At 40.4% G+C, this 108,655-nt stretch overlaps 2 protein-coding genes across 7 annotated transcripts; one reads left to right on the top strand and one right to left on the bottom strand.

Annotated features, from left to right (window-relative positions):
* Positions 1-10,712: 10,712 nt before the first annotated feature.
* DCLRE1A (DNA cross-link repair 1A) lies at positions 10,713-37,859 on the bottom strand. Of its 3 annotated transcripts, XM_084635037.1 has the most exons (12): positions 37,303-37,728; positions 35,433-36,632; positions 32,450-34,066; positions 30,449-30,582; positions 28,613-28,731; positions 26,369-26,512; positions 25,295-25,440; positions 22,384-22,538; positions 14,675-14,816; positions 13,781-13,951; positions 12,789-12,820; positions 10,713-11,165 (listed from the first exon to the last, which is right to left on the bottom strand). In XM_084635037.1, the coding sequence occupies exons 2-11, from the start codon at positions 35,908-35,910 to the stop codon at positions 12,801-12,803; spliced, it is 3,126 nt and encodes a 1,041-aa protein (XP_084491163.1). In that variant the 5' UTR covers positions 35,911-36,632; positions 37,303-37,728; the 3' UTR covers positions 10,713-11,165; positions 12,789-12,800. The 3 variants fall into 3 exon arrangements, with proteins under 3 accessions (XP_084491163.1, XP_084491162.1, XP_084491161.1); XM_084635036.1 differs by lacking the exons at positions 10,713-11,165; positions 12,789-12,820; positions 37,303-37,728 and adding an exon at positions 37,769-37,859 and having other exon boundaries at positions 12,867-13,951; XM_084635035.1 differs by lacking the exons at positions 10,713-11,165; positions 12,789-12,820 and having other exon boundaries at positions 12,867-13,951; positions 37,303-37,727.
* Positions 37,860-38,212: 353 nt separating this feature from the next.
* On the top strand, positions 38,213-103,729 carry NHLRC2 (NHL repeat containing 2). Of its 4 annotated transcripts, none has more exons than XM_084635040.1 (12): positions 38,213-38,423; positions 45,016-45,168; positions 60,207-60,662; positions 63,124-63,245; positions 65,282-65,411; positions 78,338-78,437; positions 78,749-78,980; positions 79,438-79,560; positions 83,617-83,826; positions 85,924-86,149; positions 89,019-89,218; positions 103,569-103,729. In XM_084635040.1, exons 1-12 carry the CDS (start codon positions 38,258-38,260, stop codon positions 103,614-103,616), a joined length of 2,166 nt encoding a protein of 721 aa, XP_084491166.1. In that variant the 5' UTR covers positions 38,213-38,257; the 3' UTR covers positions 103,617-103,729. The 4 variants fall into 4 exon arrangements, with proteins under 4 accessions (XP_084491166.1, XP_084491164.1, XP_084491167.1 ...); XM_084635038.1 differs by lacking the exon at positions 103,569-103,729 and adding an exon at positions 92,639-92,725; XM_084635041.1 differs by lacking the exon at positions 103,569-103,729 and adding an exon at positions 89,324-90,107.
* The last annotated feature ends 4,926 nt before the right edge of the window (positions 103,730-108,655 follow it).

Genomic DNA, 108,655 nt, shown 5'->3' with positions numbered 1-108,655 from the left:
CAGTGGTTGATTAGAGTCATAGAATAGGGCTGGAAGGGACCTCAGGAGGTCATCTAGTCCAACCCCCTGCTCAAAGCAGGACCAATCCCCAATTTTTGCCCCAGATCCCTAAATGGCCCCCTCAAGGATTGAACTCACAACCCTGGGTTTAGCAGGCCAATGCTCAAACCACTGAGCTATCCCTGCCTCAGCTGGAGCACATCCTAGTTCTAGTTTTCAGGGCAGTCCACCATCTATAGCTGATTGAGTTTGTTTTTCCCCTCCAGCCATGTGACAGTTTACGCCTTTACAAAGCTCTGTGGGGGTAGGGATTGTGTTTTCGTTACAATCAGCATGAGAGGGGACATTGTCTCTGATGGGGGCCTCTAGGCACTACAAAATACAGTAGTAACTCTCAGTTAGATTCTGTTGGCTCTCCCTCAGCTAAACTGCAGGACTATTTCAGTGACAGCATTTGGAGAAAACCTGCCTATGACTTTGAAGAAGCCCAAGGCTGTCCAGGCCTCATAGGTGCTGGAACTAGGGGTGCAGTCGCACCCCCTGGCTTGACATAGTAATAACAACCCAAATACATGGTTTCTGCCTTCAGCACCCCAGAACCACTGCCATGCCTTGGTGAGAAAGGTGGGTTCTGTGCATGAGCTTGACAGCCCAGCTCAGTGGAACATTCTTTCACCCTGCCGCTGAGGCAGTTTCCTCTTTGTGTTTAACAAAGCAATATTTTTCAGTACATTGCAGTGCGCTTTCGGTTTCCTACATGCAACATCGTTCTCTGTAGTTGTGCTCCAGGCACTCATTGTAAAGAAGGCAGAGCAGATGGGAATTGACTTGGAGACTGGCCTGATCGTAGCACACCTTAGAGGAGCAGATGAGTGTTTGCAAACAGGGCTTTATTTCCAGACAGACTGTATGGATTTTTTTCAGGGAGGGTAATGCTCTGAAGGATTGCCTGAATGTACTGCAAGAGACAAAGAGTCATATAAATTTCCACTATTGCTTTTGGCCATAAGAATGGCCTCCCAGATGAAACATGGCAGGTGCACGCTGTCCCTTAGACAGTGTAAATCAGCAAGGCTTTGATACCAGATCAGGATCCAGCCCAGCAGGCTATTTCCTGGGGAACCGTGCCCCAGTGCACTAAGTCCCATCAGCGAGTCTCATCTCAAAAGCAAGATGTGACCAATTCATGTTACTGCGAGACGTTGCATGGGAAGGGTCGCTGCATTGAGTCTCCGCTGCTGCTGGGGGAGCTGCTCCTTGGAAAGCGCCTGCTAGGAGATGACGAGGGAGGGGAGCGATTTAAAAATGAGAACGATTAAATTGTACTTCCCACAACTCAGCTCCTCTAAATCACTGTTTCTGCTGCGTGCAGACAGGCAGGTGGGCGGCGAGGAAGGACGGGAGGCGGCAGGAGTCCATGTGTGCTGAACCTAATTGCCAGCTAAAGCCTCACTCAACCCATGAGGCAGGCACTTCATGCGCACTTCAAGCACCCACTAGCACTGAACACCTGCCCTGAATTATCCCCCGCTCCAGATTACTAGGAAATGGCATATCCCAGGGAGAGCCGTCCAGAAAATCAAACGTGGTCCAAACTGATCCACGGAAATGCTGTAACCGACTGGATTCTGACTTTAGAAGGCTTTTACGAGTCAGATCAGCTGATTTAGGGACCAGTTGTGACACCCTTACTCGGCAAGTTGTCTCACTGATTTCAATGGGAGTTAGGCACCTATGCGATTTTGAAAATCACCTGGGATGCCCAACTACCTAAATACCTTTAAAAATCTGGCCCGCAGAGCATTCTGCTGAAATCAATAGCAGCAGAGGATATTTAGTGTCTTTGAGGACGGGGTTCCATGGCAGGGCAATAGCCAATTTAGCATTGGACTATGCCCCAGTCTCGGTTTCCCCTAAATGGAGTTCTTAAAAACTGCATCCAGATGCTTGCAAGAGAAATAACGCCCCTTCTTGGGGCCTAGTTTATTGAAACATCTGTTCAAACGTTGACAGAAATCAAAACAAGTATTTTTCCACCTCTACAGTCTTTGTAGCCACTTGCTCAGCTCAAGAGGTCTTTTCAAAATCCCAGATTCTGCTATCTGATTTTCTATTTCCTCCTCCTCCTCCCTTTGTGATGTAATGGTTATGTAAGCAGAGCCGGATTAACTTTTTGTGGGCCCCCCCTCCGCCCCGCCCACAGAGAGCGGGTACCTACCTGGTTCTAGCCCATTCTCTTCGGCTCTCTCTGCAGCGAGCCGCTCTTCCTCCCGCAGCAGGAGGACAGGTTCTCTTCCAGCCCTGGGTGGGTGTTGGGAGCGGGAGGAGCAGAGGCTAATGTGGTTACTCCTATAACCGGACTTTTAGTTTCCAGTCAGCACTGCTAACCGGACACCCAGGTCCCATTTTATACTGGAGTTTCCAGTCTAAAACTGGATACCTGGCAACAGGGCTGCCAGAGAAGCCGGGGTGGGGGGGAGCAATCATTTTTAAGCGGAGGGGGGGAAAGCAAGTGGTGGGTGGGCTAGGGAGTGGAGAGGAGCTAGTGGGCAGGGCCATGTCTGCAGTACTGCGCAGGTAGGCTGGAGGCTGTGGGGATCAGCTGATACAGTATCCCCAGCCCAGGTGACGTGACAGCCAGGAGTGGATTTAGAGTTAGGGGGGTGTGGGTGTGGACTGGTGTCGTGGAGGTGCTCACGGCAGGGGGGTGAAGGGGGTATGCCCCAATTCCAGCCCCTTCCCCAAGGTCCCGCCCCCACCTCTTCTCCCCCTCCCCTGAGCGGGGAGTGTGCTGAGGCTCCGCTCTTCCGCTACCGGCAAACAGCTGATTGGCGGCAGGGAGGGGCAGAATGCAGCAGCTGCGGGAAGAGGCTGGGAGTGGGGAGCTTGGCTGCTGGCGGAGCCTGCCCTGCTGCAGCAGGAGCCCCAGGAGCCGGCAGCGTCAAGCTTCTGCCCCCACAGGAGAGAGCAGGGGGCGGAGAAGAGAGGGCTGGGCGGGGCCCCTTTGGACTGTGGGCCAGGCGCCATGGTAAATCCGGTACTGTCACCAACAAAAGAAACCAAACCCATCACCTGGGAGGCAATTAATTAGTCACCAGTGTGACTAAGCCCAATTCTCTTAAAGGGCCATCCCAACCTAGGACGGGTTCTTTAAGAGTAGTCTACGGCTCCGATCCTAGGTCTGTATGAATAAGAGCTGTAGCCGTGGGCTCGCTTTTATTCTGGGCTTTGCCACTGATTCATGCTGTGACGCTGGATAACTCCCTTCATCTCTCTGCCTCTGCATTTCCCCATCTATACAATGAGTTAATAATGCAAATCCTCCCTTTGTAAAGCCCTTTGACATCTATGCATTAAAAGAGCTAAGTACTAACCTGTGGATCCCCTGCACTGGAAAATTTTCTTTTTTGCATCCTTACCATCCATGCTGCACATAGGGAAAAATCAAGTTCAATCCAAAAGCCAAAGACCTTAGGTTTTTTTTTTTTAAATTATTTGTTTTATGTAAGTGCCTATTAGAAACTGACACAAACAAGCTTCTATCAGCTCCATGATACTGCAGCATATACAGATATGAGAGTGGAAAAGCATCTTTGCTGCCAAAGTACTCACCAGAGACTCGATAACAAGGTGCCATTGTGTAACACTGGATAAAGGTTCAGGGAATAACAGGCGGTAGAAACAGAAAAGGCATTTTAGGTCACCTAGCCCAGCAGTTCTCAACTTGGGGCCCAGGGCCCCCTGCGGGAGGCCATGAGCAGGTTTCATGGGGTCCGCCAAAATAAACCAGAGAGCAGGGCCAGCATTAGACTCCCTGGAGCTCAGGACAGAAAACCGAAGCCCAAGCCACGTGGGGCTGAAGGCAAGCCTGGGCAACTCAGCTTTCCAGGGCGTCCTGTGGTGTGGGAGCACAGGCAGTTGCCCTGCTTGCTACCCTCTAATGCCAGCCCTGGCTTTTAATCTACTGGATATGAAGAAAAACCGTTTTTGTGGCACAGGTGGACCATGGAGCCTTTTATAGCATGCTGGGGGGGGGCTCAGAAAGAAAAAAGGTTAAGAACTCCTGACCTAGCCCATCCTTCTGCCATTGCAGGACTGCTCCTAACGCCAGTCTTTCTTTGGTGAAATACTTATAAACCTCTCAAGCATTACGGTGTCAATCCTTGTAGTTGAAAAATGGTTCCACCCTAACAGCAATTACAGCTAATCCTCTTGAAAGGACGGATGGTGTTGTGGGTAAGGCGACTGGCCGGAGACTGAGGGTTCAGTCCTTGATTCTGTCAGACTCCCTGTATGAGTAATCTCTCTGTGCCTCAGCACCCTATCCTTAAAATGGGGATGAGGATACTTCTTTCTCCTCATTTATTTTATTTATTTAGAATGTTAAGGGCAGGAGTCTCTCTTATTTTGTGTGCTTATGGTACTTAGGTCAATGAGGCTCTGACCTTCGTTGGGCCTGTCGGCACTATCATCATACTAATTATTCAACCTAAATCAGGGGTTCTCAGATTGTGGGTTGGGACCTCAAAGTGGGTCTCGACCCCAGTTTAATGGGGTCGCCAAGGCTGGTGTTAGACTGCTGGGGCCAAGGCCAAAGTCAAAGCACGAGCCCCAACACCCAGGGCCAAAGCCCTAGAGTGTCAGCCCTGGAAAGGGGGGCTAAGGTTACATGCCTCCTGCCCAGGGCAGAAGCCCTTGGGCTTCAGCTTTGCACTCCCCTCCCCCCCGCCACGCGCAACCTGGGGTGGGCCTGGGCTTTGGTCTCCCCTCCTGGAGTCATGTAGTAATTTTTGTTGTCAGAAGGGGGGGTCACGGTGCAATGAAGTTTGAGAACTGCTGACCTAAATATTCCTTTTTTTAACTTTCTGGTGGTCAGAACTGAACTCTATTGCAGTTGAAAACCCATAATCAGAACCAGTGGATGAAATTTAAGAACGAGAACTGCAATTTCTAATTCTTGACATGATCAGCTTTAAATTCTCTCTATCTGAGTTTCATTCAACCACGTCACATTTTTCTCTCCAATCACTAATCATGTCCATTTTTAAAACTGACCAATTGGAGTGTCGAATATAAGATACAGGCAGTTCCAAATTGCATCACTCCATGTATATGTCAAACACCCATAAAACCTGGAAATGTAAAACCAAATCCCCAAAATATAGTACCCCATGATTTGTTTGGTTCTGAAATTAAAGCCAGCTGTTTCCACCTGGCTGGGAATGCACAGGTAGAGAAAGTTTTGTGCTGAATTCTTTATACCAGCAGCTCGCAACCTTTTTCTTTTTGAGCCCCCACCTCTCCCAACGTGCTATAAAAACTTCACCTGTGTCACAACAACTGCTTTCTGCATATAAAAGCCAGGGCTGCCATTAGGGGGTAGCAAACAGGGCAATTGTCCGAGGCCCCATGCTACAGAGCCCCCTCCCCCCGCGAAGCTACATTTCTTAGACTTCAGCTTCAGCCCCAAGTGGTGGGGCTGAGAGCCCCGGGCTTCAGCCCCATGAGGCGAGGCTTTGCCTTTCTGCCCTAGGCCCCAGCCAGCCTAATGCAGACCCTGCTTGGCAGACCCCCTGAAACCTGCTCGTGGGGCCCTAGCCCCCTGGTTGAGAACCACTGCTTTACACTTCCCCATTTATCACTTAGCTGCTTTTTGTCAGAATATGGCTGCTAAAATTATTCAACAGACACAGACTAATATGCCAGTGCATCAATTGCACCTTAGTTTGGCATAGGAACAAGTCTCCTACATAACCCAAGTAAATATACTTCAGCTCCAAAAAGAGATTTTTGGCAATTAGCCGCAGAGACAATCTGAATGGTTGAAGTGTTTGAAAAAATGTCAGTGTATACAGTTTCAGAGTAACAGCCGTGTTAGTCTGTATTCGCAAAAAGAAAAGGAGTACTTGTGGCACCTTAGAGACTAACCAATTTATTTGAGCATGAGCTTTCATGAAGTGAGCTGTAGCTCACGAAAGCTTATGCTCAAATAAATTGGTTAGTCTCTAAGGTGCCACAAGTACTCCTTTTCTTTTTAGTGTATACAGTATCTTTCAAAAATATACAGCACTAACCACTACTAGAACCTACTGAGATTCACTAAAAACACAGTGATAGATGGAAAGGACAGATACGGCTAGATGTAAATGGGATGCTTTGCCCCATTGTAATGAAGTTTCTGCTCATATCGGAGCACTTTCCTAAACAAATGAAACTATTCCTTGTTGTTATTTTATGGCTAGATTTTTCACAAGTACTCAGCACCCAGCAGTTCCCATTCATCTGCCTCTGAGCATGTTTCATGCCACTGTTTTTATATAGAGTTGTCTTTAAGTAATCCCTTCCCAGAATCCTTTGCAATGGCTACTGTGGAAGGTGCTGGGGCACAGGCCCATGTGAACAACCCAGCTTCCGTAGCTTACAGCAACAAACAGAAAGCCTTTGTTTGACTCAGCAGAATGAGATTATTCTTGTCTCTTTTCCTTTTCCGAACAATGTTGCTTTTAGTTCATTTATCTGCTTATCAGAGAGCGATATGTAAACAGAGCACTGAGTCCTGATGGGAGGTACAGAGTGATTCTTTAGAGTGGTTGGCTTTGAAAAGCAGTCTAGGCAAGTGATCAATCCAGTGTTAAGGTTCCCTGTCTCTTTGCTCTGACTCTTGTCACCACCAGACAAACTGGAAAAGCATCTGATAACAGGACCATTGGGCTTTACAGCAATTTTTTATTCCAAGATCTGACAACTATTTGGTGACTCATAGATACATAGAGTTTAAGGCCAAAAAGGACTGATAGATCATCTAGTCTGACCTCCTGTATAACACAGGCCATAGAATTTTAGCCAGTCCACCCCTGCATCGAGCCTAATCACTTGGGTTTGACTAAAGCAGTGGTCACCAACCGATCAATCGCAATCGACTGGTTGATCCTGGAGACTCTCCCAGTTGATTGCGATCTCTGGCTGCCAAAAGTCTCTGGTGCAGCGGGGCTGCTGCTAAGGCAGGTTTGCTTCCTGCCTGTCCCAGCCCCGTACTGCTCCTGAAAGCAGCCAGCACGCCCCTGTGGCACCAGAGGAAATGGGGAGCAAGGATCTCCATACGCTGCTCCTGTCTGCAAGCACCACCCCCGCAGCTCCCATTGGCTGGGAACAGGGAACTGTGGCCAATGGGAGCTGTGGGGACAGTGTCTGCAGAGAGGGGCAGCATGCGGAGCCACTTGCCCCCCCCCAGGGGCTGCAGGGGTGCACTGGTCCCTTCCAGGAGCAGCGTGGGGCCAGAGAATGCAAGGAGCCTGCCTTAGCCCTGCAGCACCACCGACCAGGAGCCACCCAAGGTAAGTGCACCCCAACCCCCAGCCCCCTACCACAGCCAGCACCCCATACCCCCTCCTGCACCCCAAACCCCTGCCCTGGGCCCCCTCCTTCACCCAAACTTCCTCGCAGAGCCCACACCCTGAACCTCTTCCTGCACCCAAACATTCTGCCCCAGCCCAGAGCTCACTCCTGCACCCAAACTCCCTCCCAGAGCTTGCATCCCTCATCCCCTCCTGCACCTCAACCCCCTGCCCCAGGCTCAGCCCGGCTGGCCCCCTCCCACACTCCAAACAGCTTGGCCCCAGCCCAGAGGCTGCACTCCCTCCTGAACCCCAACCCCCTGTGTCATAAATATAAAGGGAAGGGTAAAACCCTTTGAAATCCCTCCTGGCCAGGGGAAAGCTCCTCTCACCTGTAAAGGGTTAAGAAGCTAAAGGTAACCTCGCTGGCACCTGACCAAAATGACCAATGAGGAGACAAGATACTTTCAAAAGCTGGGAGGAGGGAGAGAAACAAAGGGTCTGTGTCTGTCTGTAGTCGTCTTGGCCAGGGACAGAACAGGAATGGAGTCTTAGAACTTTTAGTAAGTAATCTAGCTAGGTATGTGTTAGATTATGATTTCTTTAAATGGCTGAGAAAAGAATTGTGCTGAATAGAATAACTATTTCTGTCTGTGTATCTTTTTTGTAACTTAAGGTTTTGCCTAGAGGGGTTCTCTATGTTTTTGAATCTAATTACCCTGTAAGATATCTACCATCCTGATTTTACAGGGGGGATTTCTTTATTTCTATTTACTTCTATTTTTTATTAAAAGTCTTCTTGTAAAACACTGAATGCTTTTTCATTGTTCTCAGATCCAAGGGTTTGGGTCTGTGGTCACCTATGCAAATTGGTGAGGCTTTTTATCCAACATTTCCCAGGAAAGGGGGGGTGCAAGTGTTGGGAGGATTGTTCATTGTTCTTAAGATCCAAGGGTCTGGGTCTGTAGTCACCTAGGCAAATTGGTGAGGCTTTTTACCAAACCTTGTCCAGGAAGTGGGGTGCAAGGTTTTGGGAAGTATTTTGGGGGGAAGGACATGTCCAAACAGCTCTTCCCCAGTAACCAGTATTAGTTTGGTGGTGGTAGCGGCCAGTCCAAGGATAACGGGGGTAATATTTTGTACCTTGGGGAAGTTTTGACCTAAGCTGGTAAAGATAAGCTTAGGAGGGTTTTCATGCAGGTCCCCACATCTGTACCCTAGAGTTCAGAGTGGGGGAGGAACCGTGACACCCTGTCACAGCCTGGTGAAAGTGAGTGAGGGTGGAGGAGAGCAAACGACAGAGAGAAGGGGTGATGGAGTGAGCAGGGCAGGGCCTTGGGGAAGGGTAGATCCTGGGTTGCACTTAAATTCAAAAAGTGATCTTGGGCATAAAAAGGATGGAGACCATTGGACTAAAGCATCTTCCAGACAGGCATCCAGTCTGGATTTTTAGACACAAAGAGATGGAGAGTCCACCACTTCCCTTGTCAGTTTATTCCAATGGTTCATCACTTGCACTGTTAAAAACTAGAGCCTTATTTCTCATTGGCATGTGTATGGCTCCAGCTTCCAGCTGTTGGCTCTTGTTCTGCCTTTCTTCCTTAAAGATTCCATTAGTACCCACTATCTTCTCGTTGTAAGTGAAGGTACTTAGACACCAAGACGAAGTCACCTCTTCAGCTTCTCTTTGATAAGATGAAGCTTTGTCTCTCTCGTTAAGGCATTTTTTCCAGCCCTCAAATCACTTTTGGGGTTCTTCTCTGTACAGTATAATCTGGAGTAATTCCAGTCAAATCAATGGAATTACTTTGATCTTTCTGTAATGTAACAACAATCAAAATCTGTCCCCTAGTATTTAAAGTTGATTTCTACTTTGAAAAGCAGCAATATAAAAATGGCACCTTCTTATTCAACAGTAGAGTTGGTTGGGAATTTTTTGACAAATTGTTTTTGTCAAAAGATACTGATTCGTCTTTCCAAACCAAAACTTTGAGAAACAACTTCCTGACTTGAAAAAAGGTCAAGACAACAGTTTCAAATTGTCAAAATGTTTTGTTTTGACAATGTCAGTTTTCCAGTTTGAAACAACTTTTTTGTTTCAAAATTTAAGCTAACTAGATTGTAAAAAGATTAAAGAAAGGTCAATGATGAAATCAAATGTTTCATAATTACCAATACAAAACGTTTCAATTGGCCTGAAATGCACAAAAATTCAGTTTTTTTGGTTTGTAAATATTTTCAAGATTTTTACTTTTCATCCCAATTTAAGAGGGGAAAAACTTTCGGATCTTCAAATATATTCACAGAATGGGAAAACTGTTTCCCACCCAGCTTTATTCAACAGGGCTGTTGTCTCTGTGTATTTAGAGTCAGAGCTCCAGGTAACAGAACTACATAATGTTACTTCTGTAAAACGATGGCAGCTAAGGGAGTGAACGCAATTCTATTCCTTCATGTGCAACAATGGAGTTGTTCCCTAGAGTATGTCTACACTGCAATTAAACATCCGCAGCTAGCCCGTATCAGTTGACTCTGGACTGCAGGGCTTGGGCTGCGGGATGGTCGAGCTCAGGCTGGAGCCCAGGCTCTGGGGCTCTCAGGATGTGAATGTTTACACCGCAATATTACAGCCCCGCAGCCCGATCCCTGCAAGCCTGAGTCAGCTGACCTGGGCTAGCCATGGATTTTAATTGCAGTGTAGACATACCTTAAGTTCCAATTAGTTAAGCCTGTGCAACCTCAAAAATAAGTTTCATCATACATTTAGGCACATCAGGTTTGATCTGTTGTGATCAGCAACCTTTCCATGGGAACAATCTAGAAAAGAGAATGGTAGAGGTTGGGTCTTTCTACAAATCTTTCCACAATATTCTTGTTTAGTTAAATGACTTTCCACAGCTGCTTATATGTCCTGCCTGGTAATCTAAGAAGCCACTTCCTGTTATTAATCGTCTCTCTCTTTACAATAAGGTGAATAAAAAGACTAATTTCTTCCTGAGCTTGGCCTCTCAACAGTCATTTTTTCCACCAGAATAAGGCCAAGTAAAAGGGGAAAATGGAATGCTGTTAAATACAAAGGTGGATGAAATGTTGAAGAGTTGAGGGCCACATTTGAAAAAGGGTTGGCAGAAGTGCAAATATAAACCAGAAAGATAGAGGAATGAGTGCAGATAGAGGGCACCTACGGGACAGTATGCAAGTGAAAACAGACCCGGATACATATTGACAAGAGAGGAATCCAATACAGAAATGCTTTATAGATTGAAGAAAATATCAGCATCTGTTCCAAATCAGAACAGAATTAACTGGCTGAAAACCACAAGTGGATCACATCAGCTAATGCCTATGTCAACGAGTGTTTTCCAAGATATATAATTTTTGTGGTTAGTTTCAAAGAGCCTTTTAAAATCCTTTATTCTGGGCAACAGAAGCCATTCGATACCCACAGAGGGAGTAAATTCTAATAGCATGCAGTACACTGAAGAGCCAGTGTGAAAAGGTGTTGTGAATACGCTATTTATAATGAAAGTTAGTTCTAACATTTGGTTCCTTATTAAACACAGTAAATTATAAGCAACTGAATTACAAGGCTATAATGTCATCAAGTGTGCACTCCTGGGACATCTGTCCATGACGACAGAATTATGGAAGTAAACTTGTGAATTAGGCTTTGGCTTTCAGTATGATTACCACACTGTACATATGCTGTGTGCTTGAGCAGTTTTCGCTTACAATTAATTTTGTTCACCTACCCTTTGGTACAAAATTCTCTCTCATTGTTTGCTACAGAAAGTCTTGTCTGCTCACAGCCAATATCTTCTTGTTTCCTTCCTGTACTCAAAACATACAATTTAAAACATACTTTTATCTACTTACACAGTGTCACTGGAAAATATACAAATTGAAAAATCTGATGAGAAATGCGGCTTGGATTTTAAATAGCTTCACATTATTTGTAGTACAATAGAGTCCACCTCATCTAGTAATTGTGAACGCATAGCATAAGATGACCATCCCTACCCCAAATAGCTGACCATCTCAACGCCGGGGGGGTGAGATTCTCTTCCACACCTCCAGGATGGGGAGCAGATTAGGTGCAGCCCAGAGGAAGAGGACAAAAGCAGCTTTAACCCATCTTTGTGTCATTCTAATTCTGGGCTGCTCCAAGGGCTCAAAAAGCCCTGGTGTAACTTAGGGCAGCTCTCTCTCATGTGCTGCAGCCATGGCCCCACTCCCTAGCACATCCCTCCCGCGCCCGAACAAGGTCCCAGTAAACTGTGTGTGTCAGTTCAGTCTCCGATTTGCATTGCTTCTAGCCCAGGTGTAGGGGGTATGTTCAGAAGGAAGGGAGCCTGGCCAGAGCGAAACTGTGCTCTGGTCATTCCTGGGTTGGTGGAGCATCTGCTTAAGGGCTGTTGGCAGCCAACACTAATTAGAGAAGTTCTGAGGCTGCTCTATGTTATGTCAGGGACCAAATCAGCCCCAATATCAGGGTGAAGCATGAAAACCACCTTTCATGACTCCCACTCCTGTGCTGAACGCAGCCTAGCCTAATCCAGGGACTGATGCCTGTACAAAGCTTTACTAATCAGTGGTATTAAGTAGCTCTTGTGATGAGAGAAATTCTCACAATTAATTGAGGTTAATCCTGAATGCTAAACACTGGTTAAAGTAAAAACCTGACAGAATCTCAGATTTTTGAGTTGCTTAATGTAGATACAATTACGTAACTGACTGCTACATTCCAGTACATCTAAATGTAATTGCTTCTAGTTGAAAAATTTGTAATGTAGCCAAGATCTTTTTTCAACAAAAAGACGTATACGGGAATATTATTTCCCTGAGAAAGAGAACTATGAGACTATTTGCTCATCAAAATCACAGAGCTCACTACTATAGGAAAGTGTCTGATTATCTTTACAAAGATCAGTAAAGAAATGTTTTCCCCAAGAAAATCCACCACCTTTCTGGATTATTTTTCATAAATGATGCTTTTTGTTGTTGTTTCTTCTAGATATATTTTCCTGAAATGAGATCTTATTCTGATGTTTAAATTAAAATACTGGTGTGGAAGCCCACAGTCACTTTCTTAAACTATGTGAGCATGGTGCAGGATTCAGGAAAAACAGCACAGCAGGCAAAACCTATATTGCTACTGCCACCTCCTAGTATTTGCTTCCCTTCGTTCTGTGGGGCAGAGGACAGACCCGCCTATATGTGCAGACTTAGGACCTGATCTTGCAAATATGCACATGGCTTCATTTTAAACACCTGAGAAGTTTCATGGACTTCAGTGGGACCAAATGCATGCTTAAAAATGTACATAAATGTTTGCATGACCCAGGGTACGGAACAAATCTTGCATGCCCAGGGCACATGTGTAACACACAGTGTCTTTAATGGGCATTCTGAATTTAGGCGGCTTGTTAGGCTGGCCTTGCAACATGTACTCACATTCACTTCCTCTTAATTGTGAAGGTCTTTATCTGAAGAAAAAACAACAGGCTTAATTTAGATTCTTTATTTAAAACAGATTTATAAAAATGTTCATATACTGAATGTTAAAATACACAAGGGTGGGAATATCCTTATAAACATTCATTATTCTACAAAGTGCCTAATTGCTAGCAGCCCAAATTGGTCCTCTGTTATGGTGTAAAGTTTGCAGATATGTGAAAACATTAGCGTTATAACCCTTAGCTCTGCCTCACAATGCAACAACCTGCTCTCTGAATTTACATTGTGCCACATAAACGGATGTCATCCCCTCATTCATTACAGTCATTTCTCAGAAATGCTTGATCTGGTACTGAAATCTCCACCTCCTTTTAAATGATTTAATACCATGTTAATTCAAATGTCCTCTCGTACCTGTTGGGATGATCTGTTCCCCATTTTAAAGGCCAATGTCATACATCTGGACATTAGACCGATATCAGAAAGAATGTATAATTCTGACACACTGGTAATAATCATGGTTCCATTTCTTTCGTTGAGCTCTGCAACATCCTAAAGCCATATCATGCAAGCAAAAGATGGCAAAGAGGAGTGAAACTTAGGCTGGTATCCAGCACTTCAGCATGTGCCTAACTTTAAGCATCTGAGCAGTCCCAGTGAAGTCAGTGGGACTATTCAGGTGCTTAAACTTATGAAAGTGCTTAAGTGTTTTACTGGATAGTTTTGTGGAAAGCAAATACACTGAATAATTTTCCAAAATAACCTGAAAGACACATTTGCCATTTTTTTGAAAGTATAAGCTAGGAGAAAATAGGCTAATGGTTAAACAGGAAAGTTAGGCCCACTTGTGGGAGAATCTGACCGTACTCTCTCTTGCAGGACAATGGCAGCTTGTTTCTTCTCAAACGAGGCTTCATAGAAAAAGGAAGGCTAGATAAAATTCCTGGGTAGTTCAATCCCTCCCCCGGCACACATGCTTTGGAACGTACATTCTTCCCTCAGCTCAGTAGGCTCCATCTTCCAGTCTCTAAAATGCTTTTCCATCATGTTTCTGGCTCTCCAGTCACCAACATTTACAGTGGGAATGATTTTCTGTGGCTTCAGCCACTGGACAAATCGTTTCATTTCTAGGTAACTGCTGTGTTCACTGTAAGGAATCCCTGTAGCAAAACAATGCAAAGATACCTCAGGCAGTCTGCTTAGCTGTAAGTCTTACTAAAAATATTTTTGCAAGAAACAAAGAAATACTTAAAAAGAATATTTTAATTAAATGGAGATTTAAACTTTACTCCAAGGATCAAGTAAAAATCCAGACTTCATTATTGGAAGGATTAACTAGGATCAATCTACAGTGTCAATCATTAGTGCAAATTCAGTGACCCCAGCTACTTTGTTGAGTGACGAGAGGAGAGATTTTCTAGGAGATTTAACTCCATCCATAAATTGTTTGCCAGAGACTGCACCAATAAGAACAGAAGAAACAGGCTGGTACCTATGGAAGCTCTGCAGCAGGCACAGGGTCTTTCACATGAAACCACATATGGAAGGAAATCCTGGCTCTGTTGAAATCCCTGGCAAAACTCCTATTGAGTTCAATGGGAATAGCATTTTACCCATGGAGTCTGTGTTTGTCTTAAAGCATCAGATCAAACTGTTTTTTGAAAGAGGGGCACTAAAGGAAACAGTATTTAAAATCTGCATTTACAGTGTTCCAGACTGGTCAATTCTTAGACTTATCCTGGAGACATTTATCTGCTCAGCTTCTTAACAGAAGTGATACCAATAAGTAGATAATATGATGAACAGTAAGAGGTGCTAGAATAAAATGTATACAAACAATCCACACAGAATTAAATGTACTGAGCCATTTATAATGCTTGTACCATATATGGTGATCTTTCCCCTGGTCTGAGGTTTGATATCTGCCAGAGCGTGACACGAATCGGAGTATGTCCATCCAGTGGGCCTGAAAGCCAGAACTTGGTCAAACTTCTCTGAGAACTTGCTTAAGTGGTTTTGCAAGCCCTGTTAATAAAAGACAGCACATTCATAAAGGCTGTTAAACAACACCACAATCACAATGATCCAATAGTCTAAAAGGTTTGGGGTTTGGAGAGGGAGACATTGGAGATTAAACTATATTTCTGTACAACACTTTAATAGGCACTTTCCCTTTTTTTGTTTTAAATGCCAGCTGGCTAGAAAACAGTTATGATCAATACTTTACACTTAAATAGCACTTTTCAGCTAAGGACCTCAAAATGCTCTACAAATACAAACAAATATTATTAGCTCCATATTACAGATGGGAACGCTGATGCTCAGAGAGAGAAAGTGACCCACAAAAAACAACACAGCAAATCACTTCCTGTGATATGTATAGAGCCTCCCTTCTCAGACCACTAGACCATGCTTCCAAAAACCAAACTGAACATGACCTGAGGGAATAGTTTCTCTTCTTTTAACTCAATTGATTCCAAAGATCTGACCTGAAACTCGCATAATTTGCCTGAGGCAGCCTTCAATTTTGTTTATGGGTTAGCAAAGGAATAAGGGTAAAAGAGGGAGAGGAAGAAGTGTAAGGAATCTTCAATCCTACATTAGCATAAAGAGAAGTCAGAAATAGGAAATCAGTTTCACTTGTGTACTGTAGATATCCACCGTGTCCATCTGAAAGCCCTACAAGATTTTCGATTTCAGAACAGTTAACAACAAGCCAGGAGCAGGAAGAAGAAGGTGCCACAAGTACTCCTTTTCTTTTTACAAGATAAATAATGACTGCTTGAAAGAAAAGAGAATAACTGTGATTTAGCACCAACTGAACCAGCAGACGCTGCAGAGTTTGGGGAAAGGGAAGTGAAATGCTGCCACCAGCAGCACCATGGTTCCAGTATACACTCGACAGCAATATTCACAACTACCAAGACAGGCACATTTGAAAATAAAGGACCATAAATAAATAAGTACATTCTTTATTCAGTAATGGGAGCTACGGCCATTCTTCAAAGACTCCATTTACCTAGTACAGTGGAAAAGGTTAGGTTTCATTAAGATGGCAATCATAAGCCTAAAAGGACTATATCTGCCCATCATGATTCGTTTTTAAGGAGATTGACATTTCGTACTGCACTCTTCATAAGATAAGACACATGCATTATACTTGCCCCTCCTGTCTTAATAAAAACCAAGGACAGTACATGCCGTTCTAGTAGGACAATTATGAGATGAACTAAAATTCAGTAGAACAATTATGAGATTAGCCTGCTCTCAGATTTTGTTACGAGTTTATTAATCAGGTACATACTGTTAATTTTTAAGGGTGGGATTTTCAGTCTGACAAAGTCAAATGTGCTTCTAAATCACGTAGGTTATGTCCACACTGCAATAAGATACCCACGGCTTGCCTGTGCTAGCTGACGTGGGCTCCTGGGGCTTAGACAAAGGGGCTGTTTAATGGTGTTGTAGATGTTTGAGCTCAGGCTGCAGCCCAAGCTCTGGGATCTTCCTACCTCGCTGGGTCCTAGAGCCTGGGCTCCAGCCCAAATGTTTACCCTGCAATTAAACAGCCCCTTAGCCCAAGTCCATGAGCCTAAATCAGCTGGTACAGGGCAGCTGTGGGTTTTTAACTGCCGCGTAGGCATATCCTTAGACTCTTCTGAAAATCCCACCCTAATGCTTGTATATTATAGTCGCACCCCATTGTGGTAAGTCATGAATAGAACATATAAAATATATAGAATATAAAGACACAGTCCTTGCCCTGGAAAGCTTGTACTCCTTGAAATTCTTCCACTATGAATTTAAATGGAAAAAGTCTCATGATTTCACTGATACAAACAGATGTTTGTGTGATTCAAGGGGAATTCTTTTAATGTTAGTATTTTTAGGGGGAAAAAGGCTTCCTTCGTACAAGAACATGGCGAACTTCAGAGCTTCTTCATAAAGAGTTAAACAAGGAACATATTCATACTGCTTTTTTAAAATTCCTCAGACCCTCAGTCAATACGGCCCCAAAACCTTCATCCTTTTAAAATAGAAAATATAATTCATTACTCAATCAACCTCCTTCGATCACCATGACAGCCTGTTATCTACTATTTTGCTGAAGTCAGCAGCAGCATGAGCAAATGGATCCCATATGGTATGAGAAGGCTCAAACATGATTAAATGGTTAATTTACAATCAGCCCCAACAACACTTCCGTGCAGCTTGCTTATTCAAGAGCAGATATTCATAAGTATTTAAATGACCCCAGCATTTTTTTGTAGTAAAACTAAGCATTCCATTGAAGTAACCAGTCTCTTTGAATTACCGTTTGCCCTTTCTTTTCACACAGCAAATCCATTTGCATTACTGGAGCAATTAATCTATTTTATTCTTCCTATGCTTTCAAAAACAAAGCTTTGCATAGTAAAGGATTTGGAAAAAGGACATCCGTAATGTGAACCTGTAGCCCTACATCTTGCTTCCACTTGATAGAATGTCTGTAAAATAGTTGTATTTTAATATCTTACTTTGATTCCTTTACTGGTCTCAAGAAAATGTTGCAAAATTACTAGTTAATATTGACCACACTCATCCAGTACCAGGCTGAAAGCAGTCGTAACTGTAACAACTGCAGGTAGAGAATATTGATTTGAATTCCACTCTTTGACTTGGATAACAAGCAGGGATGCTATTTATAGGGCAAAAAGGGTGTGCTTGCTTCCAGGTTTAGATTTGTTTCTTTGGTACAGTCTTTGATGCAATGTGACTTGCCCTTCCTGGTCTAGCTTGGGGGTTTTTGTGAGAACTGTTATTCAACGTATGTAAAGCTTTTGTAGACATAAAGTTCTATATACACTCTACTGGGGCAGTTACAGCCCCCACCTTCAATGCTGTAATAGTCATTAGTGCAGATTGACTGTACAAAGAAGAATGGACCCAGGTAGGGAGAAGGATACACACCCTCTGCACAGCACAGAACTTAGCTAACAAGCATGGAGCCCAAGGGAGGGAGTATGGCAGGGATATGCTTGGGATTCACTGGAGCCACAGAAGTCTACTTTGATCCTTAGTCCTGCCACTTGACCTATTATTATTAGGTCATAATCATAACTAGTACAGAATCTTAGAGTAGTGATATTTGTCTGCTTCAGGTCTAGGCTGAAGATGCTGATATTAAAAAAATCTTTAAACTCTGGTCACTATTTAGGAGAAAAGGAGAGCGATTTCTTTGGTTTTTATAATTAGCCAAGTGTCTTTAGATGAGTGAGGTTCTCTGCTGAATCAACGTAGCACCTATAAACCATACATGGAGAGCTAAACTACATATTGGCAAATAATTAAGTAGCTTCTTCCAAAATGAAAAAAAAAGAACCTTTTTTGATTTTGCTCTTGGAAATCAACATGGGATGAAGGCGCAGAGGCCAAATAAATTGAAATCTGGAATTAAGCAGATGTACAAAAGTTAAAAAAAAAAAATCACAACACATGCTTCTGCTACTTTAGTTTTGGAATCAGGGAGAGTGAATAAAAAGGTAAGATGTACAAGAGAAAACAAAAACACTAGGAAGCAATTTGAGGTTAGAAAAAGGGGCTGTGAGGAATAAAGTGAAGAGAGCATGAGTCTGTATGACTGAAAGTGCAGCTACAAAATATCAGAATATTTATCAAAAAGAAATAATCAGTTATCCCTACAATTATATTTAAAAGAAAGTATGTTTCCTAGTATATCTGTAGAAGTCTACTAGAAGACTGGCATTCTGGAAGGAAGTGAATGTGCCTATGATTGCTTCAGAAGACCTGTGAGTGAAGAAGGAAGTCACGGAATGCAAGACTCTTTCATAACACTGAACTCATTTTTGTTAACCCACTCCAGGTACCATCTCATGGATAACTTTGTTCCAGGCAAGTTTTAAAATATTCACTGTTTGAGAAAAGGCAAAATCTGACTTGATTGAGTGGAAATAAAAGCCAAAGACATCCAGCTTTGATCCAGGGAACCTCAGAAGTGTTCTTCAGAAATGCACAATTTTACCATCAGCTATCACCTTAACCTAACCTTCAATCATGAAAAGCCTGTTTAATTTTTAGAGCTTCTTTTTCAGTTCTTTACCTGGAAGCAGGTTATTGGGGAGGCATTAGCCGTCTAAGTGAGAAGAACTGCAGCACAATCCTTAAAATTGACAAGACTAACCTCTTTGCAGCCAGAACAGTTTTTTTGTTATGTGTCTGTACAGTGCCTAGCACAATGGGGCCCTGGCACATAACTGGGGCTTCTAGGCACTGCTGCAATACATAATAAATAATAATAATGTTATGCATCTCTTAAAAGCCACCTGATGTTTGAGATCACAGATGGATTCAAAACATAAATTAAATGCTGAACCTGAGCTCCTGACTGAGACAAATTTCCCTAGTGACTTCATAGACTTTGCAGGTTTCTGAGCTAGCACAAAGCGTTAGTTATCAGAAACCAATGGGGCTGAGGAACAATATCAGGACTGGTCCCTAAATAGGGCTAGGGATTGAACAAAATGCATATCAAAACAAGATATGGGGCAGACCCAGAAATCTTGATATAGGATGGACTAGTGGATAGGGCACTGGACTGGATTGGGACTCCAGAGACCAGTGTTCAATTCACATCTCAGTCAGAGAATTCCTGTGTGATCTTAGGCAAATTAACTGTTTCTCAGTTCCCCATACGTAAAACTGGGATAATATTTCTATAACTCACATTATGGGTTCAAAGATAAAATTGATTAAAATGACAGTATGGTTTACATGTGTTTCTATCTGTTGTACATGACTGTAAAATGACAGTAATGAGGGCATACAAGTAGCCAGATTTCCCAGGTAACGAGTCTGCAATTCATGACAAAGGTTGCTCAGCTGAGCATGAAATAATAAAAGAGGGAAGAACCACCTGGGTAAAGAAATGTATACTGTATAAAAATGACTCATATTATTTATTATTCCTTAATCCAAAAAACAGACTGCCAGATACTAGCTGATTTATTGTTATAATATTGTTCTTTTGATTTTCACACATTTACTAAACAGACACCAGGTTAATGCTGCATGGGCTCATCCATAAGCATTGAACACCTGTTCAAATGAGTTTGTGATCTCCATACATCTTAATGACATCACTGGCACCCGGACACAGACTCCAGCTATTGGCTTCACTGAAAACTTATCACACTGGCAGATCTAGATGGTTCTTTTTTGGGGGGCAAAGTAATCCTCATAATGGTAACTGGAGGCCACACTGAGGTGACAGAAATGGTAAAATTACATGTCTGTAACTTACATACTAAAGGGACAGAAGGATGGGATTTTAGCAGGAAGAGCATCTAGAAAGGATGGTGAAAAAGATTCTCCCTCAACACATTTTTTCTTACACTTTCTGGTTGGTTGTCTTTCCTGTACAGCCCAGGCCTTTCCCCTCTGCCCCACAGTGTAATTTACAGCAGGGGTTCTCAACCTTTTGCTTTCTGAAGCACCCCCAAAAGGCAATAAAAACTTCATGACCCACCTGTGCCACAACAACTGTTTTTCTGCTCCAGGGCCACCAGTGGGGGGTAGTAAACAGGGTAATTGCCCAGCACCCCACACCACAGGGGGCCCCATGAAGCTAAGTTGCTCGGACTTCAGCTTCAGCCCTGGGTGGAGGGGCTCAGACTTCGGCTTTCTGCATGGGCCCCAGCGACCCCAATGCTGGCCCTGCTCTCTAGTTTATTTTGGCGGACCCCCAGCAACCTGCTCACATCCCCCCAAAGGACCACAGACCCCCAGTTGAGATCCTCTGACTTATCGCACTACATATGTTTCTATCTATCTACTTAAGTCAACTTATATGGCCCCCATCCCTGGAGCTTGAACACCTCAGTCTTAATGTAGTTATTCTTACAACACCCCTCTGAGGTCTGACAACAGTATCATCATGTTACAGATAGAGAATGAGGCAGAGAGAGACTAAGTCATAGAATATCAGGGTTGGAAGGGACCTCAGGAGGTCATCTAGTCCAACCCCCTGCTCAAAGCAGGACCAATCCCCAATTTTTGCCCCAGATCCCTAATGGCCCCCTCAAGGATTGAACTCACAACCCTGGGTTTAGCAGGCCAATGCTCAAACCACTAAGCTATCCCTCCCACCCACACTGGTAGTCTGTGGCAGAGCAAGGAACCGAACCCAGATTAGCATCCTCATCACTTCCTCTTTGTTTTAGGTCACCTTTAAACATGGTCCAATTGTTCTGTTTTTATTTCTTTTTTAGTATTGTCCTGTTTAAAGGCTAGACATATTTGCCTACACACTATGCATCTTTCATGACATGGAAATTTCCTGAGATTCAGTCAACATAACTTAATACCTGTACACTAACATTAAGGTGTAATGTAGAATTTACCAACTTCTCATACAATTAAAGGGTGCAATGTATCTCAATTAGCATACAACAAATAGAGAGCTCCTCCCTGTTGTGCTGATTGCCTGTTGTTGCTCTGCACTTTCTAATCTATTTCAAAAATGCACTGTTTTCCCATTCCCCCTCAACCTACATACTCTGGTAAAATCAACAAAAACCTATAAACTCACCTTTAATCTGCTTTTTATGGGAGTCAATATTCTAGCTTTTAAATAAGAAGGGGGAATGAAGCTTTTAAAAACTAAAATAAAACTAAAATAAAAACATGTTTATCCCTTCCATCATCTATGAATACTTATGATATGATCTCAGGCTTCATTTCAGAACAAACACATGGCACTTGATTCCCTTGTATAAAACTTGTACACAAAAGTCAACTTCACAAAAAATAAAACACACTTCTGTCTAAAATCCTTTTACTTACTATTGTTACAAGTAACACCTGATATTCTTATAACTGAAAGACGGGAATCTATTTCTTCTTCAGTTTGATCATGATGTTCTTTTAACTACATTCTGTGTCAGTTTCACTGTTTCTCATATAGTCCATTTCCTTCTGTAGTTTGTGCAGGTCTTCCACACAGCAACAGAGGAAAGAAAAACTGTCTAAAATGAGGAAAGGTGAATGTAAAGCCATAAAAACTAGCAGTGGACTCAGGGGCATGTGTCATAGCTGAAATGACCTTTTTTTTAAACACAAGATTAAAACTTTTGATGATGTCAAGTTGACAATATCCCTTCTATTAACTGCCTAAAAAGAGAGGAAGTTTGAGGAAGAGAACCCCTTCAGTCCTTTTTTACAACACACAAATTAATGGAAAGAGAGAAGCCAGGACTAAGTGTCCCAGTATATTAATTGTTAATAGGAGAGATCCTGCAATCATTAAATAAAACCTACTTCAAAAAAAGGCCACAAATGGCAAGCCTTTGAACAAGTCTCATCTAATCTTGTTCCATGAACACTACATTAGAGTGAAATTACACTTTCTGTGCATTATGTTTGGAGCCTGTTATTAATGTTTAATTGCATCTCATTTTCAATGTGTTGCTATATGTCAAAACATTGCTAAATAAATATGATCTGACAGGTGGCAAAAAGCACCAAAGGTACCCTATTGCTGTTATATCATCCAGGCTAAGGTTAGCCAACAGGTGCAGATGATATTTTCTACACTTACCCTAAAATTAATTTGCATCATGGGAAGAAGGTGAAGCAAAGTATTGTTCCAGTCCATGGTGATGAGGGAATTAACAGCTGCTGATTCCAAGCACTGCAGCATTTTGTATTTATCTTGGGACATGCTCACTTTAGAGCCCAGAACTTGAGCAATTGCTGTAGGGTGAAAGGGAAAAGATCAGACATAATGAAGACAAAGTTTGCAAATAATAAAGATTTCCATTGTTGTTTCCGAGATGTTCCTGATCATCTCACTGATTCACTGGTTATCATTACAAAAATCCATGCTTGCCAACAAAGCTATTTCATATTCTAAAATATATAGAGGAGAACTGTGATAACTGTTGGCAAACACTGATTGCTGTACAGTAGCTTCAGAATTATTTGCAGAGAGAGGAGAAGTAAAAGTCTATTAATAGGTTACAAATCATACCTCCTCAATAATATATTGATGTTCAAGGGAGCAAACTGACATTTCTTTCTAAGACACTAGAACCTGGTACAGTTCTGAAGAAGGGACAAACAACCCATGTTAATGATGGCCTGAATTTCAGTGAGAGAAATTCTAGTACCAATGACTTTGAAAATCTTTTAAAAAGTATGAATGTTGCATGGCTTCTGCTCTCGAAAGTACAGTCTGGTAATCACTGTGCTGATTTAAGCCTGGGGCACAACAGGCTGAATTAAAGACAGAAAACAGCAGAAAGAAGCAGTGAGCTGCTGGGAATGTTTTTAATAAATAGTTCATTTGTATGACTTGCTTCCATTTTACAGGGAAATACATAATATCGCCCTTGGAAATAAGTGTTAATAGAATTGAAATTTAAAAATAATTACATTTCTTTCACTGTGTTACTAATAGCACTTGAGATTATTAAAATTGAAAACAAATTTTATAATCTCACCAGTGATGCTGGTTTGTTTTTGTTTTTTAAAGTAAACTATTGGCACTTCACTTGCTATGGTTAAATTAGATTGCTTAATTTCACTTTCTGTGTGTAGTCACTTTGTGCATTCTATGCAATGGCACAATATGGTTTGGTTAACTTTGCAAACACGGCAGGTGAATGTTTCAATCATAAACTAGTTTTTAATTGAATTTTTAAAACTTCCTGACATTTAAAAAAATTAATATTAGATTTTAAAATTTACTTTCTCTTAGGGCTGTCAAGCAATTAAAAAAATTAATCGTGATTAATCGCACTGTTAAACAATAATAGAATACCATTTATTTAAATATTTTTGGATGTTTTCTACATTTTCAAATATACTGATTTCAATTATATCACAGAATACAAAGTGTACAGTGCTAATTTTACATTTTTGATTACAAGTATTTGCACTGTAAAATAACAAAAGAAATAGGATTTTTCAATTCACCTAATACAAGCACTGTAATGCAATCTCTTTATCATGAAAGTTGAACTTACAAATGTAGAATTATGTACAAAAAAATAACTGCATTCAAAAATAAAAGAATGTAAAACTTTACAGCCTACAAGTCTATTCAGTCCTACTTCTTGTTCAGCCAGTCACTCAGACAAACAAGTTAGTTTACATTTGCAGGAGATAATGCTGCCCGTTTCTGGTTTACAATGTCACCTGAAAGTGACAACAGGCGTTTGCATGGCACTGTTGTAGCTGGCACTGCAAGATATTTACGTGCCAGATGCGATAAAGATTCATATGTCCCTTCATCTTCAACCGCCATTCCAGAGGATATGCGTCCATGCTGATGATGGGTTCTGCTCAATAACTATCCAAAGCAGTGCAGACTGACGCATGTTCACTTTCATCATCTGAGTCAGATGCCAGCAGAAAGCTGATTTTCTTTTTTGATGGTTTGGGTTCTGTAGTTTCTGCATCCGAGTGTCGCACTTTTAAGACATCTGAAAGCATGCACCACACCTTGTCCCTCTCAGATTTTGGAAGGCACTTCAGATTCTTAAACATTGGGGCGAGTGCTGTAGCTATCTTTAGAAATCTCACATTGGTACCTTTGTTTTGTCAGATCTGCAGGTAAGTGTCCTTAAAATGAACATGTGCTGGGTCATCATCTGAGACTGCTATAATATGAAATACATGGCAGAATGCAGGTAAAACAGAGCAGGAGACATACTATTACCCCCGCAAGGAGTTCAGTCAAAATTTAATTAACGCATTACTTTTTAACGAGTGCAATCAGCATGGAAACACGTCCTCTGGAATGGTAGCCGAAGCACGAAAGGACATATGAATGTTTAGCGTATCTGGCACGTAAATACCTTGCAATGCCAGCTACAAAAGTGCCATGCGAACACCTGTTCTCACTTTCTGATGATATTGTAAATGAGAAGCTGGCAGCATTATCTCCCATAAATGTAAACACACTTGTGTGCCTTAGCAACTGGCTGACAAGTAGTAGGACTGAGTGGATTTGTAGGCTCTAAAATTTTACATTGTTTGGTTTTTGAGTGCAGTTATGTAAAACAAATGTAGATTTTTTTTTTAAGTTGCACTTACACAATAAAGAGATTGCATTATGGTACTTATATGAGGTGAACTGAAAAATACTATTTCTTTTGTTTATCATTTTCTACAGTGCAAATATTTGTAATAAAAATAATATAACGTGAGCTCTGTACACTTTGAATTCTGTGTTGTAATTTAAGTCAATATATTTGAAAATGTAGAAAAACATTCAAAAATAGTTAAAAAATTCCAGTTGGTATTCTATTGTTTGACAGTGCAATTAATTGCGATTAATTTTTTTGAGTTAATCGCGTGAGTTAACAGCCATACTTTCTTTTGCTATACACAAAATCTAACTGTTCAGCCTAAGCTACCTTCACACATACTTTAAGGAAAAGCTCACTTTACGTTGATTCAGATATGCATATATTCATTTTGATTTGATATGTCCATTTACACACCTAGAAAGACCTTTTCTTTTCCAATGGAATAGGTTCCACAAACGACCAATGTACGTGGGTTTAGAGTTACTGTCTCAAAGGCAGTGTTGATAGCAAACTGGATAACCTCTTGTTGAGAAGGAAAAGTATATTCAGGACTGCAGTATCTAATAAATGGAAATTGGATATGAATATGTAACAGAACAGAATACAGGAGGCATCCTACTTTATAAATAGGCTTTGTCAGAAACTGCACACAACAATGACAGAAGGAAGAGAAAGCCAAGTTATTCGTCAATATCAATTCAACTTATTATTTACTTATTAAAAATCATGGCGACATATGGTAATTTTTTTAAGATTAAACTTTAATCTTTTTCAATAAATACATTTTAAGTTATACAATGTACACTCTTGTCTATATGCATATTTAAGAACACTGCCAATATTCACTCATCTGACACTATGACTAGTGAAATCTTTCCCTCTTTTGAGTACTATTTTTATAAATAGTCACATACTAATTACATCCATAGGTCTATTATTTTTTGGCATGCACATAATTGTCATACAAGGCATTATTCATTCACAGTAATAGAATATGGGTCAGAAAACAAAAGCACTGCAACTGGGTATTAGTCATCATGTATTGAAAAACAGTTTCACATGGATGAATCAAAAAAAGGTCTAATGAAAAATTGGACAACTGACCCCAACACTGAGCAGCCTTTCACTGTTTGAATGTTTGTTTCTTGCATTAAGGGCCTGACCCATAGAAAGCCAGTTTCAATTTCATAAACCTCTACTTTTACAGGGACAAATGGCACTCACAATTGAATACCACTTATGATTAATTTGGCCATCTCAAATGAATACTGCAAAAACCTTTATGCCACACACAATTATTATATCCCTATTTGTATAAAGTCAACAGACATTATGCAAATGGCCTTTTAACAAATACCTTATTTCTTTACATACTCACTTAGCTCTGATGAGTGGTATCAAAACACTCATATTAATTTTTTTAGCTATAAAGTACTATTATTGGACACAGTTGTTGTTGGGACAGGAAAGAAGGATATACTAGCTTACGTAGTATCCAAGTACAGGGTGTGAATCTTTCGACTGATCAGAAGAGGACAACGCTCCATAGAAGGATCTGCCCTGAAGTCCCCAGTGTGTAGCATGACAGTTCCATTGGGAAGGCAAAAAAGGATCATTGTGGCACCTGGACAACTAGGAAAAGGAAAAAAAAAAAGAAAAGAAAAAAAAAACAACCCACAACATATTCTTATTTCCAAAGTGACATCCATTACCACACAAACTATACTGCTTTCAAGCAGCAGGGGGGATAAAGCACGGTAAATTACAGATATTCAGCCCCACGCATCGGCAGATCAAGACGGAGAAATTCCTGCTTTTTAATGCTACCTATGCCACCTACTTGTCTCGCGACCACAAACAAGCAACCACCTCTCAAACTGTGTCTCAGTTTCCTCATCTGAAAAATGAGGATGATGACTGCCCACAGTGCTGTTGGAAGATTAATATCTACACAGGATTTTGAAGTTGTGAAGTGCTATTTAAGTGCAAAGTTTCTTTCATCTTCCAATTCCAGTGAAGCTAAAAAAATAAACTCCTGTTTAAGTCCTATTAATAGACTACAATTTTTAGGTTAGATGGACTGTGGGAGAACAACAACTACACCTAAACGACTAATAAAGCATTGGCTGCCTTTTGTGTTGATCATTCTTCCAGCACATGTGGCACAAAAGATACTCCAAGCTCATCTTTTTACGTTTATCAGTCTCTCTGGTCCAATATGAATTTTAAATAAAGGGGAAATGGCAGGCTGGGGAAAGAAGAGGCATTGTTATGATTTAGGAAAAGCAGAAACTGAATAATTGTAGGTGCCATCTTCAGTGCTGTGGGAGTTGGTGCAATATTTGCTTTTTAAGTTCTCTTTGCAGATTTTAAACATTATTCTGCATCCAGAATTTATTGTTGGGTAGGTACCATTTCCTGTTTGCTGTGATTGCAGTGAGTCCATTGCAACTAGTGCAGCTCCTCACCAAAGTTAGTCTGTTTTGTCGGGCAGACACTCAGCCTGGGCAGCCAAAATAAGAGTACTTTGGACATGAGTCATATACAGAAAGTTTAAAAAAAAAAAGGAAGCACTGGCCATAGATCGTAGCTTAGAAGACAGAGATGGTAAGTGCTCCAAAAACTTGAACTTTATACCTATAGTTTATATTCCTTTTAAAATGCAGGGGAAAGGAAAAACTGAAAAATGTCCAAATTACATAAGCTACAAGGCTTCTTTCATTCCCAGCAAGCATTTTCAAAGGACTTTCTCGGAATCTTATCTCTCAAACTATAAACAACTCCTAAGATAAGTATTATTCAAACCAGCTGCAACAGAATTCTGCATTTAAATTTATATACTAAAAAGAGAGGACTTTTATGCAATACACCAATAAGGTGCCAAAAGGCAAAATGATCAGTACTCAGGACTGAAAGCCAGGAGCTACTGAATTCTAATCCAGACATTACCATAGACTGTCTACATGGCCTTGGGCAGTTAAGGTCTGGCCCTGCACCACTGAATTTAATAAAAGCTTTGCCAAAGATTTCAATGGGAGCAATATCAGGTCTTTTTAGAGCCAAATTTTCAAACTGTCAAATGATTTCTGTGTCCAGCTTGAGACCTCGTGGGCCTGATTTTCACTATCTGAAGTGCCCATTGTCATCAGCAAACTGTAAAGTTCTTAATATCTCTGAGAATAAGGCCCAGCACGCCTCACATTGGGCACTAAAAACCGAAACACTCAGAATCTGGACGACTTTGGAAACCCTAGTCCTAAATCTTGCTGTGCTTCTATTTTCTTACCTACTTCAGAGAGGTGTTCTAAGTATCAGTCAGGATTAATGTCTGTAAAGAAATGTGAAAATTAAAGCACACTAACACTAGCATCTAGATATCTTGGTGATGAGCTTATTACAAATGCACAAAATATTTTTAGGGTAAAATTTTCAAAGGAGCCTAATTCCCATTCTTAAAAGTAACTTTGGCACTTAGAAGACTAAGTCTTATTGGCATTCAATAAGATTTACCCTCCTATGTCCCTAACTCACTTTTGAAAACAACATTTATGCTCCTAAATCACTTAAGCACTTTTAAAATCACTTAAGTGCTTTAAAAAAATGTATCCTTAGTCTTCCAGATCCACTGAAGCCAAAAAATCATGACAGTATAAACCACTTCTAAACAATAACTTATCTTTGACATTCACTATTTGTAAATGATGTATATAATTCAGCTGCAAAGATACATACTGATTGGCATCAAGCAAGATCACTTTGATTCCATTCACTATACACTCTGTTTCCATTGGCAATGTATGGACATACTGTTCTTGCACTCCAAGTTTACTCTTCACCAAGTTGCCAGTTATCTGAAAAAGAAAAAGAGTTTAGTACTAAGGGCTGGTCTACACTACATAGTTAGGTTGACATACGGCAGCTTATGTTGACCTAATTATGTTAGTATCTACACTACAGCCTTCCTCCCGCCGATGTAAGTACCCTATTACATTGACATCATAACTCCACCTCCACAAGAGGCATAAGGCTTATGTCGGTGTAGTCAGGGCGACACAGTATCTGGGTAGACACTGCGACCCTTACATTGGTGTCTTGTCAATTTCAGGGTAGGAGAATGGACCCTGCTCCAAGCTAGGAGCCAGGGCAAGAAGCCCTGGCAGCTTCCAACCCTCCTCCCAGCTGGGAGCCAAGACGTGAAATTGACAAAGCTGCTCAGCTCCCAGTGGGGAGCAGGCCGAAAAGCTGGGGCAGATGGATCCTGCTCTCCAGGGGCAAGAAGCCACGGGCAGCTTCCCATGACCCCTGGCAGGGAGGAGAGAAGCCCCAGGAGGCTTCCCCCACTTCCAGTGGGGAACAGGAAATGGAAGTGGGGGGCAGTCCACCGGGAGCCCAGGAGCCTGTGGAGCAGCCGGGCTCCCTGTAGGGAGCTGCCAACAGAGGTGAGAGACCGGGCTCTCAGCTCCCCACACTGCCCTTCTTAGATTGGTAGAAGAACTCCTGGTGAGGACACGCACCACAAACCCAAGGACGGTAGTATGGACATGCACCAGAGCAGTAATTACTGTGGTGGCTGTAAGTCAACCTTATATACACAGACATATTCTAGTGTAGACATACTCTGAGGCAACAAACAAAAAGACCACGTCAACCCCATGTGCTTTACCTGATAGTTAACGTAGAAAGACAAAGAAAAACATCTAAACATTTCAGAGAAAAACAATTAATGGGAACAAAGTTCACTATTTTAATGCTCAGGGTTTTTTTTAAAAAAGTCATTTTTCTAATAGTGCCAGCAGGTAAAAACCCAAGCATAAATACCACACAGTATGGCTAAAGTTATGGCAAGGACCTTTACAAACAGAGGTAGCATCTCTGGTGTTTAAAGCCTGAGACTAGGAGCCAGAAAGTTCTAAGTTCTATTCCTGACTCTACAATAGACTTTCTGCGTGCCTGCAGGAAAAGTCATCTTTATGCCTCCACATGCCAATCTCTATACTTGTTTATATCACAGGGATGGTGCGTAAGATTCTTTAAAGATATAAGCATTGTGGAATTTCTAATTATTATTTAATTTTATTAGATTATATTGTAAATATTTAGAAGAATCTCAAAGCCACAGAGCACAATATGTGCATTATAAAAGAGTATGGCTACAACACTGGCCTGTGCTCCAGCGTCTTAGAACATCTGCTATATCTGGGTTACAGAAACTCCTGGGTAGGGGGAGAGCCTCTAGTCCCCTCACGTACTTCCTTGCAGCTGGCTCAAGAAAGAGGATCTAATAAGGACTTCCTTACATCTGTCTGATCCATCACTACTAAAACAGCTCTTTGGGGCTGTTAGCAACCGGTACTAGTTACAGCAGCCTCTGGGATACTAGCCTGATACAGAATCACCTCATGAGGGAGTGAAGGGTTCCTTTACCCAAATTCGCCATGCCAAATGCTCCTCAGCCACAGCAGAGGTTCTGGTTCTATATCCATAGAATCTGAACACTGTATTCTTTTGGTTTTCATTCATAGTTGCATACTGATTTGGTAATTATCAAGTAACCCTAGGAAATCTTACCTTATTACAATAGATTGGAAATGTAAATTTTTTTGTTAGGCCAGTATAATGATCAGAATGGAAATGAGTGAGGAAATAGGCTACGCAGCCTTCGATTTCTCCATACTGAAATGCATCAACTGTAAAACCAGTTCCTACAACATAAATACAACAGAAGCAAGTCAAATAATATGAATGGAGTAGCTACAGCCAGTTACTGGTCAGATTTTCTTTTCTTTTAAGCAGAAAATGCATTAAAATAGTATACTCATTTTTTGCTGAATGTGAGAACAAATGCAGCTTGCAGACATTATCCAAACAGCAAGGAGAGAGATAGCTTCACTGATTAAAGTCATAACTGAGCAAACTAAACAATCTTCAAATACAAACATCGACATATTCCTCCCAAATAAATACCTGTCGTTCATCTGCCATCCTATTCAATTATACCTGATAAACTGAGTAAACAGACATTTGTATTCAAAATGGCATTTCTGAAATGCTTACACAGTGCAAGCTGCCCAAAGCACTGATTATGTATTTCACTTCCATTTTGCACCATGCCAGTTCCATACATATAACACTCTTGCTAAATGTTACTACAATTAGCAGGCAATTGACCTGGGTTCTTAAAAAATCTCCATCTGCTGATGGTTATATATCACAGATTTGGTATTATATATTGAAATGAGTTATTATTTCTCATGATAAAAACAGATGTAAGGAGTCTTTTCTATTCTCTGCAAATGAGAAATCAATAATGTAAAAAAACTATCAAATTTATTGGTAGACATTTTCTTTAAATTTAGTTATATATTCCAAAAATTGCCAAACATTTCATACAATTGCTCCCATGCCATTCAACCCATTAAGGTGTAACCATTTGAAAAGTACATTTCCAAGTTATTTGAAAACATTATAGAAAATAAATTCAGAAATATTTCAAATAAAATGGATGTGGTTCAAAACAAAAGCTAGATAGGCAGCCAAAGAAACTGACAATTATACTGTAGATATGGGGCCCGATCCTCCAGACTGATACATGCAGAGGATCCTCAGGACTAAACTGATATCATGGGGCTCCATTCAAGCTTAAGGGTCTACCTGCATGCATCAGGTTGCGGGATCAAGGTCACGGACAGTAGGCTACATGCTTATTTTACATTTACTACCCCAACTCCCATCTTCCTTGTATCTTTATCCAGGATTCCAGAATCAAAAAGCACAACTAAGATCACTGTTGGTGATCTGAAATCTGTGAAGTTTAACCTTTTCAAACTATTGATCAGTCTTCCTTATACTTTGGATAATTATTTGAAAAGATTTTGGTAAATTCTGAGCTGTTCCTTTAGCTTTAGAAAGTATTTTTTAAGAACGCTACTAATTGACACTGGAGAATACCATTCTAGTGTAATACTATACCTTAAACACAAAATGAAGCTCAATTAGTATACGTGGTCTATGGTAAAGTAATTACAAGAGTGACAAACATTTTGTTCTATAAATGGCTATTAGCCAACCTTTCTTATGGCTTCAAAATAAGTTATGTAAAAGTTACAAGTGATGAATTAGACAAGGCAAACATTAGTTGAGAGATTTGAAAAGATACCTACAGGATTTAGGAGCATGTCTCACTTTCATGGGACCTGTGCTCCTAAATCCCCTAGATGCTTTTAAAAATCTCCCCCTTAGGCTACGTGCCCTGTAAAACATAATTTAAGTCAAAACGTTTATTCTTCTAGCACTATCTTTAAAAGATTATATTTTTACAAAATTATTTCCTTCTTTCATTGCTGCTCAGTCATAGAATGAGCCGCTGTAATCTTGTAAATGTCTATGGCCCTGAATCCTACTAACTTCAAAGGGGGTCCACCCAAGTGGAAATCATTAAAGGATTGAGGCCTAAAAGGTTTTTGCAATGGAACAGAATAAAAAAGCCTCCTATTAAAATGGGAAAGAGCTATATCCACTAGACAGTTCTAAAATCAACTATTACAATTAAAAGTCACAATTACATCTCACCTGGTATCTTCTTATAAAAGGGACACTTTCTGTTTTTTGTTCCTTCTTCTGTAGAAGATGATTCTCTAAATTTTTTTCTCCAACTTCGCTTCCCACCAGATGTTGTATCTACACAGACTCCATTTTTATTTGAACTTTCTGTGACTGCATCTATGTCCCCCACAGACCCTTCAGCTTTCCTCTTTTGTTGTCTGGGCCTCTTTCCAATGGGAGTTACAGGACTTGAGGCCTGTGTTCCCTCACCAAAATGTTTCTTTCCTTTGTTCTCTTCTTTTGCTTTGGGTTTTAACCCAAAGAAAACACCAATGTCCATTTGTTTCAGTTCTTTGGCTGAAATAGATTTGGCTTTCATATTTGCAACAGAAACAGATGGCAGCATTTGAGAGATTGTACTGGGAAGGGGTACAGCCGCTGTATTAGGAAGCCTTCCTTCTTCCTCTATTACTGGCTGTGAACTCTTCTGGTATAATGTAGTTCCACTTGTGTTAGTAGTCATTTTATTTCTATTGATTAGGAAATTACTAGGTTCCTTCGAAACTTCACTTTGCCTTGACAGAAGAGATCTACCACCTTCTTCTTTGACTTTCAAGGGCAATGATGGATCACTCACAGCCAAGTTTGCATAATCCAAATGGCAAGCATTAAAATCTTTTACCTCCAAATTACCTGTATTAGAAACAGAGGCACTGAATATTGGCCAATCAAATTCCTTCTTAGTTATATCATAATTAAGGGAAAGAGAGGATTGTGCAGGTAGTTCCCCTTGTGGGTGTTTTAACTGATTAGCAGCACTTCCTGAATTAGAGAACATGCTGTTCATGTGCTCCTGAGAAACAGGTTTAACAAAACCATCTGAACTACTCAGTCCATTCAATACTTCACAAGGTTCATTTTGTATTATGAAACCACCTATTTTAAGGCAGCCATACCTGTGTACTTGCTGAAGTGGAGAACAATCCAATTTAGTACACAACATACAGCTAGATTCCTCCTTTTTGGTGCTCTCATCTTCAGAGTTCTGGGTGTGAAATAATCTCTTTTGTGATTTTTTTACTTTCTCCTCCTCCTCCTCCTCTGTTTCCTCTTCATTTTCCTCATCAGTATTAAGTGGGGAGTAGGAAATTTCACAGTCACTGAAGTCAGCTTCTGGAAGTAGCAGCTTTAACTGGTTTGAGTCATTCTGACTATCCAGATCTCCACTAGCTTCGCTTCCTTGAGAAAATGGAAACTCCAAAGACTCAAGCTGGCCATTATCATCTGCAGACTGTGTAAGTGGAAGAGTCTGTTGGAGCTTTAGAATGTTTGTGGAAGACACAGTAGTTACATTGGTTACATTTGGAGATTTTGCTTGTGTTGAACTCTGTATCAACAATGTATGATCCTCATTTGGGGCATTTCTTACATTCCTGGTCAATTTCTCACACTGCAAGGTTCCATCCACAAGGCCTGGGAAACAGCTTGAGTTAGCAGCATCAGAGCACGTGAACTTTCTCTCTGGGCTATATGTTGAAGAGCTGACAAGATAATCCCCTGCTCTGCTTGTAGCAAGTATGAAATGGGTATAGCGCTTGTAGTGCGATGGAATAGTGGAAGTGCACATTAGACCATCAGGACACTCTAAAGAAACAAACAGAATATCTTGTCAAAAGGCATTTTCAGCACAAACACATACAGTGATTTTATATTAATGTTATGGCATAGCTGTTAAGAGCTTTCCCTTAAAAACAGAGTTGTCTGAGGCCAGGGCCAGGCCTGAGCTATTCTGAATCACATTAACCTGACATTCCACCTCCCAGTTGTCAGCTGGGATACAATGAATTTTTAAAAATGCCACTGGAACTATTCACAGGAATTAGTGTTTTTATGTTCAACCTTATGAAATAGTCAGTAGTTGTCTCTCTTTTTTTGTTTTTTTAACATTGTCACAAAATGTTGAGGTCTATGTCTTACTAACCTAATGCCATTGAGAATTTTAGGATCAGTGGATAAATCAGTGCCAAACAGCAAGATTCTACAGCTGTTACGTTAAAGCTGGAAATAAGGTGGGAGATAGTTTTTTTATAGTTTTAATTGTAGGCAAATGTAAGGGCTAAGGGCTCCATTTTCATAATACAACAGTGACTTCAAACATCCCTTCAATAAAAGACAAAGATATAAGAAAAGGGGCAGCCTTTACTTTAAGTTAAAGTTTCCTGGCTGTGTACTTCCTGTTTTTCAAACAGAAAAAGATATATTAAAATCACAGATTAGGTTCCTGGAAGATTTACAAGGTCTCCATAGACCCATGAAAGCACTGGGTATCATCACATAAAACTGTATGTTAGAGGGTCCCACCCCTCCCAGACAAAATAAGTCTGTGATCTCTTGTGTTCTCACAGCATACCCAGTCAAAAAAGGGTTGCTAAAGTACACAGGCCCTGGGACTGAGGTCTGAAGTATATCATCTCCAGACTTTGGTAGACCGAGCATTCAAATCTTGATCTCAGCTTCCAAGTTTTGTAAGTATCCTGGAAAATCTGAAAACAGCGTGGGCCAATGTTCCTCCCCACCCCAAGAAGAGGGGCTGTGTGGCAGAAGGAAGCAAAAAATTCATTATGGATTCAGACCTAAGTGTCAGTGGTTTAGATCTCAAACCTGTGAGACGCTGAACAAGCAATACCCTCAAGACCTTCAACTCCTATTTCAACCCAATGAGAGTTGAGTGCAACACCTCTAAGAGGGAGTCAGCACCTTTAAAGATTGGACCTTCAATCTTTATCAATGCTTCAGAAAAAGAAATCAGACAGCCCCAGATCTGATATGAAAATAATGCTGATAAACAATAACATTGTAATAGTCATTCCAACCATACTATAAATTCTCTCAGATTTCAAACTGATGTGAGGTTCTATACTACTAAATATGACCTAAATTTCAAGCAACTTTCTTTGAATAACCTTTAAAATCTATTTGAATGGGCTATTTCTCCTCACCAGAGCCTTACCTTTTTCAGTGGATCCTTGAGTGTCCAAACATTCAGTAACATGCCACCGTGGTGTCTGGGCTAACAGTAAAGAAAAAGGCATCTGGCAGCTTGGGCAGTATCCATCATAAACTGGCCTTGCATTTGGTGTGGTTTGTTTTTTGTTACAAGTCCTGCTTCGCTTTGTTGGCGTAGTTACACTTTCCTGGGACTGCACAATATGGTCATCTTTAGATAGATTTAAGTTCTGGTCAGGTTTTATAAGTGGTTGAATACTTTTCTGTCTTGGTCCCTGTTCGCTTTTCTTAGACTTGTCCTTGTTTTCAAATACCTTTTTATTATTCCTACCTCCACTTCCTTTTGATTTGCACTTCCCATCATTTGCTTTCTGCATAGATGTAGAGATGTTCACTGAATTATTATTTTGATATAATAACTTTGGTTTCCGAACGGATTTGTACTCCCAAATATCTTCTTCCAACCCGTCATTTTCAGACATGGCAAAATAGCAACAAATCAAATATTTTCCTCAGCTTTAAGCAATAGTATTTCAATGTTCCTAAGTCTGGGGATTGTTCTTTTAATGCTTTTCCTTTTTAATTTCCCTCGACCTGAAGCTGAAAGGCACTTGAACTCCATTTGAAATGTTACATTGGACCGCAAACTGGATAGCCATCACAGATGGGTCTGAAAGGCCATGAGCTCTAGTTTTAAAAGAACTCAGGGGAGGGTTGTGTATTTTAATGCTATTGTTAAATGAAATCAAAGTGGATCATAGGTGTACTTATTTGTGGAGGAAGCCATTTGCTGCAGTTACTCTTCTTCCACTGGAGCACTGTAGATAACCACAGCCTCTGGAAAGCAAGGTTAGAGATTGCAAATCCAAATCTGACAGAGACTCCTTCCAGGGCCTTGAGGGCCTGAAAGGTGGGAGCCTGAAAACAAATGAGATTTTAATATGTATGCGGGTGCTCACAGAACAAAAAGCAGCATGAGGTGACAGATTGAGCAGCTTTATCGAGCAGATGCAACTCCTGCTGCAGTCAGTGGCAAATCTTCCATTGACTTTAAGGGGACTTGGATTAGGCCCCGCCTTTGGTCCACTCACACGTCACACTTGCAGTCTTCTGCCTCAAAGGCACCCCCGGGCTCAGACTGCCAGCACCTCAGTGGAAGGGTTAAAAACTGACCCAGTGGGAGGAGACCCCTGATCTGGAACACCTAGGATGATCAGATAGCAAGTGTGAAAAATCAGGACACTACTTTTCCTGAGGGGGAATGGGGTGTATCGTTGTATATATAAGGTAAATCCCCTAATCAATGATGGATTAACGCCCAGGCTCATGAGACATGGGCCCAGGGGCCTCAGTCAATTTGAGGGCCTGCACAGGAGCATCAGAACCTGGGTAGAAAGGGGAGGCCATCACACTGGAACTGTGGCCCTGCTCCTCCTCTTCCCTCCAAGACCCCACCCCCTGGCCAGGCCAGAAACTGGAACCAGGCAGTGGTAAGAGCCACCCAGGGAGCCTGGCCTGCTGTGGGGAGCCCTGGACCCTCCACCTGTCCTGAGCAGGGGCCAGAGTGCCCCAGAGCAGCCCCTGGCCTGTGTACCCACCCCCCGGGCATGCTATTGCCAATGGGACCCAGGGGCAAGGGCTCTGGTCCTGCCTCCTACTCCCTCCCCAGAGCCTGTAGACATGCTCTGCGAGGAAAGGTGGTCCTGCCTGGCCTAGGAGGAGGAGCTGGGGAGCCTTAGGAAGGTCACAGGCAGGGAGAGCTTCTGCAACTACTGGCCTGGCCTCAGCGGCCTCTGCACACCTGAGCTTCCTCAGTGCCTGTGCCCACTCCCGCTGGCAGGCTGCCCCCACCAGCTGCCGTCTGGGCTTTGTACCTGAGGCAGCAACCACGTGTGGCACCGCTCCTCCTGTCGCCTCTGGCCCGAGGCTTGCAACGGGGGGGGGACTGCCCCCCCCCACTATGCCCATGCCACCACGGCACCGTGCATGCCTGAGGCTACTACGTCCATGTTAAAGAGTGGGCGGGCACGGCCCCCTTGGGCCTCCCCCCAGCTCTGGGGCCCCTGGGCCCCCAGGGTGTGCGGGACCCAACTGTTCTTGGAGCCCAAGGGCCCCAATAAATCTTCATCCACCTCCGCCCCTGATGGCGGGATGCCTGGTGCCCCGGGGCACAGCCCCTCCGCTCACTGCTTAACCCACTTCTACGGGAGCAGCCGCCCCACTGCCACAGGGGCCGGAGCCGGGGCCGGGGCCGCAGGGGTCTTGTCCCGGGAGGGGCCAATCCCCGTCCCGCTCCCACCCGGACCAGCCCCCTCCTCTACCACACCCGCCGCAACAGACCTTCCACTCCCTCCCGGCAGCATCGCCCTATCCGCTGCCGCATATTCCATTCCACTGTGTAGCTCCACTTTCCGCCTCTCCCAAAGGGAAGGGGGACTCAATAATAATAGTCGAGGTTGTTTTAATCCTTTGAGTTTTTCAGGTCGCTCCCATCATTTTTTTTTTCAATAACCGGCTGACCAAATGTGCTGCGTCGAATCTGCTGAGCCGAAACTACCACTGGGATTTTTTTGTGTTTGTTTGACGAATATGCTACTGGGAATATGAAGGGTGTTTTTAATCTTTTCAAAAATTAAACGTTTGTTTTGCTTTAAAAATATAGGACCTTTTTATTATTTTAAATTAGTGATTTTTAAAAAGAAACATCTCCCGTTTGTTGTTGTTCCTATCGTTCGAAGAAATGGAAGGTGTGGGTGTCGAATACGCCGAGAGAAAAAGGCAGTTCAGTAAACAGTGTCTGTCGTTACACCGGCCAGGCAGGGAGACAACATGGCGGCGGGTGGCGGCCTCCCTGGGCTCCTGCCTGCCCAGACCCAGCTGGAGTATGCCTTGCTGGACGCCCTGACCCCTCAAGAGAAGGACAACCTGGTCTACCAGTACCTGAGGAAGGTGGACAGCTGGGAGCAGGACCTCAGGGTCCCCGACTTTGGAGGAGGTGGGTGATAGGCGAGGGCTGGGGGCTGGTGCCACGGTGAAGCCGCTGACGTCGGACTGCGAGGCGGTGAGGTGGCGCCCTACTATAGCGCGACACCGGCATGCCGCTCTGGGTTGTTGTCACCTCCCTCCCCGTCCCCCCAGATGGCCTCTGGCACTTGCCGCCAAGGCCCTAGGAATCGCACCCAGAGAGTTGGGCTGGTGTAAGAAAATCAATTGCCATGATTCATTTTCTGGGTGTACAGGACTGGGAGATGATAAGCCCTGAGTTCTAATCCCACTCCTTTCTGTAAAAAGAAAAGGAGGACTTGTGGCACCTTAGAGACTAACAAATGTATTTGAGCATAAGCTTTCGTGAGCTACAGCTCACTTCATCGGATTTATGCTCAAATACATATGTTCGTCTCTAAGGTGCCACAAGTCCTCCTTTTCTTTTTGCAGATACAGACTAACACGGCTGCTACTAACACTCCTTTCTGTATGCTCCAGGAGGCGGGTGGTCTGTGAGCATGAGAGGCACAGGACTGGATGACAGGAAGCTCTGAGTCATCCCTCTTTTCTCTCCATCTAGTTATCTGCCTTTTTTCCTGATCATGAGCAGTTAGGTTAACGTTGTGGCCTCTGTTTTCCTAGTTGCAGAATAAAGACAAGTCTCCAGGAATAAAAAGTTAAGCAAACACAATGGCACTGCCTTGAGATAAAAATGCACCAGACTTCAGTGTTGCTAGCTCTCACAATTTTATTGTCAGTATTTCAGTGTTTGGTGTTTTTCTTTAAGCCCTAGCTGCTGGAATCAGGTTATTAATTGGGAATCTTAGATTTTCTTTAAAAAAGTATGAAAAAAAAATTCACCCTCGTGGTTGCAAGAAATGTGAACCAAAGGCTCCAGTCAAAAGGTAAATAAACAGAACACCATTAAAAATTATTTTTAGCCAATCTCATGGTTTTGGAGGGGAGGGATCTGCCCCGTTATTTTTAATGCTGGGGTTTGGTTAGCAGTTCTGTTATCTGGTGCATTGTAGTAAACACACAGGGAGGTGTAAACACAGTGTCCTTGACTTAATAGCAGTCAAGAAATAGTAGGGTAAGTAGTATAATTATCCTCATGTGGGAATACAACCCAGCAGGCTGGGTGTAAAATCCATTGCTCTAATCACTTGTCGTAACTTTTTTATTAATTCAAATAAATGTTTATTACCTTTTTTTGACACTTGTATATCTTCAGAGACAAAGTGTAAAAAAACGATGGAATTAAAATGTTTTTAGTGATATTCATGTCTTTGATACTGAAGACTTAAACTTCAGTAAAATAGTAAGTGTTAAATATTGTAGCAAGAAAGACACTTATCTGTTAAATTGTTTTTCTCCCTTTCCAGGATCCCTGCTGAGCTTCTCTCTAAATGCCCCACTTTGTGTTATTGCCATTCCGGCCAAAAAGGAAGCAGCTCCAAGTTTTCAAACTGTGGTGAAACAAATTAAAAATTGTAGCCTTGGTGGTTTGCAAGACAGCAGATCTTGAAACATCTCTTCAAATCTTTACTTATCCATTTTCTTGTAACAAGTACTAATGGCTGGGTAAAATATCATTAGAGCAGTGATACTCAGACTGGGGCTTGCGAGCCACAAATGCCTATTTATTGCAGCACATAATATTAAAACACTGTGTTATTTAATTATTAACCAATCTAAGTTATTAACAGGCAGGATGTTTTTACTATGTTTATTAACCAATTCTAGCTGATAAAATAATGATAGTTGGCCAGTCATTTTGCTGTGAGAATAATATATGAAAACTAAATATTTTCCCTGTCATACCATTTAAATATGACTATATAGTACTATAGTAAATGAAACCATGAATTCACACTACTGTGGCTCTTTTGAGTAACGTTGATTGCTAATTTGGCTCCTGAAACACTGCAGTAGAATTTTTGTCATTATGGTAAGGATCAGCAAGTAGATCTTACGTGTGGGCTAGTAATTTTTCAAATCCTTTTGGAAAACTGCCTATGCTGGTCCCTAAATATCCTTTGGCTGACTTAAGATAATATTAATAGCCACATAATAGTATTGTTCGCTAACCAGAAAACTGTTGGAGCTTCTTTGACTTTTATTATTTTGCATAAAAAACATACGAACGGCATTACTGGGTCAGACCAAAGGTCCACATAGCCCAGTATCCTGTCTACTGACAGTGGCCAATGCCAGATGTTTCAGGGGGAATGAACAGAACAGGACAATTATTGAGTGATGGATCCCCTGCTGTCCAGTCCCAGCATCTGGCAGTCAGAGGCTTAGCCATCTTGGCTAATTGCAATTAATGGACCTACCCCCACGAATTTACCCAATTTTTTTTTAATCCTATTTTACTTTCGGCATTCACAACATCTGGCAACGAGTTCCACTGATTGACTGGGATTTGTATGAAGAAGTACTTCCGTTTGTTTATTTTAAACCTGCTCCCTATTAACTTCATTGGCTGAATCCTTGTTCTTGTGCTACATGAAGAGATAAATAACACTTCCTTATTCACTTTCTCCACACCATTCGTGATTTTATAGACTTTTATCCTATCCCACCTTAGTAATCTCTTTTCCAGGCTGAACAGTCCTAGTCTTTTTAATCTCTCTTCACGTGGAAGCTGATCCATGCCCCTAATTTTTTTTTAAACCCTTCTGTGTTCCTTTTCCAATTCTAATGTATTTTTTTGAGATGTAGCAACCAGAATTGGATGCAGTATTCAAGGTGTGGGCATACCATGGATTTATATTGGTATTTGTTTTATTTTTCTATCCCTTTCCTAATGGTTCCTAACATTCCATTAGCTTTTTTGACTGCCGCTGCACACTGACCAAATGTTTTCAGAGAAGTAGCCACAGTGATTCCAAGATTTCTTTCCTGAGTGGTAACAGCTAATTTAGATGCCATCATTTTATTTTGTATGTATAGTTGGAATTATGTTTTCCAGTGTGCATTACTTTGCATTTATCAACATTGAATTTTATCTGCCATTTTGTTGCCCAATCACCCAGTTTTGTGAGATCCCTTTGTAACTCCTCGCAGTCTGGTTTGGACTTAAGTATCTTGAGTAATTTTGTACCATCTGCAAATTTTGTCACCTCACTGTTTTCCCCTTTTTCTAGATCATTTAAGAATATGTTGAACAGCCTGGGTCCTAGTACAGATCCTTGGGGGACCCTGTCATTTACCTCTCTTCATTCTGAAAACTGACCATTTATTCCTGACAGTTTATTCCGACCATTTATGTTTCTTATGTTAATATTGTTCACTTGATTTACTGCTAGTGATAAAGGGAAGTTCTATGAGTAAACATTATATTTGAAATAGTGTAATGGACAGACAACCTTCCTTTATTAGGTTAAATTCTTTTAATGTCAAAAAGTATCTAAAAGAATATGGTCCAGATCCCGAGCTGTTGTAAATTGGAGTATGGAGCTACCTCAAGCCAGGAAACTGTTGGAGCTTCTTTGACTTTTATTCTGCATATCTACACTAGGAGTATTTGGGCTCCTAAGCAATTGAAAAATGCTATTGCTTCTTAAATGCAAAGCTAGAATTTACTAATTATTTAACAGGGGACCTTAAACAAATAACTTCACCACAACTACTTGGCATTATACAGACTTCCAGGCTTGTTCTTTCCCACACAAATACTGTAATTTTTCTATAATAGATTTAAGGACTGCTTCAGGATTTTTCCCAAACCCTAAAGGATGATGTCCCATTTCTGCCCTGATACGCTATTTACAGTATTTAAATGAAAACCTCTTCATGCGTATCCATCTAATACTAAAATAAAGCAAAATTATTTACTTTGATCTGCATGGCAGATGTTCAAGATACCACTATTGTCAATGGGAACGCTCATGTAGTGAGAGCGAATGGTCAAACCATCTTTTGTTCAGTTTTGAGAGAAGAATTTTGTCATGTGTAATTTAAACTACAATTGTAGGTTGTTTTTTCCTCTCCAGTTTCCACATTTTTCCTCCTGTTGTATGTGTGGAGACAGTTTGACAGATTATCCCCAGCCTTTCCTAGATCTTAGGCTACTTTAAAAGAAAATAAGAATAAAGACGTTTATTAGCAGTTTCATTATTTATGAAAAGACCTGTCTGTTTTTGTCTCCAGTATATCTGATACCGTACTCATACTTTGTCCTTGTTGATCACTGTGACCACCTCATTGAATCTTTCCTGAGCTTCCCCTGTTACATTGCATCAAGTTCTTGTTCTCAATTTTAGGACCGTTCACCACTCTTCCTCTCCCTACTTGTCTTCTTTGATCTTTTTTATGTTCTTTACACTCTACATACCAAGTCAGTGATACCAACCTCACATGCTGGAGTCTTAAATACTGCAAGAGGGTTTACCTACACAGAGCCATACTGACTCAGGCCGGGGGTTGGGGTGTGCGTGTGGGGTCTAGGAGGGAGTTTGGGTGCAGGAGGGGACTCAGGGCTGGGGCTAGGGATTGGCGTACGGGGGGGTGTGTTTGGGGTGCAGGCTCAAGGAGGGGGTTCCAATCTGGGGTTGGGGTGCAGGAGAAGGTTCAGGGTGCAGACTCTGGCCAGGCGGCACTTACCTTAGGTGGCTTCCAGTTGGCGATGCAGCGGGGCTAAGGCAGGCTCCCTGCCTGCCCTGGCTCCATGCCACTCCAGGAAGCGGCTAGCATTTCCAGCCCCTTCGTGGAGCCGTGCTGCCTGCCCCCACAGGCACTGCCCCTGCAGGCGCCGCCCCCGCAGCTCCCATGGACTGCGGTTCCTGGCCAGTGGGAGCTGGCGCTGGGGGCAGAGTCAGCACGCGACACTTCCCTGATCGCACCTGCGCCTAGGCGCCGGAGGGACATGCTTCCGGGGAGCTGTGTGGAGCTGGCAGGGAGCCTGTCTTGCCTCTGCTGTGCCGTCGACAGAACTTTTAATGGCTCGGTCAGCGGTGCTGACCTGAGCTATCAGGGTCCCCTCTCGACTGGAACCGGATGCCTGGCAACCTTACCATATGGAGCAGTTTGCCGGGTTGAGGCCTAAATGTATAAAATTAAAAAAGCAGCATTGGATAGGTTAAAATGAAAGTATCCATCATGGGAGTGCATTTGATTTGTGACTAATGAGGCAATATGAGCTGCTAGCTAGATTTAGGATTCTTGGATTCCATTCTCAGTTCTGCCACTTATGTGCAAGCTCACCTTGGGCTGGTCACTGATAGGTTAATCCTGCTCCCCTGTGCTTTTTGTCAGGGCCTGAAAAGCAGCACAAATAAATAGCAAATGTTTTCTATTCCCTGCATATTTGTATCCAGCTCATGAAAGATACTTTAACTCCAGTAAGAGAAGTACTCCATAAAGTATAAATCCATAACTCCATAAAGTATAAATCTCATTCTGCTGCGGTTTTTAATAATTGATGGTCTGGTAGTGTAAATAGACTCTTCTTAGCTTATGTGAATAAGTGCCATTAACGTTACCAGTGCTGTAAATATGTAGCTAAGGCCCAGTCCTCTTAGTGAAGGAAAAGGCATAACTCCTATTGACTTCAATAGCAGGATTGTCCCGGAGCCTATGGGCTGATGAGAGTCTAGTCTGTTGAAATAGTCATAAAATGGAATTTTCAGAAGTGCCTAAGTGGCTTGGGAGCACAAGTCTCATTCAAAAATATAATAACATTTATTGTCCTAAATCACCTAAGCTCTTTTGAAAATCCCACCCATATGTTGATCTTTAGTATTTTCAGAAGAAGTGTTTTTACTGTTTAAAGCATATGATTGTGAGATAGTGCTAACGAGACAATTCAATTAAAAATCCTATCCCCCACTTGGTAAGGCAACTCCCTTTTCATGTACTGTGTATATATATCTGCCTACTGTATTTTCCACTCCATGCATCTGATGAAATGCGTTTTAGCACACGAAAGCTTGTGCCCAAATAAATTGGTTAGTCTCTAAGGTGCCACAAGTACTCTTCGTTGTTTTTGCTGATACAGACTAACATGGCTACCACTCTGATTCCTAGCTTTGTTACTGACTTCCCATCTGTCCTTGGGAAGTCACTTCTTATTGGAATAGTAGTTTTTGTTATTGAAAATTAGTAAGTAAACAGATATTTGTAGCTGTCGTTTAATATTGTTACAGTAAAATTTAAGGGGAACAAAAACAGAAACATAGCACAGGTTATTGAAATATTCTTTCAGTAGGAGATTTTACATCTTTATAAGTCATTAACAACAAAGTTCAACAGGTATTTAATTTACTAACATCAGTTATTTCTAAATATCTGTTCATTGCATCTTTCTCGTGTGGTTGCGTTTTGGAGATCATATTTTCTGAACAGAACAAATGTTTCTAAGGTTTATCTGTGAATTATCATTAGCCTAAGTTAGATTTCTAACTGTACACTAATGTTCCTTTAAAATAATTAATTATGAAGAATTACAGATCATAAAAACACATTTTTGGCTTGCCTTCCTGTTTGCATAGAAAGTTATGTTTTATATTGTACTGAAGTGTACCAAGAATGTTGAACGCTGTCATCTGTTCTTTCATTCTTTAATTAACTGAGTACCTCTGTTTTCTAAATTCCAGATTTAGAGTGGCTGAACACTGACGGTCCCATTTCTCTGTACAAAGACCTTTGCGGAAAAGTGGTGGTTTTGGATTTCTTCACTTACTGCTGCATCAACTGCATACACCTGCTGCCTGACCTCCATGCCTTAGAGCACAAGTACTGTGATAAAGGTATCAGTGCTTTAGTTTGCTTGGAATAGAATTTCTTAGCAATGTCACAGGTGGAGTAGCTGAGTCACTTTGTTGCTGGTTACTAAACACTTGGCAAGACTTCAGTGGTGTCTAAAAGTACCTTCTAATCTGAAAAAAGGACGACTGTATGTACTCCCACAGCACTTCTGAAAGGTGTTACATTTGGCAGTTGTTGCACCTGTGAATTTAGAAAAGCGATATTAATACGTAAAAGTCCAGGTCTGCTACTCTCATAAATAGGGCTGTTTGCAGAGTAAGGTACTACTCAATGTGAGTAAGGGTGCAAGAACCGGCCCCTGAATTTCTAGACATATGTGTTCCGCTGAATTTGCTTTCAAGGCTTGATAGGTTAAAAAAAAAAAAATCTGATTTTAAGTAGGTGAGGTTCCCTACCTGCTCTGATCAGAGTATACGTACATTGTGGATGATCTATACTTACACCATTCCTGGGGTTTGGTTTTATTAGTGACTGCAATAACAACAAAACAGAAACCTGAGCTAAAGCTTTTTCCCAAATTTGGCTGTTCCTACGGTTTTTCCTGTAGGACCTCCTCACCTCCACTCCTACTCTTCTTTGATCCAGAGACGCATTTCATCTCTTCCTCCTTAAATTCTGGTTGGAGAGAAAATCTGCCTACTATCTTTCTTGACTAGGGTAGACAGGTAATATCTTTTACAGGACCAACTTCTGTTTGGTGGGAGAGTCAAGCTTTCAAGCTACATAGATGGGTAGTAATTGACCTCCATCTTTAAGCAAAATTCTGATCTCCTGACATCAGGATGAGTCAGAAGAGGAGAATTGCATTCTTACGCAGGCTCCTAAATGCTTCTAACCTGTGATGGACACTTTTTATGACATATTGGAAAGGTATTTTCTTCTGATGAGATGAGGAGGATTGAAACTAATTTCATTCTTCAACTCTTTGTTACAAACTATGATGATTTATTATGTTTAACCCTCCCATGCACCTCTCTTATTAGTTATCTTGTTGATATTTAACTTTATTGCATTGTTCACTTCGGTTAGAGTACTAAAACTTAGCTAGTCTTGCATAAAGTACTGTTGTTTATATGCTGTAATAAATACACATAGCTCTTTTCAGAAGACTTAAAAAGAGAAGTTCCCTGCCCTGAAGAATTTATAGCTTATTTCAGAGAAATACAATACTTGGTACAATGGTAGAGATGCAAGAAGCTGTGGAGAAGTTGCCAGTGAGGAAATACTGTAACTGCAATTTGTGAGAGAAGCTAACTTTAGGTGGGACGGGGAAGTGATTGACACGCAGAAAATGGGCTGTTCTGGAGTGGCAGGAAAGGTTTAAGCAAAAAGTGCTGTGTAAGGTGGCACTGGTATTTCTGTGAATAGTATATCTTTTCTTCTTCTGCTTCTAGCCTTAGTCTTATCTATATGGCATTGACTCTTCGAGTTCCACTCCATTCCAGTCTGTCTTGAAGCAGTTCCTTGGAAACTCTGCAGCTAATCAAATAATTTTGAATGAAATCCATCCATCTAGTTTTTGTCTTAAACTCTTCTGTTACCCTCCACTCCTAAGTTGAACACCCTGTTTCCTATGTATTCTTCCGATCTTCTTTTCACATGCCTAAAACATCTAAGCTTTTCTATAACTGATACCACCTTCACACTTGCCCTAATTCAATCATTCTGAATATGATCCATCCTTGTAACTCCAAGCATCCATCTGTATTTCCACTGTATTCAAGCTCTGCTCCTGTCTCTTCCTCAGTGCATTCAGAGCCATTCAAAAGTGCAGGCTTAATTAGAAACATAGAATATCAGGGTTGGAAGGGACCTCAGGAGGTCATCTAGTCCAACCCCCTGCTCGAAGCAGGTCCAATCCCCAATTAAATCATCCCAGCCAGGGCTTTGTCAAGCCTGACCTTAAAAACTTCTAAGGAAGGAGATTCTATCACCTCCCTAGGTAACGCATTCCAGTGTTTCACCACCCTCCTAGTGAAAAAGTTTTTCCTAATATCCAACCTAAACCTCCCCCACTGCAACTTGAGACCATTACTCCTTGTCCTGTCCTCTTCTACCACTGAGAATAGTCTAAAACCATCCTCTTTGGAACCACCTCTCAGGTAGTTGAAAACAGCTCAAATCCCCCCTCATTCTTCTCTTCTGCAGACTAAACAATCCCAGTTCCGTCAGCCTCTCCTCATAAGTCATGTGTTCCAGACCCCTAATCATTTTTGTTGCCCTTCGCTGGACTCTCTCCAATTTATCCACATCCTTCTTGTAGTGTGGGGCCCAAAACTGGACACAGTACTCCAGATGAGGCCTCACCAATGCCGAATAGAGGGGGACGATAACGTCCCTCGATCTGCTTGCTATGCCCCTACTTATACATCCCAAAATGCCATTGGCCTTCTTGGCAACAAGGGCACACTGCTGACTCATATCCAGCTTCTCGTCCACTGTTACCCCTAGGTCCTTTTCCGCAGAACTGCTGCCTAGCCATTCGGTCCCTAGTCTGTAACTGTGCATTGGGTTCTTCCGTCCTAAGTGCAGGACCCTGCACTTAACCTTATTGAACCTCATCAGATTTCTTTTGGCCCAATCCTCCAATTTGTCTAGGTCCTTCTGTATCCTATCCCTGCCCTCCAGCGTATCTACCACTCCTCCTAGTTTAGTATCATCCGCAAATTTGCTGAGAGTGCAATCCACACCATCCTCCAGATCATTTATGAAGATATTGAACAAAACCAGCCCCAGGACCGACCCCTGGGGCACTCCACTTGACACCAGCAGCCAACTAGACATGGAGCCATTGATCACTACCCGTTGAGCCCGACAATCTAGCCAACTTTCTACCCACCTTATAGTGCATTCATCCAGCCCATACTTCTTTAACTTGCTGATAAGAATTAGCGTCTTGTAGACCTGACTTTTCAATTGACAGGCATTCTTTATTGCAGATCACTTCTCTCCATTTAGTCCACGTCTTTCCTATTCTGATTATTATAAGTTCGTTGTTGAGTTCACCATTATCCTGTACTCTTGAAGCTAGGTGCTTGTACTGCTGTACCTTTGTTAGAGCCTGACCTCCCCAGACTTAGTCTCATTGTCTTCTTGCAAGGTATCATGGGATCTACAGACCATATATTCTCTTTTATTTATGCTGATTTTCGTGCCGTGTGTGCCCTTGGTTTTCTTTCAGTCTCCCACTTCCTCTTTGCTCTCCTCCATGAGCACTACATCATCTGCAAAAAGCATGCACCAAGGTGCCGCTCTCTGAATGTTTTCTGTAAGTGCATCAGGCATCAATGTGAATAAAAAAGGGCTTAAGTTCCGAGCCTTGATGTTCTCTGACACTTATTAGAAACTGTTTACTTTGTCTTCTCACTGTGGTAGCAGCACCCCCAGACATGTTCTGGAAGAGTCTGATGCATCCTTCATGTATCTATTTCATTCTAATGCGTCACTGGGATGACTTCTCTCAGAACGTGGTCCTAAGCCTTATCAAGTTCAGTGAATGCCGTGTGCAGCGTTTTCTCTTCTCTCCATATTTTTCCACAAGCAGTCTTATTGCAAAGATAGCATCTAGTGTTGACTGTCCTGACATGAGTCAAATCTGATTGTCCTGACCTCTACTGCTCTTTGAAGTCTATTATCAATAACTTTCTTCCAGATCTTCATCATGTGGCTCATGAATTTAATGCGCAGTAGTTACCACATTCTTGTGTGTAGCCTTTTCTCTTAAATATTGGTGGTAATTTTTTTTTTTTTCAGGCATCTTCTCAGTCCTCATGAGGCTATGAAACAGTTATGTCAATATGTTCAGACCTACTTGCCCCAAGCACTTGTGTACTTCTGGTGGTATGCTATTGGGGCTGAGAGCTCTGATGTTCCTTATTGCTCAATGCCTCTGCAACTCGAATGACTGGTGCCACCAGATCCTGTCTTGGTTTTATCATTTGGCATGCTTCTCTTAGATTCTCTTCATTCATAATCGGTTCAAAGTTAGTTCTCCACTGTTCCTTAGTCTGTTTCGCATTGATCAGCATATTGCCACTTTGATCTCACTGATGTCTTCAGTTCTCTTATCATAGGTCTTTGCCACTCTGTGTATTTTTCTAAACCCTCCTTCATTTCAAGATGGCTATGTACGCCTTCCAAGGCTTTAGGCTTAGTGGCTACCACCTCTTTCTTTGTTGTCTTTTTGGGTATTTTACACTGCTGAAAATCCTCCTGTTGGAGCCTCATTTGTCAAAGTTTAAAACACTTTTTATTTTCTTTCACAGCTTCTTGAACTTCTCATTCCACCACCAGATCTCACTGGGGGAAAAAGGCTTTTGCTTTTGTTTCACAAATAGGCTCTTTGCATGTTCTTAAATTTTGCCTACAATATGATTCCACCATTGATTCTGTTTATTAAAATTATTATTATATTAAATGTTTGAAATTCATGGCTTTATATTAGCATACTAGGGTCCTTAGCACTCGGCTGAATGCCAAGTTGGGGAATTTTTCTGTTCTGTTTTTTTCTGATTATAATAACTTACTTAACTTTCCTAGCACTGTGCCTATTATGGTGAATGTAGGTGCTACTACAATATAAACAATAATAGAGTAATCAAGGTGAGAGATTTCTTAAGTTAGAGAACGAGGGTTTTAGTAGTGGTGACAGTGAAGGAAGGTGTGTGTGTGTTGATATTAAACAGGAAATTGACTCAAGACTTAGTGATCATTTGAATAAGGAGAAAAGGACCAAGAGAAACATCAGAGTTTGTGAACCTGGGGAGATGAAGAATAAGGCTGGAGAAAGAAGGAAAATAAATTGGAATACTAACCTATTTTATGTAAAATATTCATCTAACATAAAAAATGCAGTAAAAAGTGTGAAGAAAGCTTGGTTTTAAAATAGAAATTTTTTAACAGACATTTTGTTCTTCAAATCTATATGCTTCAGGCTTTAAAAGCATATATAACTTAAAGTTCAGGAGGTTTTAAACTCCATTTGTGTCCCTACAGCCAGCCAGCCACCCGCCCACTCTCAACTGCTGCCCTCTTAGCTCTTAAAGGTTGGGTACAACTCCTTTCATGCTTTACCTTCTGGTGGAAAACCTGAGTCAGGAGTTGGATATGATCTCAGTTTTAGCTTTCTCTTCTAGTAAATAAAACTTTAACGATGCACACCTGCAACTGTAGCTCTGTTGAACTTAGAAAGCAGATGTGTGCTTCAAGAAGAAGAAGAAAAAGTTTTAAAAGGCCTTCTTTGGCCATACTGTTCTCCTTTCAGTAACCTTTCACCAGAAACCTGGGATATTTTTTAAGTTAAACTGTTTCAGTATGTTTCCTAAAATAATCTAAAGATTGACTGCAAGCTAAACAAATTGTTGAATGCAATGATTGGGCCTTCGGGGATTAAGGAATTGGGAAATGAGTCTGAAATAGGAGTTCAGGAAGAGCTCTAGACAGCTTCAAAAAGTCAGAGTTGGACACAAAATGATTTTTAAAAACAATGAAAAGATTTGATGTAGATGGTACAGTGTGTTTCTACTTCTTCTCTCCTAAACTTTTTTAAAACATTCCCCCTGAAAAGATATGTCCAGTAAAATGGAGATAATATTTTAAGAATGTTAAGATATGATTGATTAATGTTAAGATACGATTATTAATGTAGTGCCTCGATGGGCTGATGTTCAGTGTATAAGAAAAACCTTAGAAATCTAGATATAATACCCTATGTGCGTAAGAGTCCAAAACCACTTTGCAAACTATACACATACAGCATCACTGAAATGATGGAGGATGTCAGCCTGGTGGACAACTTTTTTCACAATGGAAGGGGTAGGGGAAGTTTTGGCCATACACCGCGGGAAACTTCTGTTCTGACCAAAAGAGATTTGGGATCTTTTAATGTCTACCCCAGCATTTCTGCTCTGCATAGGTATGGGAATGGTACTTCTTCTTCCCACCAGCCAGAGGCTGGGAGGGGTGCTCGACCCCTGCTGTGCCTCAGGTGCAGCACCCACTTCACCCTTTCCCCCAAGGCCACATCCCCACCCTGCCTCTTCTCACCCTGTTCCATCTCCTCTCCCAAGGCACCCGCCTTTGCTCCTCTCCCTCCCCTCCAGCATGCCACAAAACAGCCAATCGTGCCACAAAACAGCCAATTTTGATTTACCTGAGTGCTTTGCCCTGCTATAGGGTTCCACCACTGCTTGTGACAAAAAATAGCTTCGGGTAGGCAGCTCACAGGGAGATGGTGGCTTAATGCCTAGAAGTTTCCCTGCTGAAGAGGTTTGCAGAAGACAGGCTGGGAGGGGGGGTTCAAACTGTGGGCCATTTTAAGCGGCCTGCGAGCTCCCGCTGGGGAGCAGAGTCTGGGGCTTTCCCAGCGGGGCGCAGGGTCAGGGGCCGCACCACGGCTCCTGGAAGCCGCAGCATAGCCCCGCTCCAATGGCCCCCTCTATCGCTTCAGTGGGAACTGCAGGGTCAGTGCCTATGAATGGAGCGGCGCACAGAGCTTTCTGGTTACGCTGCCGCATAGGAGCCGGAGAAGGGACATGCCGCTGCTTCCGGGAGCCGCTTGAAGTAAGTGCCGCTGGGAGCCTGCACCCCTGAGCCTCTCCCCACACCTCCACTCCCTCCCCCAGCCCTGACCCCCTCCTGCCCTCCAAACCTCTCGATCCCAGCTTGGAACACCCTCTTACACCCCAAACTCCTCGTTCCCAGCTCCACCCCAGCCCAGAACCCCCTCCTGCACCCTGAACTCCTAATTTCTGGCCCCACCCCAGAGCCCGCACCCCCAACCACAGCCCTCACTACCACCACCCCCCGCATCCCAACCCCAAATTTGTGAGCATTCATGGCCCGCCGTACAATTTCTATTCCCAGATGTGGCCCTCGGGCCATAAAGTTTGCCCACCCCTGAGATTGGCAGACCAGAAGTGAGAAACTTGCTCTATGAAGTGGGGCAGTGATGACTAGGGATAATGGGTTAGGGGAAGGAGAGCTGTTTCCAGAGAAGGGATGGAAAAGGTGACAGAACAGTGAGGGTGGCAGGTTGGTGGTGAGAGTGAGAAGAAACAGGAGCTGAATTTACTTGTCTCCCATTCCTTACTTTGTAAGAGTGAAAATACTTGGTGTTTCTGTGGCTTAATGTATGATTTGGATATTTGAAGGCACACTGCCTTTTCCCTTCTGCTTTACTACTACTGGAAACAAGCATTAATGGCCACATAAACATGCATGGGAGTATCTTTTTTCAAATTATTGTACTGTACACTAACTTCAGAGTATTTTTTGACATTCTAACGTTTATTTTATGATCGCATGGTGCAAGTACCATCTTAGCATACAACAGTATGATACCAGAATGATGGAACTTTAGCAATATGCTGCTGTGACATTAGATGCCTGAACACAAGAAGCTGTTGTTTTAGGATGATCAGAAACATCAAATCTATCTACGTGCACATACACACTTTTATTATATGGATCTTCAATGGGTTTGTCTCAAAATAAAGCTCACTTTTTCCATTGGACTAAATGCCACACGAGGTCTTTATCGGATGGGTTTTTGCTCGTATCTGTAGCAGCACTATTTCTGTTTTCAGAGTGGCATTCAGTCCGTTATTTTAAACCCTGGGGCATATTCAGTTCATGTTATCAGTAGACCAGAAATTGCCTGTTGGATTTCTATAAGAAATACTTTTTAATATTCATAAACAGTTTGGCAGAGGCCCAAATTTGTGCTTTTGTATAATCCTTGAATCTAAGGTTTTAATCTGGGGTGTATGGCAACACATTCATCAGTTCATACAATAGTGTGCACAATTTAGATTAAATTGGCTTTTAAAAAGAAAAAACCCAAATCTCCTATGGGCTCACATATTGTAGGATATATTTAAATCCGATGCAGATTAAAAATTATTGAAATAACTAACTTTCTTAGATTCCTACCACAAAACCATTTATGTTATTTAAAATTATATGAAGGCAGGAACTGTGTAGCAAAAATAACAACTTTAGCTTGGCAGCCATCTTTACAGAGCAAATCCAGTGAGCAGTAACAGTAAAAAATGCATTGTAGCAGAAACTTACTTTTTCTGGAACAGGAGACAGAAAACCATATTGTATTTGTGTATGCTGAGTTCCTTTTTTGTAGCAAGAAGGGAAGGGATTGCCTTTTTTATCTCATAGTACATCAAAAAGGGGGAACAGTTAATTTCTCTCATTATTTGTGTGGCACCGTAATTGTACATGACACTGTAGAGTGGATGGAATGTGCTCAATAGCTAACAGAATCATGCTTCAAAGATAGAGACATTACAAAATAATACAGAACATACTAAACAAAGAGTGGAGCTTTAATGCTTTGCATGCTAAATGGGTCCTTAGAATCTTTGAATTAGGAACTGGAGCGAACTGGATGTACATTAACCATAATTCCAGATGTTTTGAATGCTGGGAAGAAAACATGGTGTTACTATTTACTTTTGGGGGAATTCTGTGCCACTGTGCAATGCAGAATTTTGCAGAAATTGATGTTGTGCACACAGAATTTCCTTTTCCCCCCACAGAAATGGGCCGCAGAGATGTTGGCTGCCACTAGGGGATGCTGGACCTGGCAAACCCCAGCTCATAAATAAAAGACAAGGCCGGGGGGAGTGGGCGGGAACGGGAGGTTTTCCAGCAGTTGCTGTTTCCAGCATGTCCTGAAGGAGGGTGACCGCGACGTGCAGGAAACTCCAAGCAAGCCCAGGACCCAGCGTCAGGCTGTTTCTTCCTCTGGATCCCTGGGTTCTAGCAGATAGGATCTGTGAGTGTCTTGGCTGGGGCAGCCCACAGCTGGGCTCTGAAGCATAGAGGATATGAGTGTCTGGGCTGGGGAGGGGGATCCTGCAGCTGGCCTCTGGTGGGTAGGGGTAGGTGGTGAGAGTGTGTGTGAGCTGGGTGGGGAGGGCTGCAGTTCACTTCTGGGGGAAGAATGTGTGGGCTGGGGGGGGGGCTGCAATTGGGCTCTGCGGAGGGGGGCTGCAGCTGGGCTCTGGAGGGGGAGAGGGAGGGAAGGAGAATGTCTGGGCTGGAGGGGAAAAGTGAGGAAGAGAATGAGTTTGAGAGAAAAGAGTAACTTCCTTTAGACCAGTGGTTCTCAAACTTTTGTACTGGTGACCCCTTTCACACAGAAAGCCTCTGAGTGCAGACCCTCCCCCCTCTTATAAATTAAAAACATTTTTATATTTAATATATTTAACACCATTATAAATGCAGGAGGCAAAGCGTGGTTTGGGATGGAGGCTGACAGCTCGCAACCGCCCATGTAATAACCTCACGACCCCATGAGAGGTCCCGAACCCCAGTTTGAGACGTACTGGACCAAATTCACTGTTGGTATAACTGCACTGACTTAATTGAACTTGCTCCCATTTATGCCTGTAGTGAATTTGTTCATTGGATGGAAGGTGGTGGCAAGACATCGAAGAAGAGTGATCAGAGAGGGCAAATGGAGATGTAGAACTGGACATAGATCACAAGTGGATAAATATTTGAGAATAATTATTGTAGAGGTGGATAGCTGAATCAATAAGAGCTGATCAAATGAGTTTAGGATATAAGAGTTGAGGTAGAAAAGACAAGAACCTAGGATGGAATACTGTAGAATTCAGGTCCAGGGCTTTGGAGCTGTGCTCCGGCTCCACTCCAGCTCCAGGCAAAAACCTGCAGCTCCACTGGTCTGGAGCTGCTCCGCACTCCAGCTCTGGGCTCCGCTCCAAAGCCGTGGTAGAATTCCAGCTAAGACACCTGGTAGTAATACTCTTTCACTACTGATGCTCAATTGTAATTAATTTTGGTTTCTGTTGAAATGAAGGCGCTATTCTGTTGAGAGTATTATTAATGGAAACTCTATAGATTTGTTGTAGACATTACAATGTTTGAGTGAGAATTTATTGTCGAACATTATTTTTTAACCACAACCTAAAATACAAAACAATTCAAAGCTTTTATTCTACTACATGAGGACTCTGAAGTGTGTTGCAGAAATCAAATTGAAAGGAAAATCTGATAGTTGCCACTGTCTTTAAAAACTTGCTTTTTAGGTTTTAGTTTATTAATACAAGACATGTTGTGTATTTACAGTTTCATTTATGATGATATTCTGTCAACACTGTATAACAGAAGGGAAAGGAAACATTCTTCTGAGAAGTTCTATGTGAGGTGCTGAAAGGTTGACGTAACTTGTGTAAAGATTTTAAAAAATCAGTCTGTCAGTATAAAGTATAAACTAAGCTTGTTTTTTCACAAAGAAAGATTGATTTAATCCTTGGCATACGTATTTCAGTGCCTTGGACCTACACTGCTGTATACAGAAAGTCAGTTTTCAAATGTTATCTGAAAGTTTCGTTGCTTAGTGGTTTTAAACACTTCCATGTTTTTCCACATCTTAAAATTATTATATTAATTTGTGATTATTCAAACAGTTTTTTAAAAAGACTGACAACGAAACAAGCATTCACCTTTGCAGAAATTACTTTAATACAGTACAAATCTGTACTTTGATTTAATGCCTAGTTTATCTGTATTATTTTCCTGTTTGTTTCATTTGTTTCATATTACATAACATACTGTGCAAATTATACACAGGCTAATTGTAAAGATTTCCTAAGCATACACTGTATTAAAAATGGGCTGGAAGAATAGATCAGACACACAGTTATCTATGAATATTTGAAGACTATGTTCAGTAGTCAGAGAGAGTTCAGTGTGGTACAAAAAGGGTTAAAATGGAGTAAGTGGTTGAAATCACAAAAAGGAAAACGAGGCTGAAAAAACTCCTAATGGTAAGATCTGCTGTACTGTAGACTAGTCACCTGTGAGGACTGTGGAAAACCCTATTATATGAGACATTTAAAGTAAGACTGGACAACGTACTAGAAAACATATTAAGAATGGCCATACTGGATCAGACCAGTGGTCTGTCCAGCCCAGTATCGTGTCTTCTGACAGTGACCAATGCCAGATGCTTCAGAGGGAATGAACAGAACAGGGCACTTATCGAGTGATCCATCCATCCCCTGCTGAAGGAAACTATCCTGCAATGGCAAGTAGAAGGAGTAGGGCTCTGATTCTGAAATCAGATCTGTGCAGTTAGACACTTACCCAATGGAGTTTCCCATGGGTGTATATCAGTGCTGCAGCTGGGAGCACGTCTCCCAACTCAGGTAGACAGACACGTGCTAGCTCTGCACTGGCTAGCACACTAAAAATAACTGTGTGGATGTTGTGGCAGGGCAGTGGCTTGGGTTAGCCACCCTAGTTCAACCCCTGGCAGTCAGGTGGGCTTGGACTGAGGCTGCTAGCCCAAGCCACTGCCCACCACAACATCCACGCTTACTTTTAGTATGGTAGTTGAGCAAAGCTAGCACAAGAGTTTGTCTACCCAGGCAGGGAGGGATGCTCCCAGCTGCAGCGTTGACATACCTACTGACTTCAGTATTCTCGGACTAAAAACTTAAAAATGTGTTTCAGTGGAGTCCAATAAATTCCTTCCTCCCACCTACCCAGAAACATAGACTTTACAAAATATTCCTCCCTGCCAACTCTTTCGTTATTTACTATCACTCCACCTGATTTACCGCCACTGTATAATACAGTTATAGTTTAAGAAGCAAAGTGACATCTATATTCAGGTAGTATACACATTTCTATTCAAAGGAATCGTTTTTGTTTCTTTAACACTTTCCCTTTTACCTGTTAGACTGAAATTTTGGCAGGTGTTCAGTGTGCAAGAACTTCTTAAAATCTGAGTCAAACGTTTTAACCATTTTCCAGAATGAAAAATATTTTCCCATTATTTAAAAAAAAAAACACATGCAAGCTAGAAACTTGAAATCTTGGCAGGGAGTTGGTGTCTTGGTCGCTAGGATGTGCCTTTGCGTGGACTGGTGATTTGTCAATGGTATAAGAGTTTAAAAACATGTTTGTGTGTTTTGTGCATGCATGAGCATGCTTGATTGATTGTTACACAATATATTCACAAGGAGAGAGAGAGGAGATGCGGGAGGGGCAATAGCCTATCCGCTTCTATTCACCCGACCCCACCCCACCCATGGCTCCCACCCAAGCACTACAGGAAGTCTTCATACTGTCGACCTATAGTACCAGTTTGACAAATTTACTCAGGTCCTTCAGATTAAGTCCTGTCTGGTGAACCACAGAGAATTCACCTGAGAAGCAAACTGCTTCATAATCAAAGTTGGTAGCTCTGCTCTTGAAGTAATTTCATTTGCCATTCCCCCTCTCCCTGCTCCTGTTTATAATGGCTAGGAGTACGCATGAGCCTTGAAACTGAAGGCTCAGCACAGAGACACTCAATCCTGAGTGCTACTCTCTCCTAAAGGAATAATACAAATTGGAAGTGGGGTGCTTGGAATCTCTGGTGTCATAAACTTTTTCTGTATGCATGATCAAAAGAAAAGTTGACATCAGATGAAGAAAAGAATACAAAAAATGGTCAATTATCTTGAATTTGGCCCTTCGTGCTCCACTCTGGCGAGGAATGGATGGATGGGGAGGGTACTATGCGCAGCCTGCAATGGAGCAGGGAGTGGACTCTAGAACGGACAGTGGGGACTGGTCAGTGCCCTGGGGCATGGGGTTCCCCGATCCTCCACTGCAAAACAGCACACCCAAAGCCCTCCCCCGGCAACCAAGTTGGAGAGGATAGTTCGATGCATGCTGGCGGGGGGGTTCCCAATACTCCCCAGTGCAAAATAGCATGCACATACCCCTCTGCCTGCAAGCCAGACGATGAGAAAGGGAGGAGGAAACCTTCCGGCTGAGCCTCTGCTGCTCTCCCAACCCCAACTTTTTCCCCCTCCCCTCAAAAATCTCTCTTCCAAACCCTAACTCCAAACTCTCCCTACACATGCTCTCCATGCAGGCTCTATCAGGCAGGGCAAGTGGATGGGGTTGTGTGCCCTGGAGCTGTGCTGAAAGGCCAGGGTTGGGAAGGGAGTGGAAAGATACAGTTTGGGAGGGACAATGCCCCTACACGCCCCCCCAGTCTCCACTCCCTGGATGTGACATCACAACATGACAAACATTGCTCTTATGTGGTAGCTATGTTCCTGTTACCAAGTGGACAATTCACAGTAGGGAAAGTCTTCTCAACGGAAATATTGCTCATAAGCGACGGTTGCTCTTACAAGGTGTTGCTGCAAACAAGGGTCTATTGTGCTTGGATACCAAGGTTGAGAGATTCCAGATATTATTTATGGTTCCAGAACACTTACACTATTCAGAAGCATGAGTGATCTTGGAAAAGTACTGGCTATATTATGCTTTGCCAGGGTTTTCCATTGTATTAAAAATTCTGATTTCTTATCAAGTAGTAGCTTTATACAACTGCCTAGTTGATGTAATTTTGCTCCATTCAAGAAAAGGAATGGGAGACTAAATGGGATCATAGCTGTGAGCAGCGCAATCTGGGAAACAGACAGATTCCAGAACTTGTCTGAACCACAATCCCAGACTATCTGATCTGTTCCACTCAGATCTGTAAGGTTAGGAAGAACAGAGTTCATGAATTACTTATGTATAACATAAAAATATAGTTATGGCTAATAGCACTCTAGAACTTTGCTAAGAAAGATTAGGAAATATCATTATGTCACATGCACAGTTAAATTCCTTTAATATAACAGCATAATCTCTCACCAAAACACAATATAAACCTTAAATAGGATGTACCACTCCAAATAGTACTGTGCTTTCACCTCTGTTCTAACTACAAACAATGTGGGACTGTGTGTGCCTTTTATGTAATATATATAGTTGTGTCCTGAAATTTAAAAGTATGCAGAAATGATATAGGTAAAGGTATACAATGAACCTTGGACACCAATATCGATTAATCCTTCTGAGACAGTTCTGGTTTCTCCTTGCCAAAATATGGTAAATAGAAAATTAAATAGTCTCGGCTTTGTTCCTTGGAAGATTACTAAAAGGTGAAGTGAAGCTTCTTTCTCTTACTTTCTGGCAGGAGAGCAGCAGCGTCCATAAGTGCCAAGTGTAATAGAATTAAATAAACTTAACCTTTATCATTAAAAGAAAATTAACTAGAAATGAAAAACTTGCTTTGAATTTTATGAAAGCAGAGAAAAAGTAGTCCAGGAACTTGAGGAAGGTGACTAGCTGATTGTTTCCATCTTATTTATGGATGACCTAGGGTGGCTGCTGGTGTACATTACTTGAATTATAATAATACTTTTCACTTATATAGCACCTTTTCTCTTAGGATATCAAGGCTGTTATCCCCTCTGTTTCTTATGGGGAAAATCAGAGGCAGTTTGGGTTCTTTAGCTGATTTCTAAGACTCTGTAATAGTCCTCCCTAAAATGAAGTACATGAAAAGTTTCATATCTGGCTTGTCATAAGCACTATTTATTATACTGATGTGTTTCTAATGTTTGTTGAAACACTGAATGTTACAGTATCTCAATCTCCAACTATTTCATGGTAACTTTGAAAGAATTATTTATATCCTACTTACTAGTTCCAGATTTCTGTGGTAAGTTTGATTACCAGTTTTAGAATGTAGTTTTCCATTACTGTATTTTTCTAAAGCAGAAAAGCTGTGCAGTAGAATTAAAAGTAATATGTTGATGAAATGAACGCTTGAGAAAATTTTAAATTTCAGTGGAACCATTAGCATCTCCATATTATTACTTGTGAAGGGGACCAACCAAATAAAAAAAATTTTTTTGATGCACTAAATCTTAACCAGCTTGGGAAGTAATAACATCTAAACTGTACTGAAATCTTACTTGTAAACCATAGTATTTAGTATTAATGGATAGGTTGTGCAGCCATTACTGTATTGAGCTGTGATCTTTATTTTATTTAACTTATATCACACCTCTTTCACTTTGTAATGAAGTCAGTCATGTTGTGATTTAGGACTGTACTTTGTTTTTAATTTCTTATTCAAACTCTTATTCAGATGCAGGCATGTTTCAGTGCAAGACTCTTTTATTTTTGCTTTCAGATGGTCTTCTTGTTGTTGGTGTCCATTCAGCGAAGTTCCCAAACGAAAAGGTTCTCAATAACATTAAAAGTGCTGTTCTTAGATATAACATTACCCACCCTGTGGTAAATGATGCTGATGCAACACTTTGGCATGAGCTGGAAGTGTCTTGCTGGCCAACTCTGGTCATTCTTGGGCCTCGTGGAAATATGCTGTTTTCTCTTGTTGGAGAGGGACACAAAGATAAATTATTTTTATTTACTTCTATTGCTCTGAAGTTCTACAAAGAGAAAGGACAAATCACAGATAACAAAATTGGAATAAAATTGTACAGAGACTCTCTGCCTTCTTCTCCCTTGCTGTTTCCTGGCAAAGTGACTGTAGACAATTCAGGAAATAGACTCGTGATAGCAGATACCGGACATCACAGGATTTTGGTTGTCAGGAAAAATGGGCAAATCCTACACACCATTGGAGGTAAGATTTACATTAATTTCTCAGAATCATGTTATTTTAGAGCATAGCCTTTTCAGAGAAGTTCTGCATTCTTTGTGTTCAGCGCTCAGCATATTGTAGACATTTGAAAATAATTACTGATTTTTTTTCAACTATTTTGTTTAAGCATTTTGCTTACAACTCCCTTTTAAATATTTTTTTTGGATAGTAAAATAACTTTTAGAACAAATCTGTGTGAGAGACTCTATGAATACACTTGTTTAAGGTGCCTCATGTTTCTAATTGTTAGAGTAATTTTGACATTTTTATATTAATTTCAACATGCAGTACAGATAGCAGAGTATAGAATCTGCCCAGACAATTACTAGTTATAGATCGCTTTGTGTACATAGTGCTGTACATCTAAATAGCAGGTACTCTGTCGCTCCTTCCCTGACACCGCAAAGACAGAATCCACTGCAAGGGAGTGGGTGAGCCAGGGAGATGAGGCGAGACACAAACACCTCCCTCAGTCCACTGAAAATGCAATACTGATGAACCCTTTCTTATTAGTGGAATCCTGAGGCCAGCTGCTAACTCGGGATTTTCTAGGAGCATTGCTCTTTAACAATCTCATGTAGTGTCTGCAACAAATTAATTGAAGTCTTGAACTGTTGTATAGAAACCTAAAAGTCTAGAAATTGACTAGAAATAATTGTCAAACTGCCTAGTCCTTTTTTCCTAACAAAGCAAGAATGCAAAAGTAACATACTGCATAGTGAGAAGTAAACTACATATTTAAATTTTAGTTACTAAGATAGCCTGGGTAGCAAAGGTAATTTTTAATGTCTCTTTAAAAGTGTTCAGCTTTCTCTTTTGTTCACCACACAGACCTAATCATTCTTCTGCACCTCTTATATGCATTTTTTGTTATAATCTTACATAAAAAAAGTGAACAGTGATTGCATCTTATAGGTTCTTTTGGTCATATCTATATTAAACGTATACCTGTTATAACAGCTCAATTACAAGCCGTCCTACTGACAACCACTATTGACAAATTTTTTTATGGGTCTGATGCAAAACCATTAAAGTCAAAGGAAAGTTTCCCATTGACATCAGTGAGTTTTTCACCAGGCCCTCTGTGTATATATGGGTTATTTCAATTCATCTGCCATTGAATAACACCTGCTTCGTTGTAGGATGTTGCAGTTACTAAAACAGTGCCAGCAATACTACAGTTTTTAAAACAGGAACCTTATTAGCTGAATGACAGCAGATTAAGTAGGCAGAACATAATTATCCAAGTAAAAAATCTGATCAGGACACCAGCGTTAGCACCTTCCACAACAGCAGAGGTTTTATGTGAATTCTTATGACCAGTAAGATGGCGTTTCTAACAGCAAGGTGTTCCTTAATATGATGTTGGGTTAGCCATTCAATAGTGATTCAAAGGAAAGAGTACTATCTATTTTAATTAATAAGACCACTTATCCCATCCTGTGCAGTCTCTGAGAGGTCTTGCATCCAAGTACTTTTTGAGCTTGATTCTGCATAAATAATTAAATTTGGCATTGTCACATCCTGTATTTGCTATCTGTAAACCCTAAACTGTCATCTTACAATTTATATGTAAAAGTTAATAGTAATTTGTTTATTTTAGTGACTCAGTAAAAGAGTTGTGGGCAGAAAACAATGTAGCAAAGATTATAATTCAGTAATAAGTGTTGGTATCCACTAAGGTTAAAATAACTGAATTTGCGTCATTGATCGTGATCCAAACTTAATAAAGTCTAAATGTCTTCCTGTGACAGCTGCCGCTAATTCATTTTACAGTATATTCTGTCTCTCATTGTAAGATATGATACTTACGTTTACAGTTTTTTATGTAGATCATGATGCTCTTCTCTCTCCTTATCGTGCTGTCTAGAAGGCTAACTAGATGCATTCTTCATGCTGCCCTTTACATGCAGTTCAATACCTCTTTGTTGCTAGTAATTACTGATCAAGAACTATTTTTGCTAGCTGAAAATTACCTTGATTTGCAGCTTATCCAGAACACTAAATAATCGAAGTAAATAAAAATAATGAAGTTAAAATGTTTGTAGCTAATTTGCTTTGACGTAGCCAGGATTAAAATACTGAGAGATGGCTTTTCTGAAATTGTGTCTGTCTTAGTCTAAGAAAAGAGAAGCAATTTAGAATCCCAATAAAAAACTTTTATTGTGAATGTTGCTTGAGCGGAGAACCCATGTATGCCTAGAACTTGAGGAGAAAAATGTCAGAATATTGAATTGTATCATTGCTGTTGCACAGCAAGGTGATTCTAAAATGAAACTATACAGAAGAGATCTAAAAAATAACTGAACTGTATGCAGAGCTGCAAAAGCACCTTGTGGAAAATGCTTAAATCTGTAAAATAATTGTACATGTGATTGCTTACTGTTTTCCTTTTTGTGCAGTGTGAAATTTTATTCTCTTGATTGGGTTGTTTCATGTTTAGGACCAAACAGTGGGAGAAAAGATGGAAGATTTTCAGAGGCAGCATTCAATTCACCGCAAGGGGTGGCTATAAAGAATAACATTATTTTTGTAGCTGATACAGAAAACCATCTGATTAGAAAGGTAAAATTTTCATTTAAAAGCAAGTTAAAGGATAACAGTGCAAATTCTATTCCCAGTTGCACAGATGAAAATTGACATCAAAGAAATTATTCACAAATTATGCTGTGTAACTGAGAGTAGAATTTGGCCCAGTATTTATCAATAACTTAACCAATACTTTCTGCCCAATTTGTTTTTAGAGGAATCATGTCCACTTTTGCTATATTTAAATACTTGAAAACTATTAATAACAGCAATTTAATACTTTCCTAATGGAAAATGTTCAATAATAATTGAAATATTGTGTGCCATGACTTTTTTCCAGTAAAATGATGCATACCTGATTGTCCTGACAAACCCCTGATTTGCCTATTATTTTGCTATGAGAAATATCTACTGTTAGTAATGAATATGGAAATTGTTTTCCCTTCATTTCAAGTTACAAACCTAACATCATACTTTTATGTACAGTACAAGTATTGTGGCGCTGTGGTAGAGTAGGACTCATAGTTTTTGTAGAGCTATGCAGTAGATAACAAGCCACAAGTAGTCATTTATATTCTTATAAATTTAGGATTCTCACTATGTGAATTTATAGACTCGATTCCTCCCGGTTATTAAATGAAAGGCTATGCTGTTGTAAATGTGGTACTCCTTAATTTTGTGATTTGGATCTTGGATGTGGCCTGCGATTGATTCAGAAGACCAAGGAGTTGCAGTTCATGGGAGCAAAAAGATGACATCTTACTGATGAAAGCATTTTCTACATATCATAGAAACTTATTTCTTTAGCACATAGTTATTCCTAGATGATTAACCATTGCCCTTTTTCTGAAGGGGTACTTGGATAGCACAATCTTTAAAGAACTGAGGTAATCTAAAAGCTATTTTTGTGTGTTTCAGTTGTTTTTGATGCTAGCAAAAGACAAATTTAAATGTAAAAGTGGAATTATTGGTACAGATGTGGTGTAATATTGCATATAAGCAGGCTCCTCTTTATTCCTTTTTTACATAATCATCAGGAGTAATTAATGACAAATTGGAGGAAGACTCAATCAGAAAATCCTTTGTGAAAATTGAAAATGAATGCAGGAGGAGAGCGGGGGATTGAGAAGGCAGAGATGAAACAGAACATTCTTTTTCACTGAAATAGGCATAAATTAAGCTTTGTCTACATTAGCATTTGTGGAGGAGTGGAGAGCTCCTACACAGGAGATCTTATAGCTGTGCAGCTGCAGTGGTACAGCTGTGCTGCTGTAAGATCTGTAGTGTAGACATAGCCTGAGTTGCACATCTTACTAATTAAGTAAATTCTAGAGTATCATTTGCCGTGTGCACATTATGATACATGGTATGTTTTTGTGTGTATATAATTTTTTTAAAACACATTGTTTTATTTTAAAATAAAATTCTAACATAGGTGTCCATTGTCCGTGCACTTTTGTAGAGAAGACCTGATATATTTCTTTAGTTGCTTTGACTTAATCATGACAGAAAGGTCATTTACCATTTTGGTGCAGATGGAAAATAAAATGAGGCTTTTCAATAAGTCTACTAATTTTAGCAAAGTTGTTAATTGTCTTGTAAAATACGTGACACTCAAATTGGCAATCAGTTTCTGTCTGTAGGCAACTTGTTACATAGCAGACTTTCTGTTTTAGGGTAAGTCTACACAGGAGCTAGAGCTGTAATTCCTAGCTTGTGTAGACATATCCACTCTAGCCCTGATCAAACTAGCTTGTTAAAAACTAGAAGTGAAGCTTCCATGGCATGAGCAGTGCATTGGGCAAACCACCCGTGAGAATGGTCCTGTCTGACACCATAGGCACATACTTGAAGTGGCTTGCCCGTTCCATCGCTCACAAAACCACAGCTATATTTCTATTTTTAGTGTGCTCGCTCGATGAGAGCTAGCATGGGTGTGTTTACCCAACTGGGAAATTACATCTCCTGCTCCAGTGTAGACGTACCCTTAGACATTTAGGTCAGTTAGCTTAGGAAAAAGTCAATATCACCGCCTATAAAATCATTGTATGTATTACTTTTTTCCCTCTTAGATTGATCTTGAATTAGAGATGGTGAACACTGTAGCAGGCATTGGAATACAAGGCACGGACAAGGAGGGTGGAGCAAAAGGAGAGGAGCAGCCCATCAGCTCACCATGGGATGTGATCTTTGGAAGTTCAGGTACTGTATCGATTGAGCTTGAAATTTTGCACATTTAAATAAGCATTTTGGCATATTTAAATCGGCTTGCCAAATATATATATTTTTACGAATTGTCTAATTCTTAGATGTAAAATCAGTTTGTTTTCATAATCTGGCCTAATGAGCTATGGCTTTCATGCACACAGATACCACAGTTTTCCGCAGGTATCAAATCCAGGTTTGTTAGCATAAAAATGAAGGCTCTGCTACCTGAGGAGAATTTTGTGAATTGTAGTAGGCTGAATAATCCCTGGGATCAGACACTAGAGGGAGTCATGATCACTTGCACTAGCTCCGGAGTAGGCAACCTATGGCACGCTTGCCAAAGGCGGCACGGGAGCTGATTTTCAGTGGCACTCACGCTGCCTGGCTCCTGGCCGCTGGTCCGGGGGTCTCTGCATTTTAATTTAATTTAAATGAAGCTTCTTAAACATTTTAAAAACCTTATTTACTTTACATACAACAATAGTTTAGTTATGTATTATGGACTTATAGAAAGAGACCTTCTAAAAATGTTAAAATATATTACTGCACTAGCCCATTGTATTGCACAAGAATCATTCAGACAGCAACTGTAATTTAATAGGCTCTTTTAAAATGTGTGTATACATTAGAAAGCTAATGCACCACCTTCCTACAATAGGCCATCAAAGATCTCTAACCATTTGTAAACATTAGGATTTAGGAAATGGAAATGACACTAATTTGGGATTTGCTGTGTTCATTCCTGGATCCGTGACAAAAAGCATTGCTAGATGGAAGGACCGTTGTTGACTACAATCTGGGCTAAAAATGAAAGCTCTACACAACTGGTAAGACAAAAAATATCTCAGCTTCCCACGGATATATAACTTTCTTTCCCAGTACAGTTGATACACATTTGAGCTTGACATCACATAACTGTGGTTTATTATTTTACTTTTTCACTCAATGTCTATTCCAACATGATTTAGCAGCTGCTATTTCAAGATCCATAACAACTAGAAACCAATATTTCATATCACCTTAAAGTTTAGAACCTCAGCATTCAGTTGGTATAAAAAGTTGACTTTGACCTCCAGCATTTCTTCTAAATAAGCCTCTAAAATAATGTCAGAAGTTGAAGGTGTAGGCAAAAAAGAGTGTGATATGAATGGTATGAGTTGAGTCTGATATCTCTAATTAGAAGTACTTTGGTGAGCCCAGTACAAATACTTCCAGGACAGTAAAGTTTTCTAAGCACTAATCTTGGGTCAGATATCAGAGAAAAACAGTCTGAGTGTGAATTTAAAGAATTTAAATCTGTGTAATGGAGAGTGGTACCACCCGTGGCCTTGGTTATTGGGAAGTGTGACAGGTAACTGCACCCATATGTATTATTAGCATTTTTAGCTTGTCCTGTATTAGTGCTACATGATCTTTCTTATATGTGTGGTTTCTGTCCAAAGAGTTTTCTCCATATGGTTAGGGTTCATCAATAACCTGCCTACAAAAGGCCCAGTCACTAATGTGAAGTGAATGCCTTGCCTTGTGCAGTGTGGTGTAGCTAGAGGCTGAGCCTTCTGAACTTTATCCTGACTGGTTATGCCATTCTCCTTTATTTCTGGAACCTCATGTAATGAGTAGCCAATTGCCTTGGTTATATGAATATGGTCTTTTGTGGGACCCTTTGGGACCATGCGACACCCTGAACTTGGATAAACAGATACGCACAGCTTTGAACTGTGCAGTGTGTAACTTAAGCTGCTTAGTGGAGTAGTCTGAAGTATCCAATAGGCAAGTGTATATTTTGCTTATAATTTATTTCATGGTGCTGGCCTCTATTTCTATCAGGTGCCAAAAAAATCTGTTTGTTTTTTAAAGATAGCATTGATTGTTAAATGAGGCATTAACTGATGGGCTCTTTGTGAGAGACAAGAATAGAAATTGTGGATAACAGCCTAGGCATCTGACACATTAAAAATATGGTTCCTGGTTTTCCACTGCCTTTCTCCTTCTGATTTGATAGCGTTTTACTTTCACATTTCACAAATATAAATGACAGCACATAATGAAAGGCAGCAGAGAATCAGGTCTACAATGGTATTTAGCTTCATGACATATTGATTCTTGATACAGTTGCCAGATTTTTATATATGCCAGTTTTTGTAAATGCTCTTACCTCAGAACTTGTGAGGATTTTTCATACTGAATTGGGTCCTAGCAATCAATTGTCCATTTATGTGCGTGTCTACTAGACTTAGATCAATACTCTCTTTTTTATTTGTTTACCTTTTAAAAAAATGTTTAGTGCTTCTCTAGGGCCAACTAGACAGCCCTGGAGACTGAAATCTTCTAGCTAGCTACAGAACAGACACAGCAGGGACATCAGTAGGGCCTGCTTTCCTGACATTCTGCCTCAACCCTGACCTCAAGGTCCATCTCTGTTGGTGAATGAGTAGTTCTTTTTAGGCCCATCTGGTCTTTTGGTGTCTCTGTTGAAGCCATTGAGTACCAATTCTGATGTTTTTAGATACGTATTCTCATTGTGCTTAATGGAGGCTATTGAACAGCCTTTCAGCTCCTAATAATTTTTATCCATCACCAGCCTGGGCCAGATTTGTACCAAGATCCAAAGACTATGATCTGCATTCCATTTCCAGTCCCCCTTAATCAGTGCCATTTGTATGACTTCAGTTCTTACTGACTGATACCCAACAATTTAGAGTTGGCAGGATATTTTGATAATTTAGAGCAGGGGTCAGCAACCTTTCAGAAGAGGTGTGCCGAGTCTTCATTTATTCACTCTAACTTAAGGTTTTGCATGCCAGTAATACAGTAACAATAGTTGAGTTATATATTATAGACTTATAGAAAGAGACCTTCTAAAAACATTAAAATGTATTACCTGCATGTGAAACCTTAAATTAGAGTGAAAAAATGAAGTTTCTTAAACCTTTTAAAAACCTTATTTACTTTACATACAACAATAGTTTAGTTATATATTATAGAGAGAGACCTTCTAAAAATGTTAAAATGTATTACTGGCACGTGAAACCTTAAGTTAGAGTGAATAAATGAAGACTTGGAACACCACTTCTGAAAGGTTGCCGACCCCTGGTTTAGTGCGATCCTTGCCCTTGCTTTTCCTTGCTGAGTTTTCCAATATCTTGCACGTATTTGGATAGTTAAGCTGCACACGGGCTTCTGAGTGAACAGTTGTTAACAGGTTCTGAGAGAGACAGAGGACAGATTTCATGTGTGAAAATAGCTGTTCACACAGGTATGTGGATCCAAATGCTGAAAGCATTGCAAATGCAGTTTTCTTCAAACAGTTAAATTTCACTGGCAGGGGTGTCCAGCAGGTCAGAATAGAGGCCCCATGATCTCTCTCGGTAGCTTTAAGTGCACTCTGCAGATCTCCAAACTTCGTTGCCCACAATTCTGAGCTTTTTAACTGAATGAGCTGCATTTTGAAGTCTTCAACACTCATTCACTGAAATACAGACAAATCCAAGTCGCTTTCATTGAACTTCTCAGGTTTAATTAGAAAAGAAAGCATTGGGCCAAATTGCTGGAAATCTTGAAATCTGTCAGAAAATTCTGATTCCAGTTCTTGCATGTACATTCCAATCTCATCAACACTGACAGTGCAAGGTGTCGATAGCTCTTTTATGTGTTGGAAGTAGCAGAAAGTCGAAGTTCGAATATCCCGAGAAAAAACTGGGAGTTTTAAACAAATGCCTTCCAGGTTTCATAGAGATCCGGAACCATTTTCCCTGCACCCTGGAGACTGAGGTTGAGTTCGTTTAGGTGAGTGATTATGTCAGTTAGAAACATGAGCTTACACAGCCATTTGTCATCATCCAGTTCGGGGTAGTTTTGTCCTTTTTCCAACAAAAAAGCCTTGATTGCATCAAAACAGTTTACAAAGTGCACCAAAACCTTGCCACAACTTAGCCACCAAATGTTGCTGTGAAGTGAAATTAATGGACATCTAACTTTGCTTTCTTAGGAGCTGACATTTTGTCAAATGTACCCCTCAACTTATAGTGGGGGGAAAAATTGCGACAGACAGCATGCACAACGTCAAATGCAATGTGCAGTTCCACATGACGTGATAGTGATGTAAGCAGCAAATCAGGACTTTAAAATATCCCAGTAGAGTGGCGCTGGAACAATTTTTAAGATGGGGGTGCTGAGCTGTGCCCCCTCTTCCCCTGTCTGCACCCCTCACTGCCCCAGACTGGGGGCAGTGAGCCACAGCTGGGGGCGGCTGCAGAGCCGCAGGCCAGCATCCGGGACCCAGGCAGTGAGAGTGCCACTCAGAATCATCTTGCATGTCGCCTTTGGCACGTGTGCCATAGGTTGCTGACCCCTGATTTAGAGTATATTTTTATGTTTAGATGCTAGGTTGCATTACAGTCCTATCACTTATAGTAATGTATCTATGTAAAGGACATTCAGATTTATCTTATATAGTGTTCAGAAAATATTAAAAAGTAATGCTATATAAAATACAATTTTGTAGGAAGTGTTCAATATCCTGGCTCAAGAAAGTAAAGGTTCCATTTCCAGGCAGAGATTCAGCTGTCCTGTTGATTTTCAGTGTGCTGTGTTCAGATAAGTAGAACTGATATTCATAGTGCATTGGGGATTGATGTTTTAATGTCTGTGTTGTGGATTTGGATGGATGAAATAAAGGACTGGATTTTCAAAAGTCACTTCTGTGCTTGTCCAAATGCCAACAGGATTCTACAGTCTCTAATTTGCATATGCAGCAAGTGTCTCCGGGCAAGCTGGGGGTTATACATGAGCAAATCAAGGTTGATGATACACGAATTGTTTCATTTGACTTGTGTTACTAACTGGCATAGTGTATGGAATGGAGAATACCTATAGCACACATTTTCACTTTCCTGCATGCTCGCTCCTCTCTTAGTAGGATGTACATAACTTAACTATGCCCCAGATGTACCAGGAGATTTTTTTTTCAGAGCATATATGTATACAGATTTCATAGGGTTTTAAACAGGAGACAGTTGTGATTCTCCTTTTCTATGCCAAAGGCCATGATATTCAGGGTATGGAAGGCAGGCAAAAAGGGTCTTAAATGCTTAAGCTCTGTATATATTATACTTAGACACTTACAATATAAAACAACTTGTGCTGACCTTTTTCAAAGTCTCAAAGAAAAAGGTTACATCTTAAAAGTGACTCACCTTTTCCATATCAGTCTGTTGTCTTAAGAGATTAATCCTTCTCTATAAAGTAATTTATAGCACGTATTAGTATTTTAAAAGACTTCTATACTAAGTTTTTTTTAATTGCCTGTGTGTTTCACTGGAGAACAGAAACAATTTCAAATCTTTTGTATTGGTTTAAAAAACATATTGTTTGTATTGGTATATCACTGGTGCTCTTACAACATTAGATCAATTAGTGGTCAGTTCTATTTCAAAATGTTCATCTTCAAAGGTATGAAGTATATGGTTGTGTTAGTTATAACATTTCATAGTGTTTGGATTCCAGGTGATGGGCTTTGGATCAGGCCCTTACTGTGGAATTGTGGCTTGATAATTCAGGAAAGGTGTCTTATATCAAATATATGGCTCATAGATTTTTGCCTTAGGTTTTTGAGTAAAGCGTTTCACAAAATTTGTTCTGAAATTTGTTTAAATTCCATGTGCTTGCTGTTATTTTGCAATATATCAAGAAGCAGACTTCTAAATTCTAGTGTGAAAAGCTGTATAGTAGATGGTCTGGTCATCCTAGAAAACACTGCAGAATTTTTATTTAGAGGGACAAACCATTCAAACAATCAGACAATCAAAATGGATTGAAATGGATACACTAATGGGTATTATTCTAGGATCATCGATACGGTCTGTGTGTAAAGATCAGTACTTGATGGATTTATGCAGGGCCTGGAAGGAAGGTGCATTGTACAAAAATGGTCATGGAAAAGGAAAATACTTGGAGCACATTTCATGAAGGATCTCAGTGTCCTGTTTATCAGGCCTCACAACATCCCTATGAGGTTAGTTAGCTTTTTGTATACCCATTTTACAGTTGGCAAAAACTGAGGCAAAGAGTTTAAGTGACTGCTGAGCCACCATAAGAAAACTGAAACAAATATATCTTTTTAAGGTAGGGAATTTATGAAGACAAGGCAAATGATTAAATTAATTGTTGATAAAATCCTGTTTTTTATCTCTGATTTCATTGCTGTGCCCATTGAAATGTTGTCTTAGTCTGCTTTATAATTCTTGAGTGAACCCCATGGATTAAATCCTGGCCCCATTGAAGTCAATGACAAAACTCCCATTGACTTAAATGGAATAGGATTTCTCCCCATTTTTTCATATGGAGGGGTATGCCTTTAAAAATGTATTATTAATTTTGAAGCTCTCTTCTATTTTTATTCAGTGGCTGTTGAAAGCAAGTGATACTTAAATGCACAGTTGATCTAAGTGCGAAATGTTCTTGATAGCTGCATTCTTACTGGAAGGAACAGAACTGTGACCCATGCTTAGTGACATAGCTGTGCGTTTTAGATTCCAAAATCCAGTCTTGAACTACATGATTTGCATCTATTTATAGAAACGCCGAGTATTGACCACACTTCAGTAAACTACCTACCTGGAAGTTTGTACTTTCTTCAAACCGCTGTAAGTTTTATGTGGATCAAATTTAAATGAAACTGCAGTATTTTATTAAAGAAGTACAAATTCTATAACCTTTAAAAGGCAAAGGAATGTAAGATTTTTCCATGTTTCTGTTAACGGCTTATTTATAAAAATTGCATACTATAATTTTTCTGAATTATTCCTGATGATTCACCCATAATTCCACAAGTTGATAACAACTGAATACCATTTAACAGGTGCTCTTTGATTTCTCAGACCATTAAGGCACAGAAAAAGCTTTGAACTTTGGCTCTTTGTTATCACAGAGTTTGACTATTTTAGGCTCTCTAAACGCACATTTCTCGTGACCTCATTACACAATGTGTATTTTAATTTACAGAAGATCTTGTAATAGAAATATAATTGGAATGTAACAGTAGGGGCTACAGATGTATTTGTGAATGAGATCCCAAAATACCCAGATACGTATTTGTAAAGGAAAACTTAAGGGTCTTTCTTTCAAATATTTGGAGAACAAAATTAAAAATTGCTCAGTAGTGAGGACAGGGCTCGACAAATGAGTGGAAGGTGACACTGGGATTTTATTTCCCATATCAAAAGTACTTAAAGAGAAAAGGTCTTTTGAGAAATGTGATATAAAAAAGTCACAGCAAAACGTCATGCCAAGCTTTAGCAAAGCTTTTGACACGGTCTCCCACAGTATTCTTGTCAGCAAGTTAAGGAAGTATGGGCTGGATGAATGCACTATAAGGTGGGTAGAAAGCTGGCTAGATTGTCGGGCTCAACGGGTAGTGATCAATGGCTCCATGTCTAGTTGGCAGCCGGTATCAAGTGGAGTGCCCCAAGGGTTGGTCCTGGGGCCGGTTTTGTTCAATATCTTCATAAATGATCTGGAGGATGGTGTGGATTGCACTCTCAGCAAATTTGCGGATGATACTAAACTGGGAGGAGTGGTAGATACGCTGGAGGGGAGGGATAGGATACAGAAGGACCTAGACAAATTGGAGGATTGGGCCAAAAGAAATCTGATGAGGTTCAATAAGGTTAAGTGCAGGGTCCTGCACTTAGGACGGAAGAACCCAATGCACAGCTACAGACTAGGGACCGAATGGCTAGGCAGCAGTTCTGCGGAAAAGGACCTAGGGGTGACAGTGGACGAGAAGCTGGATATGAGTCAGCAGTGTGCCCTTGTTGCCAAGAAGGCCAATGGCATTTTGGGATGTATAAGTAGGGGCATAGCGAGCAGATCGAGGGACGTGATCGTTCCCCTCTATTCGACATTGGTGAGGCCTCATCCAGAGTACTGTGTCCAGTTTTGGGCCCACACTTCAAGAAGGATGTGGATAAATTGGAGAGAGTCCAGCGAAGGGCAACAAAAATGATTAGGGGTCTGGAACACATGACTTATGAAGAGAGGCTGAGGGAACTGGGATTGTTTAGTCTGCAGAAGAGAAGAATGAGGGGGGATTTGATAGCTGCTTTCAACTACCTGAAAGGGGGTTCCAAAGAGGATGGCTCTAGACTGTTCTCAATGGTAGCAGATGACAGAACGAGGAGTAATGGTCTCAAGTTGCAGTGGGGGAGGTTTAGATTGGATATTAGGAAAAACTTTTTCACTAAGAGGGTGGTGAAACACTGGAATGCGTTACCTAGGGAGGTGGTAGAATCTCCTTCCTTAGAGGTTTTTAAGGTCAGGCTTGACAAAGCCCTGGCTGGGATGATTTAACTGGGAATTGGTCCTGCTTCGAGCAGGGGGTTGGACTAGATGACCTTCTGGGGTCCCTTCCAACCCTGATATTCTATGATTCTATGCACAAGTGGAGTAGCCAGGAAATTTTTCACTGTTTTGGAAAGATTTCATAGTGTGTGATTTCCTTGTACATATTATCTGAATGTATGGAACAGCTGTCTTCAGCCTTGCTTACAAAACTCACAGAAGGAAAGAATAAATAGATATAATGGGAACTTCCACATGTCCTAAAGAAGTTGTATCCTGGGTTCTCCACCCCTATCCGGCAAGTGTAATAATTCCTAAATTGGTAGTGTTTTTCCATTTAGGCTTCTGAAGGGAAACTAATCGGGGAGAGACTTGGCACAGAGTTGATATAGTTTTGTGTGGTCAAGTAGTCAGCTACTCTGGCATACTTCGTAACAACTACACAGCAATCAATTTAAGCTATTGACTTCTATTTACTGTCCTTTATCAAGCCAAAAGAGTGGTGTTTAGGGGATAAGATTGGTGTTTAAGGGATTATTAAAATGCCTTATATTCCATTAATAATTTAAATGTACATAATAGAAATATGTTACAAGAAAAAAATGGGTGTTTTTAATGTTACAAAAACTGCCTTTTATTAGAAAAAGATCTTTTGAACAGAAATAACAAGGAAACACTTCATTCCATAGAGTGTAATGAACTGTAAAGGTGAACTTATAAAACTTAATTTGACAGCTGTAATGTCTAATAATTTAGACTTCTCTGAATTTTGAGAAAGCAGATGATTATGATCCTTTCTGATAGTAAAATGAAATGTTGGTTCTAGCAAAGTTGTCAACGTAACAGAAGGCAAATTTGGTATTTCCCAATCTGCAAATTTACAATGTACTTTGTAAAATATTATTATATTTCTACATGCAATGGTGATTGCATGTTCTGTTTTCCACAGTCAGTAACTTTGTTCTGTTAATCATATTAAGACTGTGATTAAAAAACCTAAACAGTGGGCATTAATAAATGTATTGTGAATTAGATTCCTAAGCACTGTTTGAAGTTCTGAATTTTTTTCTGTACTGTGAATGCCAGATGCATAGCTGCCAAAAATAAACATGCTTGACAACTCCTAAAGAGATTTTTAAGTTGTCTTCTGTTGTTCTAATTCAATGTTAAAAGTTCTTTGGAATGTTATCTAGTTTAAGGGGGAAATTACCATTATTGCTGCTCAATACTTTTAATATATTTTAATATATTATCAAAACAAGATATGTAAGCATGCTTAGCTGTCTATCTTTGATTTTTCTATAGTACCCATCACTGTAAATATCAGAGCACTGAAGTGTTAATCTAGATCTGCATATTGATGTTCATAGTGGGCTTTATCAAGGATTCTGCTCTTTACCTTTTCCATGTTTTAGGAAGCAGTGTTAGCTTTCTATTTTAGGAAGCAGGGTTAGGTTTCTGTTTTGTTTTTTAATACACTTTGGATATGCTGGTAAAGATTTGGTTGAAAATTAATATTGCATTATTTGTTCCTGTTGTAATCTTCATCCTCTCTGGTCTCTTCTGCAGCCTTTGTTTGACATTCCTTGCTGTTTTATGTCTAACTTTGATTGAAAGTTCATCAAGTCAAGGATTTGTCTTAATTTTTTTCCTCCAGCGGGCCCTGTGCACCTGTGGAGATGTGTAAACCTACTTTGCCATGAAATTTAAGAAAAGGAATTGTATTTTGCACATGCAGCAAGGCTTTGTGCTCTTTCTGCAACTGCAGTTAACTTACAAAGAAAACTCCAAGAACTGTGCTGTTTCACACACACACATGTTTTTTGCCTGATAAAACAGTATGTATGTGATTTTGCTGTTTTATAATGCAAAAAAAGCACAGGAATTTTAACTCCCTAAAATACAGGGAAGAAAAAATCAAAAAGGACAAAATCCCCACCTACTCGTAATGGTACAGACTCAAGCTATGGCCATCTTTCTTGGATTTACTCTCTCTGGATTTGAATCAGGCTGAGGGAATGATCTAAGGACTTTTTTTTTTTCTTCAGTGAGATAATCCACTAATTTGTAGGTATTGGGTGAAATCCTGGCCCTACTGAAGTTAACTGCCAAACTCCCAGTGACTTCAGTGGGGCCATGATTTCACCCATTTTGCCTATCTACATCTACTTAAACATGAGTGTGGTCTGCTGCATGAAAGTTATTCTTTCTTGCCTCTTATATGTTGGCAAGGGATGTGTGTACTAACAGATTTCTCCCCTATTTTTTTCAAAAAAAGATAAAATTAGTAGATGGGAAAAATATTTGCAATCTTCAGTCTAGTTAGGAAATGTTAGTGCTGCCGTCCAAGAGACATGGCTTTGATTCCCAGCCTCTTTATCTCCAGACTGGAAGTAGGCATGCAGTCCCAGGACAGTGGAGGCTGGAAATTTGCTGTAATCCTGGGAATGTGATCCTTTGACAGAGATTGTTACTGACTAGTTATAAAGTAAATCCTTTCCAGTCCTCCTTGCTGAAAAAATTGTGGTTATGGCACAGGCCCCAATCCAGCAATCACTTATGCATGTGTTTAACTTTACTTTGTGATTTAGTCAACCTTAAGCATGTGCTACTATTAAGTATGTTCATGAATGTTTGCAAGATTAGGGCCATAGACCCTTAACAGTAAGGATATAGAAGAGAGGAAAATAGGGGATCCCAGAAACTCCAGAAGTAAAGTGGAGATCTGCTTGGGGAAAAGTGCAATTTGAAACGATGTCGATATAATTTTCTTATTTTGCAAAACAAATGCTGTCACATGAAATAATGCATCAAAAGCTATAATTTGTGAGTGAATCTTTATAATACAACTATATCATATTAACAAGAAAAACTTCTGCTTTGATACTGCAAGCAGCACTAGAGATAAAACTATGCATTCCCAAATAAGGAGAAACTACATTGGATTTAAAAAAACCTTCCAAGATAGATTGGAATGTAGTATTTAATTGTGTAAACGTAAAAGAATTACTTTGTTCTTTTTATTGGATAATTATTTTATAATAAAGCCTTTGAAAATAAATAAATCCTCACCATACAAGGATTATAAGGAGTACTTGGTATTATCACATTAACTGCAGTGAGAGTAAAGTCTAGTTCAGCATTTGGTTTCCTCCCTGCTTTTGTCGGTGTCTTCTTTCTATGTATTCTCCTGGTTTTGCTGTTTTTTTTCTAAATTGCTGCTGCTTCAAAGTAGAGCACTTTCTGTCATTCATGTAAGAAGAATAAACTTTTGTAATATGTCTATCATCAGAGCACTGTATAACAAACTAAGTGACTTACTTTTAAAAATACCCACGGATATGCTATGACAGATGTTAATAGTTTTGCTTTTCTGTGATAATTTTGAGATTAGAGATCTTTTCTTGTTTCTCATAATCCAAACATTTGGTCTGTTGCCATATCTGTTTCTTTTTTGTTGTTGTTGTTGATCTAATAGTTGTCTTAGAAAGAACTACTTGACTTGCATGACTACAGTTGTTGAGTATTTTTCACAGTTCTTCTGTCTCCATTCTTTGGGGAGAGAGGGACATTTCTTTATACCAATATTTCATATATTTAATAAAACTTAAAATAAATACTGATACTTGGTTTCTCTGCAACACATTTAGTGGGTTCTACAGGCACTTAATTTGAAAAGAATATTTAGATTTTATTATCTTTACACCATCTTTCAATGTTTAATTTTCATTGAATAGAAATGCCTGTATTTGAACAATATTAGAATTAGTCTTTCTAGGTTGGATTTTCATAAGCTGTCAGTGTTGGCCTAACTGCTGTCACTGAAATCTATGGGAGCTTTTGAAATCCTGAGTGCTTTTAAAAATCCTACCCCACATTCTGATTTTGGTAGAGCATCTTTGCATACTCATCATTCCCAAACATCATCCTGTAATCACCACTCTCTATCTTGTTGCAAGAATACATCTGAAATCCATGACTTCAACAACTAATTTTTTTTAACTTTGCTTTTTTTCTCGATCATATAATTCTTTATGGTGTTGTCCCAGTTGTTGTTCAGATGCTCACTTAAATATTTAGTTCACTTAGGACATGTACAATGGTAATCTGAGTGTGGTTGCTGGTGAGTATTTGCTTCAGGTTGGGGGGCTGTCTGTAAGAAAGGGCTGGCCTGTCTCCCAAGATTTGTGAGAGTGATGGGTCATCCTTCAGGATAGCTTGTAAATCCTTGATGATGCATTGGAGAGGTTTTAGTTGGGGGCTGAAGGTGATAGCTAGTGGTGTTCTGTTGTTTTCTTTGTTGGGCCTGTGCTGTAGATATCGTTATTCAATATTATTGTTGGGACACTGAGTAAAATGTATATCCACTATCAGAATGACTGCTGACTGCATTTCCTAGTAGAGGTGGTATCTTCAACAAAGATTAAAAGGTACAACTTTTTCTCCCCTAGTAAAGCTACAGAAGAATAATGGCTAAGTAACTGAAAGTAATTCACTTTTTTTTCATGACCGAGGTAATTCCTTTTTGCAAATGTTGCCCGAGGTCCATTCTACGATATTTATACTCATATTTGGTAAAGTTTCAGGGACCCATGAAGATGATGTTCTATGGATAGCCATGGCAGGTACTCACCAAGTCTGGGCTCTCATGTTGGAATGCGGAAAACTCCCAAAAGGAAGGTACGCCACTATAATGATAGATATTAGAAACAGCTGTTTAGCTTTTGATGAGCAAGAGCCTTTAAACTTCAAGGAGACTTATCCTCTTGGAAAACACTTATACATACATTTAATTAAATATTGTTTTACTTTGCATTATGCTAAATCATTTAAGTATCAATTATAAACCAAGGTGAAATACAAATTAAAATAAAAGCAGTTCAAATACCATTATTTTGGTAACTTATATTTACCAAACAGAAACTATATAAGAATTCTGAAAGAACTATTTCAGACTTGTCTTTGAACCTGGGCACTTGTTTTTTCTTCAGTGATTTAAAGAAAGGAACCTGCCTTCGATTTGCTGGGAGTGGGAATGAAGAGAACCGAAACAATGCATACCCCCATAAGGCAGCCTTTGCCCAGCCTTCAGGTCTTTCTCTGGCTTCTGAAGAACCCTGGAACTGTATTTTTGTAGCAGACAGTGAGAGCAGCACTGTGCGAACAATCTCACTGAAAGATGGAGCAGTGAAACATCTTGTAGGAGGAGAGAGAGATCCATTGGTAATAGACTAACACACAACTTCGGTCTTCCCAGCGTCACCCTACCAATATTCCTCAAGCCTGATCTGGAGGAACCACTTTTAGGGGCAAGAGGGTAGTTCTGTCTCCAGGCTCATTCATTTCTTAATTTCACTGTTTAGTGTCTAAGCACAAGTTTTGTAATGCAGATTGTTGGTCAACAAGAACTGGACTGACCAACTCATTCACAAAATCCACTGAATAACCATGTATGGCAGTGACTTTTGATTGCTATTGAAATGGGCTGGATTGGTGGCCTAGAATGCAAAGGCTCCACACCCATATCCAGTCCCCTGAGTGCTTCATTTCCCATGAGTGCATTTTTTAAAAATTAGCCAGTTAATTTCCATTTAATTACGGTGATTTGCACTGTCTACTGCCTTATGTCAACATTGCATAACCAACTAATTGTACAAATTTAATTAATTCACTCCTTTAGAATTTGTTTGCCTTTGGTGATGTAGATGAAGCAGGAATAAATGCAAAGCTGCAGCACCCCCTTGGTGTAACTTGGGACAAGAAAAGGAAACTGCTTTATGTAGCAGATTCCTATAATCATAAGGTAAGTCGGTATAATATATTATGCAAAACAGTATTTATGTAACTCATTTCACCACCAGCATCAGAGTCAGGTAGCATCAGAAAAGCATGTCTCTATAGTTCAGTAACATAAAATTGTATTATAAGGAAGTAAATGACATACTTTTTTTTTTTTCTTGTTTTTGATCTCGGACTTTTATCTGGTCACCTGGTTTACTGGGTGTCTAGATTTGTGTACTGATGGGCAGATACACTTGCTGGGGAAGCTAAAATAAAGCTCCAAACAACAGTTCAGTCCAAGGCCCTTTCCTCAGGGCTGGTTTTATTAACACAAAAAGATGCAAAACAAGAGCAGAGTAATTCAGAATGCTTGGTCACAGCCACCAGAGGTCTTTTCAGCTTTGAGCAATTTGGAAAGAGGATATGCCCCTCATCTGTTTAGCCTCCTATATCTCTGAGAGATAGAAGGGTTGGTGGTTATGCTCATTGGCTCATCAATGGGCCAGTCATGAGGTGAGATAAAGATTGTGACATGTAGATGTTTTATATCCCTATTTTTGTGAGTGTTGTAATTCCTCATTGATTTGTTTTAATTGAGTACATAAGCTAATTATTTACCCTGGCCAGGTCTACACAACTTTGTGTTGGTTAGCGATGTGATTCTCCACCTCTTCCCCCACCCCCACACTGACTTTTCTATACGGGCAAAATCCTAGTGTAGGCAGAATTTTACTGGCATAAAAGAGCTTTTGTCTGTATAGCTTTTTTTGCTCAGGGAATCATTATAAACTGTATTGTCAAGAGCACCTTTTTATGCTATAAACTGTGTCTATACTACGATGGATTGCCAGCATAGCTATACCAGCAAACCTTTTCTACTATAGGCTAACCCTAAATCTTTTTAAAGAAGGGTTAGACTCTATGAATAGAGGGTGAAATCCTGGTCTTAGTGAAGTCAGTGAATGTTTTGCCATTGACTTCATTAGGGCAAGGATTTCATCTAGTGTATAAAATGCCTTCATGTTTAGATTTAAAGTGATTGAATGCTTGTGAGAAGAATTTTGAAGCTATAGCATTTGATACATAAAACAAAGGAATTGTCTTTGGAAGAAGGCTTAGATTTTTTTAAGAGCTGCATCGGATTATATTTTGGAAAAAGTTTTAATTAAATTATCCAATTCTCATTAAAAATTCTTATTACATTAGAAAATTATTTCTTCACATACAAGAGCAGAAAACTTTTATCAAAAAATCTTTGTCTGTGGTTATAATTTTTAATAATTACATTGTTTTGCATGAAAGACCAGTTGAGAGGTAATATTGGACCAAACTGTTGGTGAGAGAGAGCAGCTTTCAAGCTTACACACCAACAGAAGTTGGTCCAACGAAAGATGTTGCCTCACCCACCTTGTCTCTCTAATATACAGGGACCAAAATGGCTACAATAACACCGCATACAGTTGTTCAGCATGAACAGCTGTACCCTTAAATTAAAAAATGACTATTTAAGAATAGCAAAATGTTACTCAAGTTAGCAAAAAAATGCTGAATCTTGTAAATTATTTTCTTGATGTGCCTTTAATCCTGAGTTTGCTTAAGCATGTTAAGATTATTTATTCTTAGTAATAAAATAATCACCTGGATAGTAATAAATTATTCCCGAAATTATATGGGTTTTTTGTTTGTTTTTTCACTTAAGCTGAAGAGTTAAGTATCTAATGTTACTCAATAATTCTCCAATTTGCAATGGTAGATATTTAAATAAAAGACTCTTTTCTTAAACAAATAGAAAAGTAAATATTTGGTATATATTTTTCTGCAATACTTTCAAAGAAAATTTTATTTATTCTTTTAAAAACTGTTCAAGAGCCAGGAGCAAAGCAAGTTGGCAGGCTTCATTTTTTATATGTTACAGGAAACATGCCATTCAGCAACATACAGCTGTAGATACCACATTGATAGATGGCTTAGAAATACCTGATGAGAGAGAGCACTGAATAAAGACCAAAAGAAGGAAAGTTGTCCAGCAGGGAAGCATGGGAAGTCAACAAAAGAAAGAAGCAGTTGGGATATGTATTAAAAACAATATAAATACCCACCAGATTTTTAATTATGAGGCAGTACTTCCATCCTTGGATTGTGGTGATAACATAACCCACTCAGGTTTCAGAGTAGCAGCCGTGTTAGATGCTGGTGGGATGGAATTCCATCCAAGGAATTCCACCATGATTTCAACAATTTCCCTCCCACCATCAACCTCAGCCTGGACCAGAGCACACAAGAGATCCACTTCCTGGACACTACGGTGCTAATAAGTGATGGTCACATAAACACCACCCTATACCGGAAACCTACTGACCGCTATACTTACCTACATGCCTCCAGCTTTCATCCAGACCACACCACACGATCCATTGTCTACAGCCAAGCTTTACGATACAACCACATTTGCTCCAGCCCCTCAGACAGAGACAAACACCTACAAGATATCTATCAACCATTCTTACAACTACAATACCCACCTGCCCTGAAGTGAAGAAACAGATTAACAGAGCCAGAGAGTACCCAGAAGTTACCTACTACAGGACAGGCCCAACAAAGAAAATAACAGAACGCCACTAGCCATCACCTTCAGCCCCCAACTTAAACCTCTCCAACGCATCATCAAGGATCTACAACCTATCCTGAAGGATGACCCATCACTCTCACAGATCTTGGGAGACAGGCCAGTCCTTGCTTACAGACAGCCCCCCAACCTGAAGCAAATACTCACCAGCAACCACACAACAAAAACACTAACCCAGGAACCTATCCTTGCAACAAAGCCCGTTGCCAACTGTGTCCACATATCTATTCAGGGGATACCATCCTAGGGCCTAATCACATCAGCCACACTATCAGAGGCTCGTTCACCTGCACATCTACCAATGTGATGTATGCCATCATGTGCCAGCAATGCCCCTCTTCCCGTGTACATTGGCCAAAACTGGACAGTCTCTACGTAAAAGAATAAATGGACACAAATCAGACGTCAAGAATAATAACATTCAAAAACCAGTCAGAGAACACTGCAATCTCTTTGGTCACTCAATTACAGACCTAAAAGTGGCAATTCTTTAAGAAAAAAACTTCAAAAACAGACTCCAACGAGAGACTGCTGAATTGGAATTAATTTGCAAACTGGATACAATTAACTTAGGCTTGAATAAAGACTGGGAGTGGATGGGTCATTACACAAAGTAAAACTACTTCCCCTTGTTTATTTCCCCTTCTGCTGTTCTTGTCAACTGCTGGAAATGGCCCACCTTGATTATCACTACAAAAGGTTGTCCCGTCCATCCGTCTCCCCCCCGTCCCTCCCGCGCACGCTCTCCTGCTGGTAATAGCTCTCCTTTCCTGGTCACTCTTGTTACAGTCTGTATGGTAACACCCATTATTTCATGTTCTCAGTGTATATAAAATCTCCCCACTTTATTTTCCACTGCATGCATCTGATGAGGTGAGCTGTAGCTCATGAAATCTTATGCTCTAATAAATTTGTTAGTCTCTAAGGTGCCACAAGTACTCCTTTTCTTATAACCCACTCAGACATCTCTCTTATAGTTTACATTGCCGACCTATGAAGTAGAACTATAGCCCTGTACTCTACTTCATAGCTAACAGAAAACTGTTCTGTTGTTTTCTACATTTAGGACATACATTTAGTTCACTCAAGACTAATTTGATATGAGTTTGGTTACTTTTAGTCTTTGGTTAGGTAGCCTGTTCTAGAAAAAATGTAATTAACTTATTTACTATTTATATGTCCTGCATATATATTTCTAGCTTTATTTTCAGGAAAAAAGGGAAATTGGCCAATAATTTCAAAACTGACTAGTGAATTTGGGTGCCTCAGTTTTTAGGTATCCAACCTGAGACACCTAAAGGTATCTCGATTTTCAAAGTGCTAAGTGGTGTGTCAAGGTGGGCACTCAATAATTAGGGTACCCAAAATTGTTGGTGACTCTTGAAAACACTAGCCATAAGATTTTGTTATATTTCTGATGACTTTTCAGAGTTTTCATTTTGTTTTCCTTAGGTTAAGTTTGTAGATCCCAAAATGAAGAATTGTGCTACACTGGCAGGTACAGGAGAAGCAAGTAATGTTGTTGGTTCCAGCCTTACGCAGTCAACTTTCAATGAACCAGGAGGATTATGTGTTGAAGAGAATGGCCGTCTGCTCTATATTGCTGACACAAATAATCATCAAATTAAAGTGCTGGACTTAGAAACAAAAATTGTTTCTATGGCAAGTAAAACTTACTGAAAGTTTTTGACACAAGATTTTGTTAGGGTAAATTATTACTATAGGTTTTTCCTACTATATGAGCCTACATAATCGGCTCATAGTGATTTGGGGTGGAATAAAATAGCATAGTTGGTGAATTTATTCAGTGCAGTAAATGTATACCTGTAATATTTTGTGATAATCGGACAAACAGAAAAGCTGTCTACTTTAAGGATATCCTGTTAGGCTTAAAATAAATATGCCATCTCTGCTCGGAGTTTGGGAAGGACACTTATGCATAGAGAAAGATATTGATAAACTTGCATGAAAGAGTTAGAATACAGAAACTTCATCCCTCCAGAAATAGTCTCTGTTGGCCCAGTCCTGCAAGATGTTGATTACCTAATCAGGGCCCTGAACAACCACAACTCGTATTGGAATTAATATGAGTTCAGATTGCTGAGCAGCTCACCAGATCAAGTCCCAAAAGAAAGGGCTGGTAAGACCCTCTTGCTGATATTGTTGCATGTACAGTTGCCAGTGTCTGTAGTTCTCCAGCTATCTTTCTGATTTCTAATGAAGGCAAAAGGCATATGGAAGAGTAGAAATGCAAAACACAGCACAACAAAGTTCACTTGCAACAAAGACCTTGAGAATGGTAGCGTGCTGTTTTTATTTCATGTGTCCATCAGTGGGGAAGCAAAATACCCCGTCACTCTCTTATAAACACATGTATTGCTCATAAATATGTGTTTGTTTTATTAAATTGGATGTTTTCCACATCCAGTACAGCTACAATGTTTAGCACTGACAGCTATTTTTTTTAATGGCCCTTAATCTTGCATGAGCAAATACAGAGTTTTGTGTGTTCCTGATTTCTTCACAAATAAGTGGTCAAGTTAAGTGCCCTTTCAAAACTGGATTCCACCTTATTTGCTTATTACAAATAAGGCAAAACAGATGTGAATGAATGATGATATCATTTCTCTGTCTGATGATGGCATGATATATAGCTGAGTAGCTATTGCCATGTAGGTACACCGACACAAAGGCTAAACTGTCTTCCTCAGAACTGTGTAGTGTATTTAAATAAATTTGGTAACTTCTACATTTTAATGTGTTTAATATTTAAATACCAACTGTACAGTGCTTCCTGTATGACAGTGGTTCTCAACCAGGGGATTCGTCAGCTGATCTAGATCAGTGTTTCTCAACCTGGGGGATTAGGGAGATTTAGGGGGATTGCAGGTGCAGGGCTGGCATTAGGGAGTGGCAAGCAGGGCAGTTGCCAAAGACCCCACACCACAGGGGTTTCCACAAAGCCAAGTTACTTCCTTCAGCCCCATTGCCTGGGGCTTGGACTTCAGAGAAGGCTTATAAGTGAAAAACAGGCTCAATTATCACACTGAAATGCAAGTACAATATTTATATTCCAATTGATTTATAATCATATGGTGAAAATAAGCAATTTTTCAGTAATAGTGTGCTGTGACACTTCTGTATTTTTATGTCTCATTTTGTAAGCAAGTAGTTTTTAAGTTAGCTGAAACTTGGGGTACGCAAGGCAAATCAGACTCCTGAAAGGGGTATAGTAGTCTGGAAAGATTGAGAACCACTGCTATATGAGATAATCATGTCCTGGACTGCATAATCTGCACAGTCGAAGACCAAGAATTTTATTATCTCAGAATAGTTTATTTCCAAGCTAACAGAAAGCACTCTTGGGTTATTATTAAACTGGTATCTGCAACGAAATTATTCAAATTTTAAGTGAGAGAAGACAAAAAAAAATCACAAAAAAATAGATGTGGGTGTTGATATTGCTTAAAGGTAAATTATTTTCTTTTCTTTTTTTTAAATAAAATTTCTCTTGGCATTTCCCTTTCCCTCTCCCATCAGTGCAGAATTTCTGAATGCTGGTTAAGAGGGTTCCAGTTCTATACAGTAAATATATTGAAATGTATAAATCTTAATTTCAGTACAAATTCCTTGTTCACCCACTAGCTGTGTATTTTGGTGATATGAATTTATAATTGCAAGATGCTCTGCAGTCTTATACCATAAAGCAGGCTTTCAAATAGAAATACTAGTTCATATTTCTTTTGGTTTCTTTGACAGCTGCCTATCCTGAACACTGAAATGTTTGATGTTGTAGATCATCCATTTGTCCAAAACAATAAGACGGCAAACATCCCCAAACTGCCTAAATCTGCACCAAACATCCAGCTTCCTTCATTGAGTGTAACCCCCGGCCAGACCCTTCGTTTTTTATTAAGGTTAAGCCTTCCTGCAAATATGAAGCTGACTGAAGAAGCACCCAGTTCCTGGTTTCTCACAGCAGAAGGTAAAGTGCCTGCATTTTTAGAAAGACCGCATATATTGCAGCCTTGGAAAGTTTTACTAGCTCACTCATCCAGAGTGAATAATGTATTTGATAATGTATAATGTATTTGACAGACAAGTAAAATACCAAGTTTTGTTCATTATCAACAATCAGAGCCCAGCCCCTTTATGCTCTTTAGATGGTTGCCCTCCCGTTGTCTTCTGGGGATGGGCTGCTCCACCCTCATCATCTGTCTTTTGGGATGGTGACAGATCTACTAAGAATTTTTAGCAGGAAAGATGATGTACACCATTTATGGAAGTCACATTTTTATCCTGAGTGAGAACTTATTTTCAAGTTAAACCAAAATTTGAACCTGATTCACCATACTACATATACACACATACAGAGCAAGGCACACAGTTACACTAGAGGGTGGATTGTATTGTTGTTAGTTCACTGGAAACAAGGTGAACTGGATTCTTTTCCTCACTCTTCTGCTGACTTCTTGTGTAATCTCTCTGTGCCTATGTGTAAAATGGGACAAATAATAATACTTCCTTGCTGAGTGTTGTGAACGTAAGCTCATTGTCTCCTAGGTGCTCAGTTGTTATACTTATATTACATTTATAAGCACCATAGAAGAGTGCATTAAAATGTTTTCTGTACATTCATGATGTGTAGTGCAATAATGTTGTTCATGCTAAGGCCTGGCTCAAATACTAGTAGTTGCCTACATTTATGCCTTTTTCTATGGAATACGGTACATTTTCCATCTCACCGTAATTTCTAACGTATCTGAAAAATATTGCTAAAGTTCAAAGGAAAATTTATGTACGCATTAGCCTGAAAGTTTGAAAAATTAGGAAGCTCATCTCACCTGGAATTAACTTAAATATACTTCTGAAAATGGGTGGATGTTTTTATTACAGGCACACTACAAAGAAAACTAAAAAAATATATCCTCCAAAACATATGTAAAGTATCCCTTGATAACATTTCTGTCTCTTTGCCAATTGTGAGTCCGACCTTTGTTCAGACAAAGGCCATATGTTGGACTAATCTAAGAATGGCACAAATGCTCCCCGTTGATTGATTTTGCAGTAAAGAATCTCCACAATCAACTGGGAAACTGGTGTGTGAGCATCTTAAGAAGACACTACTAGTTGCTTCTTCCTTATCTAATGTTACATCCTTCAGATGAATATCAGCCAGCATTTTCAATCGGAAGAACTGTCATATTACCCCCTAATTGAGAGTGCCAAGTCTGTGCCTAGATATGTGTTTCTGTCTGTCTGTCTGTCTCTCTCTCTGCGTTCCTTTACTAACATGTGCTTCTCCCTATATCTTCTAGAATTTTGGAAGCTAATGTACCTATGCCTTCTTAGTGCTGCGTCTTTGCTCTTTTTTCATTCCCCACCCTTAACATATCCCATCTCTAGGATTCTTTTGAGTGTTGAATTTAGAAATTACACAAGTACTTTAATGGTAGAAAAAAGGTGTGTAAAAAGTTCTACTAGAAGCCCTAAGCCTCTACCATCCCCCTTAGTAAAAATCACCCACTGTTACCATACCCAAACTAGGGCTATTATGGTACTATGGGCCTAAATTAAACTGCCACCATAGGATATTGTATATAGAAAACATTTCTCTGTACTAAAATGAACGCCATATTGCCTACCATTCTTAAAAAGTGAGTTCATGATCTTTGTGCACTTAACCGGGAACATTTTTTCTCCTAGATGTTTTAAAGAATAGCATAACTACCCACTGGTAATCTCAAGATGTCTAGAGAATAAGTGATGCCTTCAGAAAAAGATGTAGTCTGCATATAATTAGGTGAACTCCTTTGTGCCAGAAAAGTATATTGAAAGGCGTACCAGTCTGCTTTTCCTAAGCATCACCTAAAGGAAAATTTTTAAAAAGTTAAGAATGAAATTTTTTAATCTTATTTTTCCACTTCTGAGGCCAGATTTTCAAAGGTCCTGATTACATTTGTTCCTGCAGTAGATTGCAGATACAAATCTAAAGACAGTTTATGGCCCTTTAAATTGTCTTTACTCATCTGCAACACTGAATTAGACAGTGTTTTAATCTTTTGAACTAAGGGGATTGATATGTTTTTAGTAGATGTTACAGAGCTGTATTTATATTCCATATAGTTTAAGGGTTAGTAAAAATGTAGAATGTAAGTAGTTTAGCACACAAGTCATTTTAAGCTCATAAATCCAACAGGTTTTTTTTTGAAGTTGTAGTTATTTTATGAAAAACGCCAAAAGAGTACTTCATCTGTCTCACTTATGGCAAGACATAGGTTGGAGCAGTAAATTAGCCATATTCTCATTTTGCATGTCTATATTGTTATATACTCTTAAATATTTAAACACACAGGAATTTCAGGTCTCAGCCAGCCTAAACATTATTAACTTCCAGTAAACCATTATAAAGCCAACATTTTTATTTGAAAATGTTTCATAAGAATCTAACATTTTATGTACTTTTGGAGCATTCAGTCATCTTATCCTGAGTATTAGGTCTCTGATATATGTGCACAGCTTCCTGTTAATGGGGAAATTGAAATATCAGCTAACAAAGCATATTGGAGATGCTTTACCTATGCCTAGGACAGTCAGCGTAAGGTGCACCCATATGTTTAAATCCAAGCTTTATACAGTAAAACTTCGTAACCTAAAATTACTTCTAAAGAAGTATTTGTGAATTATTTTTCAATTTTCAATCAGAATGGGAGAATCCAAGGACGTTTCCACTACTGTTGCATGTAACAAAATATGATATGTAGTCCTAAAGCTAAAATCATGCACAAATTGATACCTTGTGAGATTTAACTTTGTGAATAAAAGGCAGTGACATCATGCTTTTTCTTTTCCAGGTAATGAGTGGCTGCTTCAGGGACAGAATCCATCTGGAGAAATTGAGGATATTTCCCTTCAACCTCTCATCGCCTTGCAGTTGCCCAGTCGCTTCCTGTCATCTGAAGTTGTACTGTCTATCAAAGCGTGCCTTTATTACTGTAGCAAAGACAGCAGTGCCTGTACGATGAAAGGAATCTCATTCAGTCAGCCTTTACAGGTAGCTAATACAAACCAAGGTAACACAGCTCAAGTAGAGTTGACATATGCATTTTAACTAAACCAAAAATCCAACAGATTCACACTAATTTTTACTTTTTTACAGGCGAAAAAATATTAGTAGATCCTCCCCCTCACCCCACCCAGTCTTCCAATAGCATATGAAGAGTTCTAAAGCATAATATGCTTTGTAAGATGAAGCAGAGATGCCTTGTGCTGAATCATGAAAAATTGTAATGAAATCTTGGTCCCTTCATTTCTTTTTGTTGTTGTGTGAGCAATAACGTCCTTAAACTTTGTCTGTTGACTATTGTGAATAGATTGGGCCTAGGCAATTTTAAGCAGTGAGCAACAATTTTAAGAGTCCATTTTTGAAGGACCAGCATTACATTGTGATATTACTGATATTCTTTTGCACTGCATACTGTAGCAACGTTGGTAGCAACATCAAAATCATTTGGGGAAGAACTGCAACTTTCCTTTTTTTTTATGCCCTCTGTTTTTAATAGAATGTTAATCTTGATTTTTGTTTCTGCAGGTCATAAAAGAATTATTTTTCTTATTTTACAGTGAAATCATTTAAAACACATTTAATGTATTTTGAAAACACAGGGCTGTTTATTTTTGTGAAAATCAAGTCTGTTTCTTAAAACTAGATATTTATGCCTTATTTGAAGAGCACAATTGTATGGAAAAACTTTTGGGAAATGAACTTTTTTAGGTCATATAGAAATGTTACATAACAATGTCAAACCACGAATGTGCCTATATAAAATTGGCATGCTGGAGTTTTTCTAATTAGTGTTTCCATTTGTATTTTAGAGAGTTGAGTGTAAGTAATATTTGTGACTCTAACTTGCAGCAATTAAATGTCAACTATTTCTGTCAAATGAATGGTTTCCCTTTCATGTTTTTACAACTCCCGTGTGAATAGTATAAGATTCCTAATTCTGCAAATACTTGTGGGTAACTTTATACACTTAGGGCCTGATCCAAAGGTCTTTGAAGTCAATGGGAGTCTTTCCATTGATTTCAGTAGGCTTTGAATCAGAACATTGTGTTCAGTAGGGCAACTTATATGGTAAGTAACTCGTTCGTGTGCTTGGAGGATCTCAGCCTTCATTAGCAATCAGTGCTAGTCTTCTCTTCCAACAATGATACTATAATACAAAATTCTGTTTGCTTCAAGCAAGTTTTTTCAGACTAGTAAATATCCTTCATTTCATCACTATCAATTATCATGGTAAATGGCATAAGTAGATTTCTTTACATGGATTGGATGGACTCCTGTTGACTTCAGTGGTATTTGCATCAGGCCCAATGCTCTAATCACAAGGTTTAATTCTGATAAGAGGGGGAAAAAAACAAACAAAATAGACTTTAGCTTTCTAATGTGCAACATGAATTTGCACGTAGTTTTAAAATAATAGCTGTTATAAAGTGTATTTTAGTATGTGTAAGTGAATGATATTTTTAATAGCCCATTCTCCTAAAATAGTCAGAATAATTCCTAACACCTGTGAGTAAATGGCTGAGATGATTTGTTGAAGGTCTTTCCTGCTCTGAAACTTGACGAAAACGTTGCTTGTGAACTCTGAGACTTTTGTTTTAAGGGAACAATACACAGTGGCGTGGCTTTTCCTTCCCTCTTAAAATCAAATGCAAGCATATCTGTGATCTGGAAGCTCTCTATTTAGGAGTGCTACTGTTTGAACATTAATCTTTTAAGCAGCCTTCTTCACCTATGCTTTCAGCTTTTTTAGGACAAGCCAATGATCCTAAGTTTTATTTTAGTGTTTGAAATAGACAGAAAAATTGGCTTCTGGATCTACTTGCTGTTTGCAAATGATATTTGCAGAGTTAAGGAAAAGATATTGAGAATTTACCAGTCCTTATAGTTAGTTTTAACAAAAGCTGTGCTCTTTTTAAAATACATATTCTCTATATATAATTTACATAAGAATCTTGGATAATAGCCAAGAAACCTGAGTTCTACTTCCATCTAGTTCATATTTTTTTTCACCTACCAATAAAACCAAGTATGAGCTTCAGTAGTTAGAAATGACACATCAGACTATTTCTGTTGTCTTGAGTAAATCATTCAGCCAAATTGGACTGTTCTCTGAATTTTAAGATAATTAACTCCTTTTTGTCCATTCGAGTTTGTCAGGATAATAAAAATTTGGGTCAATCGATTTCCTAGATTAAAAAAGCTTGTACAGAGTTAACCAATCTGTTACCTTAAAGTATCACTTTTTTGAGTTTCTTGCTTTAGAAAAATTATCCATGTGTAGCTCTTATTTTATTTAAATGTAATGCATCAGAGCATTAAATAAAGTATTACAGGTATTATTCTCTGCTTAAATGTGCATGTATAAACTGATTAAAGGGCCATACCATGATTTTTAAAGCTTCCACTTCTTTTTCTGCTATTACTAATTTAAAACTTCTCTCTTTCATATATAAATTTATTGGGAAGAGATATTACTAAACACTGGGATTACCATCACAGGCACATAAATCTGAGGTCTAGGATCAGGGCATAACAGACCTTTGAACGCTTTCATCATGGTCAACTTTGAGTTATCCTAGTTTTGGGAATCAGCTACATTTTAGCAATGGAGGCTAAGAGTTGGTTTTTTATTCAGAGCAGTTTACTCTTTTCTGTAGAGAAGAGGAGTGCAGATTTCAATTGTGGGTGGAATCTCAATGCAAATTGTAGGGGAAGGGAGTTATAAGCAGTGTAAGTATAAGAAGGCAGGCCAGAGCCAAGAGTCTTTGATTAAATTTATGACTATTTGCTCACCTCATTGCACTCCACAAATTATCTGTGCAAATAAATTGTACCCATTCCATTTTTTGCTCTTGCCACAAAGCTGGAAATCGTCCTTAACTACATCATTGAGATGGTTTCATGCCAAAAATAGAAAACATAATCGCCCAGATGCAAAAGATACAATCTTGTCTCAAGCAAGCACTTCACACCTATTATTTTAAAGGAAAAACTTCATTTTTTTCCCCCAGAAATGCTACATATTGTGTATGCTGATCCCTGACACACAATTCCCTTTGTCCCTGCTTCAGTTCAATTTGTAGCTCATAGAAACTTGCACTCACTTTAATTACTGTAATGCAAATTTTCGTATGTCTGTGATATCCATAGGAAGTTAGAAATTCCGCTTAGAGCAGGCAGAAGGCTAGGACAGATGGTCTAATAGTTAGGGACTTGGGTTAGAGAGACCTGGGTTCAGTTCCGATGTGACTTTGGGCAAGTCACTTGGTCCACCATGTGCTTCAGTTCCCCATTTGTAAAGGGCAAAGGGAGAGGGCAAAGCCAATGATGTGGCTCAGACTTCTTTTTTTAAACCATCAGTGAACAGGGGACATCCATCATGTAACTGGCATCCATTTCACCCCACAGATCAAAGACAATGGACTTCATTCTGATCTTCATTACAATCATGTAAATGCAGAGTCAATGGAGCAATTATAGATTTCACATGCATTTTTTACCTCTCTTCACTGGAGTTACTCTGGATTTATACTAGTGTTACTGCCATCAAAATCTGCTCTATTACCTCTGACCTATAAAGGAAAATCCCCAAAGTTGCTTCAAAACCTCAACCTCCCGCATAGCATCCCAACACACTAGACAGGGTTATGCTAAAAAAGTCTTGATTTTATAAAATAAACACTTCAGTCGCTTGGTTTGGAAAATATACCTTTTTTCTTTTTCTATCTTGTTGCTATTTTGGTGTCTTTATTACCAAAGGTTGACACTTGTGTCACAGTTGGAAAGTTTGAAAATCCTGGCTGTGAGTTGGGAATGTTTGCGCAGCCATTGCTATTCATTGTTTGGTGTACCTCTTCTTTGCTGGCCTGCTTTTCTCAAGTATACCAGAGAACATTTTATCCTACCAAAGGCCCTAGCACTAAGCAAAAGAATTGCAAATATTTCCAAATCCTTTCTAGTTCCCATACTGTATCTATAATGGTGAGTTAAAAAAAAACACTTGTAAAATACACTCCTAAGTTCGCTTCATTGAAATGTTCTGCACTTAACATTTTGCAAAGGAATGCACCCATCTAGCCTTGCTAAATGTTTCTCTTTTCTGTTTAGCCTGTTTAAGCTACAACATTTCTGTGAAACCTGACAATGGCCAATAAAACAAGATGATTTAAAACTGAGTTGGGGATATTTAACATTTAAAGAATAGGAGAACTCATTTTTTCAGTTGTTTTTCTTTAAACGATCATCTGTGGTTTTAAACCACACAATCAAGATTACTCTGTTGGGCTGTGATTTACAAATGAAAATATCATCTTGTAATGACAGCAAAGTGGGAGGAGCAAAATTGCTACTTGTGTTGATGTAGCTTCAACTTTAAACTGGATTTATCGAAATAAAAACCTTGGCCTGATCCTCTGCTGTTCTGTATCAACATAGGCCCGTAGAAGCCAACAGATTGAGATCTGTCCCTCTGTATTTTTAATATGGAAATATGCATGATGATTGTAAAACTCTATGGGTTAAATCCTGGCTCTCTTGAAGTTAGTGGCACTTCATTGAGGATATGGCCCTAAGAATTTTAAGAAGTGTGTCATATTTTAGCAATGTTGGAGATCAAGTTTTCACACCTAAACACCTTGATAAATGTCTCTTAAGTTTTTGTTTTGTTCTTCCCTGAGTATAAAAAGTTCAGAATTCCTTTTGGGACATTGATGTTAGAATAGAGTATTATTGTTGTCACGTCTGCTGTTCCACATATAATGCAGCCACATCCCTTTTTAAATGACAGGTTTCAGAGTAACAGCCGTGTTAGTCTGTATTCGCAAAAAGAAAAGGAGTACTTGTGGCACCTTAGAGACTAACCAATTTATTTGAGCATGAGCTTTCGTGAGCTACAGCTCACTTCATCAGATGCATGCCGTGGAAACTGCAGCAGACTTTATATATACACAGAGAATATGAAAAAATACCTCCTCCCACCCCATTGTCCAGCTGGTAATAGCTTATCTAAAGTGATCATCAGGTGGGCCATTTCCAGCACAAATCCCTTTTTAAATGTACATATTACAAGATAGTTATATATTAATTGGTACAGAACCTCCAGAGAATTAAATTAAGGGATCTCCATCTGCAACCAGATGTGTAAGCTCTTTACATGTAGCATTGTGTGTTAGAATTTTTTAACATCTTTTTAGGATTACGTTTTTTTAAAAAAAACACTATCTTTTTTAAATACAAAGCAAATGTACTGGAATATCCTGGAAGGAAAGAAATTGCTATAGTAGATGTGGTGGCTTCAGAGATCAACTCTAATGGATAGACAAACAATGATTATAGATAAGCATGAATTTTCTCTGGCTGTTTTCATTAAGATCTGGTGCCTCTTCTAAAGCTTTGTAAACCATTTTCATGGAAAAACAAAAGATTAATATATACATTTTCTTTCTAAAGCTCAGCTTGCTTGATACTTTTCTCATGGAGGTGGACATGGAAATAATGAGACACATATTGTTTGCCATAGTATGGTTACATGCAGAAACTGCAACTTTATTAAAAGCATCAGTCAGTGTGGATTTTAGCTGGGTTGCCCCCTCTATGCCCTCAGGCCTGCCCAGGGACCCTGGCTGGAAGTCAAAGTCGCAGCCCACTTCCCTCAGTGCAGGAGGTAGGAGAAATTAGATGAGTGAAGCCATACGTTGGACAAGACATAGCAACATACCCCCTCACCCTCCATTCATCATTTTGGAGAACCAGCTTTGGGGGTTCAAATCACATTGTCACAGCTGTGATCAGAAACGCAATGGGCTTCTTGAGCAGGGCTATGTGTAAGTCTGTCTTCCTTGGTGCCTGAGTCACTGGACTCCTCCCTCAGTTGGAATTGGGTTTTTAGGACCATTGACAGGGGCCAGAGCAAAGGTGAGGAACGCATCTGTTGTGAGTCATGAAACACTTGTACGTATTTAGCACGATAGCAATATCTTCTTTTTCTCTTATATGCAAAAGGTATTGAAAAATGATAACCATGCCCTCAGTTTAGTCTCTCCACCCTTTTAATAGCCTAAGCAATTCCAAATGTTGGATTTACCAGTCTACATGGGATCATTCACACTCCAATAGCCACACAAGAGAGCATATATCAGGGCTACCTAATTTACTAGTGCAGAACAAACCACATAAAATCAAGGAACAATTAGATAAGGATGTAAAGATTGCAATAGTAAAATCATCAGTGATTAGCCAATCTTTAACTGCACCTCAAATACGCACACCAGGTAAACTCCTACATTAGAACTACAAGGTTATTTTTGGTCTTCAAAACTTTAAACTTCTGTTGCAATGACAGTAATTTTGAAAACCAGCGTGCACTAAGGTACCACTTGTCATTATTTTTGAATGTTGTCTGTGTATCACATGCCAAGACAAGGGCAATAAGTCAGGTTTAACAGCTTATTTATATCCCAGGGCTTGGCAGGGCAAATTACTTCCTTTGTGAAGATCTGAACCCAAAATACAAGATCTCTCGTAAACACTGAGCACTTCAAAAGTACAGTCAATTTTCTCCCTTTCCTGCAGGTGTGTGTAAGTAGTTTGCTGGCTCCAGGCTTACTGCATTTACTGATTTGAAAAAAAAGCTTTATAGATAATTACAGCAAGAAAGCAAAAAATAGCCAGTATTATTTCTTTTTGAAAAGCAACAGTTTAGCTCTCACTTGCAAAGTGGTGCTGTCTGTGGAAAAAGACAGGTTTCAGAGTAACAGCCGTGTTAGTCTGTATTCGCAAAAAGAAAAGGAGTACAAATAAACAGGAGAATAAATGGACACAAATCAGATGTCAAGAATTATAACATTCATAAACCAGTCGGAGAACACTTCAATCTCTCTGGTCACGCAATCACAGACATGAAGGTCGCTATCTTAAAACAAAAAAACTTCAAATCCAGACTCCAGCGAGAAACTGCTGAATTGGAATTCATTTGCAAATTGGATACTATTAATTTAGGCTTAAATAGAGACTTGGAGTGGCTAAGTCATTATGCAAGGTAGCCTGTTTCCTCTTGTTTTTTCCTACCCCCCCCCCCAGATGTTCTGGTTTAACTTGGATTTAAACTTGAAGAGTGGTCAGTTTGGATGAGCTATTACCAGCAGGAGAGTGAGTTTGTGTGTGTATGGGGGTGGGGGGAATGTGAGAAAACCTGGATTTGTGCAGGAAATAGCCCAACTTGATTGTCATGCACATTGTGGAAAGAGTTGTCACTTTGGATGGGCTATCACCAGCAGGAGAGTGAATTTGTGTGGGGGGGTGGAGGGTGAGAAAACCTGGATTTGTGCTGGAAATGGCCCACCTGATGATCACTTTAGGTAAGCTATTACCAGCAGGACAGTGGGGTGGGAGGAGGTATTGGTTCATATTCTCTGTGTATATATAAAGTCTGCTGCAGTTTCCACGATATGCATCTGATGAAGTGAGCTGTAGCTCACGAAAGCTTATGCTCTAATAAATTGGTTAGTCTCTAAGGTGCCACAAGTACTCCTTTTCTTTCTGTGGAAAAAGTTATAAGTAGGTGCAATTTTGCAAGCTGCTGTGCTGGGCACTCCATTAGACTTGAATGAACATTGGTGCTGCTCAGAACCTAGAAAGTTCATTTTAGGGCTGAAACAATCCCATGAAAGCTATGAGCTTATTAATAAAAAGAATACAAGTTTACATTATGTTAGCAAAATTCACTTTTTTCTTATTTTTAACTAATAAGTGTTTAACTTCAGCCAATGTAGAAAATTCTTCAGACATGTAGAAAATAAGCAAAGTTATACTAAAGCAAGCTTTTAATGAACGAAGATACAATTCTGACCTGGCAGCGTGACAATGTATTTGCAATGCTGTTATATGCAAGAGAAGTAGCTAATAATAATTCCTCTTTTTTCAGTTGTAATCCTTTCCACTGTAAACTAAAGAAAACTAATTTTGGGGGGGAAATTCACAGTGAAGGTTCAATTTGTGTGTGGGTGTGGAATATTTAAAGGCTACATCTCAGCACTAAAGTCTCAGGCAATCTCCTCCAAAGAGAAGAAAATTCAGCTGGAGGTTGGGATATATAAAGTAAACATTTTGGGGCCAGATTGTCAGGTATTTTAAATCAGTTCCATTCAAGTCAATGGAGCAATGCTGATTTTTACCAGCTAAGGATCTGGCCCAAAAGTCTACATTTCTCATGTTTTCAGTAAAGAATACAGTAGATTGAGGCATTTTCATCTAGTTGCAATTGACATACTTTAATCTATACTTAAAAGGACATTCGGGTAAATTTGATAATTTTATATTTTAAAAAGTCCATAATTTATAATGATCATTTAGGGGTTTAAAAATAAATACAAATCTTCATCTTTTCCATTCCGTATTTGTTCCTGGTTTCACATGAAGTTGAAATTGGTGTGGTTTAGTTGTTTGTGCTCTAGAATCTTCAGTGGCATCACTGGCCGACATTTTCACATGTGGATGTCTAAAGTAAGGCGTATACATGAAAGTGGACTGATTTTTCAGAGATGTTGAGCACCCACCAAAGTCAGTGGACTGACCCTTTTAGAGGAGTTGGGCTTAGCCTTGCCTGTGATGGATCAACTACTGCCTCCTGCCCCCACTGATTCAGATCAGGTAGAGCAGCTGGGGAAGAGGCGTGATTTCTATGAAGGGCTGAGCTCTCATTTGGGGAGGAGAAGTGTAGGAAGGAAGGAAGGAATTGTGAGTGGCCTTGAAGGGAAAGGGTAGTTGAGGAGAAGGATGGTCCCATGGCAGGCCCAGGAAAAAGCCCCAGCAGTGGCATGAAGGTAGATTGATCGTAAAGGAACCAACCTGGGAGAACCTGGGGGAAGGACTTCAGCAAAGAAGACCTATGGGTCAGCAGCTCAGGTAGTATCTGGGTCATTAAAGAGACAATCCAGAGGGTCAGCACTTTATGAGAGAGCAGGGTGGAACGGTTGCCCATAAGGGATGAAAGAACCCCTCATTTTATGTTTTCTTTAGACTAGAGACTGCTCCTTGACAGATCCTCCCTGAAGGAAAGTAGGACTGTTGGCAGGACTAAGAAGGAAATGGAAACAAGTTGCTTCCACAGTGGGCCACAAGGTGGGTGTGGAGGGTGGGAGCAACACACTGACTCTAGGTGCTAAATTATAGATCTAGGTGCCTTTAGTGCTCTACTTAGTCCGTGCATTCAGATGTGTCTAATTAGCCCACAATTAACAGTTGAGAACCATTCACTCATACAGTAGTTGTTGGAACATGCTTTTAAAAATTGTTTTAATTTTTAAATAACAAAATTCAGCTACTATGAGCTCAATAATCTGCCTTATATCCACAAAAGCAAAGGTGTTCCAGTTAAAAGGCAAAGTGTGATGCTAAAAAGTATGGGTCCCTTTACAGTGCTTCTATGATATATAAAGAGAGTGTCAAACTTTGTTATTTTTAAAAAATACATTCAGAATAAGTTCTGACTTCCCTGATTTTGCTGGAAGACTGGCACTTAACCTCAAGAATTGTTCAGGAAAATGAGGACTCAGGATCTGACGGTGTTGGGTTTTTTCATGTAAAAATCAATCAGAAAGAAAACTTTTTGAGACTGTCTTTATCTACCTTTTAAGGAAAAGTACAAAAAAACAACTATAGGGCCTCATCATACCACCTTGATCTGAATGCAGCTGATCCCATGTGTCTGCAGATATGTTCATGGCTGCAAGAATGGTGGGGGGAAGGGTTCCTCTGGTTTAGCACATGAGAAGGAGGTGGGACAGGGAGAGAACAGGGCAGTTTTGTTAAGTTTGGGGCCTTCTGCTACCTTTATGGGTGGGCTCAGAGAGCATGTGGCTCTTAGAAGTATTGTTTTATCGTCTCTGTAGAATCATTGCTGCATATTGTTCCAAACAAAAGCCAATCTTTGCCACAGGTGTTCTGGTTTTACCATATTCTAGAAAAGTGGGAACTAACTTGCACATGTTCTCGCTATGCATGTTTACTGGCTGGTACCTCTTAATGTAGATTGTATTTCCATAGATGTCTGTAACTTGAGCAAAACATCTTTTTTTTTTTTTTAAGGGAGGGGGATTTAAAAGCGGGAATAATCTACTAATTCTATGAAATCTTGCTTCCATCACTCCAGCTGTACGCTCTCTCCCAATGGCGCATGTGCAAATCTCCCATTGTTCTTCCACCTGAAGTTTCAGCGACACACACAATAAACAGAAAGATGCCTCCCAAACTGGTCGGAGTAAATCATTAGTCCAGTAATTCTGCAAGGATCTAGGGAGTTCAGTTGCATGAACATCCTCCAGATTCAGCCCATAGGGGGAGCTAGATATTTCATTTTGCCCTTTATACAGATGTTTGATCACATGCTGGAAAAAATGTGATTATCCAGGAAGGTGGCAGTGTTAGGTTTGTTTAGTTTGTTCCTGGGGATAAGGAGGAAGTTTTGCTATTAATCCACTTTTAAACAGCATAGCACATGCATGCACACTGGGCCTGATCCTCTTCTGGGGTACAGCCACTTTGTTTCACACTGTCAGCCAATTCAGGGCACACGGCCAAGTTAGTTGCTCAGAGGAGAGTCCCCACAGCATAGCAGAATCCTCTAGGCTAGAGACATACTAGGGTCAGCATAGAACAGGGGTTCTCAAACTGGGGGTCGGGACCCCTCAGGGGGTTGCGAGGTTATTATTTGGGGGGTTGTAAGCTGTCAGCCTCCACCCCGAACCCCGCTTTGCCTCCAGGATTTATAATGTTAAATTAAAAACACTTTTTTATATATTTATTAGGGGAGTCGCACTCAGAGGCTTGCTATGTGAAAGAGGTCACCAGTACAAAAGTTTGAGAACCACTAGCATAGAAGCTCCTATGCCACCTCCCTACCTGCTTGGATGGGCTGGGAGAAAGTGGTATGGCCAGGATGACCCTATGCAAGAGTTGGCTTTTTTAAAGTCCCATTGGGACTATTGTCAGTCAGCACAACTCAGAACCAGCATCAGACTTCTTTGTTGCATCAGGGACCAGCCCGCACCCAGGTAGCAAAGGATTTTAAGGGGGCACAAAGGCAAGCTTTGCACACCCACCTCGTGAGTTGTGCTGTGTGATCCTTGGCTATGGCCAAAAGGCTGAGCCAGTCTGTAGGACCTTTTATGGAAACGTTTTGGGCCCACGCAGGGAGAGTTACACAAAAGGATTACATGCATGTTAGACTGTATAAGGTGCTCGAACACTGTGCTGGTGATTCTGTTCTACTTAAGTTCTTATCCTGCCCTTGGCACAGTAGTATCTGAGCACCTTCCTGTAGTGCATTAAACAACATGACTAACGTATCATGCATGGTCTGTTCTTTCTCTCATCCTCTCCTCCTGGGGAGAATTGCATGTGCAGGGAAGTGTTTTGTAGGTTTGGGGGCTATTTTTAATACACATACCTGCAGCTGTAGGTATATATTAGAGAAGACAACCTCAAAGACGCTCATCTGGCACTTGGAGCAGAAGATGGTGAGGCTTGTGTGTTGGTTCTTCTTCGAGTGATTGCTCATATCGATTCCAATTAGGTGTGCGCGCGCCGCGTTCACAGGTGTCGGAAAGTTTTTCCCCTCGCAGCACCTGTCAGGTCGGCTGTTGAGCCCCCTGGAGTGGTGCCTTCATGGTGCTCAATATATGACCCTGTTAACCTGGTGCCCCCTCAGTTCCTTCTTACTGCCCGTGACAGTCGTTGGAACTGTGGTGTCTTGCTTAGCAAGTTCTCCACATTTCCCTTACTTGTTTTATAGTAGTTGTTATAGTAGTTATTCTAACTTTTCTTTAATTCTTGTAGTTTATTTTTGTTGTAGTTAGTAAGCAGTTGGGGCTGGGAGGTTTACCCTCTGTCCCGCTTTTTCTTGGGAGGGCTTTCATGCCCAAGTCCCAGGGATTCAAGCCCTGCAAGTCCTGCTCCAAGCCCACGCCAATGGGCGACCCCCATGACTCTTGTCTGAAGTGTCTGGGGAAGGCTCACGAAGCCAATAGGTGCAGGATTTGCAAGGGGTTTTGTCCTAGGACCACAAAGGAGCATAACTTTCACCTCGGAACTGCCTTACATGGTTTTCCACAGGAATAAGGTGCAACTCAGACCGCACGCAGCCTTCCTCCCCAAGGTGGTGTCGAACTTCCACACCAGCCAGGACATTTTCCTACCTGTCTTTTACCCAAAGCCTCATGCTAGTTCCCGGGAGCAGCGGCTACATTTCCTCTGTGTCCGGAGAGCCCTAGCTTTCTACATCGAGTGCACTAAGCCATTCAGAAAATCGAACCAGCTATTCGTAGTGGTGGTGGACTGGATGAAAGGCCTCCCGGTCTCATCTCAAAGAATGTGCTCCTGGATCACGTCCTACATCCTTACTTGCTATGAGCTGGCCGGGGTGCCGACCCCAGCTCTTACCACACACTCCACTGGGGCCCAGGCCTCGTTAGCTGCGTTCCTGGCCCAGGTACCGATCCAGGAATTTTGCAGGGCAGCAACTTGGTCCTCTGTACATAACTTCACCTTGCACTACGCCATCATGCGGCGCATGCCAGAGACGATGCGACTTTCGGTAGAGCAGTGCTACATTCAGCATTTCTTAACTCTGACCCCACTGCCTAGGTAAGGCTTGGGAGTCACCTAATTGGAATCGATATGAGCAATCACTCGAAGAAGAAGAAATGGTTACTTGCCTCTCATAACTGTTGTTCTTCGAGATGTGTTGCTCATATCCATTCCAAACCCGCCTACCTTCCCCTCCGTCGGAGCCAGCAAGACAGAACAGAGGGGGCACCGGGTTGGCAGGGTCATATATTGAGTGCCATGAAGGTGCCACTTGAGGGGGCTCCACAGCCCATCCAACAGGTGCTGCTAGGGAAAAAACTTTCCGACAGCTGTGCACGCGGTGCGCACGCCCCCAGTTGGAATGAATATGAGCAGCGCATCGCAAAGAACAAGAGTTATGAGAGGTGAGTAACCGTTTCTTCTTAGTTCTTTTGCAGATTTCTTTCACAGTCTCAAACTGCCCCTCAGTCAGCTCCGTCTCCTGCACAGAGGAAAGTTCCATTGGGCCTGAGGATCCAGTGTTCTGGATCCTGTAACTTTAGGTGGCATTTTATATATATTGGTTCCAGGCCATTGAGCTATGTGAGACCTTAGCCGCAGCAAGGAATCCAGGAGCACTCTTAAGTGCAGTGTAAATGCCTGGAAACATAAATAAACTTTGCTCTCAATGGGACTTCTGCAGCCATATATAAATCCTCCCCTAGCCTGCTTTGTTCTTACAGAAATTCTTTGGGATTAAACATATGACGTCCTAACCTTATTTGCTCTCATTTTACTGGACGTAATTTATGAAGATTCATTCCAATATGGGTGGGATCCAGAGTGCAGTGTTTCATTAAATCTGCTTCTACTCTTCCAAGACTTTCTGATTTATTTATTTTTTCACCTTTAAGGTAACATCTGCACTTTTCTTTCTTTTTGCTTAAAATAGAGGCAACTTAAAAACAAAAGCACATCTTAATGTCATATTAAGATTGAGGAAGTCAGCACCCCAACCCAAAAAATTCAGTAGTTAAAGTTCTTTCATTAGCTTGGTCAGATGGTGGGCATGTGTCCAGTTGGGTTTGACTCTGGAATTTAAATGGGATTTGAGGGCGCTCAGTACTTTGCACAGTGGGGTTCTGTGTTAGCATCCCAATACAATGGACTTTAGTTCAGCGTTGTTAGATCCGGTTGACATTTTTATCATGAAAACTCTTCCCATTGGAAATGTAGTTTAATGAAAATTCTCCATGGGAATTTTCCAATAGCTTTTTTCAGTTTCTCCGTGGGGAGAATTTTTTTTTAAAGTGTCAAGTAAACATTTCAGAGTGAGATATTTTGTGTTTCATAATTCATTTTGATCAAAAATGTCAACATTTTTAGTTTTCAAATGTCAAATTGTTTCCAATACCAATCCTCTGGAATTTTTTAATTCTGGGAAATCTTGGTGCGGTTTTTTATTTTTATTTCTTTAGCTTTTTCCAATTTGAAAAGCCAACTAATGTCAGAATGTCAGTTTCCATGGGATAAACATTCTATTTTACAGACAGCTCTGGTTGATATTATTTATACTGCTTTAAAGCCTAGACACCTCAACCCAACTGTTCTAGGCACTGCACAAACATACAACAAAGAGATGGACCTAAAGAGTTTACAACCTAAGTATAAGTCAAGAGGCAAAAGGTTGATACAACAAAAAGAGAGGGGCAGCAGTGTCATAAGCAGCAGTCACAACGTGTGTAACCAAAGCATATCTTTTCATCCGCTGTTACAGATACTGCACAAAAATGGAGTGTTTGGCCATTATAACCACGCTTTGTGAGTGAATAATCCTAGACAGATGATGACGATCTGTTAGAGAACTGGTTTTAGGAACCATGTTCATTCTAAATCCTATTCAGTGACCCCAGTCCTGCAAGCTCTTATGCATGTGCTGAAGTACACTATGGTGAGTAATCCTATTGACTTCATTGGGACTCTTCACAGGAGTAAAATTACTGGCATGTGTAAATATTTGCGGGATCAGCCTCTTGGTTTGTCCAATGCTTAGCATAACGGTGCCCAAGTCCTAACTTGAGGCCTTTAGCTGCTACATTTATAGAAATAAATTATAATTGTGGATTCCTATTTGCATACCCATGATGGATTTAAAAATAAATGCTACAGTCTTGTTTAAAAGCTTTCTGTGCAGAAAATGGTTTGACTGCAGACCACTCCCACTCCTGGAGAATTGACAACACCTTTCTAAACTGGCATGTTTGATGACAGATATATGATTATATTTAAATAACCCCGTCACACAAAGCTTTTTATCGAGGGTTTTTGTTTTTTTTTTACTTGTCTGGTATTTGAAAATCTGCATTGCACTTTCTTTTGTTTTTAATGAAAGCCTTCTGCAGTTTGAACATTCTTTGGATTTACTATTCAGGTGATCTTTATTCATAATGCAAAAACAAAGAAATAAAAAGGTAAAATGTGCAAATGGGTTTGCAGGAGTAGGGGGGAAATACTGTGTTCAAAAGGCAGGCAAATTTGAGGCTAACTTCCAAAGGAGGGCCTCTGTGGCTCACCTCTGGTCTCCTGTTATTTTAACTCACCAGCTTTAGTGCTGATAAAACCTCCTTGTTATGCAAATGTTACCTATATTAAAGTTTATTTACACAGCTTCTTAAAACAGCCATTTTCAATGCTGTGGTTAGCATCTATTGTCAAGGTTTTTATGAGCTGTCATATAAAGATTCTCTGTCCTGTTCCAAGTCATTTCCTCTCTGTATAATCTTTCCTCTAAAGCACTACCACTGGCTCCCAGATTTATCTCTGGTACTCCCTTGCTCCTTTGTTTAATTTTGATATGTGTGAACACTTGCCTGTAAGGTTGCACATACTGAAATAAACGTGATTTTAAAAAAAATAAGTAAATGGAATTAAAATTTGATAATTGAATTAAAAATCAAAGAGGAAGCTGGTAGTCTGATGATTACCTACACGCGAAGTATCTCACCACTGGAAAACATGGGAAAGATATAGATTTACCAAGTTGTAAGGTGAGATCTTCTAAAAGTGGCTACTGATTTTTTATTTTTTTGGGGGGGGGGTGGTGCCCAACTTCAGATACTTTAAAGGGGACTAATTTTGGGAGGGTGAATGCTTAGCACTTTCTGAAAACCGGGCCCTTTTCATTTGGGCACCAAACAATTGAAGCAACCAATTGCTTATCCCTTTTTTAAAATTTAAACCAGTGTTCTCTTTTAATGTGTCTAACTTATCTGCAACCCCGGGTTAAACTTACAGTGGCTTTGAAAGTCTGTACCCTACCCAGGCTTTTTAACGATAAGATGCTTTACCTGTTTTTGTGTATAATGTGCCTCATTAAAGAGAACTGATTTAAATATCAGTAAAATGGCAGCTCCCATTGCCAGAGATACCAGCACCATATACAGGTTTGGTAATAGTGAAACAGTTCCAGGAACTGGAGGACATGTGGCACCTTAGAGACTAACCAATTTATTTGAGCATAAGCTTTCGTGAGCTACAGCTCACTTCATTGGATGCATTCAGTGGAAAATACTGTAATTCTCAAATCTTCTTTAAATTCATGTTGGTATACAGGTTACTTAATTATACAGGTCAAAATTTTTAGGAAAAAGTGCTTAAAATTGGACTTCTAAGTCCACATTCAGGCATCTAGGGTGGGATTTTCAAAGTCCTCCACATTGGCCTAACTCTGCTCCCACTGAAGTCAACAAAACCTTCATCATTCAATGAGTGCAGAATTGGGCCAGTGCCAAGAGTGTTTGAAAATCCTGCTTCTGTGTAAGGAACATGGGGGTGAAATCCTGATTGCCCTGAAGTCAAAGGGAGCTTTGCCATTGGCAAACTCAATGACTCAGTGGGGCCAAACTTTCACTCCTGATTTTCCAGTGCGTGGAATTCAGTGGAAGCTGCTGGTTGCTCAGCAGTTTTGAAAATCAGGGCTATGATTAAGCTGCCATGCTCAAATAAATTGGTTAGTCTCTAAGGTGCCACAAGTACTCCTTTTCTTTTTGCTAAAAATGGATGTAGCTTTAGGCCCCCCTTTTTTCAAACTCTTGGCCATTCATTGATACAGAGTAGACTCTCATCTTTATATTTAGTTCTAAACTAGGTACAATTTTCAAAGTCAAACAGTTGACTTTGGTTTAGCCATAGGCTCCAAAATGGTGATGTCCCATTTTTTTTCAAATGAGATTCAAGCTCAAAGTACCTAAAAGTACCCAAAGTGCTTCTGAAAATGTGACTAAGGGCAGGTCTACACTTAAAAAGCTGCACTGGTCTAGCTGCCCCACTGTAGTGCTTCAGTGAAGATGCTATTAACCCAACCAGAGAGTTTCTGCCTTCAGCATAATTAAGTCACCTCTGTGAGAGGCAGTAGTTATGTCAACGCAAGAAGCTCTGCTGTCAACATAGCACTGTCTATAGCGGGCATTAGGTCAGTGTAACTATCAGAGTGGTAGCCGTGTTAGTCTGTAGCCACAAAAACAATGAGGAGTCCAGTGGCTCCTTAAAGACCAACAGATTTATTTGGGCATAAGCTTTTGTGGGTAAAAAAAAACCCACTTCCATGCAACTGAAGAAGTGCGGGTTTTTACCCACAAAAGCTTATGCCCAAATAAATCTGTTGGTCAGTATAAGTTCGTGGCTCGGGTGTGGATTTTTCACACACTGAGTAATGTAGTTATACCGACGTACGTTTGTAGCGTAGACTTGGCTTAAGTTCCTAAATCACTTGGACAAGTTTGGAAAATTGTTACCCAAACTCTTATTAGGACTTAGGCACTTTTCAAATAGGAACTTACGTACTTATATCACCAAAGCACTTTTGAAAATTCTCCCCATTGCAACTATTTAACACACACGATCTCACTGCTTTGCATTCCAAGAACACTTTTAGCTTCCTCCTGTCATTTGAGAGAGAGCAGTATCCAACTATGAAAGAATTACTTGAAAAGTATAAAGAAAATGTATATGTGTGATCATAGAATCATAGAAGATTAGGGTTGGAAGAGACCTCAGGTGGTCATCTAGTCCAACCCCCTGCTCAAAGGAGGACCATCCCAGCCAGGGCTTTGTCAAGCCAGGCCTTAAAAACCTCTAAGGATAGAGATTCCACCACCTCCCTAGGTAACCCATTCCAGTGATTCACCACCCTCCTAGTGAAATAGTTTTTCCTAATATCCCACCTAGACCTTTCCCACTGCAATTTGAGACCATTGCTCCTCGTTTTGCCATCTGCCATCATTGAGAACAGCTCCATCCTCTTTTGAACCCCCCTTCAGGTAGTTGAAGGCTGCCATCAAATCCGCCCCTGACTCTTCTGCGGACTAAATAAGCCCAGTTCCCTCAGCCTCTCCTCGTAAGTCATGTCCCCAACCCCCTAATCATTTTCGTTGCCCTCCGCTGGACTCTCTCCAATTTGTTCACATCCTTTCTGTACTGGGGGACCCAAAACTGGACGCAATTCTCCAGGTGTGGCCTCACCAATGCTGAATAGAGGGGAATAATCATTTCCCTCGATCTGCTGGCAATGCTCCTACTAATGCAGCCCAATATGCCGTTAGCTTCTTGGCAACAAGGGCACACTGTTGACTCACATCCACCTTCTCATACACTGTAATCCCCAGGTCCTTTTCTGCAGAACTGCCACTGAGCCAGTCGGTCTCCAGCCTGTAGCAGTGCTTGGGATTCTTCCACCCTAAGTGCAGGACTCTGCACTTGTCCTTGTTGAACATCATCAGATCTCTTCTGGCCCAATCCTCCAATTTGTCTAGGTCACTCTGGACCCTATCTCTACCCTCCAGCGTATCTACCTCCCTCTCCCCCGGCCAGCTTAGTCATCCGCAAACTTGCTGAGGGTGCAATCCATCCCATCATCCAGATCATTAATGAAGAATCCCATGCACTGCTACAGATTAGGGACTGAATGGCGAGGCAGCAGTTCTGCAGAAAAAGACCTAGGGGTTACAGTGGACGAGAAGCTGGATGTGGAAAAATTGGAAAGAGCCCAACAGAGGTCAACAAAAATTATTAGGGGGCTTGAGCACATGACTTATGAGGAGAGGCTGAGGGAACTGGGACTGTTTAGTCTGCGGAAGAGACGAATAAGGGGGGATTTGATAGCTGCTTTCAACTACCTGAAATGGGGTTCCAAAGAGGATGAATCTAGACTGTTCTCAGTGGTACCAGAATACAGGAGTAATGGTCTTAAGTTGCAGTGGGGGAGGTTTAGGTTGGATGTTAGGAAAAACTTTTTTTACTAAGAGGGTGGTGAAGCACTGGAATGGGTTACCTAGGGAAGTGGTGGAATCTCCTTCCTTAGAGGTTTTCAAGGTCATGCTTGACAAAGCCCTGGCTGGGATGATGCAGTTGGGGATTGGTCCTGCTTTGAGCAGGGAGTTGGACTAGATGACCTCCTGAGGTCCCTTCCGATTCTGTGATTCTATGTTGAACAAAATTGACCCTAGGACCGACCCCTGGGGCACTCCACTTGATACCGGCTGCCAACTAGACATTGAGCTGTTGACCACTACCCGTTGAGCCCAACTATCTAACCAGCTTTCTATCCACCTTATAGTCCATTCATCCAATCCATACTTTTTTAACTTGCTGGCAAGAATACTGTGGGAGACCGTGTCAAAAGCTTTTCTAAAGTCAAAGTATATCACTTGATGCTGGAGTCGACTGAATCCCCAGTTTTGTCGTGACCTTAGCCCTTACTTTATTGTAAAGTTCATTCAATATCCTGGGAGACAGGCTGAAAGCTTCCAGCAGGAGCAGTAAATGGTGCAGTAGTAGCTGGTGCAAATGGCCGGAGACTAGAGGTAA

The sequence above is a fragment of the Lepidochelys olivacea genome, assembly GCF_965140295.1.
Source record: "Lepidochelys olivacea isolate rLepOli2 genome assembly, chromosome: 7".
Lineage (NCBI taxonomy): Eukaryota > Metazoa > Chordata > Testudines > Cheloniidae > Lepidochelys > Lepidochelys olivacea.
The sequence above is the reverse complement of the archived record's forward strand: the minus strand, read 5'-3'. Positions and strand labels throughout refer to the sequence as shown.

Excerpts from the sequence above, each read along its gene's own strand:
- DCLRE1A (XM_084635036.1), bottom strand. The coding sequence starts at position 35,910 with ATGTCTGAAAATGACGGGTTGGAAGAAGATATTTGGGAGTACAAATCC. Across the intron at positions 28,732-30,448 it reads TTCCAATCTATTGTAATAAG|ATAACTGGCAACTTGGTGAA; the intron begins GTAAGATTTCCT and ends TTTCTTTTTCAG. Across the intron at positions 26,513-28,612 it reads ATCTTGCTTGATGCCAATCA|TTGTCCAGGTGCCACAATGA; the intron begins GTATGTATCTTT and ends TCCTTTTCCTAG.
- NHLRC2 (XM_084635038.1), top strand. The coding sequence starts at position 38,258 with ATGGCGGCGGGTGGCGGCCTCCCTGGGCTCCTGCCTGCCCAGACCCAG. Across the intron at positions 45,169-60,206 it reads GCACAAGTACTGTGATAAAG|ATGGTCTTCTTGTTGTTGGT; the intron begins GTATCAGTGCTT and ends TTTTGCTTTCAG. Across the intron at positions 89,219-92,638 it reads CATTCAGTCAGCCTTTACAG|ATCAAAGACAATGGACTTCA; the intron begins GTAGCTAATACA and ends TTCACCCCACAG.